At 34.7% G+C, this 144179-nt stretch overlaps 6 protein-coding genes across 6 annotated transcripts; 3 read left to right on the forward strand and 3 right to left on the reverse strand.

Moving 5' to 3' along the window:
- Positions 1–4529: 4529 nt before the first annotated feature.
- LOC127841168 (NADH dehydrogenase [ubiquinone] 1 beta subcomplex subunit 5, mitochondrial-like) lies at positions 4530–20411 on the reverse strand. The gene is made up of 6 exons (XM_052369790.1): positions 20239–20411; positions 14731–14816; positions 14217–14283; positions 10928–10989; positions 8278–8396; positions 4530–4763 (listed from the first exon to the last, which is right to left on the reverse strand). Exons 1-6 carry the CDS (start codon positions 20408–20410, stop codon positions 4619–4621), a joined length of 651 nt encoding a protein of 216 aa, XP_052225750.1. The 5' UTR covers position 20411; the 3' UTR covers positions 4530–4618.
- A 96-nt stretch (positions 20412–20507) lies between these two features.
- LOC127841167 (cleavage stimulation factor subunit 1-like) lies at positions 20508–42868 on the forward strand. The gene is made up of 13 exons (XM_052369789.1): positions 20508–20669; positions 23810–23937; positions 26168–26245; positions 27156–27248; positions 28474–28514; positions 29255–29377; positions 29973–30095; positions 31357–31432; positions 32269–32348; positions 35220–35375; positions 40293–40437; positions 41585–41665; positions 42256–42868. The coding sequence occupies exons 1-13, from the start codon at positions 20626–20628 to the stop codon at positions 42366–42368; spliced, it is 1281 nt and encodes a 426-aa protein (XP_052225749.1). The 5' UTR covers positions 20508–20625; the 3' UTR covers positions 42369–42868.
- Positions 42869–43769: 901 nt separating this feature from the next.
- Positions 43770–72270, reverse strand: LOC127841166 (caspase-2-like). The gene is made up of 9 exons (XM_052369787.1): positions 72169–72270; positions 65603–65765; positions 62208–62391; positions 61542–61636; positions 53998–54201; positions 52626–52845; positions 50313–50540; positions 48668–48777; positions 43770–44077 (listed from the first exon to the last, which is right to left on the reverse strand). The coding sequence occupies exons 2-9, from the start codon at positions 65735–65737 to the stop codon at positions 43958–43960; spliced, it is 1296 nt and encodes a 431-aa protein (XP_052225747.1). The 5' UTR covers positions 65738–65765; positions 72169–72270; the 3' UTR covers positions 43770–43957.
- Positions 72271–86713: 14443 nt separating this feature from the next.
- On the forward strand, positions 86714–90484 carry LOC127841819 (histamine H2 receptor-like). The gene is made up of 2 exons (XM_052370927.1): positions 86714–88749; positions 90181–90484. The coding sequence occupies exons 1-2, from the start codon at positions 87731–87733 to the stop codon at positions 90338–90340; spliced, it is 1179 nt and encodes a 392-aa protein (XP_052226887.1). The 5' UTR covers positions 86714–87730; the 3' UTR covers positions 90341–90484.
- A 46-nt stretch (positions 90485–90530) lies between these two features.
- On the reverse strand, positions 90531–95416 carry LOC127841818 (probable G-protein coupled receptor 139). Its single transcript, XM_052370926.1, has 2 exons — positions 92843–95416; positions 90531–91208 (listed from the first exon to the last, which is right to left on the reverse strand). The coding sequence occupies exons 1-2, from the start codon at positions 93886–93888 to the stop codon at positions 91070–91072; spliced, it is 1185 nt and encodes a 394-aa protein (XP_052226886.1). The 5' UTR covers positions 93889–95416; the 3' UTR covers positions 90531–91069.
- Positions 95417–108139: 12723 nt separating this feature from the next.
- On the forward strand, positions 108140–109156 carry LOC127840346 (putative uncharacterized protein DDB_G0271982). Its single transcript, XM_052368754.1, has one exon. It carries the CDS (start codon positions 108140–108142, stop codon positions 109154–109156), a length of 1017 nt encoding a protein of 338 aa, XP_052224714.1.
- Positions 109157–144179: the final 35023 nt, after the last annotated feature.

Below are 144179 nucleotides of genomic sequence, written 5' to 3' on the forward strand. Positions count from 1 at the left end.
ATCATATGTAAAATCATAACATACACAACATGAAGGTAATTGTAACCAGAACGATTACATAGTTTTGTAATAAATTAATGTGTTATATAACAAAATTAAGCATCCTCTTTGCTCCATTACTATATTTTGTATGAAAAGTTTTTTTTCAGTATCATACTGTGATTGTATATCTGTAATGCATTCTTATTCTTTGCACTGCCAAACTAATTGCCCATACAAATAGTTTTTTGTACATTAAATACAGTACAATTTACTGAACATCTAATCTAGCGAGCATATACTTTTCTTATAACTAAACAATGTTTGTGTTGTTTGTTACCTAATAAAGTATGAATTTTACATCATCAGTATTGTTTCGTCCGAAAGAAACAACCAGCAATTTTGAGGCAAGCACATGTAGCACAATTTTGGGAGTAGGTGAGACGCAGACATCTTGAAGATTGCTTCGTGTGCGATATTTATACCACACACTATAGTTAACATATAAGGAAAATAACGATTAAAATTAGATCAAAGAGGTCATACTAACAATAAAAAGTTATCATAGAGGCTTATATTGTGTGTGTACATAGCTTACCGTCATATATAGTTTGTGACTGCACATTTATTTAAATTATACAACACAAACGTAAAATGTTGAAAATCTGGTTAATGGTATTGATTCATATATTGTTTACTCACTCCTTTTGGGACAATTATTATTCTTTGTTGTTTTAAATGTTAATGTTTCTATTTGATGATTTTTAGCGGATATTAATACGCAGTTTAAGGTGACGCCAGGTTCAAACTTGAATGTAAATATATTTGTAATTGATTGCTTTGTAAATAACTTGACGTATTTCACGGTGGCTTCCGTTCAACATAAATTGAGTGTTTTGTTGGAAACTTATGATGTTACAAAACAAACATTATTGAAGATATATGCAGATATATTAAATCTTCTGAAATTATATTTAATAAAATACAAGCGTTGATACATGTACCTGTATATTTATTGATTTATTATGTTTTGTATTGTACTATTTGTGGTATGTATAAGCAAAAATGAAGGAAAAACATGTTTGCAGCGGTTTTGTAAGTGCACGCGTTATTTCTTTGATCATTTATATATGCATCTCAAAAGGGAGGTGATGCCCGTAATGAACGACCGTGAGTTTGTTAACAAGACGTTGAACGCATTGTAGTAGAGTATTCTGCACCGAATGTTGTTTAATGTAAATGCGAACGAACCGTGGTGAACATGAAGGTAAATTATAATTGTAGTTTTACATGTACATGTCCTTTATGCATCCAATGTCAATAGTGGATAGCAATGACATTTACCGGTAATGGAAAGAATTGCAGTCTGACATTTTTACGACAATGTAGCTTGACTTTTTTCAACTGCGCATGCGCAAAGAATTCGCTCTACGCAATGTGTACGAAAGGGACGTAACTTGCAGGGATGTCGCTCTGCACTCTTCGACAGTTACATGCATACCATATTTCGTAACTTGTAGAAAATTCGTTCTGCATTCATCTAAAGTTAGATATATACCAAATCTACATAAATTGAAGCGAATTTGATATTCACTTTTTAAAGTTAAATCTATAACAAGGCACATTTGAAGGAATTGGCTCTTCACTCTTTTACAATAACATGTATAGCAAACGAAGGTAACGTGCAGGCAATTTCATATTCACTCTTATGAAGTTGCAAAAAGCAGGGACCTATCAAACTCAGGGACCTATACAAACAATTTGTTTGTATAGGTCCCTGTATAGGTCCCTGCAAAAAGGGACGAAACTTGGAGAGAATTCGCTTTGCACTATTCTACAAACAAACAAACAAACAAACGTCCAAAGGGACGTAGCTTGCAGGGAATTCGCTCTACATCCTTCCAAAGTTACGTGTATTCAAAAGAGACATAACTTGCAGGGAATTCGCTCTACATCCTTCCGCAGTTACGTGTATTCAAAAGAGACATAACTTGCAGGGAATTCGCTCTACATCCTTCCACAGTTACGTGTATTCAAAAGAGACATAACTTGCAGGGAATTCGCTCTGCATATTTCTACAATTTCATGTATTCCAAAGGGACATAAATTGCAGGGAATTCGCTCTACACTCTTCTACAGTTACATGTATTCAAAAGGGACGTAACATGCAGGGAATTCATCCTGCATTCTTCTACAATTCCATGTATTCCAAAAGGACGTAACTTGCAGGGAATTCACCCGGCATTCCTCTACAGTTACATGTATTCCAAAAGGACGTAACATGCAGGGAAATTGCTCTACACTCTTCTGCAGTTACATGTATTCCAAAGGGACGAAACTTGCAGGGAATTCGCTCTGCATCCTTCCAAAGTTACGTGTATTAAAAAGGGACATTACTTGCAGGGAATTCGCTTTGCATCCTTCCACAGTTACGTGTATTCAAAAGGGACATAACTAGAAGGGAATTCGCTCTGCATCTTTCTACAATTTCATGCATTCCAAAGGGACATAAATTGCAGGGAATTCGCTCTACACTCTTCTACAGTTACATGTATTCAAAAGGGACGTAACTTGCAGGCAATGCACACTTCACTTCTTTGCTAGTAAGATGGTGTCACTTGCAGGAAATATAAATATATATAAGTATAATTGTACTGGTTATGATGGCTTGAAAAAGTGCACATGACAGATGTATACTCGTGTAAATCTGGTGACAACTCCATATATATGTACAACATCTGCAGTAGCAAAACAAACATGTCTGGGTCGAGTTACTAAAACCTTAGTCGCTATTCAGCCTGTTAAAACCATGAAATTAAGAAGTTTCACTTTTTGATTTGCACATATAAAAGTTAACTTTTAATAGCTTGACTGGCTATTAACGTTTTGAGCATTTCAGCCTTGGTACATATGAGCCACACTCTGTGAACAGACTGCACAGATCTGGGATGAAACTTAACGCACATGCATTAAAACCCCTTTTTCACAGAGCATGGCCAATATACGTATTTTTAGTCCCCTACCGGTTTCACCGGAGGGGACGTATGGTTTTGTCTCCGTCCGTCCGTCACACTTTTCTGGATCCTGCAATAACTTTAAAAGTTCTTAATATTTTTTCATGAAACTTGGAACATGGATAGATGGCAAATGGAAATTATGCACGTCATTTCATTTCGTTCCTACGTCAAAAAATATGGTTGCTATGGCAACAAATAGACTACTAGAAATACTGTTGAAAAGGGTGGTTTTTCTGGATCCTGCGATAACTTTTCAAGTTCTAAATATTTTTTCATGAAACTTGAAACATGGATAGATGGCAATATGGACATTATGCACGTCATTTCATTTCGTTCGGACGTAAAAAATTCTGGCTGCTATGGCAACAAATAGACTAGACATACTGCTGAAAATGGTGGTTTTCTGGATCCTGCGATAACTTTTAAAGTTCTTATTATTTTTTCATGCAACTTGAAACATGGATAGATGGCAATATGGACATTATGCACGTCATTTCATTTCGCTCAGACGTCAAATATTGTGGTTGCTATGGCAACAAATAGACTAGAAATACTGCTGAAAATGGTGGTTTTCTGGGTCCTGCAATAACTTTTAAAGTTCTTAATATTTTTTCATGAAACTTGAAACAAAGATAGATGGCAATATGGACATTATGCACGTCATTTCATTTTGTTCCGAAATAAAAAAAATTGGTTGCTATGGCAACAAATATATATTAAAAAATTATGGAATTTCTGACAATGGTGGAGCCGGTAGGGGACTTATATTGCTTGACAATAGTCTTGTTTTTAAATGTTTTTATATCCTATATAATTTAAATCAATTTCCTTGTTTCAAATTTTATCAATATACTCAAGCAACATCACCAAGCCAATTAATGGTGTTTGTAACATTTACATTTCGCTGTTGAGTCTCCTTTCGTCAAGTCTAAGAACTTTCAAAAACATAATTCACATAACACAAAAACTTCTATTTCCTATAAAATGCAAAAACTTTATTTTTACAAACACTCTTAACACTTTCTGGTTTTGTCTTATTTTTCTTCCCAATACAGATGACATTTTTCAGCCAAAAAAGGATGCAATTGTTCAGAAACCTTTTTCCCAAACACTGATCATTTTAAACTCGTGAGCAACTATTAATAAATATAATTGTCGGAACCCATATATTTATAACATAATGGTGAACAGATTGATTTCTAATTTTTGGAGTATTCACAGTTAGCATCCAGTTTTATAGAGCACATTTCCCTTCTGATTTCAAGTCTTTATGATCGAGCCTAGCCCTGGGAAATTGGTGCTTTATTCATGTGCTTAAAATGTTGTTCCAGATTACCCTGTGCAATTCATTTGGCTGTTATAATATTTGTTATTATAATGTGGTACTTTTTTAGCAAAAATTCAGTTTCGGCGAAAAATGTCCTCCCAGAGGAGCCTAATCCACACAGGCTAATCTACAAAGACACTTTACGGACATGTATTAAGTCCTGTTTTCTCTGAATACGACTCAATTCTGTTTTTAATTAAAAAAAATCAAATAGTTGAAGTATTCACTTTAAGCATAAAACATTCTGTTTTTTAGAGCACATCTTTTAAGTAATCTCCAGACCACTTTCTTGTCTTTAGTCACTCTTCTTTATCTTTTGGATGTGGTCATACATCTCCCTGGTGTACCTCTCGCTCATGTTGCTGCGGTCTGGTATGAAGTAGAAGTTCTTCTGGTCCTGCCTCTCCCCCATCAACCTCTGCATCTTCCAGAAGTCCAGTCTGGAATCAAAGTGACCATTTCACAGATTTTCGCATGTATTGAAGTTTGTCATTAAATGCTTTATATTGATAAATGTAATCATTGGAACTGAAAAGTTCCAGTAAAAAACAATAATACAATTAAAGAAAGACAAGCCAGAGATGCGTTTGTCAGAGACACAATGCCCCCTATTGCGCCGCATTGAAATAAAATTTCAACATATCATTTGGCAGGTTTAGAAATTATCTTCCTTTTAAGCTTATTACTTCCCTTGGATTGTTTTTTTTATTTTGACCTTCAAGGATGACCTTGACCTTTCACCACTCAAAAAGTGCAGCTTAATGAGAGACACATGCATGCCAAATATCAAGTTGCTATCTTCAATATTGCAACAGTTATGGCCAATGACAGACTTACAGACGGACTGATGGACAGTTCAACTGCTATATGCCACCCTACCAGGGACGAACAAGTAACCCTCAACTGGCCTTAAAACACTGACCCCTGAAGTAAAAGTTTAAAGCTTAGACCACTCGGCCATTCGTTCTCATACAATGAGTGATGTATTTTATACTTTGTATAAGCAATCCTGGTAGTGTCACAAAATATAATACATGTACAACAACAGAACTCTCCAAATTATTCAAACGGGTTGCGTTGCTAAGCTTTATAATTTTCAGGTTTTTAAATCGTCAGAAGATGCATATTATGGATATTTTAGAGCATGGTAGATGTTCGGTATTACTGTTTCCTCACAAATATGATAACTTCAACGAAAATGTGCGAATCTGAAACAATTTTTTCAATGTTGTCAATTTACCAAAATGTGAAAAGGTCCCTTTAAAGCAAATTAGTTTTTTGTGGGCATATTACAGCCACTTTTCCTATCTCATATACAATTTTCCAAAACGAATGCCTAAAGCTCCCAATTGAAGGTACCAAAAATATATATATTTATTAAATTGTAAATTATTAGTTCATTTTCCTATTGAAAGTATTTATATAGTATTTGTTAGCAAAAACAAAACAAAACCAATTTCCCAATTTTAGTCATAACAACGCATTTGAAAAGGGCATCGACCCTTTTCCTTACATGGTGAAAAAACAACAGCAAACACTAGTCGACTCTATTCTACGGGCTTAAATTTGTCTGGCATCAGAGTAGAGTGGATCTTAATACTTTTAAAACTTTTAAAACTATAAAGTTTCAATCTTCAGACAAAGAAGAAATTAGCACTGATAGCTTGAATCTTATATTGTTCAGAGCCTTATGTTTTTGTTGTAGCTCTTGCAATTCTATGAAATTGTAAAAAACAAGAACTGAATCACACTTCTTTGACAAACAAATCACATTCACCCAGATACCCTTCTGCATCCCTAATAAATCTGTGAAAACCGGACTTAATGCATTGGGACTACACTTAAACCTTTTATGGTATTTTTTGTTTAAAGGATTTCTCTTCTAATGAATAACCCAGTGTGGGCAGAAAGTGTTTACAACACTTAACATACATGCATTTAGCCATGTTTACCCAGAATGAGGCTCAAATTATAGGTGTCTTGTTCTGAGAAAACGGGGCTTAATTCATGTGCGTAAAGTGTCGTCCCAGATTAGCCTGTGCAGTCCGCACAGGCTAATCAGGGACGACACTTTCCGCTTTAATGGTATTTTTAGTTTCAAGGAAAAACCCTCCTTACCAAAAATCAAGTTTAGGCGGAAAGTGTCGTCCCTGATTAGCCTGTGCGGACTGCACAGTATAATCTGGAACGACACTTTACGCACTTGCATTATGACCAGCTTTCACAGAACAAGACACATTTTCACCCCCAATCGGTTGGTGATTACTCAAGGTAACTTTTATTTTAGTGTCAAAATATGGACTTAATTGTGTCAAGAATTGTGTTAGCAACCGTGTCAAAAAAAGAAAAGACAATGTAAGCTAAAATTAGAATCAGCTCTTATGAAAAAAAACAACATTTATTACACAGAAGACTATAATAACAGGCAAATATGTTGAATTGATATCCCCCGCCAAATTAATTTTGTTTATGGATAGACACAAATCCCTTGATAAATGGTATGATCACCTTTACAAATTTTTTTTAGTGTAGGGTAATTGTTTTTATGCATTGAAATTCTGCTCATATATATCTATACACCCATGAAGTTTCATGTTGAAATCTTGCAGCGTATCTGACATTTAGCCCTGAAAAGTTACATAATAAAATAAGAACAAAGGGCAATAACTCTTTATTATTTATTTTAGAAAGTGTTTATGCTAAGAACAAAGGGAAATAACTCTTTATTATTTATTTTAGAAAATATACATGTTAGGGTTCTTGTGCAAGGCAATTTGCCTTATTTATATTTATACATCAATAAAGTTTAATGTTGAAATCTTTTATGGTATCTGAGATCTGGCCCTGAATAGTTTTATTTTATTTTAAAAAAGTGCCGGATAATGGTTCTTGTGTGTGGCGCATCTCCTCATTGATATCTAAACACCCATGAAGTGGCATGTTGATATCTTATATAGTTTCTGAGATATATCCCTGAACAGTTTGTGACAGACAGATTGAAAGACAGGACCGAATGACAGACAGAAAACGCCAATTCTTAATCCTTCTGCCTCTGGCGGGGGATTATTAATCATGATTAAGTACAAAATACATGTATTAAAACTACACACTTAATGATTATAGAAACCAACAACTGACCAATTGTTATTATTTTATTGACTTCAGTGCTGTTTTTTGTCTGTAATTAGTTGTTAAGTAACAATTTTTGTGAACTGGGTTTTTATTGTAATTGTTTGGCAGATACTGTAAAATTATTCCTGGGAACATATTTTGTGCTTAAAAAAATACTTTTATGGACATATAAATACATAGATTTTTGGTTAATGAAAATTAAAAGAGGAAATTGCATCTGTTACTTTCTGATATGTTTGTATTAAAATGGTGGATCTATCAACCAATGAAATCAACGAAAATTTATATACCTGTAACATCAATTATCATGATTTTGCAGTATTATGCAGCAGTTCCAGGTAAAGTCCCTTACACTCCCTGCATTTTATATGAGCCTTTTTCCAGGAAAACTTGGCTAAATGCATTTGTGTAGTGTCATCCCAGATTAGCCAGCAAAGTCTGCACAGGCTAATCAGGGACTTCTCTTTCCACTTTTATATAATGTTTCATTTGAAAGAAGTCTTTTGTTAACTCTTCCAGTGCTTGAACCGAATTTTGAAGGCCTTTGCAAACAGTTTGGATCCAGATGAGACGCCACAAAACGTGGCGTCTCATCAGGATCCAAACTGTTTGCTATTCTGATAGTATTCTTTGAAAAAATAAAAGAAAATGCTAATTTTAGAAATTCAGAAGACGACATTTTTGCAGACGACAAATTTCCAGCATGCAAAGGGTTAAGGAACTTGTGTCGTCCCTTATAAGCCTTTGCAGACTGCATAGGCAAATCTGGGACAACATTTTAAGCGCATGCATTAAGCCCAAAGACAAGCTCATGCGGCTTACCTCTGATTTTGTTTCTCCATATCTCTCCATACAGTGTATACAGTTTTCTCGTAGCGTTTCTCGTAGCTTTCCATTAACCAGTCATTAAAGAACGCGACCAGCTTTCGAGACACAGGGTTCTGAAACAGAATTCTGGTATTGTCAGTGAGAACACAAATCAAATAAGACTATAAGAACGGCTGATAAATGCTCCACAATATTATTTTGTCTTGATCTGGAAAAACAGGCTTTAAATGCATAGGTGCCTGTTTAGCAGCCACCTGAACATTTTGGAATCCTTACTCTTTCCCTTTCATATACATGTATACTGATTGAAGTGACTCTACCAAACTGAGTCACATAACTCATTTATGCCTAGCGTCTAGAAAAAAGGCCTTGGCAAACAGCTATTTGCTTAAAGGAATTTCTGTAAGAAATATTCTAAATAAAGAAATAAATATACTCGACATCCCTAATTAACCAGGTTTTCCGAAGGAAAAAACTGGTTATTAGATTGGCGAATGCGGGCGGGCTGGCGGGCTGGCTGGCGGGCGGGCGGAACAAGCTTGTCCGGGCCATAACTATGTCGTTCATTGTCAGATTTTAAAATCATTTGGCACATTTGTTCACCATCATTGGACGGTGTGTCGCGCGAAATAATTACGTCGATATCTCCAAGGTCAAGGTCACACTTTGAGTTCAAAGGTCAAAAATGGCCATAAATGAGCTTGTCCTGGCAATAACTATGTCATTCATTGTGAGATTTTAAAATCATTTGGCACATTTGTTCACCATCATGGGACGATGTGTCGCACGAAAGAATCACGTCAATATCTCCAATGTCAAGGTCGCCACGACTAAAAATAGATTTAAAAAAAAATAAAAATTACAAAGGGGGTTAATTTTGTTTGTTCATTTCAAAAGTTCAGTTTGAGTTTTCTCCCTTTATCAGATTTTTTTTCACAATGAAAACCTGGTTTTGTGACAATATTGTCCCTTGTTTTGTTAATAAATTGATCCAATTTAGAAGGATGGCAGAGTCCACTAGGCATTAATGGGTTAATCAGGCACTGACTGTAAATGTTTGATGTCATCCTAGCTGCACTACTTCATGTAGTTTTGATGAAAATTAAATTGATTTATCACAGAGAAGAAAGCATGGAAATTAATAAACCCAAAACATAACCATAAGGCAAGGCAATATTTGGCCTAAACATAAGGGCGCAGACCAATTCTGCCAACCCAAGGTCCAACCCTGCCCCATCCAACCCCCATTAATCCATTTTTTGATCTGATAACATTATAATACATCAAATCGCCATATTGGTGCAAAATTGTACCATGTAACATTGAAATTAGAAGGCTCATTCTGCCTTTTTGCACCAATGGGGCGTAAGGCTATTTGAAGTTTTGATAAATTGATAAAAAGTTCATGGAAAATAGTTTGATTAATTATAGAACAATATTCTACATGAAAATACATTTTATATGAATGATATATCATGCTTTATTACAAATACTGGGTATGCTGCATGAATATTATGACTGGGCACACTGAAGTCTCGGTCAAAAGAGCACCCTTCCCTTTTACAATTCTAGCCTGCGCACTGCTCCAGGGAACTGAGACCATGAGCAACTCAACACATACACAATTCAAAGGGTGGTCACACATTCAAGCATATTTGAACTTCATTTCATTTAATATCAATAATATATTTGATGGTATTTGCAAAATACCGAACATACACTGGTTTTTCTATAAATAATTATCGTAACCACAATCCCATCTATAACACATACATTATTGGGTGGTTTATATAAGATATTAATGTTAAAAGTTTACAATAGCTTAAGTACTCAACTCAAATAAACAACAGTATGGAAAACTGAAAAAACACTATTCCACAATACAAAATTAAGGGTAGAAGTCTTAACTTAAGGAGTACCAGAAGTAAAGGCAGGGGTTGACAATTTTTTTCCAGCAACTTGCCCTGCAAGGCGAGTAGCTAAGAATTTTCAGTTGCCCTACTGAAATATGTACTTGTACTGCAATTTATTCAAAAACTGCATTAAATTAGAACTCATATGTTTTATTGTGATTTTCTATTGGTTTTCATATAGAACTGTTAACTCATTAGCTTCAATAAAGCTTATAAACTGTTTTAACACACTTTTCACTTGTTTGTTTTTCATTTTGTCCTCTTGGTCACAATCATTATGATAACACTTTAGGAGCATTGGAGAGTCAGAAAGGCATTTTGTTAAACTCAACTTAAAACTTGCCAATAGCCATTCTTTCAATCTAAAGATGGGATGAATTTAGAAGAATTTTTTAGCAGTATTAAAAGACCGTATAACGTACTGTAAAAGATACATTAACAGAACATACCGGTATCAGCGCGTAACGGGAACAGGACTTATTTTATGGCAGTGTGGAGAAATCAACATCCGGTAATTTTTAAATTGCCGATTAAACGTTTTGTTTGGTAAAGATGTGTTAAAACTTGAAATTTAGATCTTTTCTGCCAGAATTGCCACTCGCCCTGCAGGACGAGCGCTGTCGGAATATTCACTCGTCCAGAGCCGATTTTTACTCGTAATTACGAGCGGGTGAGTGGATTTGTCGAACCCTGAAAGGAGAATGTTCAGCCAGTACCATCACAACCCTTACCTTCAGATATTCATGAGGCATGGGGACATAATCTTCAGGTATATCTTGCAACTCTGCTGGACCTGAAAGGAAAAGAATTTTGACTGAAGAGTTTTATCAACCTTGTCTTATTATATCTATCTGTCTGAATCTACTGACTCTCAATGAAACAAGAGCTGTCATCATAGGATGACTTATGCCCCCTATAAACACTTGGTAGAAGTTATGAGCTTTTTTCTAAACCTAAACGCAGATTTCGAAACCTTAACGCGGACCCTAAGTTCAAGGTCAAGGTCACAGGGGTCAAAATTTGTGTGCGTATGGAAAGGCCTTGTCCATATACACATGCATGCCAAATATGAAATTGCTATCTGAAGCGACATAGAAGTTATGAGCATTTTTCAAAATCAACACGCAAAGTGTGACGGAAAGACAGACGAACAGTCCAATCACTATATGCCCTCCTTCGGGGGCATAAAAATGTCTTAGAATATCAAAATAAATCAGAAAGCCACATAAACTAGAGAGCGGACACCATGCTTAATCCTTGAAATGCACCAAGTGACCCCGTGACCTAGTTTTTGACCCAGCATGACCCATATTCGAACTTGACCTAGATATTGTCTCGATACAACTTCTGACCAAGTTTGTTAAAGCTCAGATGAAAACTACTTCAATTAGAGAGCGGACACCATGTTAAATCCTTAAAATGCACTAAGTGACCCAGTGACCTAGTTTTTGACCCGGCATGACCCATATTCGAACTTGACCTAGATATTGTCTTGATACAACTTCTGACCAAGTTTGGTTAAGATCAGATGAAAACTACTTCAATTAGAGAGCGGACACCATGCTACATGTAAATCCTTGAAATGCACTAAGTGACCCCGTGACCTAGTTTTTGACCCGGCATGACCCATATTAGAACTTGACCTAGATATTGTCTAGATACAACTTCTGACCAAATTTGGTAAAGATCGGATGAAAACTACTTGAATTAGAGAGTGGACACGAAAAGTGAGACAGACTGACAGACAGTGCGAAAACTATATACCCACTTTTGTTCGAAAGGGGGTATAAAAAAATTCTAATTAAAATAAGCTGTGCTCTGTGAAATGCATGTGGGTAAAGTGTCTCCAAAATTAGCCTGTGCAGTCTGCAGACGACACTTTCCTCTTTTATGATATTTTTCAGATTCAAGAGTCTATTCTTAGCCAAAATCAAGTTAAGGCGGAAAGTGTCGTCCCTGATTAATCTGTGTGGACTGCACAGGCTAATCTGGGACGATACTTTACGCACATGCATAAAACCCCCTTTTCACAGAGCCGGGCTCAAATATACATGAAAACAAGAGCTTGTCACAGTATTGCGCCCCCCGCCGACATGTGTTTGCTTGTATGACAACATTTGTTTTAGAGAGTAGAATAATATTTGTAAAACAAATAAAGAGAGATAATTCAAAAACTATGGCTGAAAGAGTTATGGTTTATGTTCACTGCACTTCTCCTAGTTGCCATCTGTTTATATTTCTAGTTACAAGTAAATCCCTTCAGTAGATTTAGAGTTATGCTCTGGACAAAAATTTACTTTGTAATTAAGAAAGGGAGATAATTAAAAAACTAAGATAGATAGTGTTATGGTTCTTAGTCACTGCACTTCTCCTACTTGCCATCTGTTTATATTTAAAGTTTCAAGTAAATTCCTTCAGTAAATTTAGAGTTATGCTCCGGACAAAAGTTTACTTTGAAATTAAATAAAGGGAGATAATTCAAAAACTAAGGTAGATAGAGTTATGGTTCTTAGTCACTGCACTTCTTCTACTTGCCATCTGTTTATATTTCAAGTTTCAAGTAAATATCTTCAGTAGATTTAAAGTCATGCTCCAGACAAAAATTTACTTTGAAATTAAATAAAGGGAGATAATTAAAAAACTAAGGTAGATAGAAATATGGTTCTTAGTCGCTACACTTCTCCTACTTGCCATCTGTTTATATTTCTAGTTTCAAGTAGATTCTTTCAGTAGATTTAGAGTTATGCTCCGGACAAAAATTTACTTTGTAATTAAGAAAGGGAGATAATTAAAAAACTAAGGTAGATAGAAATATGGTTCTTAGTCACTACACTTCTCCTACTTGCCATCTGTTTATATTTCTAGTTTCAAGTAGATTCTTTCAGTAGATTTAGAGTTATGCTCCGGACAAAAATTTACTTTGAAATTTTATAAAAGGGGAGATAATTAAAAAAAATCATAGATAGAGTTATGGTTCTTGGTCACTGCACTTCTCCTAGTTGCCATCTGTTTATATTTTAAGTTTCAAGTAAATCCCTTCAGTAGATTTAGAGTTATGCTCCGGACAAAAAATTACTTTAAAGTTATATAGAAGGAGAGATAATTTAAAAACTAAGGTAGATAGAGTTATGGTTCTTGGTCACTGCACTTCTCCTAGTTGCCATCTGTTTATATTCTAAGTTTAAAGTAAATCCATTGAATAGACTCTGGACAAAGTAACGGACGGACGCACAGACAGACGGACGGACAGACAGGACCAATTACTATATCCCCTCCGAAAATTTAATTTTCAGTGGGGATAATTATCAAATACAATGAAAACAACATTTTGCCTATTTTATGTTTTCTGCATTGTTCATTGTGTAAATGTGCCATTTTACCCTTTACCACTTAGATACGTGTTTTTACGCATTTGAAGTCAAATATTAAGTTAAATTTAATTTAAGACCTTTCTTACTAGATTTAAGTTTTAAAGGTTTCACTTCCAGCCCTAAGATACTGATGAGCAGCAAACAGCGTAAAATCTATACATGGGGGCAAGGTGTGGGGCTTTTGTGCTTTGTTTAACTGTTTGTCACCTGTAATTAATAAAGTCTGTCATTCTAAAACAAGATTTCTTCCATTCTTGTTTATCTTAATTTTCACTTTGTGTATTGTAGATGGTTATCCAATCAGAACTGGGTGACTTGAGACACTCAGAGACACTGCAGCTTATTTTGCAGAACAGTGCATAGCTGAGACAAAATATTCCATGTTCCTGGAAAACTTGGCTTAATGCATGTGCATATAGTGTCATCCAAGATTAGCCTGTGCAGTCTGCACAGGCAATTCTGGGACGGCACTATCTGTCTAGACAAAAAAGACACTTCCTTTAACGAAAAATTTCATAAAAGAAGAAAGTGTTGTCCCTGATATTAATCTTCAGTCACTTTACGAACAGCCATTTAGACCATTAACAAGGATCAAATGATCTGAAACTCATGAACTCTATCACACCTACCCCGGTACAATAATACATACCATACACAACATTGCAGTATGTGGCGAAGGCAGCTAGAGGAAGCACACCCAGCAAAATATAAAAATGCTGAAAAAACCCACAAACAACTCCTTATTTTTCATAAATCAATCATTTGAATGCATATTATAATGTACACAGAGAATAATGCACACAAAATGCTACATCAAACAGCGTTGACCAACATATGTGACAAAACAACTTGAAATAATAATGGCCCCAATTTGTTTAAACATTAAAAAAATAAAATACAAAATCAACTGAACTAATAGCAAACTAAAATAACTTCATATAAATGACTTTACAAAAATATACTTTAACAAATTAACAAAAACAACAGGGTTTGATTCATGTGCGTTTAGTGTTGTCCTTTTAAAAAAAAAATCCATAAAAGTGGAAAGTGTTGTTCCTGATTTACACAGGCTCATCTGGGAAGAAACTTTACGCACATTCATTAAGCCCCGTTTTCTCACAGCGTGGCTTTTATCAAAATTTGAAATATATGTAAAGTATTACCAGTTCATCTTTAATTCTGTTCCACTGATACTGGCTTGGTTTTATGACCATTGTCTCAGCATGCCCACCACCTCCCATTTTGGGTGCTGGAAAAAAGAGAAAGATTATATACAAAAACTAACATACTTTTGCTAGGACAAACATTTGGTGGCTAGTTCAGTTTAAAGACCACATTTTCCAGACGCATGAAAGCACATCAGCCCAGTCACGCAGCTTAGTCAGGAGCTAACACTGTCTGATATAAAGTCTAGCAAAGTTTCTTGGTCTCATTAGCCCACATGGTAGCTCCTGTAAAAACTGTGCAAACGCCCATTTGTGCATGATGCAGCTCCCGTAGTCCTATTAGATTCACTCTTGTCACACATTTACTGACAACAATTTCACAAACACATATGATATAGCTTATTATATGTTACCTTTACAAATTTTTAGCCAGATGATTGCTGGTCTTTAAGCAAGAACTCCCAATAACCTTCACATCAATCCCCCCCCCACTAAAATACTTGACAGTATGTAACTGGAAACCAAATCTACATCATAGATGTCCCAGGCATCAGGCAAGCTGGCAACAGCAAAGAATGTCATGGCTTATATGAAAACTGACTGATTGTTATAGGATGCCACACTTACTCCAAATCAACATCATTTACAGTATAAACATAGTAATAGCTAACACTAAATTCAATTCTGATATGTCCCAATCACAAAAATTACCAGCTTTTTTAGCATTTTTTAGGCCATTTCTTTACTTCCGATTGTGAAAACCAGGTATCAATTTAAAGATGTATCTATCCTCCTCTGAAAATTGCAATACAAAAAAATACGTTAAGTGCAACGAAAATCCTGAAAGCAGACAAAGTTCCATGAGGGAAATTGCAAAAGAATAAGTAATTGGGAAACATATCCTCCAATGACCAGTGACATAAGAAAACAAATAACAGAATCACTAAGCCAAAGAAAACAATGCAACAACAAACAATATAATTATCTTTAAACAAGAGGGCCATGATGGCCCTGAATCGCTCACCTGACTAACCAAATACAATCCCAACCCAGATTTCATCAAGATAAACATTCTGACCAAATTTCATAAAGATTGGATGAAAACTGTGACCTCTATTGTCTACACAAGGTTTTTCTAATATTTGACCTATTGACCTAGTTTTTGACCCCAGGTGACCCAAATACAATCACAACCCAGATTTCACCAAAATAAACATTCTGATCAAATTTTATAAAGATTGGATGAAAACTGTGACCTCTATTGCCTACACAAGGTTTTTCTATTATTTGACCTAGTGACCTAGTTTTTGACCCCAGATGACCCAAATACAATCCCAACCCAGATTTCTTCAAGAAAAACATTCTGACCAAATTTCATGAAGATTGGATGAAAACTGTGACATCTATTGTCTACACAAGGTTTTTCTATTATTTGACCTAGTGACCTAGTTTTTGACCCAAGATGACCCAAATACAATCACAACCCAGATTTCATAAAAATAAACATTCTGACCAAATTTCATAAAGATTGGATGAAAACTGCGACCTCTATTGTCTATACAAGGTTTCTCTATTATTTGACCTAGTGACCTAGTTTTTGAACTAGTGACCTAGTTTTTGACCCCAGATGACCCAAATACAATCCCAACCCAGTTTTTATCAAGATAAACATTCTGACCAAATTTCATAAAGATTGGATGAAAACTGTGACCTCTACTGTCTACACAAACAAATTGTTGACGGTTTTTCTATTATTTGACCTCCCAATCCAGATTTCATCAAGATAAACAATCTGACCAAATTTCATACAGATTGGATGAAAACTGCGACCTCTATTGTCTACACAAGGTTTTTCTATTATTTGACCTAGTTTTTGACCTAGTGTTTGACCCCAGATGACCCAAATACAATCCCAACCCAGATTTCATCAAAATAAAGATTCTGACCAAAGTTCATAAAGATTGGATGAAAACTGCGACCTCTATTGTCTATACAAGGTGTTTCTTATGTTTGACCTAGTTTTTTACCTTATTACCTAGTTTTTGACCCCAGATGACCCAAATACAATCCCAACCCCGATTCCATCAAGATACACATTCTGACCAAATTTCATAAACATTGGATGAAAACTGCGACCTCTATTGTCTACACAATTTTTTTCTATTATTTGACCTAGTGACCTAGTTTTTGACCTCAGATGACCCAAATACAATCCCAACCCAGATTTCATCAAGATAAACATTCTGACCAAATTTGATAAAGATTGGATGAAAACTGTGACCTATATAGTCTACACAAGGTTTTTCAATTATTTGACCTAGTTTTTGACCTAGTGACCTAGTTTTTGACCCCAGATGACCCAAATACAATCCAAACCCAGATTTCATCAAGATAAACATTCTGACCAAATTTCATAAAGATTGGATGAAAACTGTGACCTCTACTGTCTACACAAGCAAATTGTTGACGGACGGACGCACGCACGCACATACGGACGCCGGACATCACACGATCACATAAGCTCACCATGTCACTTCATGACAGGTGAGCTAAATATTAATTGTATTGCCATAAAATCCATGTCATATGTGTTTATTAACACACTGTTTGGCTTTACATGAGATGCTAGTGCCATGTACATTGAAATAGCTTTAACTATTTGCATGGGTGACCTAGTTCTTTTTAACAAGATGCCAAAAGGAAAAGTAGTCCAGTGCAATTTGAAATAAAAGTGTTGTGCTTACACTTATGCAGTCATCTGTTTCACTTTTCAATTTATGTAGAAATGTCCTGAAGCTGACCAATAGAAGGTTTAAATGTATGGAATATGGATATATTTTTACTATATTACAGTACACTCCACGCGTTTTCCCCAATTTCCTTCCATAGGCCGCGTGCAGTAACGCCGAGGGAGATTAAGACAATTTCGCGATACGCGGCGTTTGCATAATTTGGGACGCCACGTTGGACGATCGGCAAAATTGATAAGCCGACGCGGAAGCCCTCGGCGTTGGCAACGCGGGGAAACTCCGTGTTTTACGAGATAACGATCAATTTAACTTTGTTTTACTTCCTGATTTCAAAAATTACATTTATTACAAGTACATATATATATTTATTTATATATATATATATATAATATACCATTTAAAAAACAACAACCAAGATAGATCAATCCCCACATGGTTGTAGAAGTAGTTGTACAGAAAACTCGTTGATTTACGACAAACAAAACGTCGTCTTTAAACTGATTCTTACCAATTAATATAATCACAGTTTGCAACATTGTTTTTATTTTGATAATTTAATCCAAAATTTTCATGTAAGCAGGTGTTTTTTCTATACTGAACAGGTGAACAAATGACCAAAGACCCAAAAAGTATCGGAAATCTGTGTGAATTGACAGTTTGACGTTATCAAAGGAAAGCCGCTTCCTGTCTCAAGGCATAACTTACTCAAGTAAACACGTTCAACGAATGCATAAGGAATGGTTTTAATTGTCGGAACAAAGTCAATTCTCTGCTCACTAATGCATTTATTTTCTCTTTGTAGGTAGGTTGTTCCATTGATTGCTAAAAGAAGCTGGTAACTATTGAGTTGATAGTTGCATTAAATATTCACAGTTGTATTCTAGTTGCGTCGAGTAACTTTTATTTTCTATGGGCTTCTGTTGCATGTTTGTTTATATATTATTCTTGTTCTCTTTATTTCTAACGGTTATTTGTGTTGTTTTATTCACACCGTGTTCAACATGCATGTATTTAAAGTACATGTATTTATAAACTACAAGTACTTAATGGTAAATTCATATATAACTTTCTTATTATAATTGTAGAATTTACAAAACTTGTGACACATACAAGTAGAAAACAGTTGTGTCGTTTCACATATTAAGTTTACTAAATTTCATACAAATGCCTTTTTCATTTCAGGTATTCCTTATACAGAATGCCTTTTTTGCAAAATTCAACATACATGTTTGTATTAACAAGCGTTATTGCAAAGTTATATTTTTTCTACATAATACATGTGTATAATTGTACGATAAGAAATAAAAACTAAGGAGAAAAAAATTGTTGCCTGATTGTCTGTCACCCCTCTCACACAAATATCGTGTTGGGTATTATTACCAAGTTGACATTACACATGTCACACTGGCCCCTGTCCTGCTAATATGTCACTGTGTTTTTACAATATTGTTTTGGAAGGACATCTATTACTCCAACAGTCTTTGTTTGTCGGACCATATGGCTGCAATAATCGAAAACTTATTGATTATTATTTTGTGAGTTTGATTGACAGCTGGCAAGTGGTAAATTATGGACCAAATCGGCAGAGTGACATTCACACATGTTAATCCATTTAATCAAAACACAACAGACAGCAGTCTATCCAATAGGTCAGTAGACAAGCTTTGCGTGTTTTCATAACGCCAAACACTTAATCCAGTTCCGTCCAGGTGTTCTCTTTAATCAGTATACAGTACAATAACTGTTTCATTCATTACTCTACTAAACTACCGTGACGATAAAGATACGGCGTGTTTGATCTATCAAATTATTCGCGATAAAATTGTGTTAACAAATATCAAAGAAACCTTTAACTGAAATCAACAGAATTCAGTGTTCTCTGCGCTACAAAATGTGTATCAAAAAATCAATACACGTACGCTTTCCACGCATTAACCTTGAACTTGTACATTGCAGCATAATTTTCGCGCGCTTTTGTCGGGAAATATACATGAGGACTGTATATTGGAAGCATTTGTAAACGTCGTTTAACATTAAAAATCGGAAAGCGTGTTTCGGATTAAAAACTGTAATATTCTCATTTGGAATTTTAACGGAACATTTATTCTTGTGTTATATGTGTTAGGAATTTAATATTAATTTGTCAAAACACTTTACGTGTAGTATACTCATTAATATTTTAGACGTACCTGTGAATAAAAATATATTATAATTTTTTATACAATTATCTTCATTTTTATAAATCACAGTATTTAAACAATTTTTAATAACAATGTTTCTATTTTTTGGCATACTGTACTGTAGTTGAAGTTAAATTTTGATATGCAGCCAGTTATACATTTTTTTTACTAATTTGTATTGTATTTGTATTTATTTTAAATTGCTGTTTTGATAGTTGAACCAAATTATACATTTATTATTTCCTCTAGAGATTCTTCTTCTTAAGCCTTAAGTTTAGGTAAACATATCACCAAAATTAGGTCACCTAGAAGAGGATAAATTCTGCATAATTTGACACATTCTCAATTATAAATGATGATAAATTCTTAACGAACAAATCAATAGACTGCTGCATACAGTGAACCAGCTTTTTAAGACAGTATAATTGCACAATATGATTATCAGTAGTATGTTTTCAACGGTGAGTATAATAAATGCACAAACTAAAGGTGCATTGTTGCCTCAACATTCCCCACCCACAACTTTTAGAGTTGCGAGACAATGGTATGAAGTTTTTAAGAAAGTATTTCAATACCTGAGGTATGGACATTTTGAGACCGCCTTATGTTATTTAGAAAAAATCTAGCACCATTTAATGTTGGTGCTCTTAACGAACTCCAACCAGGCATTTTGGTGCCCAAGACGATTCGATTCGACCTTGCACAGGGGCGACCACTCGGTTGGGCAGACAGAATTTCGATGCACATTCAACATTTACAAATATGAATTTTAGCAATTATTATTTGATTACATAGAGTATAAACTGAAATAAAAAATGCAATATATTGTGCATAAACGTATTTAAATAAAGTTTTATGATATTTCGCAAAATATGTGTGCATTAACTTAAAAACCGGCGGTGCATTAATACTTTTGTATCCAAAAATTTGATCCCGAGTCGTATTTTTTGCACTTTTTAGAAATGGAAGTTAAACAACGAGATCTTTTATATCGACTGATGATCAGGTAATGCTACCATCTGCATTTGCATGTCATTGTTATATAACGGTATTTAATATTGATGGTAATCTTTGCATAGAAGTCTTCCTTAAACTACAGCAAACATGTGTGTTAGTTTCGGACATAAAGTTTCGGATAGTATTCAGTTACTGCGACGTCTGCGTTTTACTGCCGCAAATCATTCTTGAACTTCAAAAAAGGAGTTTTTCCATAATTTTGGAATATGACCCATACCCATGACATTTGAAATTTTAGTGCAGTATTGTTCAGCTATTTGGGAAATTGGATTGGGAAAGATCACTGCATTTTACTAAGATTGGGAAATAAGTTGTGTTGGTGTTTGTTAACAAATGCTTCAAAATATGGAATTAAAGTGTTTTCAATATTAAATTTACTAAGGTTCAATGTATAGAGCTGGATAGGAGATCAGGGCCCTCACACTACTTTGGGGGAAGGGGTCCGCAGCCCTTAGGAGGGGAAATTTTCGCGGCGTTTCCCTTCTTGGGGGATTTTTTTACTTACTCTCTCATTATTTCATTTGTACATGTTTGCACTATATTCATTGCATTTTTCATAATTTAGTATGTTTGAAAAGATTAAATTGAAATAGAAGTGAGATATAATATCATGAGACACATCTTACTATTAAAAAAAAAAAAAAAAAAAACTTTTTTTTTTTTTTTTTTTTTTAGGGGGAATTTTTCCCCCCAAAAGGGGAAAAAAGTATACTTTTCAGGTGGGGGACTGCCACCGAAATTCGGCGGCAGATTTGATAGATTGAGGGCCCTGGAGATGAACTAAATGTAGTCAGGTCGCCATGGTGTAATGGATATGATGTCTGCCTATAGTGATAGGGAGGTCACGGGTGTGATCCCCATCGTGGGAGCGTTCTTTAGATCTCCTCCAAAGACACCAAGTACAGGTTCTACGCCCAGGAAACAGACTCAAGAGCGTTTATATAAGCCTTGGGCTTTCGATGCAATGGAACTAAAATAAATAGGTTTAAACTAAACCAATTATTCAACTCTCAGCTTGATAACCCCAAGGGTTGCTGAGACTAGCAATGCGCCATCTTTTGTCCAAAGGCGCAAAATTTGATCACCACTGAAAATGCTAAAACTTATCAACATTTACCTGTCTAAATCACGAGCTAGTGCAAACGGTACCATTAAAGCAAGAAATAAATCCTTTTTATTTACTTTGTAAGTTTGTTATTCTTTCGCACGCTCTATCCACCATATTGGATAAACTGTTGTATATTTAGTTACCCATTAAAAAGTATCGCTGTCTGTTAGGTCGCAGAACACCAATCTTTCGAACATCGTGATATTTGTTGTAACCTAAGTTTTTTTATCGGCTTTTTTTGGGGAAACCCCGCTGTTGTGAATTTTAGGCAGTCATTGGGGGGAAATCTATACTTTTTGAGATCGGATATGGGGCAAAAATTTGGTCCCTAATTGACTAAAACATTAACCCACTGCTATTGCAGTGTGTTTTTTTTTTATGAAATATTCGGCGTTATTCGGCCCCATTCCCCCATCTCTAGATTATATATTTTTCCCCTAAATATTTGAAAAATTCCCCTCTCGGAAGTGTCATTCAATTTTAATCAATACCTCATTTAAATACGTCTTACGTTACGAATTTATTTACTATAATTTTTCTGAACTGCCACATTCGCATGTTTACTTTCTTTTAGCCTTTACCGCAAACCATACGTAGTTCACTATCACGACTTTCTTTTTACGACATCTACCACAAACCGTACGTATTCCACCATGTCGCACAACAGCAAAAGCTATCGGAAAAAAATTGACAAAAAAATCTGTTTTAACTTTTAAAAAAATTGTCGGATTTGCTGGATGCAATGTTATGGTGAAAACAAAGGTAAGTCTGTAAATATTACATGATGAAGTTGACACCATGTAACTTTTCAAGAAGCAGATTGGATAGGATTTCAACGTGTTTACTTACCAAATATATAATAAAAAAATTTGTATCGTTTGTAGAGACTTGGTGAAGATGAGTTCACCAGAATTATTGACAATTTGCAGAAAGCCAAAAAATGTTGATCATTGAACATGAACATAACATGTTGATGAAAAAAAGAGTTGGATTAACGTTTTTTCTCTCTATGTATGGCAGAGCTCCAGATAAGGTTTTGTGAAATTCTTAAATTACTACCAGATTTTCAAAAAGAATTCTTAACTCTGAAATTTTATTCTTAACGTTACTACTTAGTTTTGGAAAATAATACTTATTTTTTATAAATGACCTAAAAATAAATGATAATGGTTATTTTCATGCAAAAAAATCAAAATAAACATACTAGCAACTTTATTTATACGAGTTCAACAGTGTCTTTTCAGTATTATACAATTTTATTTTTCAAATACCTTCATATGCCCAAACTGTGCTTAGATTGCATGCCTTAGATGAATTTTACATATTTCACAATTTAAACGGGTCTCCCCTTCAATCTTTTCAACGATTAGCCACGGGACTTGTCCCTTCCACTCGTTCAATGTTTTTTTTGTGATTAAGTTTGGACCCGTCGTGTCGCGTTTTTGTTTAGCTTTTCCAACTGTGTCGGAAACTGAACATACAACATCGTATAATATTTTTTCTATAATGTCTTTCTAAACATTTAACTTTGCATACAATATGTTAAAAGCGTGTTTTGGGGCGCTTTGCAGCTTTTTAGGACGCTCTCTGGGCGCCGCCATTGTTTTTTGACAGATAGACTGTATACGCAGCTTTTATTGGAAAAATGCGCTTTATTAAACAAACCCGATAACCATTCTATATATGCACCGCAAAGATCTTTAATACGCGAAAAAAACTCAATTAAAAATCGATACGAACCGATGTAAAAATAATATTCGTAACTTGATTTTGTAATTCTTAATGGTTCGACAAGATTTTAAAATAAATACTTAACGGACTTGAAAATAATTCTTAATTACGAAAATACGACCCTTATCTGGAGCTCTGTATGGTGAATTATAAAGTGTTAAAACTTTATTTTGTACTGTTACTTGCTAAGCATTGAAATTTCCCCTTTTTCCCCTTTTACGTGTGAATTTTCCCCCTTCCAGGGGACCTGACCCCTTTCCCCCAAAACACTATTGTGTGCACTATTTCAGTCAATTGTTCTACGATGGACACCAGCAGCAAGCTATCAGCCTGGCAAACTACATCCATGCCCAGCCAGCCTGCCCGCCCTCTGACCGACTCCTAAAGGTTCTCAAAATGGGTCTCAAAGTGGAAGAAGGTTGGACTTAGTAGACTTAAATCAAATATATTAGCCTCATTCTGGTAAAACTGGGCTTAATGCATGTGCGTAACGTGTCAGGCTAATCAGTAATCAGGTGTGACACTTTCCACCTTAACTTTTTTTGGCTGTAAAGAAGATACTTCCTTTAACCCATGGCATGCTGGGAAATTTGTCGTCTGCTAAAATGTCGTCTGCAGAATTTCTAAAATTAGCATTTTCTTCGATTTTTTTCAAAGAATACTATCAGAATAGCAAACAGTTTGGATCCTGATGAGACGCCACGTTCTGTGGCGTCTCATCTGGATCCAAACTGTTTGCAAAGGCCTTTAAAATTCAGCTCCAGCGCTTTAAGGGTTAAAGGAAATATATGATAACACTGGAAAATGTTGTCCCTAATAAGCCTGTTTGGATTAAACAGGCTAATCTGGGATGACACTTTATGCATATCCATTAAGCCCATTTTTTCCAGAATGACAGAATATTAGTCCTCAAAATTTAGCATAGGCCGTTAGGCCAAGATAATTAGATTTTTTGTGTTGAACTTCAAAGTTGTCATATATAGGCTTTTAACTAAGCTACTAAGAATTTGAATATGTTTTCAATGTACCTGAAAGCGGAAAAGTGAAATAATACGGCCACCATTAACTGATACAAATGTGTGCAAGCCTTTTTAAACATGTATAAATGAAAGGTTAATTAATAAGCAAATCCACGTTCATGGGTGGCTAAACCTTATATAAGGTAACTTGACCGGTTTAGAAACTTTATCTTTCGGTAAGCTCTGACAAGTTTTCACTTATCAGTTTATGCTAATGTAAAATAAGAACAAAACAGACACATTTTGTCAACTTAGCCTTCACATGTGCTTATACATGTACATGTATCTGTCCTAGACATTAATTGAACTAAAAAATTTGGTAGCGACATAGACAGCGCTAATCCACCAGGGGTTTTCCTCGCTTCATTGAGAAAAGGCCCTAGCCTATGGATTTTGGGAAGAAATTGCTCATTTTGGGAAAAACTCGCTAAAATTACTGATTTTGGAAATGAAAATGCTGGTGTAAGATAGGATTTTGGGGAAAACTGAATAATTTTAAAGAAATTTTCAATTGGCAATGATTTTTTTTTGCTGAAAATTACCACCTATTTTCGGCTGCTTCCCAATGGCAAAAATCAACGTTTTTTCCCAAAAAGCTGACCAAAATTTCCCCAAAAAAGCCCAAATTCCAAAAAAATTAATTTTAAGAAAGAAGTTTCTTATGACTTATGATTTCTTAACTAGATCTCAACTTTTTATTTAAACATCCTGCAAAATATGTAACTTTAATTCAGTCCTTTTTGTTAATAAATAATTCCCAAGTTTGCCACTTTTATCAATTGAAACAATCCCAATTTGACCAGACTCCTTTTCCCAAAATGGCTAGAAAACCCCCTGAACATGCACTGAACAACAATTTTAATTCTGTTACTTATAATCATATTTATAATGCTTAATTTTTCCCAATTTCATGGTTTTAATATCGTGCTATTTTTCCCAATTTCCTGGTTTATCGCGCTAATTTTTTTCCAATTCAAATGGCACAGGCTGTAACAAATAAAAGCGAAAAAAATCATTGATTGGGAAGCGGCCTTTAATAGGCCTCTGTTATATAAGGCTGAAAACCCCTGTCCACAAACAATCATTTTGGACCAAATTTACTATTTCCTTAAATAGAAATGTATTTGGTTGATTTATTTCAGACACTGTAGCCATTATTAATCAAATTTATTGGCCATCAGTCATGTTGACATAGTTTGTTTATGTTCACAAGTTAAAGGGTGGGGGTAAAGATTAACCCTTCTTCTCACTAATTTAATTTGTTCAAGGGATCTTGTTTACAAACAAATTTGGAATTTTGTATTGAACAATCAATTTCGTTAGATAAATACAATTATGAATATAATTTATACTATAGGTTAAGGTATATACCTTGAAGTGACCTACTTTTATTAAGTTTTAATAAAATTTTGATATTTAATGCAAAATGGTGTTGTTTATGTCAATGTTTTTAATCCCTAGGATTCAAGAAGTTTTGTTATTATTTAAATAGCAACAAATAACATTGAAGTCCTTTCATGCAAATTCTGAATGTTTTCTATCATTATTTTTTAGACATATGTGTGTATGTCAATGGTTGTGTCAATTGATTTGTGACTTAAAATAATTGTTGTTATTATTTTATTGCAGAGGAGACTGGTGAAAAGACTTTCCAGACTGAATACATCACACCGGGGTCAGGCATTGACCTGGAGTTTGAAACAGATGGTATGTAGAACTGCAGAAAATAGAAGTATAATGTGTATTTTAAATAAAACTTTAATGCCGTTTTACCTGAATACTTAAAAAACGAAACTTTGCAGAAATTGTATAAAATAAGCAACATGAATATTGCACAGTAATTGTTCTAATAATAAACTAGAACACCTGGAACAAAACCAAATCAATAAAGTGCTTAATACAACTTCGAAGTCTCCTTTTTTAGCCTGAACACCACTTATTTTAAAACATCTTAGTCAAACCATCAATTTCAGTGCAGACCATTTTTGTCAATTTCAGTGCAGACTGTTATTGTAAATTTCAGTGCAGATCACTTTGTCAATTTCAGTGCAGACTGATTTGTCAATTTCAGCAAAGACTATCTTCGTCAATTTCAGTGCAGACTGTTATTGTAAATTGCAGTGCCGACCATTTTTGTCAATTTCAGTGCCGACCATTTTTGTCAATTTCAGTGCAGACTGTTATTGTAAATTTCAGTGCAGATCATTTTTGTCAATTTCAGTGCAGACTGTTATTTCAAATTTCAGTGCAGACCATTTTTGTCAATTTCAGTGCAGACTGTTATTTATAATTTCAGTGTAGACCATTTTTGTCAATTTCAGTGCAGACTGTTATTGTAAATTTCAGTGTAGACCATTTTGTCAATTCAGTGCAGACTGTTATTGTAAATTTCAGTGCAGACCATTTTTGTCAATTTCAGTGCAGACTGTTATTGTTAATTTCAGTGCAGACCTTTTTTGTCAATTTTAGTGCAGACCATTTTTGTCAATTTTAGTGCAGACTGTTTTGTCAATTTCAGTGCAGACCATTTTTGTCAATTTCAGTGCAGACTTTTTTGACAATATCAGTGCAGACCGTTTTTGTCAATTTCAGTGCAGACTGTTTTTGTCAATTTCAGTGCAGACCATTTCTCCCGAGGCAGCCTTGTACGAGACCTGCTATGTGACTTCACACAAAAGTGCCTGTCGTGTTGGAGTGTTCCACCCAAATGGTTTGTAGACATGAGCCAGTCACATTCTAGAAACAACTGGGCTTAATGCATGTGGGTGAAGTGTCCTCCCATATTTGCCTGTGAAGTCGCCTAAACTGGCTTTTTGCTTAGCTGAGACTACCTCCAAACAAATATTCAAAGCGGAAATTGTCGTCCTTTATAAGCCTTGCTGACTGCACAGGCTAATCTGGGACAACACTTGAAGCACATGCATTTTGCCTAGTTTTCACAAAACCAGGCTCAAACTCTCAAGTCAGAACTGTGATGTGTGGATCTAATACTGTACTTGTCTGTTGATAACCAACCACCATTTAGATGTTTGTGTGGTTCCGATTACACTGCCACCATTAAATGGCATGCGATGATGGTCAATTAAAATGATAATTTAATTAATTATGGTTCTTATTATTTATTATGTATATCCATCTTTAGTTTTGACTGCAAACAATACAAAATAAGTCAAATTACAGAGAAATGTGCACTGTTTTGAAGGAACTAAGGGAAAGTTACTGCTTAGAGATCCTTCCAGATCTGGACATATTTTGCTTGTGATTGTAGTGGCTATTGTTCACATGAAGGGGAGGTAACTACTTCGAACATTTGGTGGACATATTTCAGATCTGGACATATTTTACTTGTGATTGTAGTGGCTATTGTATACATGAAGGGGAGGTAACTACTTCAACAAGTTTGGTGGACATATTTCAGATCTGGACACATTTTACTTGTGATTGTAGTGGCTATTGTTTACATTAAGGGGAGGTAACTACTTCAACAAGTTTGGTGGACTTATTTCAGATCTGGACATATTTTACTTGTGATTGTAGTGGCTAATGTTTACATGAAGAGATGGTAACTACTTCAACAAGTTTGGTGGACATATTTCAGATCTGGACATATTTTACTTGTGATTGTAGTGGCTATTGTATACATGAAGGGTAGGTAACTACTTCGAACATTTAATTGGTGGACATTTTTACTTGAACAGTTTACTTTTTACTTTTCTGACATAAAATAACATGTATCAGCAACTTAAGGCACATTGTTTTCCTCATAGCCGCCTGTACATGTTGTACAAGAAAACTAATTGTTTTAATTGAAAAGGTACAGACTTATTTTCTGCATATAAATGACTTAATGTTAGTTTTTGTAAAATCTTTTTGGTCTTTTAGTTACTGAAACACTCATAAATCAGTTTTCTTTATCTGTGTAACTTTTTAATCAGGTCAGCTGATCGCCACAGGATCCGAAGATGCCTCTATCAAGGTAAAACATTATATCTGTAACTAAAGAATAACTACAAATGTTTACTGTTTGGGATCAGCTTGTCATATGGAAATCAAATGCCCCTTGTTACAAGATCAAGATCACACTTGGAGGTCAAATATGATGCAGCATGCAAAATAATTTCCAGCATTCTTGACAATTAGCTCAACATGTTGTTGAGAGGCATTTGGTGTTTATCTTGATTCTTTAAAATTGTAATCCTTACTTTTTTGTCACCAATTGTTGCCACTTGCTGAAGTCTTTGATGTGATATGTGAAGTATCACATGTGAATTACCTAATACAATTTTGTGAAAGAACTTAAATTTACTTTTTCTGATTTCTGTTTTTCATACTTATGTTTCATATTATTATATTTGCACTCTTTACCAAAGTTTTTTCTTTTTTCCTTTGTTCAAAGTTGTGACAATTTCTCAAACCACGCTTCAGTTGAGCCTAACTCAGAGAAACGTTAATGCATGTGGATACAATGTCAACAAAGATTAGCCTGTGCAGTATGCTGAGGCTAATCAGGCTAATCAGGGAGGACACTTTCCCCTTAAACTAGATTTTTGTTTAGAAGAAACTTCCTTTAAAATAAAAATTGCATATTAGCAGAAAGTCTTTCCGCTGATTATAGTCTGTGTGAACTGCGCAGGCTATTCTGGGATGACTTTTTATGCAAATGCATTGAGTCCATTTTTCCCTGTGTGCAACTCATTTGTTTGGGTGCAATATCAGGTTCTTGATGTTGAGCGCATGCTGGCTAAGAGTGCCACACCCCCTGAGGTGATTGCGCAAGAGACCCCTCAACAGGCCATGGAGAACCACCCAGTAATCAGGACACTGTACGACCACAATGGCGTATGTAGTTTGATTATTTGTTATTTTGTAGTTTGATTATTTATTATTTTGTAGTTTGTTAGGTATTTTGTAGTTTGATTGTTTGTTGTTTTGTAGTTTTATTGTTTGGTAGTTTATAGTTTGATTGTTAGGTATTGTTTGCAATTTCGTCCAACTGTACAAGGTAAAACCTAGATGATACGTTTGGTATAACATCAATACTTCTTGCTTGATATTTATATGAATTATGTCTTAGAACACTTGAAATACATCCCAGTGATTAAGTTATGCTTAATATTTTACTGAGTTTGCCTTTTAGATTGGGTAAAATAGTGTGATGAATCATGCAATTTTGTACTCGATCATTCCTATGCACCTTTACCCCCTAATTGCCTACCAATTGTCATATGTTATATTATAACATTATTGTTTATTGTTTACAGAACACCCAATGTTTTCATTGTTATAAGCACTACAAACCAAGGTATAAAAATAATCCAAGGGATAGTTTTGTATACATTGTTATTACAGTTGATTGCCAATGGAATACATGTACATGTATTCCATATATGTTTTAAAATGAATTTTTAAGAAAGACCCATATGTGACATTTCAGGAGATTGCCACTCTAGACTTCCACCCCCATCATCAGATTCTTGCCTCAGGCAGCAAGGACTACAGCGTGCGCTTCTTTGAGTACAGCAAACCCTCCGTGAAGAAAGCCTACAAAAGCATTCAGGTATACGTCTTTGCAGGCATTGTCATATATTGACATGTAGACATATACCAGTATTGGTTTGCAACGTTGATGAGCTGGTTCTGATATTTTTAACCAGGTTTTCCGAAAGAAAAAACTGGTTATTAGATTGGCAAATGTTGGCGGGCTTTGAGTTCCAATGTCAAAAATGGCCATAAATGAGCTTGTCTGGGCCATAACTATGTCATTCATTGTGAGATTTTAAAATAATTTCGCGCATTTGTTCACCATCATGGGATCAAGAAACGCATCAATATCTTAGAGGTCAAGGTCACCACAACTAAAAATAGATTTATTTTAAAATTAAGGGGGTTAATTTTGTTTGTTTAGTTCAAAAGTTTAGTTTAAGTTGTCTCCCTTTATTTTGTCCTATTCTTCACAAGACTCCTTGACAACCGGCATTATAATTAGACCTTTTCAGTCTGGATGTATTTATGGGCAATAGTGATTACACATATCAGGTTAATGTAGCCAAACCTGCAATAGTTTATATCACTCCTTAAATTGCCCTACACCAAACCCTGATCATCATTACTACTTCATTGATGCTTAAATATTGCTTGAAATTTACAACATACGCAACAACAAATCAATAGTTTTTTTGGTAGTTATTTAGGAATATGTATATAGAGAGTAATTGGAATTGTATATCGTCAAATAAATAGAGGAAAAGGTCTCGGATTCGAAATCTTTCTGCTCATTTGGGGCAGGGTGGAAAGCTGGACTAGTCAAGGGGCATTTTCTAATAATTTGAAAATTCAAAATAGATTGATAGTCTTTCACTTGCAAGGAAATTTCTTAAGGGTAGTCTTTAAATGTTGTTTTTGAGTATTAAGGAAATTAAATGTATTCAATTACAAACAATTTTCACACTTTTGAAGAAGACCAGTCCAAGGCGCAGCAAGTGGTAGCAAAAAGAAGCATAGCGCAGAACCATGTTATTTCATCTCAGATCTGTTATTACGATTGGGGCCTAATGCATGTGTGAGTAAAGTGTCATCCGAAATTAGCTTGTGTAGTCTTCACATGCTACTCACGGACGACTTTTTCTGCTTTTAAGGAATTTTGAATGAAGTCTCTTATTAACAAAAATACAGTTTAGGCGGAAAGTGTTGTCCTTGATTAGCCTGTGAACACTGCACAGGCTAATCTGGGATGACACTTTACCCACATGCATTAAGCCCAGTTTAACCAGACTGTGACTCAATGATCATCATGTCACTTACCTGGTGCACCATTGCAGGAAGCCTCAGAGGTGAGGACTGTGGCCTTCCATCCCAGTGGGGACTACCTGCTGGTGGGCACAGCTCATCCCACATGTAAGTGATGTCTCAAATGAGTAACACAGAATGTGTAGCATGGGAAAATCAGGCTCAGTCTCAGAAAAACATCGGAAAGGTTGGTCAGTTGATTTCCTGGGTAGACAAATCCAGAAATCTTGGAATTTAAGATCCCCACAAATCTTCACAAGTTTTGTGTGAAATTTATTTGCATGTTATAATATACGATGTTAACTATCATCTCATAAGAATTTACCACTTTATTGGCATGGGATGAACAGGGTCCACCTCTGTGGCAGGCATGTATTATAAACACTTTGGAAAATTACTAACCCAAAGATTTGTGTTGGGCTAAATCACAATCTACAAAGTTACCTGTCTGCAAAATTGGCATTTTTTGATAAAACACAATATTTTATGTTAACAAATATAATTAATTTATCAGTAGCAGTGTAAGGAGAATATGCGTCAAATGCCTTTGAACCTAAGTTTAATTAACCCATTTATGCCTAGTGGACTCTCCCATCCTTCTATATTGGATCAATTTATTTCCAAAATTAGGGGTGTCTGGTATACTTTTTTCTATATATAGAATATTTCTTACAGAAATTCCTTTAAGCAAACAGCGCAGACCCAGATGAGACGCCGCATGATGCGGCGTCTCATCTGGGTCTATGCTGTTTGCAATGTCCTTTTTTCAGGACGCTAGGCATAAATGGGTTAAATTACATGAATCCACAGTAATTGCAAAAACTGCTTTGATTGATGTTTTTAAGTGAAACTTTTTTATCTGATAAAGAAGTGGTATGCAGTTGCAATAGTTTCAGTCTAAACCATGTGTACGTATTTTTATAGTTTTTCTTCCGTTTTTACAGTGCGCATGTATGACACGAACACGTTTCAGTGTTTTGTGGGTAGGAATCCCAATGACCAGCACACTGCAGCTGTCACCTGTGTAAGTCCATTTCTACAATTGATATTTGGCAATACCATTCCCCCTACTTTGATATTAAAGAGGCCTTTTACTGCCCTTGTTGAAAGGGATTTAGTAATGTTTTCCATTTCTAATAAACTTCTTATAGTCTGTTTCATTCAATGATACTTATAAGATATGTCTGTTTCTTTTTTTCGAACGTCTTAAATTACAGATACAATCATTATATTAAAACTTCAACATTTGGAGATAAGCAGCCTTTTTGTCTGTAAATTATTTTGTGCAAAAAACTATTTCTCTAAGCTTAATAGTATGGAGAATGATAACTTGGCTACTGAAATATATAACATTATTTTGCAAATATTGCATAAACTCTATCTATAATGCCATCTGGCAGGGTGCAGAAACTTGGCAAAAGGAGGGCTTGAACGGGAGAAATAGTGTATTATCAAGGCGATTCACGTGCCGTTCAAGCCCTGTTATGTGTTTTTCATATCCATTAACTCGTCCACGCGCAGTTTCTTCCCATTTTTCATTCAATTCAATGAAGTTGTTATGAACTTTGTTAATAACTCCAGCCTTCGATGACTTTCCAAGCATAAATGGGGAATTGAATAAGCACCAGCGTACGCATGCATGCAGGGATAAAAGCAATGAATATTTCAATCCACTTTTCAAATGATACCATCTGCAGTCTCTTAACAAAAGCTTTATTTATTGACAATGTCTATGAAGTTAAGGTTATTTACTCAACTCTTTCAAAAGACTATGCTGTAAATGTGTTTATGTACCTTCAGCGTTCCTGCTGTATGCTTGAAATACTTCAGTGACAATATGTTGGCAGTTTTAATTTTAAGAAAATTTACTTGGAATGAAATAAGATGAACCTCGACAAAAGAAACATCTATGAAAACAATGACTTACATGTATTCTGACTATATATTTATCTGTCACGACCAGTAAATTCCAAAATAATTCCTCATTTCTTACTTTGCGGGGCTGCATTTCAACTTTGCATTAATCCACTGTTTAAACAAATTTTTAATCAAAAACTGCCTATCCGAAGGTAAAGCCTCATAATTTCTAGAGCTGTAACGATTCACCCATAATTCGATTCGATTCCATTTCGATACCAAATGGTCCGATTCGATTATTTTCGATTCGTTTCAAATTTAACTATTTGCTGCTGATTTTGCAAACTATTTCATGTTTGGTTTGTCCAGAGCATGAATTAATATGTTTGGTATTTGTTATCAACTTATTATGTTGTGTATTTAACGTGCTTAATTTTTGACATAAAATTTAAAAACGCAACATTGTTTTATAAGTAACAAAATTGAACAAAACTTCCTGTTCAGTTATTCTTAAATAACATAAAATGCACAATGTATCACATGTGTTTAACAGGGAAAAAAACCATGTAAGTATATAAACAACTTCCAGTTGACTTCTTAACAGAATGCACACAGTTTAGTAAACAAACCATATGGGTAACTTACGTCAACAAAACACGTTTTGCATGTTGCATTTGCATCAGAACCTTCGCAAAACCCGAAATGTTCCCATACTTTTTATTTTAATTTTGACAATGCGTCTTTCGGCGTGGTTAAGAAACCATTTTACCGGCTGATGTAATGCATTAATTCATTGGATGCCATATTGGCTATTGACCAATCACAAGACGTATTACAAATGACAAGAACATTTAGACGACGGATTTGGAAAGTAAGGTTTAAAATCGGATCAATCGGGATTAAAGTGAATCGAATCGAAATGGGTCGTATTGGTATCGAAATCAAATCGGCGGCGTTGAACCGGTTTTCAATGCATCGAACCGAATGGTTACAGCTCTAATAATTTCTGATGATGACCGAGTGAAGCATATGTAAAAAACAACCTTGAACTGTATGACATCATATGAAATAATCAAATTATTTTGTCGATGTCGAATGAACAAGACATATTGTTTCTAACGTTATTTCAATTTATTTTGGTATGTGTGATTTATTTATGCAATAATAGCGAAAATACACATTTTCTCAGACAAGATTATCATGCTGACCACTCGGGCAGGAATGGACTTTTCGAGAGCCTGCAGATGATCATGCCCTCGAAAACGTGTATTATCCCTATATTAATTATTAAATTAAACATTTTTGGCTCAGTAGCTTTTATAAGCTTATTTTGTAAATCTCTATGTTTAGGCAAAAAACAGCGCTATAATGGAAACTTTTGATATGTTATTGCCATGAAATGAAGATATGCTAGACACGTTTTTATGCCAAGTGAATCACACTGTAATGTTATGTGACCTTGAACTAAGGCATGCCCAGTGTGTTTTATTGGCATCACTAGTAATTCTTGCTGTTTAGCCAAGTACAACCCTAATACTAACGTGTACACCAAGGATGGTACGACGACATGAACTAAGGATGGCACCATCAAGATATGGAACTATGTATCAGCACATTCTGTATCAATGTGTGCGTAAAGTCTTGTCCAAGATTAGCCTCAGCACAGGCAAATCTGGAATCGCATTTTCCACTTTTATGGTATTGTTTGTTTAACCTTTTGCATGCTGGGAAATTTTTCATCTGCTAAAATGTTGTGTGCTGAATTTCTAAAATTAGCATTTTGTTTGATTTTTTTCAAAGAATACTATCAGAATATCAAACAGTTTGGATCCTGATGAGATGCCACGTTCTGTGGCATCTCATCTGGATCTTAACTGTTTGCAAAGGCCTCCAAAATTCGGTTCGCGCACTGAAAGGGTTAAAGGAAGTCTTTTCCCAGCAAAAATCCAGTTTAGGCGGACTGCACAGGCTTATCTGGGACGACACTTTAAAACATGCATTACACCCTGTTTTTGTTTACATGTATCTCTGTGTTTAGGCCAAGTACAGCCCGAATGCCAACCTGTACACTACGTGTTCCAAGGATGGCACCATCAAGATATGGGACTCAGTCTCTGGCCTCTGTATCAACACCTTCAAGAACGCACACGACGGCGAGGAGGTTTGCTCCGTGCAGTTCACTCGCAATTCTAAGGTAGAAAGAAACTCAACTTTGTTTTTTTATGCCTCCAGTAGGGTTGCATATTCCAGTCAGACTGTCTGTCAGTCTATCTGTCCAGCATTCCGTTTTCTGGAGTTTTTTTATGCCTCCGGATCAATGATCGGGGGTATATTGTTTTTGGCCTGTCTGTCTGTGGAAAACTTTAACCTTGGTTTAACTTTTGCAATTATTAATAACTTTTGCAATATTGAAGATAGCAACTTGATATTTGGCTAGCATGTGTATCTCATGGAGCTGCACATTTTCAGTGGTGAAAGGTCCAGGTCATCATCCTTCAAGGTCAAAGGTCAAATATATGGCTTCAAAGCGGCACAATAGGGGTCATTGTGTTTTTGACAAACACATCTCTTGTTACACAAAACTTTCAGATATAGAGCTAGTTTTTGGTATCTGAGTCTTCCTACATGACGTCCAGTTGGAGTTTGAGTTGCGTTCTGGTCAATATGTTATTGGCGTAATTAGCAATTTTCTATACAACACTTTTCCCAAATGCTTTCAGATACTTACCTGATTATTGGTGCGAGAGTCAATGCTGAGTTTTGTTCTGGTCATTTTAAATTTGACACAGGAGCCATTTAATTTTCTCAAAATAAACTCATTACCTCTTAAATTCGTATTTTCACGCATTTGTATTCCTTTAGAAAGCTGTTTAAGATAGTACAACTGTAATCATTTCCCGCGTTTTTTTGTAAGATTGGTTGACGTTGGCGTATGTCGGTAAATATCGTTACTGAAGTCGTGAGATGTCCATTTTGTTCGGTTTATTATTAACAAGGTATAAATCTTAAATAAAAACATGTTTTATATAATTCATTAATAGATTGTATCGATGATATGAATATTACAATATATTACGACGTCAAAATAGATTTTTCTTTAAAAATTGTGTAAAAAATGAACCTGAAGTAATATATATTCGCGACGAGATAAAAAACAACAATCGTGAATCGTAACCAAAAAGACGGTTAATGATAAAAAAAAAAGTAGCAAAACAGAAAAAGATCTGTGCGCAGAGTGCAGTGACATTGACTGCCAGTTGGTAAACACTGCAGCGTATGGTAACACCCACACAGTCAAAGACAATGGGAAAAATTGACCTGGACAAATGGAATACCTGCTTTGTTGTAAACACAAAACTTGAAACCGGTAAGGTCACAGATATATTATCAGAGCGTTTATATAAAATACACATACGGTAATCATTTATATAGACATTTAGCTCAAAGATGTATATTACGGGCATTATATTATGGTCTTTGTCTATGCTCTATTTACTGTAAACATCGAGATACAGTAACCAGAAGTAAATGTGTATTTTTTTTAGATCTTGGACTAACTTGTATTGCTATAGTTATATTTGTTTCTGCATTTAGCAATCGTGGACAGTCTGGGTGGACCATCCCGTGTAAACAATATGCTGTGAGCCTGTCCACATTAAACCTCAAAACAATATCGGACATCAACTTAAAAATAATGGAAAAGCCAGCTGGAGAGGTGATTGAGCAAGTTGCGACTGAATCAGCTTGGATTGAAGCTAGCGAAGCTATCTTAAATGAACTGACGTAAGAATCTATTATTTGGATTATCAGCGGTAACAATAAATTTTTGCATCATTACATGGAAACCATCAAACTATATAAAATGTGTTGTAAAACCAATTATTTTTGTTGAACGCCAATCTCACAAGTGTAACTTATGCAACGTTTGACAGGCCTTTTATACAAATCCTGCGGGTCAGAATGTCTGACCCATTCCCAATTCAAAATACAAGTATTTTCGCCCAATTAGCTGAAAAATTTCCCAATCCTGGAATAATAGTCAAAATAATATGTCAAAAATAACAATAATCTTCTTAAAACATAATTGTTTTGTTCTTCTATATTAAAACAAATTTCATGGCTGGTAGATCAGCAGTTCACACATTTTATGGCTGATTGATCAGCAGTATGATTATTAACCTAATAAAATTCCAATATATTATGTTAAGTTGCATTCTAAATGTGATATCGCATGTCTATATTTTACTAGATTGCTATGTCAACTATGTTTCCAGTTGAGGGAAGGGAACTCCCGCAGGTTACTCATATGCATCGGTGGAAGTCCAGTCTGGTAGGCAGTTCGCAACATATGTCACGCCAACTGTTCCAATAAGTCAAGAGGCTTTACAAGTTACAGGCATTTCAATGACTGATGGGTCAATGACATTCATTGGATAAGTTGTTCAGCCATGCAGTGTCAGGACAATGACATTCATTGGATAAGTTGTGCAGCCAGTGTCAATATGAGTGGCTGTCGAAAGAATTATACATTGGCTTGAAAAGTTTCGAAATGTGTGCTTTGTTGTTCATAATGGTAGTCGTTTTGATTTAACAATTTGTGTTTCAATCTTGGTACATGTAAGTGAAATGATATTTTGTATAACTGCGCTTTTATTGATTCTCTATCAATATTCAGAAAATTATATTCAAAGCAGTCCTTGAAGCAAGTTGATTTAGTTTTACAATTGCTTGGTGAAACATACGATGCACACGTTGCTATGGCAGATGTGGCAGGCTAGCACTTAGAAAGTTGCTCCAATTTCTGAATTTGTCTTTAAAAGATCTAATGATCCACAGCTTTTTTCCTATTGGCTGTGTCAAAAAAATTGCTTTCAACTGTGCGAAAACCCAGAACTGTCCAACATTGAGCCCACCCATTTCATGAAGTGTAATGAAAAGGCATACACCGATGAAAATAATGCTTAATAACAGGGGTGGAGAGGATGCAATACGTGATGTTTTCATTTAAAAAAATGCTGAAGGCTTGCCTAGAGTCACTTATTCTAAAAAGTATTACATGAAGTTGTTCTAAAAATATGTAAGTACTTAAACGAATGATTTGAAAGAAAATTTCAATTACATGTTTTATTTCAGTACCTTCAGAAGTTTTTCTGTAATTACAGAAGTCAGATTGTGTGCATTTCTTTATTTATTTTTAAGATACAGTGATTTCAACTAAAGTAAGAAATATGGTACTGCATAATCTCCATAATGCCCTTTATAAGTGCACACAATTTCATCAAAGCACCCTAAGTACTTATCGTAGGATCCATTTTGCGTGATTTTTTGTTTCTATTTTTAGTAACAGTGACCTGATCAATCACACAAGGTGAAAATGAAGGGTTGCACTTAATCCCTACATTGCCTTTTATATGCATGCAAGGTTTCACCAAATTTGCTTGAGTATTTGTAACTAACTGCAGGATATAGTGTAGAAAGCCCTGTCCATGTCAAAGGAACTTATAAGTATATGCTTATTTAGTTTCGTTTTGAAATTTTGCATTAAAATTTTTTGTTTGTACATTGTTATTAAATGAATACAAGCTTGTTAGGTAGGTGGTCATTTGAATTAAAACTAACAATGTTATAGATCTTCGTTAATAACAGAGAAAAGTACTTAGTATACAACTTTGTAATTTTTTTTCACTTTTCTGACCTACGTATGCCTCCACCCCCACTCCCACCTCAACAACGCCATTCCTATTCCCTACATTGGCAGATTAAGCATAACTGCATAATGTATTATATATATGAATAAAGAGAATGAGATTATTGAAGGTGTTAACTGAATTGGTAAATGACTCTGTTTATTTTGCATATTTTGACAATTTGCCATTATGTGGTTTTGAATTTCTTGAAAAATATTTCATATAGTCCTATTAGATTTTAGTGAATTGTTCAAAATATACACGGGTAAATTGCTTTTTTTGTTTTGACTTAAGCTGATCACATGTCAGTGCTAAAATATAAATGCTCAAATTCCAAAGAAATAACATACAACTTATACAAAAAAGAAGAAAATTGTGTATGGGTGATTTTTGCATACACGGATTGAGCTTGTAGTTTTGAAGGACCTTATATAATAAATAAGATTTTTTTTCATTATTGTTATCACTCAATTGTCTTGTATTATATTATGTTATTATCTACAATCATATCCTGTACTAAATATACAAACATTGTTAACAAAAAATGCTAAAAAATATAAGTTTCTTGAATTTATTTATCCCCAGGGGTAATTTAATTTAGAAGAAAATTCAAATTATGGGTCATCATACAGAGCAAATCACAAAAACAATTTTGCATGGAAAGCCACCCTTAACATTTGTAATAAGACCCCATATGGTATGAAGTTTATGAAAATAATACTTTTAATGGGTTTTGGAATATTGCCCATTACAGTTGTACTACCTTAATTTAAGACTTTTCTTACTAGATTTTCAAACTTCATTTCCAAACCTTAAATACTGATAAGCAGCAGAAAATAGCATAAAACCTGAACAGACTGCGAGTAACTCGCAGGCTGTTCTGGTTTTATGGTGTTTGTACATAGCCATTTTCACTTCGCTTATATGTGGGAAAGGGTTAATCGCTCCTGGACTATTTTCCTAAACACCTTCAAAGTTAAGTAGGGGACATTTTGATTCACAAACACAACTCTTGTTTCAGTTTTGTCACAATACTATTGTACCTAACATTAAATTTTCCTTCAAAACTTATATCTCCAGTGTTTCGTTTTATAGTTTGTAAAATGTGATAATTACTATTAAGACAGTAACTGGAAAAGTAACCATTTTATTTGAGACGTGATATGTGAAAAATGGGTTCAATGCATGTGCCTGAAATGTCTTGCCAGATAGGCCTGTGCAGTCCGCACAGGCTAATCAAGGACAAAACTTTCCATCTAAACTTAATTTGAGACTTTCTTGAAACAAAAAAATATCAAAAAGCGGAAAGTGTCGTCCCTGATAGACTGTGCAGACTGCACAGGTTAATCTGGGAGGACACTTTACACACATGCATTAAACCCCCTTTTCACAGAACACGGACGTTTTCATTTATAAACTTGCAGTACATCATGTCGAGTGGCAAGGACAGCCTGGTGAAGCTGTGGGAGCTGTCCACCAATCGCTGCCTCATCGTGTACACAGGGGCCGGGACCATGGGCAAACAGGAGCACCGAACCAAGGCCTGCTTCAACCACACTGAGGACTACGGTATGATGTCACCTATTGACTATTATAAGATCTATTTTAAGGAATGATGGAGAATTCCACTCAGTGTATAAATCCACTTTACAATTGAGTTCTGTATTAAATTATGTTTTTATTCAACAGCCGAAATATAATACAAACAATATGTATTTCAGTACTTTTGCACATTCTCAAAAAAAAAGATAATTATGTTTTCACAAAGTTGGTAACTTGGGAACCACTTATTTCCTCTCGATTGCTGCAACTCTTGGAGGCTAGCATGAAATGTCTTAGAGGGATTATACCCCTTTCATTTGACATAGACATTTGCACACATTCGCTCAAGTGGTTAAAGCAAAACAAGAGGGCCATGATCACCTGACTAACCAAATACAATCACAACCCAGATTTCATCAAGATAAACATTCTGACCAAATTTCATAAAGATTAGATGAAAACTCTGACCTGTATTGTCTACACAAGTTTTTTTCTATTATTTGACCTAGTGACCTAGTTTTGGATCCCAAGTGATCCAAATACAATCCCAACCCAGATTTCAATAAGATAAACATTCTGATCAAATTTGATAAAGATTGGATGAAAACTGTGACCTCTATTGTCTACACAAGGTATTTCTATTATTTGATCTAGTGACCTAGTTTTTGACCCCAGATGACCCAAATACAATCCCAACCCAGATTTCATCAAGATAAACATTCTGACCAAATTTCATAAAGATTGGATGAAAACTGTGACCTCTTTTTTCTATACAAGGTTTTTCTATAATTTGACCTAGTGACCTAGTTTTTTACCTAGTGACCTAGTTTTTGACCCCAGATGACCCAAATACAATCCCAACCCAGATTTCATCAATAAACATTCTGACCAAATTTCATAAAGATTGGATGAAAACTGTGACCTCTACTGTCTACACAAACAAATTGTTGACGAACACAAGCACGCACACATGCACATACGGACGCCGGTCATCACACGGTCACATAGCTCACCAGGTCACTTCGTGACAGGTGAGCTAAAAATGGGTATGGAATAACACAATGTACAGGAATGGTATTATCAAATGATTGTAACAAACAACTCTTGTTTTATATGTTTAACATGTATATATTAACAATGACTGGTTATATGTTATTTCCTGTATTTTTTGCAGTTCTGTTCCCGGATGAGAAGACCACCAGTCTGTGTTGTTGGGACTCCAGGAACGCTGAACGACAGAGACTTCTCTCCCTTGGTACAAACTCTGATTACTATTGTTAAGAATGAGCCTTGCAGTTTGCGCAGGCTAACCAAGGAACACACTTTCCACTAAGACTTCATAAGGATGGAAAGTGCACACACTGCACGGCTAATCTGGGATGATACTATATGAGTCGCGTTCTGAGAAACTGGGCATAATGCATGTGCGTAAAGTGTAGTCCCACATTAGTCTGTGCAGTCTGCTTAGTCAAATGATGACAAATTTCCTTTATGAAGTGCTACTTTAACCCTTTTACCACTACATTTTTTGACGCATTTGTAGTCTTTTGGAAAGTTGAATTTAATTAAAGACATTTTTTATTAGATTCAAGTTTTAAAGGCTGTATTCCATACTTTAGATACTAATGAGCAGCAAACAGCATTAAACCTGCACAGACTGCAATCTACTCGCAGACTGTTTTGGTTTTATGCTGTTTGCACATATCCATTTTCACCTTGCTTCTGAGTGGGAAAGGGTTAAATCTTTTATTTTTACCTATGTTATCATTGTCAGTTTGTTTACAAATTATAAAAAGAACCTTATGAAAGTTATTTAAAGCCCTTGTATTTTCCACATCCATTTAGGTCACAATGGCATAGTGCGATGCATCAACCACTCTCCGACAGGGCCCGCCTTCGTGACATGCAGCGATGACAACCGTGCCAGGTTCTGGTACAGGAAGGCTGACTCTGACTAAAACTCAACTACGGTGTTGCCATAGAAACAAGGGGATATATTGTATTGTGTTCATGGGGCAATGACATTAGTGGTAAAATGTGATAAGATAGGTGTACACAGACTAAAGTTAAACAGTGAAACTCTTGTCCTAAACTAAAATTTTAAGATTAAATAGTTGTGTGTGGGATGCTTTGTACATCATGATATGTATCTTTATCTGTATATGTGAAAATCAATGTTATTTTAGTCAGAGGACACAGTTTCTGGTCCTATATTTCTTTGTTTAGTAGATAATTTTACTGTTTGTGTTTAAATGGATGTAATTGTTGTATGTCAAAGAGTTTTACAAAACAAATGTTTATTTACTTTAAAGAGACAACGTAGTAAACCATAAAACCAAAATAACACACTCCAAATTGCAAAAGTTGTACGAATTATTGTGCATCAAATATATTTATCTAGTTCCAATCTGTATTGTTTATAAACTTTTATACAAAAGAATTAATGAATTCATGTCAAGATCAAAATTGTTTGTTTTATGAACTTTAGTTTAAAATAATAAATGTCAGTTCCAATTTGCAAGAATATGAATACATTTATCAAATGTATGGGAGACATACAGTTATTTGTTTGAATTAAGCACTTCCACATTATAGCCATTATTAAATGGATTACATTCTCACTAAATTAATTTACTATTTACATTTACATATTTACATAACAAACATACCAATGACACCAGTTTGTGTTTAATTATTGTTGTCTAAGTAACATGCTGAGTATCATACAACAAGAGGACACTCGGGATCCTTGAAAGCTCACCTGAGAAACTGTTGCTACATGTAAGATGTAGAATATATGTAACCCTTGATATGGGGCCAATTTTCACATTAGGGGCATAATTAACACCTTAAACATCAACTAACAGAACCCATTTGAACAATTTTCATAGAGAACTGCCCCAAGAACTTTTGAAGTTTTGTCAGCATTTTATCCCTTTAACACTTAAAAGCTAAGTGAAAATGGCTATGTGCAAACAGCAAAAAACCAGAACAGCCTGCGAGTAACTTGCAGTCTGTTCAGGTTTTATGCTGTTTGCTGCTCATCAGTATTTAAGGGTTGGAAATATAGCCTTTAAAACTTGAATTTAGTAAGAAAGGTCTTTATTTAAATATAACTTTCTGAGGGACTACAAATGCGTCAAAATAATTATGTATCTAAGTGGTAAAGGGTTATTCTGCCCAACAGTTCAGAGGGAACATCTCATTTGGATACAAAGCGCACTGATAGATGTACGTACGAACATACACACAAGAAGAAGACTTTCATGGTATCCAAAATGCTCACTTTAGGCATGTTGTGCCCAGGTGAGAAAATAAAACAAATCCAATAACTAACATTGTAATTTGTTAATATTAAGTGCACAAAATAAAGGTTTTATTCAATACAAAAACACATAAAAATATCACCAATTTCTGACAATAAACACTTCATATACCGGTACTTTACCAAGGCCAATATAAACGCGGACAGCACATGCAAATCTGGGATGACACTTTACGCATATGCATTAAATCGCGTTTTTCCCGAGCGAGACCCGTATGTTTCTCAGCTTCCGGCATTTTCAATAATTCCTGGGAAGAAGAGGAACTTCTTTGTGAGCGAGGTCTCATATTTAGAGCACTGGGTTGCTGTTCCTGTTCTACCAGTGGTAACAACCTTGTTGACCTATAAAACATAACTTATAAGAGCCAAAGCGGCCAATGTGAGAACTTTAAAAGGGCCATAACTCGAAAAATCTTGTGTCAAATAACCTAACTAATATTATCAGATTGCATTAAATTATTATATAAGAGGCACCCAGATTATATTTGAACAAAGTTTGTACACCCGCTTTGACAGTTCTTCATGAAATACCTGTGCAAATAGATTTAACTCATATCATGTACAATCCTAATATTGATGTTAAAACATTGCTATTCTTCACTTATAGGATGGCGCGTCAAAAAATTAGTGATAAAGTGATAGGGGTAGTTGTTGGCCTTTTGAAGGCTAAACATGTGTTTTGGAGAATTTCAAACGAGTTGAAAATAATGAGGTTTTCAATTACCTTGGGCCCCATCAAGAACACCTGTGACAATAAGTGACATCAACGCTAAATTATCAATACTGGCCTTTCTATGCGAAAGTTTAGATATCATCAAAATATGGCGCCACACTGGATGTTATCAGAAAAATAACTCGTGCGATTGCAAAAGTCAATCAACAGACCCAATGTAACATGTCATCTATGTGTGGAATCTCTAAAGGACTTGTATATACAATTTTCACCTTATGTTTTGATGCTTATTTTAGAAAAAAATACATGAGCTGTGCACTGTAAAAAGTGGGTTTACACATAAAGCACAGGCAAATCAGGGCCGACACTCTCCGCCTAAACTGGATTTTTTATAAGAAGAGACTTTCTTTAAACGAAAAATACCATAAAAGCGGAAAGTGTCATCTCAGATTAGCCTGTGCAGACTGCACAGGCTAATCTGGGATGACATTTTACACACATGCATTAAACCCCCTTTTCACAGAGCATGGCCCAAATGCCAAGTTCATCAGCTTTACATGGCGCAAAGTAAGAAGAGGCGGGCTATATCATGGCAGTAATACATAAAATAAGAGGTGGAAGATGGAAGAATTTTGTTACTTCTGATGAGGCAATTCTCTATGTAGGTGTGTCATCCAGGCAACACAAAAATTTTCTACATAACAGTTAGCTTAAAAATTAAGTTTGTTAAGAGAGACAGTTTCACCAAGGGTTTAATGGCATGTGCTGGTGGCTCTTATGAAGAAACAAGAGATGTGTTTGTCAGAAACACAATGCCCCCCCCCCCCCTACTGCGCCGCTTTGAATTAAAAAAATTAATTATTATATCCTTTTAACAAGAGTGCCAAACTGTCACAAGATACGCCCATTTGAAGGTTTTGAACAACTTGATAACTTTACCATGACCCATATTTGAACATTACCTGCATATCATCTAGACAAAACTTCTGAGGATTGGATGACAACTACTTCAATTAGAGAGGGGACACCATGCTAAATGCTTAAAATGCACTTACTGACCTCGTGACCTAGTTTTTGACCCAGCATGACCCATATTTGAACTTGACCTAGATATTGTCTAGATACAACTTCCGACCAAGTTTGGTGAAGATCCGATGAAAACTACTTCAATTAGAGAGCGGACACCATGCTAAAACCTTGAACTGCACTAAGTGACCCGTGACCTAGTTTTTGACCTGGCATGACCCATATTCTAACTTGACCAAGATATTGTCTAGATACAACTTCTGACCAAGTTTGGTGAAGATCGGATGAAAACTATTTCAATTAGAGAGCAGACACCATGCTTAATCCTTGAAATGCACTAAGTGACCCCGTGACCTAGTTTTTGACCTGGCATGACCCATATTCGTACTTGACCTAGATATTGTCTAGATACAACTTCTGACCAAGTTTGGTGAAGATCAGAGTAAAACTACTTCAATTAGAGAGCAGACACCATGCTAAATCATTGATATGCACTAAGTGACCCATTGACCTAGTTTTTGACCCTGCATGACCCATATTCGAACTTGACCAAGATATTGTCTAGATACAACTTCTAACCAAGTTTGGTAAAGATCGGATTAAAACTACTTCAATTAGAGAGCGGACACCATGCTAAGTCATTGAAATGCACTAAGTGACCCCGTGATCTAGTTTTTGACCCGGCATGACCCATATTCCAATTTGACCTAGATATTGTCTAGATACAACTTCTGACCAAGTTTGGTGAAGATCGGATGAAAACTATTTGAATTAGAGAGCGGACACTGCTATGGATGCCGCCCTCCCGCCACCAAGGGTGAAACTATAATACGTCCCGTTTTAAAAAACGGGCGTATAAAAAATATTATTTCCCTTGTGAAAATGATCTGTACATGCCAAATGATATAAAATAGACATTATCTCCCTTTAAAGCTTGTAACTTCCCTTGGATTTAGTTTTTTGATATTTGACCTTGAAGGATGACCTTGACCTTTCACCACTCATAATGTGCAGCTCCACGAGATACACATGCATGCCAAATATGAAGTTCCTATCTTTAATATTGTAAAAGTTATGGACAAAGTTAAAGTTTCCAGACGGACACACAGACAGACAGACAGACTGACAGTTCAACTGCTATATGCCACCCTACCGGCGGCATAAAAACGAAATTAGCTGTAGTGTATAAACAAAAGAACTTTAGTTAATAGCAAGCTCTATATCTATAAGGTATTAAAGTTGTTTCTTTGAAATGAAGTTCCAAATGATCGGAAGTCCATTGTGTTCCATGGGACAGTCTTAAGTCACACATCTTAACATACCTGCCAGTTTTTTAAGAAGGAGTAAATCAACTTAACTGACCGTGACATATGGATTTCAAAGTCTCTGGATGCTCCTTTAATGGACTTTGATATGTAGATAATAACAGGTTACTACCTGATAGTTTTGTTATAAATAACTTGAGGCTTAGAATAAAATAAATGATGAGGCTTGCCAAGCGTGATATATTACTATTACAAACGATCAGGCAGTCCCTGTTTACCTGGATATCATCATAAATGTTTACCTGGATATCATCATAAATGTTTACCTGGATATCATCATAAATGTTTACCTCCACATCCCCATTTTAAAAGAATTGATGGGAAAAAATCTCTACAATGCTTTATTTTTAGCAGGAATAAATATGATTGACATTTGACATGTTAATAATGTCGTCATGAGAAATTTCACTAAATATTTGTAAAATATGTTTTTTTTTAATTTTGTGTTGCTTTTTGTGTCTAACATTTACATTGTATTACATCTTGGTATCAACGTGTTTGTTTTGTTAAAACTGATTTTATTTCACTTAACATGATGACCTAGTAATTGATTCCCAGTTATATGGCCTACCTCCAAACATCGACTGATATAACAACTTCCTGTTGAACTGATATACAAAAATATATCAGGCAGATGTCAAGGTATGGGTTTGCCAAAAGGAAAATCCTTAAACGCTGTATATAGAGCTGAAACACTAACTCTGTTATAAGTCTTTAACCCATTACCACTTAGATACATTTTTTGACGCATTTGTAGTCCCTTAGAAAGTTAAATTTAGTTAAAAAACGTTCTTACTAGATTCAAGTTTTAAAGGCTTCATTTCATACCCTTAGATACTGAAGAGCAGCAAACAGCATAAAACCTGAACAGACTGCGAGTTTTTTGCAAGCTGTTCTGGTTTTATGCTGTTTGCACATAGCCATTTTCAATGTGCCTCTGAGTGCGAAAAAAAGTCTAAAAGTCATGTGGAGAAAACTGGGTTGAAATATTATTAAAAAGACTCTTGAATCATGGCCCAAAAGACTCTTGAATCATGGCCTAAAAGGTGTAGGCTAATTAAACCTTTCCCACTCAGAAGCAAAGTGAAAATGGCTATGTGCAAACAGCATAAAACCAGAACAGCCTGCGAGTTACTCGCAGTCTGTTCAGGTTTTTTGCTGTTTTATTATGCTGTTTGATTAATCAGTACCTTAGGGTTGAAAATGAAGCTATAAAACTTGAATCTAGTAAGAAAGGTTTTTAATTTAATTTAACTTTCTAAGGGACTACACATGTGTAAAAATACGTATCTAAGTGGTAAAGCGTTAACACATGTCATGGATCTCATATTCAATATTACTTATATAAAGGTACTGTTGCAATTCTTATTTTGCGTCATTAATTTTGTTAAAATATAATCAGGGTGCCTCTTGAAATTCGTTGGTTATAAGATTTGTTAAATTTGCAAAATTAAAATATTTGACAAATCGCTGGCTTGAATTTATAGACACATTCTTATCTGCTTCAATTTAGGATAAAATGGCATTCTAAATATTAAAGTAATTTATTTATAAAACCAAAACAGCAAAAAACTTTCTGTTAATTTTTTTACATTTTAACTCTATTTTTAAGACTGTGTTTTCCTTCACATAACTCTAAAGATGTCTGTTTAACCCTTTACCTCTCAGATACGCACATTCACGCTTTTGTAGTCCCTTAGAAAATAAAACTACTTTAAGACTTCTCTTTCTGGATTCAAATTTTAAAAGGCTTCATTTCCAACCCTAAAATACTGATGAGCATCAAGCAGCATAAAACATAACAGACTGAGAGTTACTTGCAGGCTTTTCTGGTTTTATGCTTGTGCACTAAGTGCAAATGCCATTTTCACTTTGCTGAGTGTGAATGGGTTAATTTTTTTTTCTTACCATAGTTAACATTTCAACCAGGGATTCTTTGTGGGCATATTTCTGGAAAACGTACACCACTGCTTGTATGAACCAGGATCCGTATAATTCGTTCCGAAATGAAACAAAATCTACAACAAAAAACTGTAAATATGAGGACACTTTCCGCTTTTATGGTATAAGTGTAATCTCTGATTGGCTTGTGTGGATTGTACAGGCTAATCTGGAACAATACTCTAGCACATGCATGAAACCCCATTTTCTCACAGCTGGGCTCAAAAATGTATTCACACCAATGGACATAAAGAAGGCAGATTTAGAATACACAATAACCAGTTAATTAGCAAACCTTAATGAAATCTGGACAATTAGTATTTGCATTTGGTTCATGTTTAACATTTTGACAGGACACACACAAGCAACAGTTGATGACTACATGTATAACAGGACTTAAAGCTGGACAGATAGACCGCATGAATGCCCATTTCAATCAAACAGAAGATCACTGTTATTTTGAACAATGTTTAATTATCTAAATTCCTCATTATTTCAAATGATAATACTTTTTAAGATTGTAACATTGAATTCTAAAAATGTTCATTTTGAAGTATTTTGTCGTTTTATTTGCCTACTAAACAAACTACACAATTAATATTTGAAGGTAAGAATCCTATATTGTATATGAAACCCTTGCCAAAATGTCGAAGTACATGCATACACTAACTATCCTTAATTTTATTCCGTGTATGTAATAACAGTTTGCATTCAAAAAATTATATTTACAGGCTGTACATTTTGTTTTTGTCATTAATAAATTGTTCTTAATGTAGAAGTGTTTAGTTGAGGTTTTAAATTTCTAGTCATATTGAACTGTATTATACATCAAGAACAAAACAGTTATACAAAGATGCTTTATTTTTAGACTTAAGTCTAAACGTCTAAGGGATTTGACAAAAGGCTTGTCATAGCTAAGCACCTCAATTTTTAGAATGCTACCTGTTTTTACACACATATATATATATGCAGGCTGTACATTTTGCTCTTTTCATTAATTGCAAATTGCACAAATTTGCTTGTTTGTTATATATATCTTAATGTATTAATATATATTATTTCAGTAAGATATACATAACAAACAAGCAAATTTGTTGACCTAATTACATGTTGTAATTGGGTATATGTATGGGTGTAGTATTTACTAAATAAAGGAAAACAAGAAATGTGTTTGTCAGAAACACTATGTCCCCTTCTGCGCCGCTTTGATTTAGTTTTTTTACCTTTGACCTTGAAGGATGACCTTGACCTTTTACCACTCAAAATGTGCAGATCCATGAGATACACATGCATGCCAAATATGAAGTTTCTATCTTCAATATAGCAAAAGTTATTGCAAAATGTTAGAGTTGGCACAAACCAACAGACCAACAGACAGACAGAGCAAAAACAATATGTCCCCCACTATAGTGGTGGGGGACATAATAAAAACTCGTACTATTCCTTTAAAAAATGAAGGGTTATAGTTCTTGTACCTTGCACTTGTCCTCATTGATATTGATACACTGAGATGTAACGCTGAAAAGTTTGTGACAGACATATTGACAAACAGAAGGACAACAACAACAAATATCCCATCGCCTTCGGCAGGGAATAAAAAGAGATTTCTAACCTGGGTGTGTGGCACATGCCACCAGAATGTCTTGTTTAATGGACACGCGGGTCCTGGTGTTAATGGGCTGCATTTCACCAACCGCGTCGGTAGCTGTAGCAGTGTGTGGTGATCTGTCACCTTCAGCGTCAGTTCTGTTGGCGCCGTCTTCAAGGCGAATATTCTTGAGATCTTTTACCACCTTACTGATATCTGGACCTTGGTCCTCCTCTGTACGGTCATACTTCTCTGAAACCAAATGAAAGCATGAACTACCCCTGTAATGTCACACAAACTTCTCATGTTTTTTTTCTTAAAGAATGGCCATTTTTTACAAATTTTGAGAAGTTCTTAACTCACTTTATAACCGTTTTGAAAAGTATGAGATCCAAATACGCAAAATTTTAAAGAGTTTGCAACTCTTTTTATTACTGTTAAGAAATATTCACTTTTTTTTTCCAAATTTGAAAATGTTTGCAACTAATTTTTCACGAATTGAAGGGCCAAAGGCTGCTCCACAATGACGGGGGGAAAAGCCCTGCTACTGCATGCCAATATGTCACAACTTAAAAGAGATAATTTAGTATAACCAACATGGGAATTTGGATGTGTTTAATTTCTTTATTTAACAGAGAGAACTAATAAAGTTGAATAACTATATATTCTAAATTGGCCACTTTTATGATATAAATATGCTTTGCATACAATCTTTGAAAGAATTTTTATTACAACAAGCATGACATTTTGGAGTTTTAATAAAACTTATGAGAAGCAAACAACATAAAACCTAACAGCCTGTGATTCACTGTAATGTCACAAATAAATACTTCTGCATGTGTATATGTCGCATTTCAAAAGAGCTTATTCATTACGGATTTTGAAAAGTTGAGCGTCTTTGTTTTAGGGAGAGAATCAACACAGTTGAATTACTGTCTCTTCTAGATTTGCCAATGTTATGTCATAAATGTGCTTAACATGCAATTGTTTAAGAAAGCGTTGTTAAAAAAGCATGTAGTTTTAAAGTGAGAATAGACATTGTTGAACAAGGTAAAGACATTACCAAATGGGATTAACATAATTATTATGAAGAGGTATAGTTTTTGTGACAATCACAACAGTTTGCCTTTAAAGTAATTAGACATTTTCTTACTATCTTAATACCCCTGATGTATGAGCGGGCTGAGGTATGACGGAGTTTTTAAGGTAGTCACGTTTTAAGTTTTAATTTCATTGCTTGTGAAATGCTGATGAAGTTTGCTCCACAAACTGACTGAAACCTATCAATATACCTACTCTAAAACTGTTTGAAGAGGAATAAAACTTGTGCAATAATAAATAGTACATTTTTTCTTGGTTTATGGAACATATATGATGTGTTTTGTTTTATAAACAAGTCTGGCTAAAGCCTTTGTGGTTAAATCAAAACTCAAAATAAGAATTTCATATTTAAAGTTTAACATATCAACTAAAAAAATATTTGTTTCAATGATATGACCCATTTATAACAGCTCCATCAAATAATAATTTGTTCACTTCATGCAATTCATTTTTGTGCATAATTCGACAAAAGGGTGATAAAACCCCAAAATACAGCGAGTAACAAACTTCCAAAGTGACAAATGCATTGTGATGCCCATTTGCATAAATACCCAATTATTTACAACATCTTTTAGAATGTCATCACCCTCTCAAAACAGTTATTAAGTGAGCATTAAACGCAGCAGTATTGGCATGGTATTTTTTTACATTAAATACATGTAGGCATTAAAAATGCAGACAAAATTAAATATTAATAGAAAAGGTCTATTTTCCTGCATTAAAACACTGAAGTGCGTTTGTCTTTGTCGCCACCTTAATAAAACATTTCATCATAAAATAAGTACGCTTAAGAGCATTTCAAGTGTGTTTAAAGTATATTTTCCAGTGCATTAATACACTTAGTTTGAAAACTATGCTTACAACACCACAAGTGTATAAAATGCATATTAAATAAAGTGCAAAATCGCTGCATCTTATGCACATTAAATACACTTTTTTGAGAAAGGAAGTGACAGTCAATGACTCTTCTTAATTTGAATAGTGAAAACACTCTAAACAGTTGGCGCTTCAGATTGGTCCATCTTCCTGTTATGTCAAGACATTAGATCAATTGGTCAGATCAAGTTTCATGAAAAATTGTTAGAAGAAAAAGTTAACACACGCCTCACACGCGCACTAACGGTCTTCGGACAATACAGTATCCTAAAATCTCCCAATTAACACTTTGTGTTCAGGTTAGCTGAAAAAATGGTCAATATACATTCTGTAATTATCCTTCTCTTTCCTTTGAATTACCTCCTTGACAAGCCTGAATGAAGAATAGTTTTGGTTTCTCTTGGAGTTGGGGGCAGTGTTCACCATCGAAATGAGATGTAACCTCCTCAATTGGTATAATCTCACCATCAGTACCATAGATTCCCTCCCTTGTTCCATGGCTGCATATGATGCACACAAAACAGTCAGAGTCCATCAGGGACTTGTCAGCAGAAAATTGGAAAAGAACTCTGGACATTGCCTGGGGAAGCAACCAAACATCAGTATAAAGATGAAGTCAACATAAAGACATAAGCAAGGTGATACCTGTTTAACAATAAATCTGTACAGTAACTGTGAAAAGAACTTCAATTCTTGGTAAGGAAATATATAATATGAGATTTATAATTATATAAATTACTTCTCTTGAAAATAATTGTCTGTAACAAATCTCTATTTTTAGTAGCAAATATTTAAAAGCCACTACCGTGACAGTAGATTCACCACTCAAAATGTGCAGCTCCATGAGATACACATGCATGCCAAATATATAAAGTGGCTATGTTCAATATTGAATAATTTTTTCCCTTTTTAAAGCTTATTACTTCCCATAAATCTGTATTTTTTACCGTAGACCGTAAAGGATGACCTTGACCTTTTACCACAATGTGTTTGTCAGAAACACAATGCCGCCTACTGCGCCGCTTTGATTTATTTAACAAAAATATATATGTGGGCAGGTCAGATAACTATGTCCATTTAAAGCCTATTACTTCCCTTGACTTTGTTTTTTCGACCCTAGACCTTGAAGGATGATGTTCACCTTGAAATTTTACCACTCAAAATGTGCAGCTCCATGAGATACACATGAATGCCAAATATCAAGGTGCTATCTTCAATATTTAAAAAGTTATGGCCAATGTTAAAGTTTTTTTCAGACGGAGAGACAGACATACTGACAAACTGACTGACGGACAGTTCAACTGCTATATGCCACCCTACCGGGGGCATAAAACGAAAGTAAGGCAGCGGCTGATTGTAACATCACAGGTGTGATTTGAATAAATTTAGTAGAAGACCTTCAAAAAATGTAGCACATAAAATATTTTACCCTTTCCCATTTTATGAGTAATTTATTTCCAAAATCAGACCCTGAATATTCAAACCTTAAGTTCATACAAGTCTCTTTAAGACAACAGCTTCAAAGCAATCACGGATGAATAATTAAGTGAAAACTATAAAAAATGAGTCTCGCTCTGGGAAAACAGGGCTTATCGCATGTGTGTAAAGTGTTCTCCCAGATTAGCCTGTGCAGTCAACACAAGCTAATTAGGGATGCCTCTTTATGCTTTTATGGAATAACGGCTAGGCTTAAATGAAACTGCCATATACATTAGTTAGTATAAAAACTTACATCTCGCTGTAGATCTTCCTTTACAATAACTTCAAAATGGAACTGCGAGAATAATTCTGTTAACTTCTCCACGTCTCTTTCTGTTCCATATCGGTGACGAAGTACATTGCGAAACACGCCTTCAGAATCAATCTCAGATTTAGTGAAGATTTTATTTGATATGATGAGGCACTTTCCACGTATTGCTTTTCTCATTGGATAAACCTTAAATTAAAAGGTATAACCTATTAACCAAAAAACAACAACAACAACAACAGAGTCTTAAGGCCCTGGTTTTCTCACCTCAGAAACTAACCAGTCCTGTGTACATGTGATGTCTGTGCAATAACTATACTTTTTAGTTATTTTTGTTTTACTCTGTTTGACTCAGACTTTATATGGTCAGAGACAGAATTAGAATAACTGTTTTTACTATACACGTATTCACGTAACAAGTTCCTAGAGTGGAACCAATTTTGACTACAGAGGCACAATTTGAACAAACGTAATAGAGGACCACTATACAATATTGACAACCAAATATTAAACCCCTAACCCTCGCAGTTGAAAATATAAAGATGTTTACTTTTATTTACTTTGTAAGTCTAAAAAAAATCATGTGACCCACAGGGCGAGGTTAGTTTGGACCCCTCAAGCTCATTAGCTAAACAAACTTAAAAGAGGAAAATATATGTAACACACCAAATAAACCTGACCCTTGGTGTTCCGTTCTTTGAGATTAAATTTAGAGCACCTCATAAACAATAACTGACAAATAATACACACATTAAACTGAATTATCATGAATAATATTGCAGTCAAAGGGGAAAATGCAACCAATTCACATTCCATACCCTGTTTCCCATGTAATATAACAATTACGAATATAGAGAATAATAGGTTAGTGTTGATTATAGATCAGGTTTATCATGCGAGCCTTAGAAAACAAAAAGCACTTGCCTAGGCGAGTGCTTTTTCGGTTTCGTGCCGTGCATGATAAACCTGATCTATAATCAACACTAATCTATTATTCTATTTATCCCACTTTTTATTCAGTAAACCTTTTTATTTCAACAAAATTAGTTTTCATGAGTGTTTGTCGTACTTTGTTATAAATGACTGTAGTGTAACCAAGGTCAGTTTATTACTCCGCCTTCCAAAAATAACTGCTGATCAATTAATCTTTTTTTTTAACATAATATTGTTCTGTGACAAAGTATCATGCGTTATTAATTACAATTTTATTCGTATTGAATTGCAAATATAAAAATTTTATAACATCAATATAACTTTAAGTTGTAATATACAAGGAACTACATTTGTTTACAACGTAGCCTAACACCTGCCGTGGTTTAAAGCAGAAATTTACTCAACAGGGCTTTAATCAACGGATTTCGCTGTAAAAGTGGGATTAATTTTTATCTTACACATGTGTAATATACTTTTTAAGCGTTTTCATTGGCTTAGTTTTCGTTCGATTGACCAATCACATTTTGTTATTTTGCTGAAATGACGTTGCAACATCAAATGACGTCACAAAATGTAAACAACATTCAGGATTTATCATTATGTTTGTGTAAATATTTATTATGCCCCCCTTCGAAGAAGAGGGGGTATATTGCTTTGCTCATGTCGGTCTGTCAGTCAGTCTGTCGGTCGGTCTGTCGGTCCGTCCACCAGGTGGTTGTCAGATGATAACTCAAGAACGCTTGGGCCTAGGATCATGAAACTCCATAGGTACATTGATCATGACTCGCAGATGACCCCTATTGATTTTGAGGTCACTAGGTCAAAGGTCAAGGTCACGGTGACCCGAAATAGTAAAATGGTTTTTGGATGATAACTCAAGAATGCATACGCGGCCAACAGGGCGAACTCTGAACAATATAACTGAAGCAACTGGTCTGTAATCCTAAATCTATAATTATCAGTCCAATGAAACATCATCCTTTGAGTAAAATAAAGTGGATCAGTAAAAATATTATCAGAATATGATTTTTTTGTATATTTTGTATATTAAATATTGTGTTAATGTTTAATTTTGTTGATTAATATAAATATAAGCAGGACAGGGGAGGTAATACACTATTATTATTTTCTTAGATACAGGGGAAACAAATGCAATAAGTTAAATGTTCATGTTTAATGAATAGAGATATCACCCCCCCAATTTATTTTTTTAAACATCATCTAATAAATTAACTACACCACACAGGAAACCCCCCTCGCACCCCCCTACCCCCCACACCCCCAGGGTGGGGAAAAACAGCTAAGAAAAACCCCACCACACAAGACACCCCGGCACCCCCCCTACCCCCACCCCCCAAGGGGGGGGAAAAGAAGAAAGACCACACCCTACAGAGACCCCCCCCACGCCCCCCAACCCCCTACCCCCCAATTGGGGTAAACTCGAATGAAGACCCCACACCCACATTAGACCCCTCTCACCCTCTACACACCCCGCACCCCCCCCATAGGGGGGGGAAACAGCGGAGGAGGACCCCACCCCACAGGAGACCCCCCCCCCACCCCCCTCCCCCCCACCCCCCCCAGAAAAAATATGTTTTTGTAAACATCTAATAAATTACCACACCCCACATTATTACCCCCTCTCACCCCCACCCCCACCCCCCAATTTTTTTTTAAACATCTAATAAATAACCACACCCCACATTATTACCCCCTCTCACCCCCACCCCCCTACCCCCGACCCCCCCCCCCCCAATTTTTTTTTTTAAACATCTAATAAATTACCCCACCCCACATTTTTACCCCTACTCACCCCCCATACCCCCCACCCCATTTTTTTTTTGTTGTTTTAAACATCTTATAAATTACCACACCCCACATTATACCCCCTCTCATCCCCCATACCCCCACCCCAAAAAAAAACAAGGGACAAAATTGTCACAAAACCAGGTTTTCATTGTGAAAAAAAAATCTGATAAAGGGAGAAAACTCAAACTGAACTTTTGAAATGACCAAAAAAAATTAACCCCCTTTGTAAGTTTTTTTTTTTTTTTAAATCTATTTTTAGTCGTGGCGACCTTGACATTGGAGATATTGACGTGATTCTTTCGTGGGACACACCGTCCCATGATGGTGAACAAATGTGCCAAATGATTTTAAAATCTCACAATGAATGACATAGTTATGGCCAGGACAAGCTCATTTATGGCCATTTTTGACCTTTGAACTCAAAGTGTGACCTTGACCTTGGAGATATCGACGTAATTATTTCGCGCGACACACCATCCAATGATGGTGAACAAATGTGCCAAATGATTTTAAAATCTGACGATGAACGACATAGTTATGGCTCGGACAAGCTCATTTATGGCCATTTTTGACCTTTGAACTCAAAGTGTGACCTTGACCTTGGAGATATCGACGTAATTATTTCGCGCGACACACCGTCCAATGATGGTGAACAAATGTGCCAAATGATTTTAAAATATGACAATGAAGACATAGTTATGGCCCGGACAAGCTTATTCCGCCAGCCCGCCAGCCAGCCAGCCAGCCAGCCCGCCCGCATTCGCCAATCTAATAACCAGTTTTTTCCTTCGGAAAACCTGGTTAACAACCATTTTTTAACATCTTATAAACTACCACACTCCACATAATTACCCCCCCTCTCACCCCCCACCCCCCCTACTCTCCCCCCACTTTTTTAAAGATCTTATAAATTACACCCCCACATTATACCCCCCCTTTCACCCCCACCCACCCTACCCCACCCCCCTACCCCCCCCCTCCAATTTTTTTTTTTTTAAACATCTAATAAATTACCACACCGCCACATGACACCCCCCTCTCACTTCCCCCCTACCCCCACCCCCTAACCCCCACCCCCCACCCCAAAAAACATTTTTTTTTAAACATCTAATAAATTACAACACCCCACATTATTACCCCCTCTCCTAACCCCCCACCCCCCCCCCAATTCCTTTTTAAACATATTATAAACTACCACACCCCACATTGATACCCCCTCTCACCCCCCACCCCCCCCCCCAAATTTTTTTTTAAAAAACAAAACAAAAAAAACATTAATAAATTACCACACACCACATTTTTCCCCCCTCTCACTCCCCCTACCTCCCCCACCCCCCCCCCCCAATTTTTTTTTTAAACATCTAATAAATTACCACACCCCACATTACACCCCCCACCCCCACCCCCCAAATTTTTTTTATTTTTTTTTAAACATTTTATAAATTACCACACCCCACATTACACATTATACCCCCCTCTCACTCCCCCCTTGATCATGACTGGCAGATGACCCCTATTGATTTTCAGGTCACTAGGTCAAAGGTCAAGGTCACAGTGACTAGAAATAGTACAATGGTTTCCCGATGATAACTTACATTAGGTCAAAGGTCAAGGTCACAGTGACAAAAAAGGTATTCACACAATGGCTGCCACTACAACTGACAGCCCATATTGGGGGCATGCATGTTTTACAAACAGCCCTTGTTTAATTTGCTCATTTAAAAGAATGTGATAAAAAAGATTTGACATTCATTGTCATTTCATACCATATTTTATTAAACTACTAACAAAAATTCTGAACTCGTTTAATAAACAAGGGCTGTCCCCCATATGGGCTGTCAGTTGTAGTGGCAGCCATTGTGTGAATACGTTTTTTGTCACCGTGACCTTGACCTTTGACCTAGTTACCTGAAAATCAATAGGGGTCAACTGCCAGTCATGATCAATGTAGCTAAGAAGTTTCATGATCCTAGGCCTAAGCATTCTTGAGTTATCATCCGGGAACCATTTTACTGTTTCGAGTCACTGTGACCTTGACCTTTGGTCTAGTGACCTGAAAATCAATAGGGGTCATCTGCCAGTCATGATCAATGTTCCTATGAAGTTTCATGATCCTAGGCGTAAGCATTCTTTAGTTATCATACGGAAACCATTTTACTGTTTCGAGTCACTGTGACGTTGACCTTTGACCTAGTGACCTGAAAATCAATAGGGGTCATCTGCCAGTCATGATCTATGTACCTATGAAGTTTCATGATCCTAGGCGTAAGCATTCTTGAGTTATCATCCATAAACCATTTTACTGTTTCGAGTCACTGTGACCTTGACCTTTGACCTAGTGACCTAAAAATCAATCGGGGTCAACTGCCAGTCATGATCAATGTACCTATGAAGTTTCATGATCCTAGGCCTAAGTGTTCTTGAGTTATCATTCGGAAACCATCTGGTGGACGGACGGACTGACCGACCGACATGTGCAAAACAATAAACCCCCTCTTCTTCGAAGGGGGGCATAAATCAGGTATGATATGACAACTGGTGCCAGATCCTATATTTAAAAGACTTGCCCCACATGGCCTCTACAGTGGAAACAAGATTTTTCTAAGATTTGATCATCTTATCTAGTTTTAAAACGCACATGAGCTAGATTTAGATACATCCTAGCACAAGAGCTGCGTTTTTAAAACACAATGCCCCCTACTGCCCTTTGAAGCCACATAGCAGCTATATCCAAATTGAACACATCATGAGAAGTTATTGTCCATTGATATTTAACAAAGTTATAGGCCCTTAGACAGTATCTGAAAGCGGTTTGGAAATACATCCAGAAGTATTATTTTAAAGAGATTTGATTTGGTAAAATATCAATGGACTGGAACCGAACTCACACATCATCTGCGAGTCATGTAAGACTCACATACGAAAAATGAGCTACCGTACATATCTGAAAGCATTTTGTAAAAAACCTCCTGAAAACAGAACATTTCAAGGCCCATAACTTTGCCAAAAATCAATTGAGTGGAACGAAACTCACACTTCATCTGTAAGTTATGTAGGTAGACTCGCATACCAAAATTCAGCTCATTATCTGAAACTAATGCGTAAAAAAACACAACAGAAAACGGTTATTATAGAGAAAATGAGTCCAACGCCCATAACTTCACAAAACACATTAGAACAAAAGTTCCAACTAAGTTTCATAAAGATTGGACAACAATGTGAGTTGTAGAGAGTTAATAAGGCTTTACTATAGCCATATCACGAAAAATGCCCTGCTCCCTGGCGGCCCTGTTTTTCAACAGACCGGAAACACTTTTAACCTCATCCAAGATATCATTAGAAGAAAATGTTCTGACCAAGTTTCATGAAGATTGAACAATAACTGTGACTTCTAGAGTGTTGATAAGGTTTTACTATAGCCATATAAAGAAGGAGGCCATGTTTTTCAACCAACCTGAACCATTTTCGAACTTTCCAAAGACATTATTTGGACAAATCTTCTCACCAAGTTTCATGAATATCATACCATATATGTGGCCTCTAAAGTGTTAACAAGGCAAATATTGACGTCTCATGACAAACCAAGATGATCACAAAAGCTCACCAGGAGCTAAAAACCTCCAGAAAACGGAATTCCTGACACACTGACCGACTGACAGACGAACAGTTTGATTGCTAGCTGCCAACCTAAAGTGGGCATAAAAAGTCAAGATAAACATTTTGATACAGTTTCATCAAGATTGAGTCATAAATGAGGCTTCTACACTGGTTACAATGATTTGTTTTAGGAGTATTTGACCTGGTGACTTAGTCTTTAGACGCACGTGACTCACAATCAAACTCATGTTAGATATTTTCTAAATACAAATTCTGGCCAAGTGTCATCAAAATTGAGTCAAGAATGCGGAATGTACATTGGCAACAAAGTTTTTCTAAGATTTGATCTTATGAAGTAGTTTTTAGATACATGTGACCCAGATTTGAACTCAGATTAGATATTGTCCTGATAATTAATTTTATCAAGCTTCATCAATTTTGACTCTAAAGTGCTAATGTGCTAAAAGTTAACGACTCACACCAGACACCACACCTTGCATGACCATGGACAATAAGTCACCTTGAGCAGTGCGTGTTCATTTGAATTAAAAAATAGGGATGGGACTGAATATCCGCAAATCAGCCGAATATTTGAATCCAAAAATCATATTCGAATATTCTATTTTTATGCAAACATACTTCTAAGAAAGTTATTATAAGTACATGTGCTAAGTCGCAGTTTGGGTTTAGTGAAGACGACTTTCCTGTATAAGTAATTGTTTGGATAGCAGCTGCCATCAATGAACAAGGTGATAATTTGCAAACGGGAGGGTATAACGAGAGGGACAGAATTCCAATTTACTTTAAATTTATATTGATGTAATATGTACAAACTAGTTTCTGAAAATCAGTCGAAAATGAAAATTAATTTATGTGAAACATCAATGTGTATCGGTAGGCATTCAATTTGTTTGATATACAAAATCTGTGTTTTGACCGGTCTTTTAACCTCAGGTGGTATAATACACAGTATCTTTGCACTTGATTGGGTCGCAGTTGGCTTTTAGTTCACTGCCTACTAAAAATACATGGAATGAAAACCTTTACTCAACTTTTTTATTGTAAGCTGTTATTTTCAAGGACACTTTTCTTCCTATATGCATTTCTTCCTAAGAACAGTGAACTCCATATTGTTGCATTATAAAAATATTAAAAATTAAACACAATTTCTTAGCTAAAGCAATACTTACATTAGGGTTGTGCCAGTTTTGTCGGACAAGGTCAGAGTGCACATTACATGGCTCAACAATAACTGGAGCTGACATCGCTTTCTCATTTGGCCACTCTGTGAGTAAAAACAAAGATGCCGCTGTGATATGGAAATTGAGAGCTTCTCATTTGTTTCAGTAGGTTATAGACTGTTAGCTTGACATACATTTGCTCTCTAGCTTTATGCATGTCTAGTTTTTGTGCACAATAGACAAGCAATGATTAAACAGGATAATTAAGCCAGGATCATAATGTCCCGATAAAAACATTAGGGTAAATGATGTTTAAACCTTTTACCACTTAGATACACATTTTGATGCAGATGTAGTTGCTTAGAAAGTAAAATTTAATTAAAGACATTTATCACTAGATTCAAGTTTTTAAGGCTTTATTTTCAACCCTTAGATACTGATGAGCAGAAAACAGCATAAAACCTAAACAAACTGCGAGTTACATGCAGGATGTTCTGGTTTTATGTTGTTTGCACGCAGCCATTTTCACTTTGCTTCTGAGTTAACTAGGAATAGCAACGAAAAAGCAAAACTCAACTAAATTGTACTATTCAAATATTTAAACATAAGAATAGCTGTTGACATCCCTAGTTTTAACTCACCAATGTTCCTTTATGAACAAGGGCTCTTACATACCCTCTGGCAGATCAGCGCCTGGTTGTGCTATGACATGACCTTGACCTTGCACCCCAAGGGCGGCAGCTATTGAGTAGTTGTGTGTCTCAACCATTGTGTGACAAAACACTTCAAATGCTTTTGGACCTCTCTTTGGTACAAGATCAAGAATTTTCCGCACCTGCTCAATCTTTGTTCTCTGTGCCTGTAAAAACAAGGATACACTACGTCTAGCGCGATTTCTGCCATCCACCTCACTCCCACTGTGGACAATTTTTCGTGAGCGTGGAATATCACCGCGATCTGAAGAAGTTTCCATCATGATAGATCAAGTCGACAGTGGCTGAACACCGCGGGTGTTATCGGGAAATTGATCTCACGGTGGAACACCGTGATCGCAGTGGACCACCACAGCCTCGGTGGTTCGCGGTAAAATACAGGTAAATGTGAATTAACATGTATATTTCAATATTGCAGACCGTAAAATTTTTGCAAAGTTCTAGAATGTTTTGTTACATTTGTATGTACATTTGTATACATTGTAACTTGATTGTTAACAATCGTCATTATTTTCTATCATTTACCCTCATTCCAGAATCATTTGACATGTCATACATAGAGCGTGATGTACTTTATGTTTTGTTTCTACAGTTTCTGCATGAAGATTTACTTGTTGTTTATTAAAAACATTGTGTTTGTTAAAATTTCAAAAATGCTTACTCGTTTGTGTACGTATAGCTTGCCAATAATTACATATCAACAAGTTACGTGTAATTGGATTCTGACTAATTTAGTGACTTCCTCCTTTTTATATTGTTACATGTATTGATTCGAATATAAATTCGAAACATCGGCAGTAAGTATTCAATTCAGTGATATTTTAAGAACATAAGCATGTGAAAAGATCAGTTGTTATGTTATCAAGTGACTATGATCTGTTTGTTCAATAACAAGTTCATTTCGATACATATTTTAAAAACGTATACGAGGGAATATTGTGATTACATATTATTTATTAAATATCGCAATACATGTGTACATGTACATATATTAAGATTAGGCTAAATTTTAAATAATTACTAATTTACATCTTTAAACACGACATTCAAAATTGATATCAATTGGTGTGAATTACAATAACTACAGTGTTTTATATTTTAATTAACGCAGGCCTTTAAGTCTGTCGACTCCTATGTAGAGTTGATAATTACTTTATTTATTATAAAAGATCTGTTAATTGGTAATTACTTTCTGTGAATGTCAAATTAGAGTTTCTTTATTTATCAATTAACCTATTTATATCAAAATATATCGCCGTCTTATCAAGTAGATGAGAGTGTGAATATTTGTTTGGATTGTAATAGAAAATTCCGACAGAAGTGAGAAGATGCGTTCAAATACCATCTTTTCTGTTATGTGTAAATGGATGTAAACAACAAAATCTCCATTTTATTCAATATAGTAAATTCATGTAGACATCAAATTCTCCATTTTATTCGATATAGTAAATGGATGTAGACATCACATTCTCCATCATTATTTCGTAAGAAAACAAGTGTTTTATTTGTATTGTAATACGGCACATGTACAATAAATAGACATACATATACATGTATTACAAAATCATATTTATAACATAATCAGTATTTAAATGCATGTTTATAATATTAATAATAAAAAAACTCGTCAGCGTTGTTACTATGTTCATTATTTTCCGAAAACCATATTCTTGGTCATATCTGAAATAATAGAGTTAAACATTTTTAAAAAAGCTTAATGTGAAATTATGACTCTTTAATTTCACCGCGATTTCTTAACAACACTACTTATCGATACTTTATCAATTTGATATACATTGTATTTGCTCAATGCACAACATTATTGTAACACAATAAGTTAATCAATATTAGCCATAATATTACGCTTTCTTTTTTACATGTAAATTATTTTACATACAGTGTATGTTTCAAAATGAACTTGTTACATGTATTGAACAAAGAACAGGTATGCAAATAGTCACTCACCAACATGACAAATGATCTTTTCGCATGACTATGCTATTAAAATATCGCGGAATTTAATACTTACTGCGGAAGTCTCGAATTTGTACATGTACATTTATTCGATCCAATACATGTAACAAAAGAAACAGGAAATCACAAAAATAGTCTGATATTAGTCTGAAATTACATGTACATGTAACATGTTTGTATGTAATTGTTGGCGAGCTATATATGTACACAAACGAGCAAGGGTTTTCAAAAGGTTAACAAAAAACAAATCTTTAATTAAGAACAACAAGGGAAACTTCATGCAGCAACAATTGAAAGAAAACCTGAAGCATGAAACGCAAACTATACTCACGCTCGATGTAAGACATGTCAATGATTCTTTAAAGAGGGCACCACAAGTGTAAAGAGTTGAACATTCTGTGATTTTATTATGAAGTGAATGTAATACATGTACATACAAAGTTAAAAAAACAAAACATTATACGATCTGCAATATAAATGAACATGTACATTTCGATATTGCAGACCGTACATTTTTATAATGTTGTTGTTGCACATGTATTTCACCGCGAACCACCTAGACCGTGGTGGTCCACCGCGATCGCGGTGGTTCACCGTGAGATCAATTTCCCGATAACGCCGAGACTGACACCGCACTTCGCCACTGCGAAATCACCGTGTTCAACGGTGTATCGCGGTAAGATAGTAATTGTCCACTCTGGGCTGAATCAGGGTGATGCGTTGTGGATGGCAGAAATCGCGCTAGACGTAGTGCAACAATATGCTGCATTCCACAAACGCAGATGCCACCAGAGTTGGCATTGTAAGTTTTTATTACTTTGCCCATAAGAATCAATGTGTTTTAGCAAGCAATATTGATGTTAGAAAAAAAATTATTTTGGGGTTAACCCAGAATTAGAAACCTTTGAATAAGCAAAAGTCCAAAAGGAGGTCAATTTCAAGAGAAAATGATGTATGGGGGATGTGGGTGTGTTGGTTATAAACAACATTCATGTAAGTGTCAAAGCTTTTTAGGTAGCAATATTGATTGTTGTACAAAATGTGTCATCATGGGCACCCTCATACATACAGACAGATTGGAGAAAGGACAAATTGCAACAAGAATATGACTCTTGGCATCAGTTAAAGCTCATTTGATCTGGGGATTTTACACAATTTTCCCTAATGACTAGTCTCTAGTCTATTTTAGTACATGTATAAGTATTAATTAGCTTCTATTGTTTTCCCTTCTTTTACTAGGTTTTCCCCCAAGTTTTACAAGAATATTCCCTAGTTTCCTATGGCTATGTCTTTTCTTCAGACTGACCAGTTTACAAGGCTTTCCCCTAGATTAAATTAATACATTTTTCCCCTCATTCCCTACATTTTCTCTCCCAGACATACCTCAACATCTTGCTTCATGGCATCCGTGAAGATGTTTTTCTCATACAACATGTCAGTGACGTCTAGTGGGTTGGCCATGTTCTCTATTATCAAGGTCCTATTCTTGACCAACAGGTTCCGGTGCTCCTGCTGCATGCTTATTCTTGTCTGAGACCTAACTTCACTTAACAACAGAGAGAAAAAAAAAACAATGTCACATACAAAAACAGAACATTCCAGTTTGGATTTGAAAATGGCTGGATGCTGTTTTGTCAAAAAGCTCTTAAGCTCCCACTGTAACATTATCCCTGTGGCATGTGTTCAATATAGAATGTACAAATGTTAACATTTTAGATGTACTTTCTATTAAAACATTGTTACTATAATTAATAAAATTAGCTTCATCCGAAAAAAGGCACTTTGTCAAATTTCAAATTAAATTTGCTGTATAAAGCTATAATCACGTAATCATATTAGACATATTAAACTAATTCAATACAATTAATGTTGATGCCCGAGTGGAAGCCTTGTCAGTATTGATTCTTTGGTCCATATGAATACGTTTGAATAAATATGTTACAATTTTCAAGCCAGACTGTACTACTAAGATGAACAATTAACAGGCCACCGGCAAATTTCACTAAAAATTGTAATTGATCAATTAACTCTTTCAGTGCGGGAACCGAATTTTGAAGGACTTTGCAAACAGTTTGGATCCAGATGAGATGCCACAAAATGTGGCGTCTCATCAGGATCCAAACTGTTTGCTATTCTGATAGTATTCTGTGAAAAAAATCGAAGAAAATGCTAATTTTAGAAATTCAGCAGACGACATTTTAGCAGATGACAAATTTCCCAGCATGCAAAGGGTTAAACATGTGCTAAATATTATTATTGTGTTTTACTGATCCGTTGGAAAATACACACTGTTCTTGACTGATAAATATTGTTCATATCAGTGAATTTTCATTTATTTTTTTGCTCTAGATTTTACAGTCTGTACCTTTTGGATAGGGAAAAAAATGCAATAAACCTTTAAATTGGTCAATAATTAAACAGTATTAATATGATTATAAATAACAGTTTACAAATTATTTATAAGTGCATGTTTAACTGCTTTTTAAAGCTATATTATAAAGTGCTACGTAATAAGACAGTTGTATAATAAACTCAATTAACAAATTATTAAGTTTATTTGAAAAGATTGGTATCTTTTTGAGGAAAATTCTGTCCAATAGGGGAAAATTTTTTTTTTTACTTATTGGCATTCAGAAACAGCTTGTAAGACGCTGTAATTGTATGTTCCCACAAATAACTTACACATTTGTTATCTGAATTTAATCATCTATTTTATAATCTGTGCAGATATTTTATAATCTGTACACATCTTTTGCTTAAACAAGGTAACAAGAAATTTATCTATTCTATGCATATACATGTACAGCAATTCAGGGTGTTGATATTTTCTCCACCTACTTAAAAACAAACAAAACGAAAATTAAAAGAAATTATGATGAAATACACAAAAGGGCAAACATCTTTCAATCTACAGCAATTAATTGTGCTGGTGACTTTCCAGGAAAGAGAAATTTAAAGTACAGATATGATTTTGGTTTAAAGCAAAATGCTTGATAAGTTTTATTTTAACACAATTGCTATGTACACATATATAAAGTAGCTAATATGAGTCATGTTCTAGCTTGAAAAAACAACTTTTACACCAGTTGTTTTCACGTCTTATGTCCCCACCCCCTGCCATTCTGCTTAAGCTAAATTTGGTATATGGACCATACGGACCATGGTCCATACAGCCAAGATTTGCTGACCATACGGCTCAGATTTGCGGACCATACTGGCCATATGTCTTTACGCCATGTAGATTATTTTCATACACGAAATACTACACTGCTTAGCATGCTGTGAAATCTAAAAAAACAGGTAATGAAATGTTTTTTGTGTTCATGATTATCTCATTAAGTTACTCATATTCTCAGATTTGTAACTCATTTTAAAAGTATGATCAATTATTCATTTAAACAGTAGGCATCACACAAACATGCACTTTCATGGATAAAATCTATTTTAATAAAATTGGACATTAATACTTTTTAAAATTAATAGATGCCTCGTGGTGATAACATTAATTAAAATTTCTTACATCATTTAATTTTTTTTTTAAATAACAAATAAATGAAAACAACACATGTTTTATTCATGTATCTTTACAAAACACGTTTTTTTACCTTAAACCTAATTAATACATGTTATTTAAATTTAGCAGTCAATTAAGTATAGTATATTTTAAAATGTCAATAGGGGTATAACACTCGCATTAGTAATTCATATGTTTGCATCGCTAATACACCCTATTTATGACACTTACTGATTGATGTTATCTATTTATCTAGAACAGTAGTTGAGAATATACCATATTAAAAATTGATCAACACGTCTGTAATTACCAATTAAAGGTAAAGTGCGACAATCGTTATAATTGTAGACAACATCGGCTTATGTTTGCATCTTGAGTACGCCCAATTTATGACTGATATTGTTTGATGTTAACAATTACACTAGTTGATAATTGATGTGTCATTGAACGAAGAAATAATAGAACAATTGCTGTTTATTACCGCATTATTTTTATATTAAATATTTCATCACAATCCTGAATGAACATGAATTACTTATTGATAACGACATGATCTGTATGGTCTGCTTATGTTCAAATTTAAACAAGTATGTTGTCATTAATGTCATTAATTACAGCCACTTTCAAATTTTAACAAGTTTGTTGTCATTATTGGCATAAAAGCCACTTTAATATTTTAATTAATTCATTGATACAATAATTTTAAAAAGCCGAACACAAAACAAATATTTATTCAGACATGTTTTGTACAGTCTGCAAATCTGTGCCATATAGTCCACTTATTTGGGCCATATAGTCCGCTAATCTGGGCCATATATATATATATATATATATATATATAGTCTGGGCTGTATGATCCGCACATCTTCTGACAGTTCAAATTCAAACAAGTATGTTGTCATTAATGTTATTACAGCAAGTTTTAATATTTTATTAAATTTATTGATACATAATTGAAGGAAGTGGGGCATGAAATGAATATTAATTCTGACATGTGCCATATGGTCCGCAAATGTTCAAAGTTAATCAAGTATGTTGTCATTAATGTCTTTACATCAACTTTAATATTTCATTAAATGTTTTAATAAAACATTGAAGGGGTGGAGCACAAAATGAATATCATATGGTCCACAAGCGTTAAAATTTAAACATGTATGTTGTCATTAATGGCATTACATCAACTTTAATATTTTATTAACTGTATTAATATACTATTCAAGGAATTGAACATGAAATGAATATTAATTCTGACATGTTCCGTATGGTCTGCAAATGTTCAGAATTTAAACAAGTATGTAGTCATTTATGTCATTACATCAACTTTAATATTTTAATTTTATTAAATGTATTCATACAAGATCACGAAGTGGAACAGGAAATTAATATTAATTCAGACATTTTTCTTCTGGTCCGCAAATCTGGGCAATATAGTCCGCAAATCTGGGCCATTATAGTCAGCAAATCTGGGAGGTATAGTCCAACTCCATGTATCTTGGTTGTATAATCCGCTAGTCTGAGGGGTATTGTCTGGGCCATTATGGTCCATGGACTGTATTGTCCCTAATTCGCTAACTTTCTTGTAGATCGGCGTTTATCACCAGTTTCATAACATATATATGCGACATTTTGAAGAATTTATTCGAGCAATATAATCTTCTGTAACTTATCAAGATTGTAAATAAATCTTCACTAAAGACTACCTTAGCCACTAGACTGATTTGTGATTAATTATTGTTGATATGGAGTGGCATCATTCATTTTCTATAAATTATTGCACTGTTTAGCTCCTTTTTTTTTATAACCCATTTATTAAAGCTCGATTGCATAACAAGCCTAAGCTTATATGAAACGCTCTCGAGTCAGTTTCCTTGGTGTCTAAGGGGGAGATATAAAGAACGCTCCCACAGTGGGGATCGAACCCGTGACCTCCCGATTGCTAGGTGGACACTAGTTGCAATAACTCTAAGCTTTACAGGGTTTTCCCCAGGCCATTTAACTTGAATTTCAAAATTCGAGTCCCCGGGGCGCTTGAAATTTTCCAACCTGTGTGTTTCAGTGAAAGAAAGTGGATATTGTAAAAAAAACAACAAAGGTTTCTTTATCGGTGTATCAATATTCCCTGTTTTAAAAGAGCACACGGTACTTACTTTCACAAGTAATCGCCATAAACACCACATGGAATAATGGATAATCCACTGATAAGAGAATAGCATGACGCGCGTATAGATTATTCTAGCCAAATTACACAGTCATTTAAATGCTGACAAGGATGTATCAGGTAACTTTCCAGTCGTCAAACTGTTATGTTCATCGTCCAATCGGTTACGCAAATGCTTATGAGGGCGGGGTTAACTATCAATCATTATTTTTGATTGACGTCGGGCACGATGTAAAAGTTTATTGCAGCTTGATTAGCAAGAATTTGTACCATTTACGTAATAAAAAAGTACATTTAAAATGGTTTCGGGCATCATCATCACACCTTTTTACTGTTAACAAGTGTTACCTATGACTCTTGTAATTAATACAAGAAATTAACTGAAAGAGGTAAAGAAATAATTACTTATAGCGAGTAAGTTGTGCAAATAACTCCCGGTTACAATTATGCGATAACAATTTAATTCCAGTACATGTATTTTTCATCATGTCCATTTATAACGTTTTGCTGGCATTTATTCGACACGTAATGCGTTAACAAATTTTCGTTTAATTAATTACGCACACTGGTAAATTTTTCGTCCGATAATCGATACTTAGAAGACTGATGATGGCAACCGGCCGTAATCCTCGTGAATTTCATGCATAATTCCGTCAAAACATTTATTCGACTTAAGTGTTTAAACAAATTATCGTTAAATTCATAACGCAACTGTTAATATTTATTAAAATCTCAAATGGGAATAATTAAATTTGTCATCCGATACCCTTTCCCGTATGTCGACGTTAACGCGTTTTTTAAATCCGAAACACACTTCCGAATGTAAATGTTATCGCAACGTTAAAATATTCTTGCTTCAAATTAGTAGTGCAAATTTATTTTGTGTCGAATCTTTTTCTCAATTAAAAAGAGCGTGAAAATTATGCAGCATGTACAACGTCGCGTGTATTGTTTTAACAAGCACACAACACGTCAGGGGATTGACACATGTTCAAAGGCAATATTTCATCAAATCTATAAAAAGTCACTTAAAATTTATTTGATACTATTGAAAAATGGCAAGGTTTGTTCAAAAGAAATAATTGAGAGCTTTTATCGTAAATATTTACCAGAAAGTGATTTATAAAAACGGAATAAACGGGATTATCTGATAATAAATAAAAACTTGAATAGTAGTATGTATGCAGTAATAGAGTCGGGTTGAAACGGATGTATTGGAGAATTGTTTGAGTCAGGATTTTACTGTCAGTACGGGAAAGTTTTTAAACAATAAAACAATATAAAAAAGTATATATATTTTTAAATGACAGGGGGATTTTTTTGAAGAGTCATAGCGCACCAAATGACGTCTTTCGACGCTGTTTTTCTTTGAGTTAAAACGCACCACAGAGCGTTAATTGACACGTTAAATTTTAAAAAAGTCAACGTCGGGAGGCGACCTCCCTCCCGAACCACCCCTATCAGCCCCTGGGCGCCTTACAAAAATCCTGTGGAAAGCACTGCTTTATAGCCCAATGGGCTGCTTATGGTTGCAATGCGCTCTCTCTTGTCCATGGGTGCAAAATGTTATCAACAATGCAAGGGTTAAGGAACACTGAAACTGCAAGAACTTATTAAAGTTTACCTATCTTAACCACAAACTCATCCAAATTGTACCATTAAAGCAAGAAATAATTGATTTTATTGACTTAGGTTTTGTTTTGTACGCTGTATCCGCCATATTGGAAAATTGACCCAATATTTGTTAGGTAGCAGTACACCAATATTTTGCACGTCGGGTTATGTGCTCCAGCCTATAAAGTCGATAACGATGTGGTATTCCATACAGAATACACTGTTTCAAATTTAAACATTTAAATTTCAGCGAGAAAACTGTGTTGAAACATCGTTGTGCTTTTATAGGGTGCATGCAAAGGATAACATCCGTAGATTGCCATTCAGGTAAATTTAACATGTTTATGAAGTTTATTCATTATTTTCCTCAATTTGTCTCAAACGACGTCTGTTTAGTGAAGCACACGAATTCGCTGCGCTGAACTGCACCCATGTTTATGAAGGGGTGCATATGGACTCCCAGAGCCGCCATAGGAAAAATTATCAAAGGCACTGCCACTGGCCTGGGTGTCCGTTTATAATGGACTAGGCGGACACCATATCCACTACACCACGGCGATCTTAGCTCCTTGCATAGGAAAGACTCATAATGAAACAAAACCTCTTGTCAATCCTAGCATGTATTTTACGAATTCTACTAAAATCATTCTCAATGTAACTTACTGAACACATCTAATGAGTAATTATTCCCTGCAAATCGAAAGTATTTTTTTTCTTTTTCAAGTTTCACAAGGGAATTATTTTTCACACCGTATTCAGGAGCGGTTACTGGAAATACCAGATTATACCGGAATATACCGAAATATACAGGATTCTATCTACAATATACCAAAATCTATATTTAAAAAGTTAATATGATAATAGGTGCTACCTAATTTATTGTCAGTCTTTAAATCGGTTGACTGTCATCCAAACAGGAGACATAATCGTATTAGTATTCATCGGTACCCCTGGGTAACAAACCCCCTATTGGTGCCAATTGTCTCCCAATGAAGGTACTGGTTTCAAAAAAGTTTACAAGTCATGCTCCTGTGGAATTAAAATCTTCATCTGAAATTATTTGGGTAAATATAAAGCAAAATGGTAAAAAAAAGACCTGCTGGTCTGCAGTGCATACCGACCTGACAGGGATTTTACATGTATAGACGAGCTGGATCGTACCATCAGTCTGACTGATAAATTAAATAGTACAACCCTAATTGGGGGCGATTTTAACCTTGGGGAAATCAATTGGAAAAATAAAAATGTAGACTCTAATGCTTCTCACCCAGAAGAATGTAACAAAATTTTAAACTTTGCAAATACTCATTCATTAAACCAAATAGTTGATGAACCAACAAGACTATCTGATACCTCTAATAAATGTCTTGACCTGTTTTTCTTGTCTAATCCTTCTTTAGTCGAAACAGTTAAGGTCATTCCAGGTTTTAGTGATCACTGCATATCTTTTGTTGATATTTTATCCTCTGCTAGAATAAATCGGAAAGAGAAACGGAAAATACTTCTATTTGACAAGGCTAACTGGTCGGAAATCAAAACTGGTTTAATAAATTTTATAGATATAAACATTATTAATGATATGAATGTCCAGAAGCTTTGGGACAAATTCAAAGTCTGTCTCTACACACTTGTTGAAAAATACATACCAACTAAAACTGTTTATGGCAAGCAGCATCTACCATGGCTGAATTCTGACATTAAAAAGCTAATGAAAAAACGTGACCGGACTTAGAGCAAAATAAATAAGACTAAAAATTACACTTTACTTCCAAAAAATTAAGAAGATCAGATCATTAATACAAAAGAAAATTCGTAACTCTTACTGGGACGACATAAACAACATAATATGTGATGAAACAGAACATAAACATGGGAGAACTATACGTTTTTGGGGGTTCATAAAAAGCTTAAAAAATGACTCATGTGGTGTAGCAACCTTGAGGGATAATGGGGCCTTAAGATCTAACCCCAAGGAAAAAGCTGAAGTCTTAAATAAACAATTTTCTTCTGTTTTTACTTATGACACAAACAGCTCATATCCAGATCTTGGTAATAGCCCGTATAAAAACATGCCATCAATTAATATTACGGTAAATGGTGTTAAGAAACTCCTACTCAAACTAAATCCTTACAAGGCCGCAGGGCCAGACCAAATCAAACCCAGAATCTTACGGAAATGTACAAATGAAATTGCACCTATTTTTACAATTCTTTTTGACAAATCACTTATTTCTGGTTCTGTCCCTTCTGACTGGTCCATGGCTTTTGTAGCTCCTATTTTTTAAAAAAGGTGAAAAGTACCAAGCTAGTAATTATAGACCAGTCTCATTAACATGTATTGCTTGTAAATTGCTGGAGCATATCGTTGTTAGTAACATCTTAGACCATCTTGACAACTTTAATATCCTGGTGGACAACCAAAATGGCTTTCGAGCCCGGCGGTCTTGCGAAACCCAACTTGTGGGTTTTATCCATGACTTAGCTTCTACCATGCAGAGAGACCAGATGGATGTTGCCATCATGGATTTTAGCAAAGCCTTCGATGTTGTACATCACGGTAGATTGTTGCTGAAACTAGCCCATTGTGGCATCACGGGCACTACACACTCTTGGATTAAAGCTTTTCTTGGTAACCGTAGTCAACATGTTGTTGTAGATGGGGCAACTTCCACCATGGCCTCTGTAATTTCTGGCGTACCCCAGGGATCAGTTCTTGGGCCTCTTCTGTTCCTGCTCTACATTAATGATCTACCTTCGTCTGTGAAGTAAAACGTCCTTCTATCTGCGGATGACTGTTTCATGTACAGATCCATAAAAACTTTGGCTGACACTATTCAGTTTCAGAGAGATCTAGATAGTCTATCATTGTGGGAGCTGAAATGGAAGCTGTCTTTTAACATAGAAAAATGTCATATCATGCATGTTACGAGAAACCGTAAACCATTAAAAACAGCCTACACTCTTCACAATCAACCTCTGTCTGTTGTAAACAAAGCCACTTATCTTGGCGTTGAAGTAAGCTCAACTTTAAACTGGTCACCTCACGTAAATAAAATTAGTAGTAAAGCAAGCCAGAGCTTAGGATTCTTAAAACGAAACATTCATTCTTCTAAAATAAAAACTAAGGCAGCGGCATATAACAGCATTGTTAGACCATCCTTGGAATATTGCTCTAGTGTGTGGGACCCTTACCATCAGAAAGATATTGATAAAATTGAAAATGTTCAGCGTCAAGCCGCCAGATTTGTAACGAATAATTACAGCAAGACACCGGGCACGGTCACAAATATAATTAAGGATTTGAATTGCAATACCTTGCAATCAAGAAGACAACAAGCTAGACTCATTTTGTTCTATAAAATAGTATATAATCATGTTGATGTCAATCCCCATCACTATCTCACTCCATACATTAGACACTCACGCCATCACCATCACATGGCATACCAAATACCACCAAGTACAGCTGATTACCACAAATTGTCTTTCTTTCCAAGAACAGTTGTACAATGGAACACACTTCCATCTTATGTAGTCAGCGCTGATACGATCCCTGTATTTAAATCAGTGCTGTCTACATCAGTGTTCCTTCCTTAGATCACACGATTCTGCTTTTATCCTGTTTAAACTCGACTAATATTCTCACCACATGCACAGTTGTATATGCATATATTTAAGTCTTAAGGGCTTAAGGTGTTAGGTTTTGCACCTTTTTAAATCACTGTTGATAGGATTTTCCTGAGTGGATTGAGTAACTCGGGAAACCTATCAATCTATTTCTTTTTAACCCCCCACGCATGGCCATAATGTATCAGTATTGAACATAGCCATTATTATAAAAGAAGAAGAAGAAAAAGAAGAAGAGACAGTCTCTCATTAGGTAAATGTCGCTCTAGTGTATATGGAAATTATTGTGTACAAAACATTACAAGACTTTCATAAAAAAGTAATGCATACAAAAAATTAAATTATATTTTTTGCTTGATGATAAAAGTGTTTTATATCAGCCAAGTTTAATTAAGATCTTATATCTTAATATGATTATAGGTTCTAGCTAATTTACGGGCAAAAGCTTTTTTGATAACGATGTATTTTTTTATAAATATATGGACATTATTGTGTTCAAAATATTATAGTTGTTTCAATAATAAAGTAATGCATCCAAAAAGTCAATCATCAAACGAGTAACATGTTCCTAGCTTTAAGATCTAGCATCTTATAATTGTGTGTGTTTTCTAGCCGCAGGAATTAAAAGCTAGATCGATGGCTGCGGTATAGTAGATATGGTGTCTGCTAAGTCACTGGGAGGCCTATGTATTGATCCCTTATGTGGGAGCGTTCTTTAGATCACCCTAAAGACACTAAGTACTGGTCTTACCAAGGAAACAGTTTGTTTCAGCAAATGTGTCAATTCAACTTAAGCTTGCTAAAGCAGTTGATTTTAATTTAGCATACACTGATTTAACATCATCAAAATAATGTGATGTGTCAAATCAATTTTGATTGACAGGATTTTTTGTATTATAATTATGTGTAACAGAAAGACAGCATACTTGTTTTGAAAATCAAAATAGTTCATTAATACAGGTATCTTGCAAGGTTCTAATTTTCTTTCGCAAACTATTGGTGAATAGTTTAAATTTTGTCGACACTAAAAAACTAGCCATTTTGTAGCAATTCATAAATCACAGTCTAAACTGCATACACTTAGTTTGTAGATGTATAGTTACAATTTGAATGCAAATACACATAATGTTTTATCAAACAATATTTTTTTTAATTTAAACATTCAAATAACACATACAATAAAACATAGATTATCAGTAATCATATGAGCTTATTTATGTCTGTCATTGTTCTTGGCTGAGCCGCTAGCAGAAGCATGTAAATGATGTTAGTATATATATTCAGTACATATATAAAAAGGTTTGTGGTATTGTGTGGAGATACAAAACAATTCACATCATTTATTTGCACATAAAATAATAGTTGCACAATAAGTAAAACTAAAACACGATCATCAACTTACACGAATATTTACATATATGAAATTACAAAGTGATGTTATCTTTTGAAAAACTGTGGAATCTATGAAGTAACATTTTATTACCTTTTACAAAATTAACAATGCTGATTTTTTACGAGCGCATAAAACATTTATCATGGAACAACAAATAACAACAAATTTCTTAATTACACAATAGAAAGGAAATGCATATTAATGGAATTATGAATTAACTAAACAAGCTTTTAGCTTATGTTTAGAATTACATCTTACTAAAAATGATCACAACACAGTGTTTTACATACTTAGTTTTTTATTACTAGTTTAACATTGATTTGCATACTTAGTGCTTTTACATACTTGTGGTAAGTTTTGTATTACTAGTTTGATATTTATTGGCAGACACTTGTCTATATACAGACTAAATTTGCATGGGAACCTTAATATTTCTTCAGCATAGTTGCCTTCAAATTGTTAATTTAATAACCCTTTAACAATGTTTGCACATCTGATCGTAGAATGCAATAGCTGATTTTTGTTTATAGATAGACAGATATAGACTTTTCAAAGTTCTATATAAGTTCACACATGTTCCATCTAAGTAAACCAACAGAACCAATAATTAAGATCAATACAGCTAACAACTGTGTGTATAGCTTGAAAACGTTGATAGTTCAGGAATCCCTCCTTTTTTGATTTCTGGAAGCCAAAACTGGCAGTGTTGATCGATAGAATGGCGTGTGTGATGCTCAGCTCTTGCCTTGGCAGTACAGCTTCTAAAAACGGAAAACCAACAAATATCTTAAAGTTTGATAAATGATGCAGACATTTTATAAATGTCAAGTTTTTGTTGTTAATTTCGAATCTGGGATATTTGTTTCGAAAGATTTTGGTACGAAAATTCAACCGTATTAGATTCTGTGGTTTTAGGCCTAAACTTTATATAGTGATGTGTAACCATTCGGGATGCGAGCAGACGCGGTGTAAATACGTTTAAAATAAGCTAAAAGACTAAAAATTTCATCGGAATATCGTTAAATTTTGTGAATAAATGTGTTGCTGATGGATAACAATCAAATCTCACCAGAATATTGCCCATGATCACACGTAAAACAGCTGTCTGAGAGCGAATGGAAAATGCGTCACGAATTCTGACTAGTAAACACCGGACGCTGTAGATGCTCAGTGGTTAGCTCCCCTTAAAAATTTGAGAGCTTTTGCCCGTATAATTGCATGCTTTTTTAGCCTCTTATGTGCCACCCACACAACAGTGATCCGAAAGAAAGCGTTTATTTGGTATTAAATTTCGCTCAAGGTCTCGACTTAACTCGGTGCTCATTTTTAAGACCTAGCTGCTCGCCTAGATAACGACAATGTGTTATCGTTGCTTAGTTTCAGTTATTCAATTGCTATCATGTATATATTTAGATTAATATTTGTATGTAAAACCCTGGTACGATTATTCTTTAGATGTTTGCATGGCTGTCTAATATGTACCACATCTGTTAAGATTTATTAACCAAAATGTTTAATGATCAACAGGCATCACATTTGCTATGATAAATCTAGACTCTTATTTAACATCAGAAAAGGACAAACAATTAAACCGGAAACATATCTTTGACCTCTACGTTTACAGACTTACAATTCCAACACAAAATTAACGTTTCGACAATCTCATAAATATTTTCAAATCCGCATATTCAGACAACACGAGTCAGTATGCACAATTATTGACGTTTTTTTAAACGGAGGGGTGGCTCGCGAGGCATGTGGTTAGTGTGGTAAATGCTTTGCTACCCTGTGACTTGAACAAGCATATGTGTTGCGCACTGCTTTACCAACATCTTTTAAGTGTGATACGTATAATTTCGAATTACAGTGTGTTTTTTCAAAAAGAGCCTCTTACATACCTCGCCTTATTTAGCTGTTTAACCCAGGTTTTAACCTTTTAACCTTTATCAACTGCAAATCAAATGTTGTAGAAATCTTCCGCCAGTATGGATAAATTCTAGTAATGCGTTCGTCACATATAAAATGATATAGATGCAGCATTGCGCTTACAACGATGCTTAGCGAATGTTGAGCTGGAATCTATCGATTATCAATAAAGCAATGTTGAGCAGCTACTAGATGTTGTTCGTGTGCCTTCATATAAGCCAGATCGTTTATTCTAATATGCTTTGTTATTGTATCAATTAAGTATGTTCATATTTCATCAAGTAAACAGATATATTTTAGGTAACGTAATTTATGATAAATTGCAAATTTGCCAATCTGTGAGCAAGTGACACTTGTGTGAAAGATCACAGTACCGAACAGGAATGGAACTCACGACTTAAGAGAGCAGGCATCACTCTTGTCGAGCTGTTTAAAACGGTATTGTAGGCCATACACGAGACCAACATTTCAGATCTGTATAATTAAAGGCGCCAATGAGGCAAATTTGTTGAAGAATGCATTTTTTTAAGAAATTATATTAGTGGATTTTAATTATTGATGTTCGAAATTAGTGTATTTATTTTATTTTCCAGCTGGACAAGGAGTCACGTTTTTACTTCTCATCTGTTAAGGATTGTTTTTAATAATCAAGTTAGTCGATAAAATACATTTAGTGAATGGAGGAAACCTTCTTTGAAAAGTCTATTCTGGTTTGATAAGAAGACAAATTAAAAAAGTGCGATCTTATTTATCTACATGTTAATTAAGGCTTATAACAAAACAAATACCATACCTAATAACATACCAACAAATACATCAATTAAATTTCAGAGAGATACGTAGAGAATTGAAGCGTTTAGGGCATGCTTATTAACTACTTTATAGTTTGATTCGGAGGCGATCACGTTTATTCCATACCTGATATACGCACATAACATTGTGTATATAAGTATGATTTTATTATGAAATTATTTGTAAAGGAATCATTTAGACCATTCTGTTCAGTGTTAGCCTCATTTTCTTTAATTTTGTAAGAAATAACGAAGGCTTCATAATATTTGTTATAATCTCGAATAATCCTTTGAATTGTACTATTATTAGACTTCTCGTACCGACAATGTAACAACCAATGTCCATTTGCATTGGTAGAATAATTGAGGTGTTAATTGCAATTATACAACAGCATTCCTGTATGCGCCACACCTACTAATGCCACTGAAATTGTCACGTAGTCTTTGAAACATAATAAACGTACGCAACTCTATTGCAGGGTTCATAGCGATTTATTTGCGTTGATTTATTTCTAATATAACGCTTTCCAATGTTCGTAAAATATTCTGAACTACAAGCTAAATGCGGCGTAACGGCCGGGGCCGCCCCGCGACAACAACACAGTGTGTGCCTCTATATCTGGCTGTGTGCGTGGTACTGTCTAGTTAGTAGTTACCTTAGTCAAAAAACATATATGAACTATGAAACAGTCCAGTGTAACGTGTGCACATTCTGGCCGTGTGTAGTCACATGTCTAACAATTGCAACGTACATATGACGTATGCAACGGACACATGACGAAAACATACGAAATTAACCGATGTTTGACGCTTATGATACGTAAATAAACAAGGAGTCATCAAGTATGATAAAACACGGAGTGTCCGACACTTATTGACGTTTTATACCCGAGGCAATGAAATGATGGTCTAGTCGTGACTGCTTTTTGAAGATTGTATGCAATGTGGGCTATTGCCTTGATTAAAATTTCGATTATAATAATTATTCAATAATGCTCCAAATATTCGTTACGTTACAAAATAAATTGAGTACAACATAAATATTACAGGCATTGACGCCAACCTTTCGGACCTTATGCAATTTAAAATGCGTCTCGTTGAAATCATAATTTTCTGTCGGATAATCAGAATGTTGGTCGCTTAAATATTCATAAGCAATCCTGGATTACTTAATCATTAGATGTCTGCATTATGATTTCCTTAATTACTGATTGACAAATACCAACTTTATATAACATTAACATACATACATCAACACATACTTGTGTTTGGACTGGTGGCGTAGCCCCAAGGCCATATTAATGATACAAATTTCTGAGCCTATCCGAATTGGCTGGCTGCCAAAATCCAAATTCACAAAAGTCCGCTTTACCACTTAATTCATGCACAATAAAAGTAGTTCTTCGCAGATCTCAATAACCCGCCTTGTTGATACAGAACATTACTATATCACATGACAGTGTCATAAAAAATGTAAAAAAATATTATTGAAGCAAAATTGCTTAGCAGCGTTTTTATTATTTACATATTCATGCGATATCACTTTATCAGGGTAAGTGGATGTTCTTTTGTATGCACATTGCAAAGGAAGTATCAGTGTTTTCATGATCTGTTAATAATGAAATAAAAAGCTATTTTAGGATATTGAAAGTGATTTATTTGACGCCAACAATAACATTTTTTGCGGCCATGTTGTTGTTGTTGTTGTTGTTGTTGTAAATCTCCACCGCCTATGTAGACGAACCTCTACCAGATCTGTATACTTGAACAAAAGGTTATCGTTTCCACCACCAGTACCGTGTAGTCCTCCACCGTATATGTACATTGTAGTATATACACAAATATTTCTTTTCTTACAGTCTCTAAACTCTGCACTCAACCGCTAGGGCCAATCCGTATAAAGTCGGAAAAAGGGAGAAATTCGGACAATACTTCTTCCCAAGCACTCTAAATCCAGCCCCAGGCCTTCAGCGCCTACAGCGCTTTGTTCTTGTGTAGGACACACACACACAAACACAAATGTAAACCTCTATACAGTGGACCGATCCCTTTAGCCGTCATGAACGTCTATAATCGGTTTTTAACGGGAGCGATCCGTTTAGCCATCAACGCTACAATGGGTTTTTAATAAGAGCACTACCAATCAGACATTAAAAACACATGCTTGTATATTGAACGCATTTCAAAGTTAACGCGTGTCAGTTGCTCATTCACAGTTGAGTTTTACCTGTTGTGCAGACTATCCATACAATATCCGGAAGCAGTTTTACAAATTAAGCAGAAACAAGACGTAATATTTGATGAAAACGCATTTTCCGTGTTGGTTGCTTCAACTTGATGTGGTAGAAGGTCTTACTGTTTGACAACACTGTAAAATCTACTTAACCGAACTATTGTTTTTTTTCCAACAAAATAGATTTCAGTGCGTACAATTACAAGCTCTAGAGAGAACCATTTATTTCATATTTAGTGAACAAATGTCTTTAAACGCCTGTGAAATGAATACTGCTTATCAGGTTGTCCGGTTGTCTTTAAATATGTATGCGCTTGTAAATATTAATTATTGATTTTGATGTATATTTTATTGGTACTCTTTATGGTCAGTCACAAATGAGGATTCAATAAAGAAGTGTGCATCAGTTTTTATGCCCCCGGATCGAATGATCGGTATATATTTTGTTTTTTGCCTGTCTGTCTGTCACTGTATGTGTCTGTCTGTCTGTCTGTCTGTCTGTCTGTCTGTCTGTCATTGTATGGATGTGTCTGTCCCAAAACTTTAACCTTGGTCATAACTTTTGCAATATTGAAGATAGTAACTTGTTATTTGGCATGCATGTGTATCACATGGAGCTGCACATTTTGAGTGGTGAAAGGTCAAAGTCAAGTTCAGCATACGCGTTCAAGGGTCATTTTTTTTCTAAAATAGCTGCCGTGCTGCTTCAAAGCGGGGCAGTATGGGGCATTGTGTTTTACAAACACAGCTCTTGTTTTGTTTGAAATAGTTTAGCTACAAATACACTTTTATTTTGTAATTTCTTAAGCGGTCTTTCAGTACCATCAAAGTTCGCCAATCATGTTTATGCAATGCTTACACAACAACGTATTTTAGTAAACACATGTGGCAATGTGACAAATGTTTTGTATGTTTGTTTATATACTGTTTAATAATGCGCGTGGCCAGGTGGTAATTGTGATGATATCATTTTTTCAGTTTCTGTGGTGAGTAGAAAGCAATGGCAATACACCAGAGTTGTAAAATGACTTAACAATAACTTTAAAGTGTTGCAAGAACAATAGCTTGACTCTACGGTGATGAACAATGCACAATCATTAACCAGATTCCCAATTACAGTATCTATTATAAAACAGATTAAAACAAATTTGCCAGACTAATGGTTAACCATCAAGCAATATCGTTTATATAAAACACTCCCAAAGCAAAAAGTTGTCGATAAAAAAGAAACAACGGTTTTATTGTGAGGTAACGAAAGTGCATCTCTAGATTACACTAGTTTACTTTTCAAATGTTAAATACAATGTGTTGGTTTTCAAAGGTAATTCATACTTTAAACAACCAACACCCAAAGGTAACTCATACTTTAATCAATCATCACCCGCGAATGGTATAATGCCATACTTTGCCCCTCGTTTGTATAATATTTTTATCAGCCTTTAGATAGCAGTTGGGATATATTGATTTTTAAGTTAACACCTACCAATTTAATAGAAGATAAAACATACCAACACAGATCATATACATGTATGTATATTGATCGTATTTCAAAGTTAACTGATTGCAGTTGCTCATTCACAGTTGCGTTTTATGCACGATGCTATCTAAGCTCATATTTCATTCGGCATACAGTGCCCTTTTGGCTTCGTTAATAATTCAAATGTGGCATCAATATGCATTATTTGAAACCCTTCAGTCATCCAGAACATGTACTTTGCATTATTGTTCTGCCAGATCAAATGCATCGTTAAGATGTAACATGATTAAGCTGTATAGGCACTTTCGACGTTATGGAACGTTTATTCAAAATGTCAGCGTAGCTAAAGTGCATCGTATAACGTAAACAATCGTTCTACCGTGTTGTGTAGAATTGTGTGACAGCATCCGGAAGTAGTTTAACAAATCAGCCAATAACTAGACGTTGTGTTTGATGAACACGCATTCCTCGTGTTGGTGGCTTCAATCTGTTGTGGTAAGAAATCTTACTGTTACAAGACAGTGTTACATCTAGTTGAAAATTAAAAGCCCCTTTGAAATTTTACAAACCTGATCAATGTTAATGTGTGATTGGGTGGTGTTTTTGCATAAATATAAATTAAAAAAGAGATGAAGCGAACGGTGTCGATGCTAGAAGAAACGGTTAAATGTAAATAACATGTCATTAGTGGATGGTTCAAAGACCTTATAAGGTCAAAGATAAAGTGTGGAGTTCTATTTGGAATTTGCGAATGATCATAAGAAACAACTTTGTATAACTATGTACAAGTATCCACTTAATGTATCAAGTGTTGCTGGTGTATCATCTAAATAAAACAATCAATTTCCAACTGCACGATGTTTACTTCAAACGTGTAACACCCACAACTTTTACGCAGCACTTGCCAACGTGATTAATCAACCGCGACAATAATTGTAGCGGGGTGATGCAAATGGGATAGTCCAATAGTTCGTAAGTGTGCTTGTAGTTGTGGAAGCTAATTTACACAAATACGTCATATCATATGCGGATGTGTCTGTTCGTTTTAGGATTTTCATGCATATTTGAAATGCCATTGTATTTACTATTGTTTAGAACTAACACGAATCTTTGTCTTCAGTATGCATGGACGCATTTATTAATAAATAATCCATAGAAGTACATTAATGCCTAATTTGTTACGTTAAATTAAAATGGATAAATGAAACAACAAAGTTAGGTTCGTCGACTTGAAATATTATCGAAATATCACCGTTTTGAAAAGATACTTCATCTGCAATCAGATAATGATTAAACAAATTTCAATTTGCATGTTGCATTTTATTTTTGCATGTGCCAATGGGAATTAATTACAATATTAGGTTTTGATTGAAACTTTACACTTCATAGAAAACGGAAATTACTTTATGATTAGACGACCGATCGATAAATCAGAGTTCTAGTTTTCCGAATATTACACGGAGTCCGTAGGACTTAGTACTAACACACATGTTTAATTCTAGCAGATTTGGATGATTCACGATATGTTAGTCCAATTATAGTCATCTTGTTATGTTTTTAAGTATTTGTTCACCATCTTTCTCGCTTTATATACTTCCCATTATAAAATTACTTTGACTCATATTACAATAACAAAAACATTTTCCTAAAATTGAAGGGTTTTTATGAAAAAAACTTAAACAAAGTGACAAACTCACTACAAAATGATCACCTACAAAAAGGGGGTTAAGTGCATGTGGGTTAAGTGTCGTCCCAGATTAGCGTGTTCAGTCTGCATATGCAAATCAAGGACAACTGTTTCCGCCTAAACTGGATGTTCGTCAAGAAGAGTATTCCTATTAACAAACAAAACAGTAAAAGCGGAAAGTGACGTCCTTTATTAGAATGTGCGGACATCACAAGCTAATCTGGGACGACACTGCACTAAACCCCTTTTTTCACAGACCGCGGATCTTATCAACGTAACATGATATAGCAAAATGCCTGGAATGTGCCAATCTATATTTCTATTGTTTAAGGCGGAAAGACCCACTTCTTAAAATTAAGAAATGTTTTTAAACTTCGACGCGACCGTTTGACGCAATAAGCATTGTCCTTGCAAAATGATTGCGTAGGTGGATAGTTTACATTGTAAACGAGAACACAGAATGTTTAATAATGAAACATTAAACGTCTACGTTATTGTACTTCGTAACAAAACTGAATTAGAATCTAAAGTAACAATGTTGATAAACCATACTACATTAATCAGCACTTACGTATGGAATGCTTTCTAGTCCCTCACAAGCTAAATCAATGCCAGAAATGAGGTGATTATAATTGAAAAGAGGCATCAACTGTCGAACAAGTGCATAAAGCTTGTATCTCATGTTAGACTAGTATTAAACATCTTTGAAATCAAGTTATTACTACGACTCTTGACTACGAAGGCAGAAAGCATTGACGTTTTTATTGTTCTTAGCAGTTACTGACACGGTCGTTTATTATTTGTTTTTTGCCAAGAATTTTGCTGCTCTACACGTTCGCTTTGAACATCAAAACGGGAGTACACACTTACTGGTTTATACCGTTTATTTCAGAGCTGTGTCACTGGTTTTAATTTTGTCTTCGGTCTTTTAAAAATTAAAGTAAACAAAAGCTGTTCATGATATTTACTATTGTAAAGTGTCTTATTGGTGCTTTCAAAAACATATAATGGGACATCTAACACGAATTGATCTTTGTAAACTAATACTGTAAGTGTTTAGGTGCTCTAATGGTGAAATTATTTGAAAGTTTGTAAATAAAGAAAAACCGAATGTTACGTTTTAACAAGTGATCTCACAAACAATAAGGACTTTAATTTTAATTTGTAACTAGATTATTTTCATTAAACAGTATTACAAATAAATTGCACTTTTTACACTTGATATTTTCTATTTATCGGAACATGATAAAACCACGTGCCATGTTGGGTATTCGTTAAAGAAGGGGCGATGGTATACGGTATGTTTTATTTAATGGTTCCACCAAGTAGTCCTACTGCTTATAGCCTCCCCAAATTCGGTAAATGATTGTTTAACTTAATAAAAAAGAAAGAAACTGTTTGAGAACTCTAATATAATTTTATGAGTGTATGCTCTTATCTTATTCATTTCCTATAACAATGGTATTCTGCATTCAGAATCGAAGTTAAAAATAATAACCGAACAATAAGGTTTCTCTGACATTCTAAATTTCTTACCGTTATATGACCTTATTTGTTTTTCATTATTATTTGAGTACACATTCCACTCTTATGAACATCAATTTTAATCAAGCAATGCTTATTTGGTGTTTATTTATGCATTAAATATATGATATGTAATTAATAAGAAGAATAAAGAAAATATAAGCATTAATGTGTGGTATTTTCTCTCAGTAAAAAAACTGAACAGATACAAATCTTTAGACTTAAAAAAACGACTTAGAGTAGGTTGGTACAATCTATAAGCATAAACATTGTATATGATTTCAATATAAAAATAGTTAAGTTTCACGAAAAAAGGGCAGCAACGAGTTAACTAATCAATATGGCATAAATATGTTGCAGTTGAGAATTTAAGATGTTGAATTAACTTAAGAAACAAATCGTATTAACATACAAGTATCATATAATGCTTACAAGTATGAATTACATGTAGTATACATTTTGATAACGAAAGCTATCGGTCAAGAAATCATTCATATTGCTTAGTTCATATTGCTTACCTAGTCATTGATATTCAGAGTTACACGGTTTTCATACAGAAGAGTTTAATTCTGCAAACGTATGTTAATATTTGAAAAGGATGGATAGTTGATAATCAATTCAAAGCTTATTAGACCAGATGGTTACTGGTACCTACAGTGATAAGGAAGGAATTACTCATCGATATCTTGGACTTTTAAATACGATTTCTACAATGTTTAAGAAGGGTTACATTTTGCCTTGAGAAATAAAATGGACTTGATAAAACTCTTTATATAAAAGTGCATTGTCATATAAAGTATTGAACAACGATATTTTTGTAATAGCATATCTGCTAATAATAGCTAACAAACGTTGATTTTAAAAGTAAGCTTTACGCAGTATTTGGTACCGGACATCTCGAGTTTTTGGCGGATGGTGTACCTTTACACCACAGAACCATTTGCTTTTGTTAGCTTACTATCACGACCGTTATCTTGGTTTGATTTGGATCAAGTTATCGTTAGTTTACGCACATAATCGGAGACCGATCGTGGTGACGGAAATGCACGAACTAAGGCGATAGTACACAGTAATTAAGTTCATTACAGGCTTAAACCGTTAAGATTATTTTCCCATATAAATCAGTTATTATATCATGTTGGTTTTTCGTTTATTTAAATAAACTAGCATATATCCCGGTTATGTACATACGCGCTTAACCGCGCAACCATAAACACATACGCATTTAACAAGAAAGACCAGGAGCCTTAACTATCATTCTTCCCATTTAAACTTCACGTAACATTGTTCATATTTCGAAAGCACACGTCCATTGAAACATGAAGTGTAATGTATGCGTTTCTTCAAAAAGGAAGTTATTCCGCTTTCGAACGTTTGTGTATACAGTTATTGAATAATGGTCGACAATGTTAAACGCAGGGAATAATTGTTAGTTAAAAGAGCCTTCAGCTTACAATGAAGATAAAAAGAACACGAATAGATTAAGCAATTACAAGCAACGCATTGATAACATATATACATCGGATACTACTTGAATACTTGAGTGTTAGAGAAACCCGAATATAGGATGTTTAATACCTCTCAAACTACGAGAAGTTTCACAGAAGGGACAGACAAACCAACGCAAAACACATCATCTGTCAATCAAAATATTGAAGGAATTGTATCGGAATGGCTTTGGAAGACAATACCTGTCGTGCTATTTTGTGTTGGAATCACTGGAAATGTGTTAACAATTACAGTACTTAATCGACTTGGATTACGAAGACAACCTACCCTTACGTTTTTAATGTTCTTATCTATAACAGATACGGTCATACTTTTGACAGTATTGCCGAGATATTGGATGTTATACACGTTTAATTTTGATCTAAAACTTGTTAGCAGTGCAAATTGCAAACTGTATTATTTTGTTGTGTATTTATCCATGCAATATTCGTCCTGGATATTAGTTGGTGTGTCCATTGAGCGTGCCATCAAAACACATTTTCCATTCAAATATAAGCGATGGTACACACGACAACGGGTACAGATAGGACTTTTTATAACATTGTTCCTATTAATCCTTCTAAATGTCCATTTTTTCATAACAAACGGAATCAACGACAAACTTGAATGTGGATCATTGACTGAAAAAGATAAAATATTCGACGAGTTTATCTATGTATACATAGACTTATGTGTGGAAAGTTTAATACCTTTTCTTATTATGCTTTTGTGCAATATCTTTCTCATTCGAATCCTCCGGAAGTCACAAAAACAACGCCCTAGTATGATGCATGACCGTTATGTGCAAAGGGCGAACATGTTTAGTGTCAAAATGACAAAAATGCTTGTGGTATGCACTACATACTTTATTTTTGCTACGGCTCCTCTTTGCATATACTTCATTATTGAGTCGTACCTAAAGCCGCGCTACACTCAATCCTATAATGAAGCTGCAATGGCTACAATGGGCCTTGTTTGGACGGTGTGTTACTTGATTTGCCTATCAAACTATTGTGTGAACTTCTACTTGTACACGGCGTTAAATGAAAGATTTTACCAAGAATTTAGAGCACTGCTTAGATGTCAGCCAAGGACAAGGTTCGATCTTTTTATATTGGTTACTTGCCTACACGGATATGTTATTTGCATGCCAATGCAATTTGCAATTGAAGTGAATGCACACTGTGCCGATACAATTATATGAAAGTACTATGGATTGTTACAGCAATTGTAACAGAAATTCTAAATACATTGTATTTGTTACTGTGAAAATAAAACTGCTTCCGAAACAATTGCTTAGGTACATATATACAATATTTCTCAGTTTGTATGTATGTATTCAACGTTCATATGAGGGAATTAAATACACTATTTTACTAACAGTAACATTAAAAACCAAGATACGTAGGTAATTTCTACTTCTATCTTGTAACCATTTTTAGCGGATGTACACATGTAGAGTGTGACAAGCCTTAGCTATTCAATCGCGCCTACGTAGAATAAATAAACCGCACAACGCCTGAAGTTTAAACTTAAACTTAAGTCATTCCATACACTCCCAAAAAACACACTTATGATTGAGACTGCATCCTACACTAAATCTTAATGTGCATGGTGTACAGGTGTGTTATTGTAATTTCATTGCATATAGTCAACATCACGAAAACAATCAGATTAACAACAAGGTGTGGAAATAAAATAACAAGGTTCTTGTTCTATGAAAATTATTATCTTATAAATTGTGCATCCCATTGGAATAAATATATTCGAACTTTGTATTTGAATAAGAGGATTTCTCTTCATTGTTTTTTTTTACATTATTGGCTTTACAAATAAATATTCTTAAATTTGGCACATGCTCCTATATTTATGGCATATCACCAAATGTCCAACAGTTTAGCAACAAGCAAAAAATGTCAACAATTCAAAAATAATGTATTATGCCTATCCAACCTAGCAAACCAACACTCTTGACTGAGAAGTGTTTAAAATATATGTTCTGTTAACACAATCGTACAATTTATTAAGCATTTATTACTCTTGTCATCGATACATTTTCATAAGCGTGTATTACGGACATAAAAAGTCTAGCTACATTTCATAAAAATCTGCTTTGTGTAGAGATAACGTTTTATTTTTTTTCTATAGGTCCAGGGTTCGATCCCAAGCGTGTGCCCATTTGTTTCCTTGTCACTTTCATGATTTAAACCTATTCCAAGTATTACACTTTTGTACGTGTAGTTTGTCAGTGATAATGCTCAAATTAAACGAAAATATATGAACGTGTCCCTGTAAGAAGCTTAGACGATAACTTGTTTGTGTTACAAATACACGAAACAAAAACAAAGTTGTAATGTAGCAAAAATTATCTGCAAGTTATTAACACAATACTGTCATTAAGAAGGACTCATATACCGGATGATAAAGCTTTCTATAAACGAGTACATGTACGTGTGAACAATGCCCTTAAATGGTCTTTGAAAAAACAACTGAATGTGTTTTATCTAATTAGTTTGCATTACATTTCAGTTTGCGGCGAGCTTGTGTCTACACTACAAAACACTTAAACACCACTTGTCGCAATGCTGTTGACACCAGCCAAGGTATAGAGCAGTCTCTATCTGATGAAGAAACGCCGATTAATGCTGCCTCAAACACCAACACGGAGAAGAGGATCATCACCGAATAAAGATGTTTCTTTGACTGATCGATTGAAAAGCTCCAAACTTTTATATAAGAGGACAAGTGCCAGTGTCCTTTTCTGGTGGGGCAATGTAATTTTAAACCAGTTATTATTGACAATACTTTAAAAATACATATGTATGTTACATGTCACGTTTCACATGATGCAAACCAATCACAAACTTAATATGCAAAACTTAAGAGGTTAAGGTTTATTTATATTATGCACACATTCGTTGCCTTAAATCCAATCACCATAGTTTAAACAAAAACCAATTATTATTGACAACAATAAATAATACACATGTAAGGTACATATCATACGTTTGTACATATCATAACCACACATATTTAAAACTCTTGTGCGTCCATATATAGATTTATTTTTCAAAACGACAGCATACGCAGGACAAACTATTATAAAATCACATGAAAGTTGCAAAAGCTAACAAAGGACAAAATACACATTTCCACAGGCATGTAAATCTTCAATCAAATCCGATGTCTACTTTTGGTGTTTTATTATATACTTGAAATTCTTTTTTAATGTACAGGCATGTCATTGGAAAACACAGACGTACATTATATATTTATAACGATAGAAGTATGGTATGATTGTTCTTTGTTACGATCGGCTTCGTCGCGGGTATTCTCCACCGAAAAACTTATGAAAAATCCTAATTGCGCCCGGCCTTGTTGCCATCGGCATGCTAGCGCGTATTCTTCACTGATAAACTTACAGCGGCCCCGTATTGCGATCGGCCGCATCTATGGTTCCTTCCTCAGATAGAGAAAGCTCTATTCCCTGACTTGTCTCCGATCTATGGCGTGTGCTGTTTGACATTCTTGTGGTGTAAACGCTAGCTCGACGTAACCTGAAAATGATTTAAGGATTATTTAATGGATATTGAAACAAATATGCTTTACTATTTAATTGTAGTACATATTATGTATGTTTTGGGGGAATATTTTATTAACAACACTAATATTTTATTAACAACACTGCAGATCATTTGCTATTGACGTGTCATTTGCGGCGAAACTCGTTTTATGTTATCCGGTTTGGAAATAATTGCCTAATTTTGTATTTTAGTGAACGTTTAATCGTCAATTGATTATCCAAAATGTATTTTAAAGTATGCGGTCCTTCATTATTCGGATATGCAAAGTAAGCGCTACAAATGAGTCATAGATAGTCCCATTGGAGAGGAATGGGTAATTTCATTATTTGAAGTCATGTACCCACTCATGACAATTTTGTTTCGAGTATTTTTTTTAATCAAAAATATAAAATAAATGTTTTGGAGTGTCTTTATTATCAGCATTTTAATAATAATACCCGCTATTACCGTTCCGTCCAGTAGAAAACTCGCTTTATAAATGCAACTCTTAGATTGCATCAAAATGTTGCTTGCGACTATCTTCAATTACACCATGTAATCGAAATATATGACTTGGGCGTTAACGTGGTCATTTGGCCGAAAATAAACTTTGAAATGGTCAGTAAAAGACAAGGTAGCTGATCAAAACTGTTACAATATTGGATCAATATTTTTAAAGGGATGCTTTCAACAGAAGAAAGGATTAAAACATTACCAGTAAAGAACAAGCTAAAGCAATGTCATTTTAATTCTAATTATCCATTTTATACAGAGCATTTTGTCTCTATGGATTTGTATAGCTGACATGCGTATCGAAGTTTAAATGAACGAATAGCAGAGGTTTAATCGAAATTCTGAATTTTACTTTAATAAGAAAAATATAAGTTTCACAATATTGTTCCTGACCCAGTTCACACTTCGCTTCACTTTGAATGATTCATCATTCATGGAATGATATTGCATAACGCGTAAAATCATATCTTATGTACATTAATTATAACCACCGGAGTAGTCTTGAAGCATGGATAGCCAAACGATTGCGATTGCGTATCAATATAGCATGACTTAAGTATCAGTCGAACGTTGATAGCCAATATCATTCAACGAGGAAGTACTTGAAGTCGAGACCACATAGGACGGCAAGAGTATGTGTCATGCTGATAGATTAAATAATTCCCTTTGATTTAAGACAAGAAAAACGTAAGAGCGAAATTGTTTATTTTTGCGCGATTGACACTGCTAGCAAGTACAGAATCGTAAATGTGTCTGAATTTTACGAGTGATATATAGAGTAGTCATGAATTCACGAGGGATTGCAGTTCATAATGTGACCTTTTTCACACGTTCAAAAGGATGTAATATTTAAAAAAAATAATGACAATTTTGATTCGTACAGTATATACTTGGGGATTTGTTTGATAAAATTGTTCAGAATGAATGATACATGTGCCATTATTTCTTCCTTAATCGTTTGTGGTCGTGTATTATAAAACATACTATTTATTTATTTCAAACAATTTTTCATTATAACAACACCCATATCACTGTAAAAATATGCAACACATAATACATATATATTATAGCTATTTGTGTATTTACAAACATATGAAATGAGGCATCATTCATACCTTGGCTTACACCGCAGCATTGACATGAATTCCTTGTAGAATCTGTCGTTAATAGCTGTGTACAGGTAGAAGTTTACGCAGCAGTTTGACAATGCGACCAAGTAGCAGACCGTCCAAATTAGGTCCATTCTAGCGATTGCTGAAGCGTTTTTAGATTCTTCATATCCTGGAAGCAGGTACGAGTCGACAATAAAGTAGATACACAGAGGTAACGTAGCTGTAATGAAGTAGGCCGTACCAACAACAAGCATTTTTGTCATCTTCACACTGAACCGATTGGCGCGTTGTACAAACATTTCATGCATCAAACTGGGTCGCTGTCTTTGTGCGTTTCGGAGAACTCGTATAAGCAAAATATTACACACGAACATAATCAGAAAGGGAACGATACTCGAAACGCACAAGTCAATATACACAAAAACGAATTCGTCAAAATGGAAATATTCTGGAGATAATGATCCACATTCACCTTCTGTATACTCATTAATACCGTTTGTAAAAAAGAAATGCATGTTGATACCACAAAGGAGAAACAACGTCACGAACAGACCTATAAACACCCGCTTTGTTGTGTATATGTTTTTGTATCGTAGTGGAAAATATGTTTTGACAGCACGCTCTATGGAGACGCCAACTAAAATCCAAGACGAAAAATGAAAGGATACATAAACGAAAAAATAATATAACTTACAATTTGCGTTGCTTACATGTTTGAGATCAAAATTGAACGTGAAATGAATCCAATATCTTGGCAGCACTGTCAAAAGTGCGACCATGTCAGTCACTGCGAGAAATAATAAAAACGTCAAAGTTGGCTGTCTTCGTATTCCCATTCGTAACAAAACTTTGATTGTAAGGATGTTTCCTGCTAGTCCAACACAAAGTAATGGAATGGGTATTGTTTTCCACAACCATTCGGAGACTTTTTCTTCCAGAATGTCACTCGTAAAAATTGGAGCGCTTGTTACGTTACCGCTTTCTGTATGATCACTTATATCCAACGTCTCTTCTTTCGAAGGCGTCGTGTTTGGAGTAATGGCAAACATGAGTTTTGCCCTGCTTATTTCTGTCTAGCACAAGAGCTAATAAAATTTCTTCTTGATTTTGTAATAAATTCTTCCATTAACTCAAAAGAAAAAAACTCCCAAAACATATATTCCAATCTCTACTCGTTTTTAATATCGATGTGACGTCTATCAGCTACCTTCGAATTATTAAAAAGTAATCTTGCTGACTCATTCATCGTGTACTAGATGCGGTAACTTTTTGAATCTTATCTGAACGATAGCACATCGATAACACTTCAACTTTCACGTACGAGGCGCACGTAAATCCTTGGTTTTGAATTATCTAAAATGCATTCAACTAGTTTGTATCAGTGCACTTCATATCAAGGTTGAAGTAGGGAAAAATATATCATGAACAATCGTTTGATACGTGGACATTTATAATAAGTGTGCTTACTTGTTTTAAGTTTACCAGACAACGATTTATTTCGCAGAATTCGTACGTTTTGCGATACAAAGTGGAAAGCATATGTTTTCAGAGATACATTGTTCGAAAATAGATGACATCTGAGCACACTTTATATTACATTTGTTCATATGAATTCGTAAATGTTTGTAATGATGACAAAAAGGCGATTTTGGCTTAAAGTTAATGTGTACATGATGTTCCATTACTATATTATATATGTATATATTTTTACACACGTGTGTTAAGGACAAATCGACAGCACCATGTTTTCACAAATGTTTCCATCTAAATGCTTAGGCAACTTTTAAATTAACTGTCAATATTTAAAATTGTCATTGCAGTTGTGCAATGTTGATACTGAATTTAGACGGCCTAACACACACTTTTTAATATATGAAGTTAAACATATGTGGTGCGATAATATCAAAGTAAGATATTCATTTTACAGCACTGGTATTTACTTTGGGATAGTTCAGTTAAGTAATATAGATTCCTTCATATAACTGTATATTTTCTCGCTGCATCGTCATTGTGAATGTTCGTTGCAAGCGAAACCAGTTTAACCTATGCTTAAAAGATGTTTATCTGCGGTTAACGCGTCCGACCTTTCAAATTTAAATCAATCGTTTCCGAATGTTTTGATCGAATTCAATTACACGTACATATGAATTCTTTTCCGCTGAAAAGATGGTAATCTTTGTAGTTATATTTGCAATTCATGTATCCAAACATTCACACTTGTTCTTAGGCAACACTGCGAATCCTCATACCTCGAATGTGCTACCGGCTATACGGTATCAACTTAAATCTGTTGTTTTCAAGTTAAATATTTAACATTCGTTATGCCGTAATGAACATTGTTATCGTTTATTTACGACTATTATGACACTAGTGGACGCGTATAATAAGAGAAACGACGATCAATAAACAACCCAACTCAACTTCCGCCTATTGTTCCTTATTTTAAAGGTACAATTTGCAATCACAATTATGGAATTTCAGAATTTATATGTATTTATATCAATGTATTGTCATTGTATTAAGTCGTAGTGAAGGTTTTAAAATACACACATCGCGGATTAGTAACAATACAAAATACTTTCGATTTCACTTTTCATTCGTTAAATAAGTGCTACCCACAATTCATTTCGCGTTAGTACACAGGTCAGTAAGACCGGTGTGTACACAATGCTAATTCACACACTTAATATATTGAACGCATTCGAAACGTTCATTTGTGGTAGATCTTATATCTCATTAATGCATTTTCGAAGTTAAAACATAACAAATACATTGCGGCCATGTAAATGTTTTATATTGTTGTTGATTTGTATATGGTGAATAAGTTACTTTGCATGCAGCCGCATTGATTAAACGATCACTTTGAATAGACAGCTTGCAGTTACCTATTGAACGTTGCGTTTTATATTTGAATCTACCTAAATATATATGAGCCGTGCTCTGTGAAAATGGGGTTGAATGAATGTGCGTGAAGTGTCGTCCAAGATTAGCCTGTGAAGTCCGCACAAGCTAATCATGGACAACACTTTCCGCCTTAACTAAATGTTTGTTTAGAAGAGACTTTTTTGTAATCGAAAAATACCGTAAAAGCGGAAAGTGTCTCTTAAGTGACACTTTACGCACATTCATTAATCCCCATGTTCACAGAGCACGGTCCATATTTATATTGACTGATGGTTACCTTTTTGCTTTTTATTGCTGAACCGATTAAAAATGCTTATGTGGCTATATAAAGTCTTAATGGAAACACTTCAATCATCCAGATCAGCACTGTATTCTCAATTGTTCAATTACTCATGTTATTGTAATTTCAGAGGTTTAATTCATTGTAAGCTGCAAATATTCATTTCTCTTGTATGCCTAACTATATCATGCTTTAGTGCATCGCATCACGGAAAAAAAGCGTTTCACCATATTGTACTGCCACCCTTACATTGAATCGATTATGTTGATGCAAGATTGAATGATGCACCTGCTCTTATTAGTGCTAGACGAATCGGTACAATTGGAAGAAAGGACGGAAATCCGGATTTGCCATCACCATATAAACCCTAGATCAACAAGAGGGGATTATTATTTTATGCTTATAAAAACAGCCCGTATATGTATGTTTATCATATAATTTGCTTTTTTAATCGACTCAACATATTATACATGGAACCTTAAAGGTTTTAATTATCTACATGGGGTATTAATGGAAAATCAAGTTATATGTATGTTTTCACTTTGAAATATAAAGGGAAATTATTAACACTTATTTGAAAGTCTAGATATCTAATAGAACAATCGTTATTAAATTCCGCCTACCAACACATAACCGAACGTCATGGTGTTACAGTGAGAAAGAGGGACAGACGTAAGGGTGACCGAGTCCATGTGCGGTGCCGAATGCTGGGCTGATCACCGCCTCATCATCACCAAGCTAAATATACACATCCTTCAGCACAAGCAACGTCAGCAACGCGTGAACATTGCATAGCTTAAGACAGCTGCAAGCATTTCTTCATTAATGCGTGGGAAGAGCGCTTGGCATCTGCCTCTCCAGACATCTAGAATGTGGACGCAGATTGGGCTTCACTCAAAGAGCTCATGTATACTACAGCCACAGGCATCATTGGGCCCCAAACTCAGAAACACAAGGGCTGGTTTGATGAGAATTGCGAGAAAATTATTGGATGAGAATCAACACCTCCATCAACCCTACCTCTGTAACCCCAAGTCCGTAGCCAGGAAAGATGCATTCAACAACACGTAAAAAACGGTTCATCAAACACTTTGTCAGATGCATGTTGAGATCCAATGCTATGCAGACCAGCGCGATTTTATTTAAAAAAAATTATAAGACGCCCTGAAATAAGAATACGACCAAACTTCTTCAGGATCAAACCCCCGACTCAGTTCAGACGGCAAAACTCTCATCACGGAAAAGAAAATATCATGGAAAGGTGGGCCGAGCACTTTGAGCACAATCTAAATGGCCCTTCACGCATAAATGACGAAACCATTAATCGTCCCCAGTGCCCATCAACGGGGAACTGCATGAATCCCCAACCTTGCTTGAGAATCGTCTTCTCTCCAATGGTAAGACGCCGGACACTGACGCAATCCCAGCTGAAGTGCACATGGAGGGAGATATAACCCTTACTACCAAGCTCCATCAGATGTTTCTTTTAATGTTGGTGAAAGAGACTATCCCCCTGGAAATCAAAGACGCTTCCATCATACATCTGTACGAGCAAAAGGAAACAAACAGACCTACAACAACCACAGAGGCATATTTCTGCTCTCCGTTGAAGGGAAAATCATTGCAAGGATCTTGCTTAATCGCCTTATTGCTAACCTTGAAGAATGACTCCTACCTAAAAGTCAGTGTGGGTTCCGCAGGGAACGAGGGACCAATGACATGGTGTTCGCTGCAAGACAGCTTCAAGAAAAGTGTCAGGAACAAAACACTTATCTGTTCTCCATCTATGTCGACCTAACACAGGCTTTTGGCATTGTCAGCAGAGAGGGTCTGTGGTAGATAATGGCTAAGTATGGATGCCCACGGAAATGTATCTCCCTGGTACGACAGTTTCACGAGGGTATGCAGGCTAGAGTCCAAGACAGGTTCATCTGACTCGTTCCAAGTTACAAACAGGTTCAAACAAGGCTGCGTCCTGGTTCCGACACTGTTCAGCCTCATGTTGTTCACCATGCTCACAGATGCCTTAAAATACGAGGATGTTGGTGTTAACGTAAGATACCGCATAGATGGTAATTTGTTCAAGCTCCGGAGGCTCCACGCAAAAACCAATGTTAAAACATATATTATTAGAGATCTTCTGTTCGCTGATGAGTGTGCTGTTAATGCTGTCTAGGAAGCCGATATGCAACGCTCTGTTCACATGTTTTCTAGCGCCTACACACACTTTGGTCTTACGATAAGCACAAAGACAACTGAAGTCCTATGTCAGCTCGCGCCTGGAAAGCCTATCGTTCATCCCTACATTACTGTCAATGGTCAGAGACTGAACAAAGTGGACCGCTTCTTTACCTTTGTAGCACACTCTTACAGATTTTCACCATCGATAACGAAGTGAACATCCGTATATCCCGAGCCAGCTCCACCATTGGAAGCTGAAAGTGCAGTGGTGCTCGCTACGCTGCTCTATGCATCTGAAACATGGACAGTGTATCAAGGCCATGCCTATCTTCTCAGGAAGATACTCGGAATTAAGTGGCCAGACAAAACCTCAGACACAGTGGTATTGGCTTAGGCAGGTCTCCAAAGCATCTTCACCATCTTGATGCAGTCCCAACATCGCTGGGCAGTGCACGTAGCTCGTATGCCTGACGAAAGGCTACCCAAAGAATACTTTTATGGCGAGCTGAAAAAAAGCCAGCGGTCCCTGCGTAGGCAAAAGAAGCGTTTCAAACTCTCTATAAGCCTCACTTAAAGCACTTGAATCAACCAAGACACTTGGAAACAATCTGCAATGGATCGCACCATCTGGCGCGCTTTAATCTACAAAGGCACTAAGACGTATGAGGTGAACATAACAACTGGCGCAGAGAATAAGAGGAAAGCCCGAATGGCCGAGCTACCAACGCTTCTGGAGACATCCCGCTCATTCCATGTCCGACTTGCTCAAGAAAATTCCGTGCAAGGATTTGCCTCATTAGCCATCTGCGCAAACACAGACAAAACCAGTCCCAAACCCAGGGTTTAGATGACTAAAATGGTCCTCGTTAAGTCGATGGACGAACAACAACACCCAAGGCAGCGTCTTCTAAAGTGATGAGTACGGTGTCTTTATAGAGCGAGTGGTAAAAATATTTTCCATGGTGAAACAAACGTTGGAACACAAGACATTTGGTACTATTTCACCTCATCGAATCTTATATTTGTCATTTATTTTGTTCACATTAATTCGTTTTAAGACATGGTAAACATTGTCATACAGTGAGTTATTTTCACAGATGGTTAGCGTGTGGCTATGATAGTAATTAGTGAAAACATCATTTTGAATGATAAATAATCAAAGTTAACTTTTCTATAAAAAAAAAATCACTATCAAATATATATTTAACAAGGTATGCAACTCAAAATCACCCGAACACGGGGTGCATCGCTTTGAACAGCCATAACTTCATCAATTGTGCAGCGATTTTCACGAACTCGGTCTTATTCAACGCAGAAATGAATTTCCAGTCTGGAAATGTACATATTGTTCATGATTGTCACAAATTCTGGGTCAAACTTTAAGAAATAATACGATACACAACTCGCGTGACCTACTCGTTGTCGATCGAAACCGATTAATGAATGAAATCTTCAGGTGTAAACAGAGCTCCAGATAAGGATTTAGTCTAAAGGGTATTTCACCCCCTGATATTATTGTCAATGCGTATTTTACTCCTTTGTTTCAGCCATAAAGGGTAAGGAATATTTAGGGGTATTTTCCATTTCCATAGAAAACGGAAAAAGTAAAAGGCGTGTTTAATCTAGAAATAGTATTATTATTTGTTATTTATATTTTCAAATGCAAACAGAATATATTTAAAAAGACGATATGAACAGTCTTTCTTTAAAAAATCTTCCCGCAAGTTGCTTAAAACGTTCCTTTTCGATCCACAAACATGATGGGCCGCCATTTTTATTACAAACTTATTTTGATTGACTTACTTTTGATTCAAAGGTTACCTTACACTAAAAACTTAACTGGATTATTGTTAAACCGGTTACGCACTTAAATAGATTTAAAATACGTACCAAGATTTGTAAAGCGTTTTGTTACGTACTGGGCCGATTTTTAATGCGTTTTTTTATTTTTTCAATACGTAAATACGCAGATACGCCTCTTATCTAGAGCGCTGGGTGTAAAGACACACCTTCGCAATATACCAATGAAATCACTCGTGTATTTAAAAAAAGCCAGTTGAAATGTATGTTAACAATAGTTTAAAACGGCACTGGGCAGTTAGTTTTGATGCATAATGTAACGACAAGAACGTTCAGATTGTTCTTTTTTCGTACGTTTTATTGAATTATGGTATCGAGGTCCGTGAACTTTGCACTTTCATTTATTTGTCAGATCAATGCCTAAATATAATACCTAACCACTATGTACATAAGGCTAATTGGTTCAGAACGAACATTGCGAAAATGCATTTATTATGCCCTGCATACTTCATTTTGGTTACGGCTTTTATTGTTTATTCATACCTCAAACAAGACTTATTTTATAACGAATTTGCTTTTGCTACAATATCTTCGTTAAACGACAGATTATGCTAAGAATAAATAGCCTTATTGCATCCTCAGCCAAATTACACTAAGTTGACAATATTTGTTGATATTGTTTTCGATTATGAACATAATCTATAACATGTGATAACTAGCGACTAAAACACGATAGCTCGGTGTGATTTCATTTTCTGTATTAACAATCCAACATACATGCTCCTAATACAATTGTGAAAGAAAAACATTAAATATAAATGTATTCATCTTACATATTCATATAATTGATGCATGACTTATAGATTATAACCACATGATTGAAATAAGCTAACGATATTTAGTTAGGTATGGTTTTTCTCAAACGCCCTGTCTCGCCTTTAATTAATTCTAAGAGAATACACTATACATGTAGTCGATTTGTCATGGGGCATATAATGTCATAGGTTGATTAAATCGATGTTATATTTCAAAGCCACTATCTTTAAGTAGGCATAGTCAATTGTTATTAGAATTGTAGTTGTAGTATTAGTAGTGTTTAACCACTATTGTTATACTTCATGCCATTGTGTCACACCGGTCTTACTGACCTGTGTGAATGCGCGCTAAGCATTGTGGGAAACGGACTTTTTTCCATCATGGCGTTGGTAAACATAATAAACACGGAAGTGAAAAATGGTAATTAATTATTATCAAAAACAGGCCCCATCAAACCGGGCCAGCTGTAATATATACATGGATGCAGTTTGTGCTTCAAAAGGAGCCACTTTTCAAGTCAGTCTATTGTTTGTAAGAATCACTAAACACGTATCTTAGACTAACTAAACACGTTGCAAGACTGTATCTTCGAAATAGTAAATAAATCAAAATAATAAATAAATATTTATAATTAAATACCTGCTGAAATTTGGGAAAGTAAACGATTTAAAATAAACGCTGTGAATATTACAAGGAATCTTACATGTAGGCCTCATGTGTGAGAGGATTAATCAGGGATAAAATAAATGGAGTTCAAACTCAAAGGATCCAACATTTTGAGGAGGACGTCATGGTATCTTGGACATTTGGCACTTTCATATATTTATTTAGTAGATACTGAAAATGCTGAATGTGCTAATTGCAACATCAAAGACGAGCAGGTGAGATTTTTACAGCTTTATTTTTCTTGACATAATGTTGTATGTTTTCCATTTAATTTATATGGCGCTCTAGTCTTATTTATAAGACGCGCAAAGAATTTAGAGATACTTTTTATATGGGCTAAATTCTTTGCTCCAAATATTACCCATATAATAAGTAGCTTAATATTTAAGAGCGTCAAAAATTTGGACTAATGGCGCTCAATTTTAGCTCGGCTGTTTTCGGGGAAAACCCTAGGTATTGTCATAGCTCGTCGTCAGATGTCCGTGTCGTGCTAAAATCTTTACATCGGCTCTAATATCAAAGTGCTTCCACCTATATCATTGAAACCTCACATGTATATGCACCGTGATGATTTCTACACGCCACACCCATTTTGGGGTCACTCAGTCAAAGGTCAAGGTCACTAACCTCTAAAAAATTCTTTTAATAAATTTCATTTATTCAAAACTGCACCGCAGCCTAACTTGGCACCCATAATGTGGTGCTCTTGTTTATATATCATTTTAAAAATGTATTAATAACCAGAATAGTTTATGCATGTATAAATAAAAAGATACAGCCATGAACAGTGCGTTTTAATTTTTAATAAATATGCTTTGATTGCGTATATGCAAAACAATGAAGTCCATATATTGTTAACTGATTTTTAAAATGTTGAATGTCACACATTACGTACCAGTCCGTTTATGTACCGACACTTTATGTACCACTATCTGACACTTTATGTACCATATTTATAATATAAAGAGATAACTAATTTAATATGAATGTGTGTTATTGATGAAATGTATTTTGTATGATAGTATTTATGAATTTAGACTAATATATTGGCCATAGATTTTATATTTTGTCAGATTGTCTAAGTGTCACTGAGTGTCTTAGTTTAATTTATTAGCCCAAGTACATGTAGTACTTAATAAATGACTTATTAGTCTTACCTGAAATTGAAGTAAATTATAAAAATTCATTTGTCTCTTATCTTATCCTGACTAAGGATTATAAAGTCTAAAATGTTTGTATTATATTGTATAATTGAAATGTGATACTTTGAAGAGAAGAGAGAATGACCTTAATGTTCAAACTGTAAAAAAATCAAATTATTTCCTTCTTTAGACTTTAATCAGGTTTAATGACCTTAATTCATTAGGACTGCTATGAATGAATGGACAATAACACCTATATTTTATGTAGGTGGTACATAAAGTTTCAAAGTACACAAAAGGTCTGGTCCATGTACATAAGGTGTTACACCCTGAAATGTTCATGGTATCAGTGTTTCAATAATGTAGTGTTTCTTATTATGTATTGCTTAGGTTGTTTTGTTTCAAATTTGCATTTATTTTAAAGAATTTTCAGTCATTTTGTGAATTCCATGTTTTTTGTAATAAGGTGAAATATGTTTTACATGGCGTCAAATATTAATTCATGGTCGCTATGGTGTAGAGAATGATGTCCGCTGGGCGTCGCCGTGGGTTCGATCAATACTCTGGGAGTTCTCATTATCGTCTCCATGGACAACAAGTTCTGGTGTACCAAGTAGTAGTAGTAGTAGTAGTAGTGGTGGTGGTTGTGGTGGTGGTAGTAGTAGTAGTAGTAGTAGTAGTAGTAGTAGTAGTAGTAGTAGTAGACTAGTAGAAGTAGAAGTAAGATCAGTAGTAGCAGTCGTAGTTGTTGTTCTTGTTGTAGTAGTAGATAATTAATTAATTAGTAGTAGTAGTAGTAAGAGTTGTAATGGTTGTGTTTGTATTTGTATTGAATTCTGATAATAGAACACAATGATGCTGCTGCTAAAGATGATGATGATGAATATGATAATGCTGCTGCTGATTGTGATGATGATTATATGATGGGACTTTGGTATTATAAAATTTGTGAGGTTCAAACACAAAACCTGTTGGATAATAAAACTTCTCATTTTATGACAAAAGAGCTAGATTGTAGAGTAAAAAATAAGTATAAAATTCCCTAATAGGAAAGCTACCATTAAAGGACCATGACTTGTGGGTTTCATCAAAAGCAATGCATGAAACAGTTATATCTCTTTCAAATGCACTCAATATTGCTGTTCCAATTGATATGCTCAGAAATGCTTCTGGATGGGCATACACCAATGAGTACTTTCCTTCAGTTATTTCTTCTAAAGACACATTAACAACACTGTCGCCCTTAGCAGGAATTCCGGACGCTCCCCCTAAGATGTTCCCTCCCCAGACATTTCCCCCATTTTAGTTTTAGTGCTTACATTACCCCCCCCCACCCCACAATAAATTTATAATGGTTTGGTTGAAGTATAATCTTGATTTATTATCAAAATGATTTTTTTTTGCTTATGTAATCTTATGTAATTAACTTTTAATATGAAGCAGCTTGTTTGTTGTTTTCTTTGGATTTATCATTCATTATTTTTGTTAAACTGTTTAAGGAGTGCATGAAAATCATTAGTAAGACGTGCATGTTGGTGTACTAGAGGAATACTAGAGGAATACATGGGATATTCTCAAAATCTTACACATGTTTTTTTTAATATAATTAAATAGGATCAATTGATGAATTAATTCAGTTTGAGTCAACTTAGGCTGGGTTGTGGAACTATAGTTATTTGTTGTTTTTAATCCAATTAAATAGGGTACTATGTAACTGTCAAAGAAAATATGCATTCATTGCATATAAACCAAGTTTTGGATGTCACTGATATTTTCAATTTTACTAGTACCTAATTAAGACTAATTAAAACAGAATTGGACTTTCCTTGCAAAGTATTTATTATTAATAATAAAATAAGCTAATGTAATCAAAACATATTGATATTTTAAAAATTTAACTCAATGATATTAATAATATTTAAATTTGCCCCAAAAAAACTAGGGCAGGTAGATAGGAAGATTTTTTTTTTGAAAACCAACAGTGTTGTCAGTGTAAAATATTTGTAAAGCTTCTTCAATTTCAGTTTTACATTTTATGACCTGCAACATATTCTATGCTACTTTATTTTACTATGGTAAGTCATTAAAGTGTTATTTATTTTTCAACTATATAATGTGCTTATCTCATATAATGAATTACTACCCCATTTAAAGATGACACCTAATCTAAATTCATTAATACAATAGTTATAATTGTTTTATTGTAACATACTATTCCACTAAAAAATGACCATCATAGAACATCAATGCTGTGCTTTTACTAAAATTTTCATTGATCTCAATTATTTAAAGAAAAAAAACTATCAGGCATTTATAAAAAAATATATAATTAGGGTGTCAAAATTTAACAAACTGAACAAGTCAATTTGAACTTTTCTTGCAATGCAAATGGAGCCACTTGAAATACCAAATTGTTCTTATACTAGTCGGCAATATAGCTATGACATTGTGTCTATTCATAACATGCATCAGATACACCTTCTGAAACTTTTTAAGCGGTTTTGAAAACGCTATTTCATTGCAAACTTTCGTCAATAAATGATACATGTTGTTGTACAACCGAAAGTGAAAGTACAGTTAAAAAAAATGAATAAAGAGCGAAATTGTTGAAAACTTACGAAAATTTGAAATGATACTAACATAAGACCGTAAGACTGAACAAAATTATACTTAACTTTTAAATCATAACATGAAAGTTTACTTATAAAGCAAATTCTTCATTCATCCGCGGACTTCTTTGTGTCGTAGTCATAAATGCCTCCAAATGGAGGTGCGTGATGCGTCTAAGTATAGAGGTGACAATAACGTAGTGACGTCACCATTTATGTATAGAATGTACTTCATGCTAACACCGTTTATGCGCACGAGCACTTGATTGATAATCCTTTTCGCGCCACTGTCCAAAAGCGGTAGCGACGGTCAGATAGCTAGACGCCATTTGAATGTGCCGATTTAGCAGTTGTTTATAAATACATCTGCATGTATTTCATGTTATTATTATTATTATTATCATTACTATTATTATTATTATTATGTTTATTATTATTATTATTATATTGAAATAATATTTTGTTGTTAAACATGTCGATGCGGTTGCATTGTTTGCATTGTTATATGTTTGCTTTATTGAAATGATTTATCATCTATTCTTTAACATAAATCCATTTACCTTCATATTATAATTTAATGCTATTGTTGCAGATTTATTCATATTTATTTGTCTGCACGGGGACATTACACTTAGAAACATCAACCGTTGTTGGTATTTATTCTCCACCCACTACGGCTGGCGAGGCCGGCAACAATGGCGCCCAACGTGAATTCTTCGTGACTTCCCCTAGCAGCAAGACAGCGAGCGTATTCGGAGCACTCCAAAAGAAGAATACAGACTTCTTCGAGGAAGGTATTCTGTATGGCCATTTTTGAATTGTCCATGGACCGACCATAAACATTAAATCTCGGGTTGTGATAAGATTGTGAAAACACATAGCATGCTTTGAAATTGAGCTCAATACACATCATTCCTGATTACCGTTACCACTACGCTTTAGTGCACTTGTCCGAGGATCACGCTTTTCGTCGATGGATTGAAGACCAGACTGTGTATTATTATTGCGTTAAGTGATTTGACACTTAATTGTGAATTCTATTTGATAAATTCATTAGTGTTTTAAGTTTTATTTAAGTAATATTTTCATTAATTACGGGTGCATTATTTGTATTCCTTTGTATGATGTTATTTATATTTTTGTATTAATATTTTTAGGATTGTTTTTTACTGAACGTGAAAATTGGTCACTGCACTAATTATAGGATATAAATCTGGCCCTGCATGACATGACAACTAACGTTTCATCTCACTGTGTTTCATTCATAAACTAATCCGTATACAATAGAGTATCGGTCAGGTAGCGTAGTTGTGTACACAATATTGAGTAAGTGGTAAAATCATTCTAGTGGCATTTTGAAGGTGAAATTTCGTGCAATTTATATCAGAATGATTTAATTGATATGTACCTTTATCAGAAAAAGGAGATACGTGTGACTTTGTATAAATTCATGCGTATTTTTTTAAACGGGTTGTGCTGAACGTTAAATATATTATTTAGCATTGATTGAGGTCTGATCCACCTGTTTCAATGATAAATACAACACATGTTTAACGTTCAATTAGAGAATATTGCGAACAAATCCTTGCAAGGTCGCGCGTTGTTTTTTATATCGCGTATTTTAAACCGTTTGTGTTGTGTAAAATATACCCATTATATTTTACATCGTTACGCATGTTTGGATGTGCACTTCTTATTAGTGTGTATACAAAGTTGAAATTGGAGTAGTGTGCCATATGTTTGGTTAGATTGTACAAACATCAGCGGCGCATGGTTTAAAATATAGGTTTAACTTAAAACGTGTGATACATAAACAGAATTTAAATTGAAGAAATAAAACTATTGTCAAATTAAATTAACTCAATTAATTAATCACAAAACAATAATAAAATAAAAACAATAAAAAAAATAAATAAATAAATAAATTAACAATTGCCACCTTAATAATCTTTAATAAGACTTCAAGATTTTGAATTGTACTTAATCATCTTGATTAAAATTATATTGAAAACATTTTAACCTAAATATAATTTAGATACTTTAAATTTGGTTAAAATAAATTTCACTGATTTGTTTTAAATTAAATCTGATTTCAGTAGGTTTTAAAATAAAATAAATTTAGTGAACTTGATGAACTTGGGTGTTTGAATTACTTTATATATAGTAATGTAATATATAAAGTTCAATTAAGTTTAATTCAATTAATTAAATTAAAAATAAAATAAAATAAAATTACATTAAATAAAATTAAAGAAGATTAAATTAAATTAAATTAGTTTAAGTTTAATTGAAGTGAATGGAATGAAATTAAATAAGGTTTAGTTTAATGAAATGACTTGAATTAAATTAAAATAGCTTAAGTTTATTTGATTTGAATTTAATTAAAATAAATTAGGTTATGTTAAATTAAATTCATTGAATTGAATTGTGAATTGAATTGTAAATTCAATTGTGAATGGAATTGTGAATGGAAGTGTGAATTGAATTGTGATTTGAATTGTGATTTGAATTGTGAATTTCATTGTGAATTGAATTGTGAATTTAATTGTAAATTCAATTGTGAATGGAAGTGTGAATTTAATTGTGATTTGAATTGTGAATTGAATTGTGAATTGATTTGTGAATTGTGATTTCTGAATTGAATTGTGCATTGTGATTTGTGAATTGAATTTAAGTGTTCAAATGAAATGAACTATTAAAGAGAAGTGAAGTGAATTGTTTAAGTGAAGTGAAGTGTTCAAATGAAGTGAAGTGTTCAAGTGAAGTGAAGTGTTCAAATAACGTGTTCGATTGAAGTGTACAAGTAAAGTGTACAAGTGAAGTGTTGTGTTGAAGTCAAGTGAAGTTAAATTAGATTGAAGTTTCTAAATATAGTGATAATTGTCTGTAAAGGAGCTAAATCATGGATAATCCTTCATCTGAAAGAGATAAAAGGTTGATGCGAAGGGAACAATTGAAATTAGAGATTGAAAATAAAGAGAGACAAATTCAGAAGAGAACGAAGCTCGCGAGCATTAAACAAAGAGACAAAGAGATTGAAGAGGAAAAATTAGCAGAATTGCAAAAACAGAGAATGAGAGTGGTTGAAATGCGACACAAGACTCGACAAGAAAAAAAAGACCTACAAAAACGCAAATGTGAAGAAATCAGAATAAAACGAGAAGACAAAGAGATTGAAAGGCTGAAAGAAAAAAGAAGGCAGTTGGAAAGACAGATTCTAGAAATCGAAGAATTTGATGCGTTGGAAGATGCTGATGGTAGCATGGAACAAGAAGGAGCATGTGGTTATGATACACAGTTTAAGGACATAAACACAGATGAATATAAAAGAGATGACGTGAAATATAAAGACAATGCTAAAATGAGCAGATCTATAATAACGGTAGATGAATATGGACATATAGATGATATCAGTAGCATCAGTAGGGGCATTAGGTACCATGAAAGTGAATTGGAACGTTCAGAGACTTGTTCAGAGAGTACCACAGACACCGTTGACAAGGAGTTAAAATTGCTGGACAGCAAAGCCAAGAAGCATGTTGTAACTGATCGTGGTGACAGGTTGAAAGTTCAGAGGAACTATAATGTCGACAAATGTGATGATGAACTACTGAACATAGATGATAATCATGAAAATCATAATTATAGAGGAAATAGAAAATTGAAAATGTCACATAGAAAGAAACATGGCAATGTGGATCAAATACACAGATTGAGTTCTGAGGCCAGAATTAAAAAGGAGGGAGATACATATGTAACAGATGATGATGACACGTACTCAGATGACGAATATAGTATTGAAAGTGAAGTAGTACAGCAATTAAAGAAGGAGATAAAAGACATGAAACAGAGAGAAATACAAATGATGGATGAAATTGAAAGTAGAAATAAAGCGGAAAAATTAAAAGTAGCTAAGTGAAAGCTCAAGCTACAACAAATAAGACGACTATTACAGCAAAAGCAAGAGTTAGAAGAGAGTCTGTTGGAGAAACAAAGCACTTTAAGTTCCCTAGAGGGAGAGTATTGTGCAGATGATTTGGACACTGACATAAAAGCAGTACGTGAACCTAAAGTGCCTTTTGTAATAAAGCCTAATGTTCTAAAGTTCTCTGATCCTCAAACATTCAATGAATGGAAACTTGAAATTGAATGTATGATGAAATCTGGCATTTATCACCAAGATGTATTGAGACAGTCGATAAGAAATTCCATCACTGGAAAGCCAAGAAAAGTTCTCACAACTTTAAAGCCTGATGCAAGCCTGCAAGAAATACTTACATCTTTGGAAACAAATTTTGGTGATATCAAGACCGGCCAAAGTGTTACGGAAGAATTTTATAATAGCAAACAAGAAAAATACGAAGATATATCGACATGGGCCATACGGTTGGAGACACTTATCCAGAAGGCCATTAATCGAAATGAAATACAAGAAGAAAAGAAAGATACAATGTTGAGAACGAGATTCTGGAGGCACATCAATAATACTGAATTGCGAAATGCAACCAGAGTGTACTTTGAAACGGTCTCAACATTCGAAGAGTTGAAAGTTAAAGTCAGAAGGGAAGAACAGGAAATGGCTGTATGTAAAGGAACGGAACTGCCTAAAGAGAGTAACGTACTGCACATTGATGAGCAAATGAAAATATTAAAGGATCTCACAGAGAAAATGAATCTTATGGAGAAGAAGTTGAATGAGATGTCAAAAGAGAAACCATCACAAGATAGAAACGAGTCACGTTTTGAAAATCGAACATCCGACCAACCAAATTATAGAAGATGTCATATAGGTCGTTACAGAAACATGAACAGAGGAAGAGGATTTAGAAGTTATCGAGGTCAATATCCAACTCGAGGGTACTTAAGACAAGATCCGACAGAACAACAACCTAAAACACAACATTTAAACCAACAGAGGCTCTGATCGCGGGGGCTGATGAGAGCGGCATGAACAACATATGCCCCGACACATTGACTGATGAACAACATGATAAAGGAGACTTACTGCAAAGAATGATCGGAGACCCTAATTTAACAGACATCAAAATAAGCGGAATTCTAGTTAAAGCTTTGATTGACAGTGGCTCACAGGTCAGCTCAATCACTGAAGAATTTTATGATAACATGGATCACAAACCTGAATTGAATTCTATGGATGATTTTCAAATAGATCTAAAAGGTGCAAATGGCATGAAAGTTCCATATACTGGATACATCGAAGCATCTATAGAAACACAACTTACCCCTACACCAATACTTACCGTTTTATTGGTTATCCCGGTGTCACAGTATCATGGTGTAGCTCCAGCCCTTCTAGGTACGAATTTAATTCGAACTATTCAACAATTCAGAAATACAGATAACTTACCTGATGAGTGGGAAGCAGCCATGATGTCCATCAATCCGTTTATCGGTAGAGTAACTGCAACGAAACCCATAACCTTACATCCGATGGAAACCAGAACAGTTACTGGATTTGTAAGGAAGATCAAGAATACTGACGCAGCAATTACAGAGGCATTTGAAGATGAACACTCTCATAGTGCTATTGTTTGTCCACGTGTGGTCACTGTGAATAACGCTGGTCGAACCGCAAGAATACCGGTAAGAATCTGCAACGTAACAGCAAAACCAATTAAGATCAAGGCAAGACAGAGCCTATGCCAATTAAACGAAGTGCAAGTATTACGAGAAGCACCCGTTTTAGAGACATTGACTGCAGCAATACAGACTGAAACAGCACCCGCAAAGAAAGGAAAAGTTGAAGATGGAGATATTAAACATCAATATGGTGTTAATTTAGAACAGACCGATTTGACCGATGATGAAAAAAATCAAGTGTATAAGCTGTTCCAAAAATATGAGACAATCTTTCCAAAACATCCCCTGGATCTTGGACATACCTCAACCGTAAAGCACTCTATCAAACTAAACAATGAAACACCTTTTAAAGAACCATATCGAAGAATCCCACCTGGAGTATTTAATGAAGTCAGAGAACACTTGAAAGAAATGCTGGACATGGGAGCAATTCGAGAATCAAGAAGTCATTGGTCTTCAAACTGTGTAATTGTGAGAAAGAAAAATGGTACAATTCGATTTTGCATCGACTTCCGGAAACTCAATGAGAGAACGTAGAAAGACAGTTATGCTTTACCACGATTTCAAGACACCTTACACTTGTTATCAGGGTCCAAATATTTCTCCAAACTAGACTTGAAAGCCGGATACTGGCAGGTAGAACTTGAGGAGGAAGATAAGGAGAAGACTGCATTTCAGGTTGGAGGCCTGGGGTTTTATGAGTGCAACCGTATGCCCTTTGGGTTATGCAATGCCCCCGCGACCTTCCAACGATTGATGGAACGTTGCATGGGAGATCTTAATCTACGAGACTGCCTCATCTACTTGGACGACATCGTCATTTTTTCCAAAGATATTCAAAGCCATATCCATAGATTGGACGAAGTTTTTTCAAGATTAGCTTTCTACAATCTTACAATTAAGCCATCCAAATGTGAATTCTTCAAAACCAAAATAACATATCTCGGCCATATTGTCTCCGAGGAGGGAATAAGTACAGACCCCGAAAAGACTGAAACGGTGAAAAATTGGCCCGTTCCTTGCAATGTAAAAGACGTCCGGAAATTCTTAGGGTTTGTTGGATATTACAGGCGTTTCATTAAAAACTTTTCTAAGATTGCAAGACCTCTCAACAACCTACTGATTGGCCACACTAAAAAACCCAAGAGTAAACAAAAACCAAGTGCATTGTCAAAGAAAGTTCCGTTTGTATGGACATATGAACAGCAATCGGCTTTTGAGGAGTTAAAAAGACAGTTGGTTAATCCTCCAATTCTTGCTGATGCGAACTATGAACTTCCGTTCGTTGTTCACACTGATGCATCGTCACAAGGTCTTGGCGCAGTCCTCTATCAAAAACAAGATGGGAAGGAAAGGGTGATTGCGTATGCAAGTCGTTCTCTGAGTCCAGCTGAAAAGAATTACCCAGCCCATAAACTGGAATTCCTCGCTTTGAAGTGGGCGATATCGGAAAAATTCCATGATTATCTATATGGAACCAAGTTTGAAGTGGTTACTGACAATAACCCTCTCACTTATGTCACCACTACAGCCAAGTTGGACGCCACTGGTCAGCGTTGGATGGCAGCATTGGCTAATTATGAGTTTACACCGCGCTATCGCGCCGGACGTCAGAATGCCGATGCGGATGGACTCAGCAGAAAGACCGTGGATACAGATGTTTTAACTGCATTGGCTACAGCTGTGATGGCTACAGTCGAAGAAGCACCTTTATGCTTTAGTATAGCTGATCCCGACGTGATTGACAAACTTGAACAAGAAACAACTGTTCCAGACGACATTATACAAGCATATGCTTTGAGTTCGAAAGATTGGCGAAAATCTCAACTGTCTGATCCAGTAATTGCCGAACTCATAAACCATATCCAGCAAGGCACCAGGCCGACTCTTCAACCGACCTCGAGTGAGTTTTCAGCTGCAAATAAGTATTTAAGAGACTGGAACAAATTGGAACTGAGGGATGGCGTTCTTTATCGTATAGCCAATTATGGGAACCAGTTGTATAGACAGCTTATACTACCCAGTCAGTTACGGGGTGAAGTGTTCCGTGCCCTACACGATGATCTAGGTCATCAGGGTAGGGACCGAACCACGTCATTGTTTAAACAGAGATTTTACTGGCCTGGTATGGACACTTTTATTAGTCGCAACGTAGCCACTTGTCCTAGATGCATTCGGCGCAAGACACATGCAGAGGCAGCTCCATTGGTCAGTATCCAGACAACTGCTCCTATGGAAATGGTGTGTTTAGATTTTCTCAGTCTCGAGAGATCTAAAGGTGGATATGAGAATATCCTCGTTATCACTGACCATTTCAGCAGATATGCCCAAGCATTTCCTACCACCAACCAGACAGCTCGTACAACCGCCCGTGTCCTTTTTGAAAAATTCTTCACTACGGATTTCCGGAAAGGATACATAGTGATAAAGGAGCCAATTTTATGTCCAGCCTCATTCAAGAAATTTGTCAACTTGCAGGCATACAGCAATCCCGCACTACTCCTTATCATGCAATGGGCAATGGAATGGTAGAGAGGTTTAACCAAACCTTAATACAAATGTTGGGAACATTAGAAGAAGATAAGAAAAGCAACTGGAAGGACTATGTAAGTCCAATGGTTCACGCATATAACTCGACTATTCACAATAGTACTGGGTACGCACCTTACTTCTTGATGTTTGGGCGCCACCCAAGGTTAGCAGTGGATGCACTTCTAGGTCTCAACACAGACGATATTGGTGCGAAGTACAAGAATGAGTACGCTCGAAAACTCCGTGAACGGTTAGCTTCCTCATACCACAAAGCTAAAAAGATTGCTAACAGGACTGCGGAAGTGACTAAGCGTCAATATGACATGAAGGCAAGAGATGCTAAAATCCAACCTGGAGATCTTGTTCTTGTGCGAAATGTTACCTTAAAGGGAAAGCAGAAAATAGCTGATCGCTGGGAAGATACGCCGTATGTAGTTTTAGGCCAACCTAATCCTGAAATTCCAGTCTATGACGTCAGGAGGGATGATCCGAGAGCTAAACGCATACGTCGCCTTCATCGCAATCTGTTACTACCCTTTGGAGTGGACTTAACCAGTAATGGCAGTGTTCCACAGTCTAGAGAAAGCCATCAACAGAGTGAACTGGTTGACATACCACGGTATGTAATTCCGCAGCGGAGAGCCGGAAGTACAGTTTCCCAGGACGACGAAAAATCGTGTGTTGACGAAGTTCCAGTTTTACGCCGTTCCGCTAGGAAACGAAATCCGCCTAAATGGAGAACATCCAGAGATTTCGTGTATTGAGACAGTGAACTTTGTGCAATATGACAAACTGTATTAAGTAAACGTTGACCGTTAGTGAAAACGGAGAGTGCGTGTGTGTTTTTTTTTCTATGCTGTGATATATAGTAATTGAATATCGTTAATATGTATCACGTGTGATTGTGTTTTTTTTAGTATAAATATGCATGCCTCTAATAATGTGAATATTGCTTAATGTCAGCTTGTAATATTCAAAATGTGGTGAATTTTTTAAAATATATAGATGTTTCATTATATATGCGTTTGTTATTTAGTAGTCCGTATAAAGCCGGTTCTGACATGCTCTAAGTTAAAAGTTTGAGCATATTTGCTTAAAATATAAGAACCCTATTGACTTATTATTTTCTCTATGTGTTGATATTAATTTAAATGTCGGGACGACATTTTTATCCCATCATCAGACGTGCATTGTCGAAATAAACCACTGTGGAATAAATTTTCCTCTACTTCAGCAGTGCTGAAATATAGCTGTCACGCGCGGCGAAGAATGTTCATATTACTCGGAATCAACTATAAAGTTCTCATTTTTAGTAAAATCGAATCAGATTCAACAAAACAAACAATTTGATACCAGGATGTAATATATTTTAACACATTATGCAACTCAAAAAGCAAATAAACATTATTAACAAATATTAAGTGCGCGTACTCGTGACGTCATTATTAACACGTCATACGACACAATGCATGTTGTTTCACGCTACAGATGCAGTTGTATAGTGTCTTTTTTTCATTATTTCTTAAAAATCGGGGACGTAGAGGTATGATAAACAGAAAAACAGGTTAGTTACTGATCTTTTTGTAATGTATTAGGCTCGACACGATTAAAATAATGAAACAATGTTTGCTTAAAATATCTTTGAGATTTTCCGTCTAGTTCGATTTTCCTATTCTATTTTTAAAGAAATAATTTACGACTAAGAAAATTGATGGGATAAATCGAATACTAGGTCGGTGCCGAATAAAGCAAAGTTTATCTTGCTCGGCACGAAAATCTGAACCACTCGCCAAGGCTCGTGGTTCAGATTTTCTAAGCCTCGCAAAATAAACTTTGCTTTATTCGGCACCGACCTAGTATTCTCTATATACACCGGGGGATATTGTCATAGGGCATATAATGTCATAGGTTGATTAAATCGATGTTATATTTCAAAGCCACTATCTTTAAGTATGCATAGTCAATTGTTATTAGAATTGTAGTTGTAGTATTAGTAGTGTTTAACCACTATTGTTATACTTCATGCTAACACCGTTTATGCGCACGAGCACTTGATTGATAATCCTTTTCGCGCCACTGTCCAAAAGCGGTAGCGACGGTCAGATAGCTAGACGCCATTTGAATGTGCCGATTTAGCAGTTGTTTATAAATACATCTGCAGGTATTTCATGTTATTATTATTATTATTATCATTGCTATTATTATTATTATTATATTTATTATTATTATTATTATATTGAAATAATATTGTGTTGTTAAACATGTCGATGCGGTTGCATTGTTTGCATTGTTATATGTTTGCTATATTGAAATGATTTATCATCTATTCTTTAACATAAATCCATTTATCTTCATATTATAATTTAATGCTATTGTTGCAGATTTATTCATATTTATTTGTCTGCACGGGGACATTACACTTAGAAACATCAACCGTTGTTGGTATTTATTCTCCACCCACTACGGCTGGCGAGGCCGGCAACAATGGCGCCCAACGTGGGACTATTTAATGAAATCAAATAAAATGAGCAGATCTATAATAACGGTAGATGAATATGGACATATAGATGATATCAGTAGCATCAGTAGGGGCATTAGGTACCATGAAAGTGAATTGGAACGTTCAGAGACTTGTTCAGAGAGTACCACAGACACCGTTGACAAGGAGTTAAAATGGCTGGACAGCAAAGCCAAGAAGCATGTTGTAACTGATCGTGGTGACAGGTTGAAAGTTCAGAGGAACTATAATGTCGACAAATGTGATGATGAACTACTGAACATAGATGTTAATCATGCATATCATAATTATAGAGGAAATAGAAAATTGAAAATGTCACATAGAAAGAAACATGGCAATGTGGATCAAATACACAGATTGAATTCTGAGGCCAGAATTAAAAAGGAGGGAGATACATATGTAACAGATGATGATGACAATAGGAAATTTGTGGAAGAATTTCATTATTAGAGGGGGTGTATGTAGCAAGGTTCGGTATAAGGAGAACTTATACTGCCTTGCTATATGAGCTAGTTTTTATAGCGACGCGGTAGAGTGTCTGCCTGATTTAGAACCGGGAGGTCCCGGGTTCGATCCCCAGTATGGTCGGGGATTTTTCTGGCTGGGTTACATTGGCGTCCGACGTAAAAACCCACACTGTGTGTCAGACGTCCCACAGATGTCATGACAATAGGAAATTTGTGGAAGAATTTCATTATTAGAGGGGGTGTATGTAGCAAGGTTCGGTATAAGGAGAACTTATACTGCCTTGCTATATGAGCTAGTTTTTATAGCGACGCGGTAGAGTGTCTGCCTGATTTAGAACCGGGAGGTCCCGGGTTCGATCCCCATGGTGGTCGGGGATTTTTCTGGCTGGGTTACAAATTGGTTTAATGAGAGTAAATATTTAATTTTTTATACTTAATTTCAGGCAGTAGCATTTGCCAAAATCTTGGCCGTTCTTAATTTATCTTATATACATCTAATATAATTATTCTTATCCAGCGAAATGTACTAAGGTGTCACCATGTCCGTATTTCTGTAATTCTATATTCGCCGTGACTGGTCCATAGGAGTTCAACAAAAATGAGATTTTGTTTGGTAAAAAAACAGTTGCGTGTAAAGTAGTGTATAAATGAACAAAACGCAGAAACGAGAGGAAACCAGTATTTATCTGATTACGGGTTTGTTTTTTGTTGTGTTGTTTAGAATGAGAACAGCTATTTTAGTATGACAATTCTACTAAGTTTTGAAGTTATTATGATTTAACATGAAACATATTAATCAATGTCATACTGTTGTATTTATTAATAGCATAATCTGTTTGATATACTTTATTTATGAATAAATGTTGTTTGTAGTTTTATTTATTTCAATAACTTTGACCAAATTTGCAAGTTTATCGCCATGCAACATACAAACAAAACTAAACCACTTTTCAAATTATAGCTTGACGTAATATGTAAAACCCTTTTCATTAAATAGTTCTTTAATGAAAGGCCATTTTTTTAAATAAATTTAAGATAAATATGTTGAGATATTCGTAGAACGAGAATCATAAGCATCATTTGTTAAAGTATTAGATAATTTTAACAAAAGATGTTGGTGCTAGACAAAGCAGTGAAATCTTAGTTTGAAACCCGAATAAAACAATACATGTAATCTCATCGATTGTATTTAGTGGTGTATTTATTAAAATGCCTATGGTATTCGATGCTTTATTTAACAACATCAGAATATAACACATTTTGCTACAAAACTGAAACTCTCGCTTACGGAGTTGGTTGTTAGGTTAAACTAGTATAATATATGATAGTCAATTCTTAAACTCGATCATGTATTCATTTGGAATGCAAGTATTACTTCAGCTTCACAATGACTATTATGATCCTGTCCAGTAAAATAACAATCTAGTAAGATTTGAAGACTTGAAAGAAACGTATAATTGGTAAGAAAACGGAAACATTCAACAACTGGAAAAGAAACTGTTGGCTTAAGTTTCAATTAATTTCCTTTAAAAAACATTATCATCCCCAACGTTCCGCTCGTGTATTAATATTTCAATCAAATTAAGATTTAAATATTTTCAGCGTATTAAGCTTCCTGTACGATAACGGAAGAAACAATTTAAAAGTCAGATAATGATTTTAAACGAAGGGACACTGAATACAAAATGAATCAAATGTTGAACAACTATTCACTGAAAGAAGAATAATACGACAAACTTGTGTATTTTCGTAAAGATCATTAGTAGCGAGATAATACGTTTTTTTTATATGTGTTAATAATAAGTGTAATATATTGATAAAATATGTTACAATAACACAAAATAGGCAAAACATATTTACATTGAAGACACATTTCATAAAATGCAGCAAAGACAAATTAGCGCCCCCAGCCGATTGTGACGAAGATATTTCGTTCATATTTTCCTACAATAACCGATGTATTTATTTATTCATTTAGTTATCTTTTCATTTATATTAAATTATATTCTATTCTACAAGTGTACTAGAAAGATTTACCGTATGAGTCAGAAACCGAATCTGTATTGAGCTTTCTGCTGTTTTTGATTTATTTGTTGATCAAAATTATAAAACAACACGGAGTATTTGTTGATGTATAAGCAAGCACCTGTCTACGAGGAAAGTTCACAACTAGTTGCTACAAGTTCCAGTTGTAATTCCGAAATTTGTATTTGCATTTAATATAATACAATGTACATAGCAAATACAGATAATTAATGTATTGAAGTATTCAAACCGTAAGAATAAACGATACGTTGAGGAATATCCTAATTTATTGGCATGGTAAATATGTTTGTCTAGATGTAGCGTTTTTTCATTGAGTCTATATAATAAAATAAATTAAGCAATTTATTAGTTTTTTGTTGTTTTCTGGACCAATCAAATACAAAACAATCTCTTCCGTTTATTTCACATGTTTGTTTAACTCGTATGCGATTTTTAATATAATCTAACAATGACTCATATGAATACTTCATATCAATCATATTAAGTATATATAACACTTAAACCACGCCCCAGCGCGCTGTATTTTATTTCGAGGCTATGACGCAGCGTCTTCCAAAGTAATTAAAGACCTCGGCATTTTTGTGTAACTAGACTGCGCATATGCGGTATTAGATGTATGGTCTGCATCTTGTTGTGGACATGTTTCGCACAGTGAAAGAAATTCATATGCTGATATGAATGTTCTTGTATGGCTATACAGTATAATTAAATGTAATTGGTTTTATTTGTATTACATAATATCACTTCCACATGTAGGAATTTAAAATATATTGTCAAAAAGATGGTAGCTCTATTCTGACTAATCAATATATAGAGTTATAATCAAAGTTTATTATGAAACGGACTTATAAGAAGTAAAAATATCACGACAATATCAGAAGTTAAAATTTACATCACTGGTACAATATTTCATCACTTACTGATTAAACACAATTTAATATGCGAGTGCTTTGTTTTATTGTAAACGGGAATTTAACGTAATATCAAGTTTTGTTTGATCATTGAAATTAATCAGATAAACGGAAATAACGTTCAGAACTATTTTACCGATCAATTACACATATGAATTTCTTGTAACAGAGAATTTCTACAAAACAGTATTTTATTACAAAACTGATCGGTTTATAAACGAATGACGTTGCGAAATCAACGGACATCCATTTACGTCCTTCCGATGGAATGTTTCCTAATTGCTCGAACACCACATCATCGCCAGAAGGTGGCTTGGATTGTACCCGAACGACTGACTTTTCTGTCAGGACGACACAACCGGAAAGGCACTATGCACCAACTAAAGAACGGGACACTATTATTTCCGAATGGCTATGGAAAACAACACCTATCGTATTCTTGTGTGTAGGACTAATAGGGAACATCCTTACAATCAAAGTGTTTCTACGAATGGGACTACGTAGACAGCCAACGTTGATGTTTTTATTGTTCTTAGCATTCACTGACTCAGTCGTACTTTTGTCAGTGCTGCCGAAATACTGGATGCAATACACGTTTGATTTTGATCTCAGACTTCTAAGCAATTCAAATTGTAAGCTGTATTATTTCGTTGTGTATTTATCGATGCAATATTCATCGTGGATTTTAGTTGGGGTAAGCATAGAGCGTGCTGTCAAAACATATTTTCCACTACGATACAAAAACATATACACAACAACGCGGGTGATTAAAGGGCTGTTCGTGACGTTGTTTCTCCTTTGTTGTATCAACATGCATTTCTTTTTTACGAACGGTATAAATGATTATACAGAGGGTGCATGCGGATCATTATCTCCAGAATATTTATATTTTGACGAATACATATATGTCTATATAGACATGGCATTAACAAACTTAGTTCCATTTCTGATAATGTTCGCGTGCAATATTTTACTCATTCGTATACTCAGAAAAGTCCAGAAGCAGAGGCCGACTATGATGCATGATCTCTATGTCCATCGAGCCAATAGCTTCACCATCAAGATGACCATGATGATTGTCATTTGTATGGCCTACTTTCTTCTTGCTTCGACACCATTTTGCATGTTCTTCATTGTGAAATCATACCTTGATCCCGGCTATGAAGAAACTAACAATTATGTGGCTTTGGCTAGATCGGACCTGATTTGGACGGTCTGCTACTTGATCGGATTGACCAATTACTGCGCGAACTTCTTCTTGTACACAGCGATGAACGATAGATTCTCCAAGGAGTTTCGGGCAATGATCCGCTGTCAGCCAAGGTAATATTGTTATTTGAATTATTTACTTAATGTATAAGCAATGTATAAGGTCCATGAAATGCTGTCTCACACATTTTTCCCGCTAATATGTTTGAACTGCATGTAGATGTGTACGTGTGCTTTCTTTTGAAGGATGATCTTCCGCTCATATTCAGCGCTTTAGCGTTTAATTTCAATATCGTTCGATCGACACGGAAATAAGACAATACTTTTTTTCTATTTAAAAAGGTTTCGCTAATCGAAGAAATATCACTAATTAAAATTTATTTCGAACATCATGCTTTAAATTCAAATAAATGAATCAGATTCACAATTAAATGTGTGCTTATTGTAATCAGTTTCTTCAGTCATAGAGATTTTATAGTAATTTTGATATTTTAATCACAGGCGTCTTTTAAACGTTTTTTGAGAAGCTTGTTATCGATATTGGTTGAGGCATCTAAATTACTTTTCCGGCGTTTTAAATCTCGTTGAATTTTGCATCGTCAATTACATTAACAAAGCGGAAGGTATGATCACACAAGAACGTCTATTCTAATTCACCATGTGAGCATTCAAACGGCATTAATAATCAAATAATTGCGGTAGCATAGAGGTGACATTTACTTCTCTTTTTCTTTAAAGTGCACTTCTATTTTTATCTATCTCGTTTCCAAAACGTTACTTACTCTTATTAATTAGATGAAACGTGATAAATAAAAGAGGGGTGCACCACTAAATAAACGAGGAATGCAAAAGTCGCGGCGCATTAAAAAATGGCATATCTTACTCGTTCCAACGAGTAGGTAAATCGTTCCCTCGAGTTAGTATGTCGTGTGAAATAATAGCTATACACTGAAGTTGATAATAAAACACTCTGTCGAAATTAGCATCAACGTATATACTAAATTTACAATTGGAAGCATTCCTTTGACACATGAATTGGAATCGAATATTTCCTAGTAGCATTATCAAATGTTTTTTAATATATATAAATGGTAGTTGGTGCTTACAAATATATTAAAATGACAGTACATTACTATACATGACATTGTGTTAGCATTGCTCTAACAACTAGCAAATATAAAACTTATGATCGCTGAAATGGTCATTTACGATTGTAGTGCATTAACTTCAGAACATGAACGATTGCAAACAAATCGGTTGGATACGGTATTCGATATTGGCACTTGAAATAGATGCCGAACTGTCTACAGTTAGATAAATCCTAATAAAGGTAACACTTATCTCAAATAATAGACAGGCATTATTGTTGAATATGCTTGATCTGATCCGATCAGTTCCGGGTAAACTCTTTATGAAGTCTCTAAAACAAGACACATTTAATCCCATTGTGTACAATACTGCAATTTATTTCTACGTGAACTCGAACGGAGTACTCACATTTGACTTGAAAACCGTATTGAACAAAACTCTATTAGTTGTGAATAGGGTTTGTCAAAAAAACAACATTTAATACGGCATCGGGATATAAAAACACAAAATTATTTGATTGCCTGATAACAGAAACCAAACTTAAACATGCACTAAATAGAAACGGACATACTAGTGCATGTATATATACTAACCATATGTAACTTATTTGTTGTCGGTCGTTTCTACATATTAATACGTAATGTGATGCGGGTTATAACGTTTTACAGAAATAATTTCTAATGTCATTTTCAGTTTGAGGCAAGTAAGCATCTACACTACCGGACAATCAACCAAAATACGGCGGACAGAATCAACCCACCTACGGCGGATGGCCGAAGAAGCCAGTCCAGGAATAGAATCTTCTTTGTCTGAATACCCGCCATAAAATATAAAAGTTTGCACTCAGATTTCATCCATAGGAAACATAAAATTGTGTTTGCCCTTGATATTGCATTTTCTTCACAAATGGTGGTTCATTTGAGGGGCGAAGAAAACACTCTTGCTGGGCAGGCTCTAACAGATATTTTTAACTGAATATTTTTGTACAAATTGACAGATACTTCAAATAGTCAATAACTATGTCTTTTTGATTAACTTATAACCCCAACTACGAAAGCGAAGTGTGGGGTTTTGTCAAAGGTTTACCAATTGAAAAGGTTCATTTGCAATATTGTAAGAAAATATTGACGTCAAAAGATGCACTCAAAATTCAATATATATTAAAATAATTGAGTACTGGATAACATTTTTAAGAACATCAGATAATACATTTACCAAAAATGTTTATTTGACTGTAATTAATGATAGTATTGAGTATCCAAACAATAAAAAATGGTGTACGTTATTGAAAGATCTTCTAAGTAATTAGGGATTTAATGATGCTTGGCTTTTTCAAGATGTTGGCAATGAAAATGTGTTCTTATCAGTCGTAAGGCTAACATTGAGCGACACATTTGTGCAGACTTGGAATGAGAGACTTCACATGTGCGCACATGTTTATCAACATATCGTTGTTTTTCAATTTCAATCGTACAGGAACATATGTCATGTAAAAAGTCTCAAGTAAGTTCAATCAAAATTACGTATGTCATCACATAGATTAAATATTGAGACAGGCAAGTGGGCTAAACCTGCATTCATCTCATTAGATCAAAGAACGTGTATTGTTTGTAATAAGCATGAAGATGAGTTATTATTTACCGAACTGAGATCAAAATATATTTCATTGTTTTACAGAGAAGGATCAAACATGTATAAATTAACAGAGCTAATAGCGTCAAATAATTAACTGTAATAAAAACAATCTTAGCTGCTATAAGTATCATTCTTTTTAGGTTTGATTGCATAATACCTTTGTATCATCCATTTAATGTATTCTAATATGTGTTGAACTGCATATATCTGGTTGTAACTTTAATTTTATTGATTATGTTCTGCGCATTAATTGTTGGGATTAAATGTACCGTGTTGATCTATTTATGTGGTAAACTATCATTATCAATGTACTGTCAAAACTGTATTTGAATGCGCATTATCAATGGCCTTATCATCTGGTAATGAAAGTTATATGATAGTATCGTGTCTGCTCCTAAATGTGTTCTACGACATGTAATGAATTGAATTACATATGTTATGCCACATTTAACACTGTATTCATAATTGCTATATTTGTATATAGAATATTACAAGACCCTTTGGCCATCTAAATATTTTTTATCTCGTAGGTGGTCTGTATAATGTAAATGAAAAGTTTGTTATTTATATCAAACTATCAATTAAAACATCGTGTTTTTTGTGTTTATTTAGCTACATACAACGTGACATAAAATCAGTTTAATTAAATAATATATTGTACTATGAACAGAGCCTTTAAACTGACTATATTTTCGTTTCGCAAAGGTAGCAAGCAAGGGCTAGTTCTCATTAAATTGATACATGCATGATAATGAGCATAATTGATATTTACTTAAGTACAGCTAACTGTAAGATAGCTTAATATACGAAAATGATTATATTACTATAACGTATCTGTTACATGTACATATAATATAAACACAAAACTAAAGAAGCAGCATTCGGTTGGTTCTTTTACCTTATTTCTAAAGGCTCGCTGACCTCGCTACAAAGGAAATCCATTGATAAGCTGACTTCAGGGTATATGTGTGATTTTATCAGACATGGATATTTGTTTTAATGTTCAGATCTCTATCTATGCAACGCGAAACTTATACTAATTATAATTAAAAAATGGATTGTCAGACAAGCCGACCAACATAATAAATTACTATCTTTACATCTCCACGCTTGTTGAAAACATATTTAACTTCATTGACGCTTTTTTGAGTGAAGACCCCGATAGTAGTGAATCAAAACTTGTCCGAAATAGTGAGAAATGTGTATCGACAAATAAACCATCAACTATAGCTATCTAATATCTAAAACTGTAAACAATCAAGTTATTATCTCTGTCACATTTAACCAATGCTTGTAAGAAATTAATATGAATTTGTATTGCAGAAATATTTTATTAATATCAATTTATTAATGTGTACTTTAAATTAAATTGAACATGAGGAACTATCGTAGTCACTATGTTTTCTCATTTTAATTGATGCAGTTTTTATGCAGCTGTGAAATGTGCAGAAGAGCCAATCTTCTAGCAGTGTTGTCTTCTTGTCCTCTCGCAGTTTGTAGGAAATTGCTGAATAAATTATTTCATTCATAACTATTTGCTACAATATTAAAGTAAATCTTTTGTTTGATATGGAGTGGACGCATACTCAAAATGCGTACAATTATTAATGCAACATGTATTTTTGATATAAAACATATGTTCTTGCATTTAAACGGTATTTAGTTAGCACCACTCTTTTTAAAAATAAATACAGTCCAATCTGACTTAGTGGTCACAAGAGTATAGCGTTAACTTCGGGTAATTGGTTAGATTTATTCCTACGAAAATCAGTCCTAACATAAGTATAACGTTCACATGACGTGTGCGGCCAGTGGCCAGTATATTGCACACCAAAAGACATTTTCACCCGTGTTAAAGGGACCTTTTCAAGTTTTTGTAAATTGACTAAATTGAAACAAAAAACACACACCAACAGATTTGCAAATGTTCGTTGTTAGTATGCTATTTTCGATGAAAAAGTAATACTGAACATTAACCATGCTCTAAAATATCTATACTATAAATCTTTTGACGATTTAAAAACCTGAAAATTATAAAGCGTTACAAACGGGAAACTATCGAATAATTTAGAGAGTTATGTTGCTATCGTTATATTTTGTGACATTACGAGGATTGCTTACATAAAGTATACAATACATCACTCATTGTATGAGCACGGATGGCCGAGTGATGTCAGTGCTAGACTCTTACTCCAAGGATCAGTGGTTCGAGCTCGGTTGAGTATTACTTTTATCTGATCTTATTCAAATACGTGACAGTTTGAATGTAACAGATTTATATAAGTATTCTTGCAATAACAAGAATACACTCGGTTTTGAAATGAGATGTTAACCAATTTGCATAAACCGTTAACAGATCAGCCGCGTGTATAAGCTTTGCTTACATAAAAGCCTACACGAATATATAAATATAAATGAAATTCATGTGTGTCTGCATTTTTTCATGTAAACAAGTCGGTTATTAGTTTATCACTTAATAACATATATTTTTAATATTGATATAGCCAATTACTGAAATGAATACACATTATTTAATCTATAGTATTACTTGTTTGTTGAATTGTATGAGCATAACCTGCTTGCTGCACATTCACAATTGTATGGTTTACTTAAATCTAGCTGAATATATTGCCATTTCCCTTGTGCCTCCAATTGATGAAGTAATATATAATTCAATTGTATCATGCATAATGCATGACTAGAAACTCGTCAATCATACAGGACATAACTGTAGGTGTATTGTTCATGTAGCTGAGAACATGTCTCTGGAAGAGATACCATTTATTTGAAACATTCGGCCGAAATGCAAAGTTTATCGGAAAGCGGCTTGCACAGTGGTGCTGACTTTCCAAAAAGAATAAAGTAACGACTGAATCGCTTTGAAAGGCAAATAGAGTGTACAAGAAAATAAGTTAGTTATTTTAATTAGTCCTTATGAGGTTTTCGTTAGAGAGATTGGATACTATAGGCGGGTAGAGAATGGCTTTAAACAACAATGTTGCAACAAGAGGTGATTTGATGACAGACGAACAGTGCAATCTAGTTATCCAAACATAACTCGTTTGAATTTATTGAAGCCCATATTTACAAAATGTATACATCATGAGAATAATCAGAGAATAAACAGATAACCACAAACAATTATGTTCGTTTTGTTAAGTCAAAACATTATCATAAAACTCGTAGATACGTGCATGGAGAATCAAATATAAACATCAGCTGCATAAGCAATATATTGATGCGTGTCCACAAACTTGCAAGTATTGACAACGTAAAAAAAATACAGTATTTAAGAAGTGAGCGTAAAACAAAAACAAGAAACACATGACAAAGCCAACGATTGGCTTTAGTTTCAATAAAAGTTCAATTAGAAAAGTGTTTGTATTATCAACGTACCGCTCTTGTATTGATTGTTCACTTAAATAAAGATATAATAAACTTCAGGGTAACGATAACTGTAGGTGTGATACCTATAACAACTTGTAGAATGGTTTCAAACAAAGGGACATTAACAATTTGAGGAAATTCTCAATAGGAAATGTGGGGTTTTCCAGAGCTGTCAATTTTGTTAGTAGTTAAATCACTTTTCTTCCTATAAAATCATGGAGATAATGGATCATTAATGGGTGCAAATATATTTTTATGTGACAAAATGCTTATTTTTTCTTAAGATTTGGGACATAGTGTTCTACATATCTACTATTCAGAACAATACATACATTATTATAAAAAATGAATAATTGAAAAACATAACAAGTGTGATAAGTTTGCGGCAACAACTATTCAGCACAAAAAAGAACTTTTAAAAAATGTAATCGTATATACATATGTCACAAATGATTAATATAATACAAGGGCAATTTTAAATTAACACCTGTATTCCCTTGATCAACCATACGGGTAATAATTCAAAGATCAAACAACACATAATACTATTTGACCTGTCTATAGTTTCAACATATATCCATGTAATAATAACGATATTGATAACTGTGGTTCACATACAAAACATGCGTGCGAATGCTAAAATGTTGATGCCGTACTTAAATGTCAAAGTTCAAACCGATATTTAATAAAATACTTGACAGTGTTTAAAAAAAACTAGCCACAAATACTTACCTGTTGAGGGGGTGTCAAACCACACGCATATATGTGTCGTTGCTCAGAATGTGAAGTTCACATTTCGAGCTCAAAGGCTCGAAAATGGGTTTGTGTAGTAAACTCTTCTTTGTGTATAAAAATACGACAAATCAAACATAAATAATATTAAGCCCAGATACAATGATAATAATAAATCTAAAAATTGTATGCCTGAATGAAATAATCATGTTAATTATACCTCACTGCTATTATCCACTCATTCAAAATTGCATTAAAATTGAAAAGCATCTCTCGATTTCTCTCAGTGAAAAAATAAGGCAAAATTTAATGCACATAGTGACCACACATAAAGTTAACTATTACTTAAAATGGTGTAATTCAACATTTAGTGCTCCAACAATAGGATAGCAGATTCCAACAAACAGTTTATAGATTAAAAGAAGAGTTCAAAGGAAGGTCGCTAAGTAACTATGCACTTTCTTGTCTTATCCTGTTTATGTATAATAAAGCTTTAACAAATTTATACTGATATAAAAATCACTTGTGCTACAGTTTTCAGATTAAGTGTTGATTTCTAAATCGAAGTGTAGCCTATTTTTAAGAAGTGTGAAATGTTAGTCTTATTAAAAAGAAAAGAAACATTTTCTGACCGGTATAAATAATATATAATAATATTTTATGTACACAAACTTGAAATTTTACAGTTGATTTATTTTAACTTGAACTTTCTTTTGTACCGATAAAGTGTAGCAATACAATTTGAAACACAATTTTATTTCCCTATATATGTGCAAAAGAATAAAAATAGTAACATAACAGGCAAATCCAGTCGTCAGATTTCCCGTTGGAGAAAATTGTTCTCTCTGCTAAAACTATACAAATTGAAGATCGGAAAGCTATACATTGTAAGAAACTTGCGTTTTTACGTTTGAATAATTTCAGATGGTTTCGATCTTATCATAATGATTCATTTAGGTATAACATATATTTCTAGTTTAACGTATGCATTTAACATTAAGCAATGCCAGTATAATGTCTGAATATGAGTGATAAACCGACTTTTTATTAAACTTTATAGTGTCTTTGCCACCCGCGATAAAGGTTTCAAACGTCGTTATATTTCGTTCATTAAAATGAAATAAAATAATGAAAATGTGCTCATATATATGTGCTTGAATAGGAGGACTTTTTATAACTGAATGCCATAAACGAATCCCAAATGTGTAGGTATTCAAGATAATACACTCTTTAAGCAAATACATTGTATGTACATAATTATAGGGTTTATTTTTTAATGGGAACATTATTTTTGTGCAGTATTTACATGTGTAAGAAATAAAATGCTGAAGCGTCTTAACCGTTATGATTTAATAAAAAAAGCTTGTGCAATAACTCAATGTATTGACATGGTAAATATACTTTGCTACATTAATAAGCGTAATCTTTCATTTACTTTTCATAATAAAACAAGTAACGTCTCATAAGCATGTATGATGTTTTGAAATAGAGACATAACAAACGAATATTGTCTTTATCTCACAATCGCTCAAATGTATAAATTTCATAAGGTATCTCTTTTTCATTCAATATAAAGAAGTGAAAACCAGCTGCTGGAGCAGTATTGCATTCTCATTATATACAATTAGTTGGTCCTTATATGATTAAAAACCACGTCACAGTTTGCTGTATTTTATTTCACCGCGTTCACGTAGCGTTTTCCAAAGTAATGAAAAGACCGTGGCGATTCTTGTTACGGAACATTGGATATTTGACACTAGTTCTATGGTCTGAATGGTGCAAATGATACGAAGAGAAATGTGGATATGAATTCTATTCATAGTTATGATGAATAACTAAAATGTCATTTATTTATATGTGTTACATTAGTTATGAGACACAATATCATTTAACTAATTATAGAAGACAAATAAAGTGTAAATAGTGTGTAATGTTATTTGGACTCAATTTTACGTTCAAATACAAATTCAGTCGGGTTTATTATCAGCTTTTGTTATGAAACGTATTTAATAAACGGCCAATTGACAAAACAAAACATGAAATGATTTCCTTTGTAACGAAAATGAAAATTGCTCGTTATATTTTATTATCGCTTTGGATTGACTGGTTGAAATTGAACGTAATATAAAATGGTGTTTGATAACTGAAAGTCATCTCAAAAAGGAGATACCGATTAAATTACCATTTTGCCTTTCCTGAAACGGAGAGTTTATACAACATAGTATTATATTACAAAACTGATCGGTATATAAAGAAATAATGTTGAGCAATAACCGGACAATAATATGCGCCTTCGGACGCAATGTTTTCTATTTCATCAAACACCACGTCAACACAAGAAAATGGTTTGTCCAGTGACCGAACAACTGACGTTGCCGTATGGATGACGACATCGGAAATACACCATGTACCAACTAGAGAACGGGACACGATTATTTCCGAATGGTTATATAAAACTATACCTATCCTACTTTTTTGTGTAGGAATAGTAGGAAACATACTTACAATCAAAGTGTTGCTACGACTAGGACTGCGTAGACAGCCAACGCTGACGTTTTTATTGTTCCTAGCAATTACAGACACAGTCATACTTTTAACAGTGTTGCCGAGATACTGGATCGTCTACACGTTTGATTTTGATCTTAAACTGTTAGGCAATGCAATTTGTAAGCTGTATTATTTCGTGGTGTATTCAGCCATGCAATATTCGTCGTGGATTTTAGTTGGGGTTAGCATAGAGCGTGCTGTCAAAACATATTTTCCACTACGATACAAAATCATATACACAACAAAGCGGGTGCTTATAGGTCTGTTCGTGACGTTGTTTCTCATTTGTTGTGTTAACGTGCACTTCTTTTTTACAAATGGTATAAATTAGTATACAGAAAGTGAATGCGGATCATTATCGCCAGAATATTTCCATTTTGACGATTTCGTTTTTGTCTATATAGACATGTCATTTGTAAGTTTCGCTCCATTTTTGATAATGTTTGTGTGCAATATCTTACTCATTCGAATACTGCAAAAAGTCCAGAAGCAGCGACCGACTATGATGCATGATCTCTATGTCCACCGAGCCAATCGCTTAAGCAAGAAGATGACAAAAATGCTTGTCATTTGTACGACCTTCTTTCTTCTCGCAACTGCACCCATTTCTACATACTTCGTTGTGGAATCATACCTGCGTCCCGGCTATGAAGAATCTGGAAATTATTTGGCTCTGGCTAAAAGGGACCTTATTTGGGCGGCCTGCTACCTTTTCGGATTGTCCAATTACTGTGTGAATTTCTATTTGTACACCGCGACGAACGATAGATTCTACAAGGAGTTCAAAGCATTGATTCATTGTCAGCCAAGGTAACCATTACATTTCTATTGTTTATTTAATGCTGAAATGCTGTCCCACAAACGTGTCCCGATGGAGTTTTTAAACCATATGAAGAGGTTTACGTTTTCGTCATATTAAGTTATCATATTCCGCAGCCCCTAAACAAGAACAATTAATTCAATTATGACTGATAAGCGAATAAGACAATACTTTGTTGCTTTAATTTATGCGAGAAACGTTGCATCTATCAACGTTTCAATCTTTCTTGACAAATATTTTGAAATAAGTGCTTCCAATATAAAATACACATAGGAAGATTGGCTTTAGTTATTTATTATTCAGAGGCATATTTTCACTATATTATAATCATAATCTTTTCTTCAGGTAATATACAAACATTAAGATCAATTGAGAATAATATCAACGAAAAAGCATTGGTGAGTCATAAACTGAAAGTAGACCTTTGTTAATATCTTCCTGAATTAATAGATTCTGCAAAAATAAAACGTATCAATATTTAACGACTTTACTCAATGGTTACTGTTATTAGTAATAAACATTTAATACTTATTTTAATATTTTTATCACAAAGCATTATGAAACAATGTTTTCATGCGAATTGATTTTATGTAATTTTGTTATCTATATTGGATCACATTTTGGAATTCAATTTCCTGCGTTTTTAATCTTATTTAAACTTTTGCTACGTCAGACAATGCACGAAACGTAAATAAGCTGCACTTATGATAAGATATATTGAAATATAGCGCATTGCTAACATGCGAGAATTACAAAATTAAGCCTGACCTTTTAAGTGTGCGATGGAATAATTGCTGTTCACCGTGGTCTATTGTCTATTTAATTGAGAAAAATAGTCTTAGCGAAGGACGCTCAATGGTAATGAACAATTAAACGCATGAGTTTGACAAACGATTTTGTCATCAATTATTTCCAAGTAGTTAACATTGTGATTGCTTTTTCTTCAAATGTAATTGCAATATTATTGTTTTTGGTCGTTTTTATCTTGAGTGCAGTGTTCAATAACTGTGAGTAAATATAAATGACGTCATGAGAGAATTGCTGTGAAATCTGTTAAATACAACACTAATGAAAATAATTTTGCGAATGCAAAATGCGTCATTTTGGGGTTAAGATATGGCAACTTTAACAGATAACCAATTGCATGAAATGATGATATATGTATTGCTTTTAATATATTAGTTTGGATATTTAACTAGATCTTTATGAGTAGAATATGATCAATCCTAATTAACCTTTTGCATGCTGGGAAATTTGTCGTCTGCTAAAATGTCGTCTGCAGAATTTCTAAAATTAGCATTTTCTTCGATTTTTTTCAAAGAATACTATCAGAATAGCAAACAGTTTGGATCCTGATGAGACGCCACGTTCTGTGGCGTCTCATCTGGATCCAAACTGTTTGCAAAGGCCTTTAAAACTCAGCTCCAGCGCTTTAAGGGTTAAAATAACACTTTTCTGAAAAGTAAAGACAACACGCAATTTTCGCAAATCGCTTGTTCGCAATTAAAACATATATCAGTGTTGCATTATTGATTATAGCGACTGGATGCTTAGTTCATTTAAGCGAAGGAGATCGAATTTGTTCGGTTCATTAGAAAACTCGGTTACTCCTAAATAGAAAAATGCATCATTTATGTACAAAAGATAGTGTAGCTGTATTAACCAACACAAAGAAAAATATGAGTGAAAATTTGAATCTAATCCTGATATGAACATGGTTAGGTTAGCTCAACTACTCCAACTTTGCTTTGCGAATCAATATGTTTGATGACTAGACAGTCTGTTCCTTGTACGCATTGTCAGAGTTAGTTACCGCTCGTTAGATACTAACTCAGCTTATCCGGAATTCCCACTGCACTATTTGTATTTTCGATTGTAATATGTACGTTTACAAACTTTTATAACTTTGCTGTATCTTGACATAACAACAACACCGTACATATTCTGAATAACCTGTGATAATAAATGGAGAGTGGTTTAGTATTGAATAAATCATCCATAAGATTAATAAGTCGAAAATAAATTTCAAAGACACCAATGATTTTACTGTTTTCTCTAATTAATACAATCATTTTATTATTAACCTACTTATTTGATTAAATAATCTGTCGTCATCTGTTTCACGTATCCGGCAAATATTCTTACCGACGACGCTAGACCTATTGCAAGTCTGCAAAAACGCCTTTAAATATGCTTTCGGTCATTCCATCGGTCTTATCTTGAACAAATTGTTTACGCGAAAGACACAACGTCTTTGGCATTTATGCTCGCGCTTTTGTAATATATAATGGCTGTAAGTTTTGGGAATTACTCCAAAGGTATATCAGGTATAGAATTAAAATATTATTACACAGCGCTGTGTAAAATATTGTGATACATATTTGTACATAGTTTGATTACTTGTATTGAACTTTCCTCTTGACTCGTCCTATATGGTTTGTGTACTCGTACAAATATATCACTGTTTTTTTTTACACCTTGCAATTATGTAACATTATATTATAAGTGAATTGTTAATGCTAATAACGAATAGTGAACAACAATGGTATCCATATGCCCTATAAATTTTTCCGAACTGAAACATGCAATACTGGGATGCGAGATAATTTTATCATCTTGTATCCTTACAAAGCATACACAAATGACTCATCCAAGTATCATGCACGCACAAATATTGGCTATTTTGTTATCGTAATAACTAAATGTCAATTTGTGTTGCATCAGTTGATGTTAAGGCAATCAAATGTAATTTGCCGTTTATGACAAATAATACATATAGTTTAATATAAATATTTAAAATTATGCTTTTTTTACAACAACACAATCACCACCACCACCAACAACAACAGCAAATGACCCAATGTTATTGGTTTACAGAAATATGTCTTATTTCTTTTCTAGTTTGAGAAGAGTGAGCATCTACACTACCACAATATCAAACAACATACGGCGGATGGCCGAGGAAGCCAGTCGAGGAATGGAATCGTCTTTGTCTGAATTGGCGCCATAAAACCAGCACATTGCAAAATCGCATTTACCATTTGAAAAACATTCAACAATTGTCTATTTTACACATCGCATGTGGTATTGCTTGAACAGAAATTGTAATCTACTTCCATTGATTTCCCTTGTGACAACATTATGCGTTTGATTTGTTTATAGAAAACATGCATACGCATAAACACAAATTTAATCGAAGAAAATTATATACACATATAGGAAGTGGGTAAGTCTATGCCATACGCATACTGACAGTATTGCCAATATATTGGATCTTATATGTGTTCAAACAAGCAAATACTTAAACACCAGATGCTCTGTCAGGAACGATTTTAGTGTTTAATTTAGCTAACTATGAAACTCCGAAACTCTGTCAAGAGATAACATATTGTTCCTATCCGCTTCTCTTCTAAACAAAACACTAACTTATGATTACAACTGGGACCATCGTCTTGGAACGGTAAATTTAAAGCAACGGGTGTTCCAACCGATCTAATGTCTAGCAGAGTAACACACCTACCACAGAATTTATTATACTTATTTTATTATATATTTATTATACGCTCGCCCTAAATGATCCGAGTCAATCTCAATCAAATGTACCTTCGTCTTTGATTCCATAAAGAGTGCGATCATAACGTATTGGACGCCTTAATAAATTGTTACTTAATGGCACACTGGAATGTGGATCATTGTCTGAAAATTACAAAATATTCAAAGAGTTTACTATGTTTACATAATGTGTTCACACAGCTTAGAGCCTTTTATGATTACGCGAATATGTAGTATATATCTTATTCGTACGCTCCGAAAGGTATGGAAACAATCTCCAAATATAATGCATGGCCATTAAGTACATAGGGCAAATTGGTTCAGTACGAACATGGCGAAAATGCATTTATTATGCACTACATACTTCATTTTGATTACGGCTTTAATTGGTTATTCATACCTCAAACAAGACTATACTTATTCTTATAACGAATTTGCATTTGCTACAATATCTTCGTTTAACGACAGATTATGCTAACAATTTATAGACTTATTGCGTCGTCAGCCAAATTAAAATAAGTTGACAATTTTTGTTGATATGGTTTTCGATTAAGAACATGATCTATTACCCGTGATAACTAACGACTAAAACACGATATCTCGGTTTGATTTCTTTTTCTGTTTGAACATACATGCTTCTAGTACAATTTCGAAAAAAGACATTCAATATAAATGTATTCATCTTACATATTCATATATTTGATGCATGATTTATAACTTATGCCTCGGTCACACTGTCACGAATCAGAGCTACGAATGCGCTACGATTCAATCGGCTACGAATGACTACGAAATTGTCAAAATTCGTAGGCCGCTACGATTTCAGTACGGAGCATAACGAATCTACCATCAAATTGTTGGAAAACGAACAAGTAAAGGTACGGACTGCTTCTGATCGACGCGATTTAGTACGGAGCGCCACGAATCGGTACGATCAAACTACGAATCCGCTACGGTATGGTACGATTAAGGACGATGCTACGCGAATCAGTACGATCTAACTACGGGTACGCTACGGTCTAGTACGGGTAAGTACGAACTCGAACGGTCCACTACGAAGCAGTGGGAATTGCGACGGACTGGTACGGACAGGTAGGAACGAACTACGATTGAACATTGCGCCCACAACCTCTTGTATTGTCATACACAGTATGCCTCCCAAAAAGAGAACATGCAAGCGGCAGCAACAGCGCGAAACAGAAATAATGGAATCAGCCGTGTCTGGAGAAGAGTCTACCTCCTCCATCCAAAACCAAGAGCCGGGTCGTCTTAAAAGCCAGTCTCTTATCCACCACCTCCTTTTTCTTCTCTGACCTGATAAAGTATGTAATTATTGATGTACAAATGTATGTATTGTATGTATTTCTTTTGACCTTGCAGTCAAGGATTACCAATGAAAGTGCAAGCACTTATTTCCAATGGGTCCTTTGGTTTTGCTGAAGAGAAAGCTAAGCAGAAGAGACAGTATTGGGATGCAAGGAATCCGGGTGCGATACCCTAGCTCTTTGCGAATAGATCCCTTGGTTCTTTTACGTGCTCATTGTAAAGCACCGATTCACACGAGAATTACATGGGTTTCATACCAGTACATCTCTAGTTGGGTGGAAAACACTTGAAGCATTTCTGAAATTTCCAGTGCCCCGGCCGGGAATTGACCCGGGGACCTCTTGAATGGTAGACCAGAGTGTTACCACTCGACCACCGCACCGCCAAATATAGAATATGCTTAGGACAGTATGATTATTTTTGTATTTAATTATGTCGGCTATTAATTGAACATTTATTAAATCACGTAAAAGTAAGAGCGAGATTCAAAAGGCATATGAGGTAGACACTTTTCTGCAAATAAAAAAAATGTATTACTAGTTAGTTCCAATTCTAATATTTTAAAAATACATAACCTTTAGCACAAAGCTATACTAGTTATACGATATTGAATCATTATTACCTCTGTGCATATCGTCAAACAGCTCGACTACGGCCTCTGCATTTTGTGCCATATCAATATCCGAGTGTAACAAATTTATCGCAAACGCAATTTGCTGGCGGTTCATGATTGTGAACCCAACAAATGCAAGTACGGTTGCTTTATAATTTCAATGATGTATTTCAGTAGCAAGTTATTGTAGTGGACCGTACATGTCCGTACTGTTTCGTGCTAAAATGTAGAACATCGTACAAGATCGTGCAAATTCATGCCTATCCGTAGTACAACGTACTAGAACCGTGGCTTTCCGTAGTATATCCGTGGATATAACCGTACCGCTCCGTAGTTCCTCGTATCAATCCGTAGAAGTCCTTGAAAATCTTTGGGCCTACGAAAAGGTACGGACGACTACGGTGTCGTTACGAACTAGTACGGTTTTGTACGGACTGCTACGATTACGCTACGGTCGATAAATTCGTAGCAATTTTTTGAACATGTTCAAAATTTGTCAAGAGTCGCTACGGACATCCAAAAACTACTACGACTGATCACGGATCAAGTACGGAGAGCCACGGTCCAGTAAGGATAGCTACGAACTGTGCCGAAAAGTATTCGTAGCTCGTTCGTAGCTCTGATTCGTGACAGTGTGACCGAGGCATTAGGTAACACTTTTAACTTATAACGGTAATATTAAACACGAACAGATGTTTTTTAAACGGCAATCATTTTACCACATGATTGAAAAATGTAAAGATATTGAGTTAGATGTAGTGTTCCTTGAACGTCCTGTCTCACCTTAAATGAATGTTAAGAGAATACATTGTAGTTGATTGGTTTCATGGGAGTTTATGTTTCATGAATTATACTTAATTTCAGGTATTATTTGTATTACATAAGTAAGGCACATCAAATCGATTCCACATGTAGGAATTTAAAATATATTGTCAAAAAGATGGTAGCTCTGTTCTGACTGATCAATATATAGTGTTTATAATCAGAGTTTATTATGAAACGGACTTGAAACAAGGAAAAATGACACGACAATATCAGAAGTCCATCAATTTACAAAATTATCGAAGTGATATCGTTAAGTTAAAATTTACCTCACTGGGTTCAATATTATATCACTTACTGATTAAACACAATTTAATACGCGAGTAATTTTTTTATTGCTTTTGATTAGCCAACAGGAATTTAACGCAATACAAGTTTTGTTTGAACATCGAAACTAATCGGAAAAATGGAAATAACGTTCAGAACTATTTGACCGATCAATAACATGTGTGTATTTCTTGTAACAGAGAATTTCTCCAAAACAGCATTTTATTACAAAACTGATCGGTATATAAACGAATTACGTTGCGAAATCAATGGACATCCATTTACGTCCTTCCGATGGAATGTTTCCTAATTGCTCAAACACCACATCATCGCCAGAAGGTGGTTTGGATTGTACCCGAACGACTGACTTTTCCGTCAGGACGGCAATCGGAAAGGCACGATGCACCAACTAAAGAACGGGACACTATTATTTCCGAATGGCTATGGAAAACAACACCTCTTGTATTCATTTGTGTAGGACTAATAAGGAACATCCTTACAATCAAAGTGTTTCTACGAATGGGACTACGTAGACAGCCAACGTTGATGTTTTTATTGTTCTTAGCATTACTGACTCAGTCGTACTTTTGTCAGTGCTGCCGAAATACTGGATGCAATACACGTTTGATATTGATCTCAAATTTCAAAGCAATTCAAATTATAAGCTGTATTATTTCGTTGTGTATTTATCGATGCAATATTCATCGTGGATTTAAGTTGGGGTAAGCATAGAGCGCGCTGTTAAAACATATTTTCCACTACGGAACAAACACGTATACACAACAAAGCTGGTCGTGACATTGTTCATCCTTTGTTGCATCAACATGCATTTCTTTTTTACGAACGGTATAAATGATTATACAGAGGGTGCATGCGGATCATTATCTCCAGAATATTTATATTTTGACGAATACATATATGTCTATATAGACATGGCATTAACAAACTTAGTTCCATTTCTGATAATGTTCGCGTGCAATATTTTACTCATTCGTATACTCAGAAAAGTCCAGAAGCAGAGGCCGACTATGATGCATGATCTCTATGTCCATCGAGCCAATAGCTTCACCATCAAGATGACCATGATGATTGTCATTTGTATGGCCTACTTTCTTCTCGCTATGTATGACAATATTAAGCACCTACTTCATTGTGAAAGCATACATTGATTCCGACTATAAAGAGGCTAACAATTATGTGGCTTTGGCTAGGTCGGACCTGATTTGGACGGTCTGCTACTTGATCGGATTGACACATTTCTGTGTAAACTTCTTTTTGTACACAGCGATGAACGATAGATTCTCTAAGAAGTTTCGAGCAATGATCCGTTGTCAGCCAAGGTTATAATGTAAATTAAATCGTTTACTTCATGTAAAAGCAATGTATAAGAACCTTGAAATGCTGTCTCACACAATGTCCCCGCTAATATGTTTTAACTGCATGTAGATGTGTACGTGTGCTTCCTTGTGAAGATGCCCTTCCGCTCCTATTTATCGCTTTAGCGTTTAATTTCAATATCGTTCGATCGACACGGAAATAAAACAATATTGTTTCTATTTAAAAAGTTTCGTAAATATAAGAAATAGCTCTAATTTAAATTTATTTCGATCAACATGCTTTTAATTCAAATAAATGAAATAGATTCACAATTTCATGTGTGCTTATTATAATCAGTTTCTTCAGTCATAGGTTTTATAGTAATATTGATATTTTAATCACAGGCGTCTTTTATACGTGTTTTACATAAGAATTGATATTATGCCAGTCTTGTTTATCTATATTGGTTGCAGCATCTGAGTTAATTTTCCAGCGTTTTAAATATCGTGGAATTTTGCATCGTCAATTACATTAAAAAGCGCAAGGAAAATCACACAAGAACATCTATTCTAATTCACCATTTGAGCATTTAAACCGCATTCATAATCAAATAATTACGGTAGCATAGAGGTGACATTAACCTCTCTTTTTCTTTAAAGTGCGCTTCTATTTTTTTCTATCTCGTTCCCAAAACGTTACTTACTCGAGGGAACGACTTACTAACTCGTGGAAACGAGTTAGCTATTTTATAGGAACTTCTCATACGTTCGATGGAACGTGATAAATAAAAGAGGAGTGCACAACTAAATAAAAGAGGAATGCAAAAACAAAGTTGCGGTGCGGTTAAAAAAATGGCGTATCTAACTCGTCGTTCCAACGAGTAAGCAAATCGTTCCATCGAGTTAGTATGTCATGTGAAATAATAGCTATACACTGTAGTTGATTATAAAACACTCTGACGAAATAACCATCAATGTACATACTAAATTAACAATTGGAAGCATGCCTTTGACACATGAATTGGAATCGAATATTGCCTAGTAGCATTTTCGAATGTCTTTTTTAATTTATATAAATGGTTGTTGGTGCTAACAAAGATATTAAAATGACAATGTGTTAGGAATTGCTCTTACAAATAGCAAATATAAAACTAATGAACGCTGAAATGGTCATTTACGGTTGTAGTGCATTAACTTTTGAACATGAACGATTGCATAAAGATCGGTTGGATATGGTATGGAGTTGAATCTTGTTTGGCACTTGAAATAGATGCCGAACTGTCTCCAGTTAGATCGATCCTAATAAAGGTAACACTTATCTCAAATAATAGACAGGCAAAATTGTTAAATATGTTTGATCTGATCCGATCAGTTCAGGTAAACTCTTTATGAAGACTCTAAAACAAGACACATTTAACCCAAATGTGTACAATACTGCAATCTATATCTACTTGTACTCGAACAAAGTTAAAGTACTAATATTTGACTTGAAAACCGAATTGTACACAACGCTGTTAGTTGTGAATAGGGTATATCAATAAAAACATGTAGTACGGCATCGGAAGATAAAAACACAAAATTATTTGATTGCCTAATAACAGAATACCGAATTGGAACATGCACTAAATGCAAACGGGCGTACTAGTGTATGTATGTATACTATACATATGTCACTTATTTGTTGTTGGTCATTTCTACACAATAATACATAATGTAAAGCCGCTTATAAGGGTTTACATGAATAATTTCTAATTTCATTTTCAGTTTGAGGCAAGTAAGCATCTACACTACACTCGGGACAATCAACCAAAATACGGCGGACAGAATCAACCCACCTACGGCGGATGGCCGAAGAAGCCAGTCCAGGAATAGTATCTTCTTTGTGTGAATACCCGCAATAAAATATAACAGCTTTCACTCAGATTTCATCCATAGGAAAACATACAACTCTGAGCTACTTAACTTATTTTCACATCGTTTGTGGTATAACTTGAATCTTCCTTTTTTTATAAACACATACTGATTGACAATAAAACGATATTTTTTAAGAGAAAACAATGAAAATGAAAAAAAAATCCACAGCCGGATTTCTATATGAACACAAATACGCGAATAGGTGAATCAATATCATATGTAAAACATATTGGCACACAAATACGTGTGTTTCTGAATCTTTTTTTTTTCAAATGAAATATATGAACTTATTGAGACAAAACAAGATGTTTATATATAACATCAAACACTTACTAGTATTTACAATAAATGGAAAAGGTTTCATTGAGCTCAAGCATGCTATGAAAATCACATTTTGTTGCGCGATCATAGACTTTATAATTAGGCCGTGCTCTGCGAAAAAGGGGTGTAATGCATGTGCGTAAAGAGTCGTCCTATAATAACCTATGCAATCTACAGACTAATGAGGGAAGACAATTTCCGCTCCGCTTAAACTGGATTTTTGCTAAGAACAAAATATCTTTAAACTAAAAAAACCATGACAGCGGAAAGTGTCGTCCGATAAGCAGGTTTATGGCCCTTTTAAATAAAAATTACTTTTTTGAGCTTGCATCGCGCGTTAATCGAAATGCATTGCTGCTAGAGAATTTAAACCTTACGTTTATATCGAATAGTATGTAAATTTTAGCTCAAGGATTAAATGGTTAAGTTTTATTTTTAATTAAACAAGATTATGAAGTTGTATAAAAATATTGACATTTGTTTTCGTGATCCGCGCTTAAATCGAAAAAAATGTTGCTAGAGTTATACTTATTATAAACATTTTTATCTGCATGTTTGGTTAAGATTGTTTTTGGTTTTGTGCATACGCTTAGTAATGACATATATGTTTAGTTAAACACGTTTTAAAATCATATACCGACTTATACTCGAATAGTTCCTGTTGCTAGAGTGATGAAACTTGCAAAGCATATAAATACACTTGTGAATTTGCGCTTCATGAAATTTGTCTGTGTTTTCTTTTGCATGTGTGGGGTCGTTTCCACTGAAAAACATTTTGAGCTAGTGTTGCATATAAATCTTAAAGACAATCGGCTGATGTGATTAGGTTGTGTGGTATTAAGATTCACATAAGCATGTAGATTTGAATAGTTGGCTATTGTTGGGTGTTTTTGTATGTTGCGGCGTTGTATATGTAGTGTTTTTTCCAACACAGTAACGTGGGTTTCATACGGAAAGATGTTTATGTAAAGATTATTATAAGAACCAGTCACCTGAAATCAAATCCCGCCAAAACAATAAAGTCAATACTATCGCTATTTGCAGGCAATAATTTTAACATTACGTTTTGATTGTGTTTACTTTATAGGCAATACATTATTTATTGTAGTCATTTTTTTTTGCTTTAAGCACGCATAACGTTATGTGTATATGAAAAACATTATCGTCTCAAAAGATTTTAAATAATACACGTGACAGGCACTTTACACACTTTTCATTCACATATTCACCGTCAGCATGATTATCACGAAACTGTACCGAGATTGCATCTTGCCATTGTAAAAAGTGTTTCCCAGCTCTCCAAAGTAATTGTCTTACTAGAATCACGAACGTTGGGACGAATTTTGAATTAGAGCCGCAATTTCCAGCTATTTAGTTGTAGCTGAACGATTTTTAATTTAAGGGTGCTTTTGTAGTGTATTTTGGGAACAGGAACCGGAGTTTCTCGATGGTGACCTCTTTGTGACCATTAACCAAATTCATTTTTTTTCGGGAACTGGGATTGAACCCAAGTCGTCAACTTGGGCAGCGCGTGTACTAATTATTGCGACTTCCGAAAAGGCATGGTGTTTATGAGCATACTCGTCCCAATAAATAGAGCAGGTAGTTTGGCCAAATGTGTGTCTTTCATCTATAAAGGGATTCTTCTCAATTTTAATTACAGAACAGATACTACTGCAAAATCTGTAGACAATAGTATGTCTTTATTTTTAAATTTTAGAAATTGACGGAATATGGCGAATGTAACAACAAACCGGAATACTGTCATCGAGAACAATTATATTACTTTAATATGTAAGGTATTCGTTAGCGCTAATGTTATTCTCCGACTTTTGAATATTGCCCTTAAATGTTATTTAATGACAAAAGCCAATTAAGCCATCGTGCTCATTAAAAACCGAACATGGATCTGTTCATCTCATAACGATCTAATCTACTCAATAACGACTACCAGTCATACATTGATCCTATTAGTTGTCAAGCATAAAGACGTGAACATTTGAACTAATAAGTAATTGATAATTAATTGAGAATTATTAAACTACAAATAATATAACTTTAATATAAAACATTGTAATCAAAAGCATGCATACAATTATTGAATGTCACAATTGCAAAGGATAAGAGCAAGTCGTAAATCAGGACAATTAATTTTCTTTTGAAATGATAAATATTGTGTTTAGTATTAAAATATGGAGACAAACGCCGGTAATTTAAGGGAATATTAGGTATTTTAGAGAACCTTAAACGTATAATGATTACATGAAAGAAAAATTATGTTTAGTTATGAAAGAAAAACAAACGACATATACATAGAAACGTTTACAGGAGTTTTAATTATAATTTAATACGCATGAATATAAACGTTGCATCGATATGTTTATCACAAATATTTTGTAAACAGAGCACCTTCGCATATATGATATTGAACAATGTTTTAATACCACAAAAAAGCAGTTGCAGAAAAAATACGTTTTGTTCCTATTGATAACATATTAGTACTTTTGACAGTATTGCCACATAATATTGGATCTATTACACGTTCAATTGTGATCTCAAACAAGGAAAAGTGTTAGCTGTTTAATACCGCTGTGTATTGATCCATGTAATATTCGTATTTGATGCAAGTTTTGGTTCCCATAGAGTGGATTGTAAGCCTCTAATTTAATGCTTTATGTATGTTATTATTGCTAAGCATGACAAGTGTACCATCTATTGAAGTTTTTCGAACTCTGCTTTATAAATACATATAATATAAATCAATCGGCTAGAAAAATACAAATAAATCAACGTTTATAAACAGCCACATTTTAGCGTGATTTGTCTTCTTACAGATTATGTTTAAAATGATGATGTAAAGAAGAATAATGTATTTGTATTCAGAAACGTGATATCTAAAACCAAAAGAACTGGATATCAAATCGATGTAAATTAATGTTAAAAAATATTTTTTTATTGTCTAGTAGAAAAAAGATTAATGATATGTATTATTTAAAATTATAAATATACAGCATGTATTAACTTTTTTGTTTTCTTTGGCAAACTAGATCTCTATTGTTCTTTTGACAACAAATGTTATTTACAAAAAAATGAAAAGTTCGTGTTAACTGACAAAAAAGTTTATTCGTTTTAAATCCATATAAAGATGATGAATGCACACTGTTTCCATGTTTTCATAACTAATTTTACGTCTTTAAATAAGAAATAAATTGGTGTCAACATTTTATGTTGCACCCAATTTCAGATTGCGGCTATTCGGTATCATTACTACAATACACGCTTTCTGTCGAGTGCCAATGTATAAAGAAATGAAAACA

The sequence above is a fragment of the Dreissena polymorpha genome, chromosome 8 (assembly GCF_020536995.1).
Source record: "Dreissena polymorpha isolate Duluth1 chromosome 8, UMN_Dpol_1.0, whole genome shotgun sequence".
Taxonomy (NCBI): domain Eukaryota; kingdom Metazoa; phylum Mollusca; class Bivalvia; order Myida; family Dreissenidae; genus Dreissena; species Dreissena polymorpha.

What these genes read in the sequence shown, in the direction of transcription:
- LOC127841168 (XM_052369790.1), bottom strand. Translation starts at nt 20,410, where the DNA reads ATGTGCATCGAAATTCTGTCTGCCCAACCGAGTGGTCGCCCCTGTGCA. An exon ending in ACAGAATTAAAGATGAACTG is followed by an intron (nt 14,284 to 14,730) that starts GTAATACTTTAC and finishes GGGTTTTTTCAG; the next exon opens with CATTTTTATATTTTGCTGGG. An exon ending in ATACTGCAATGTTGTGTATG is followed by an intron (nt 10,990 to 14,216) that starts GTATGTATTATT and finishes TTTTCCTTTCAG; the next exon opens with GTCCAGCAGAGTTGCAAGAT.
- LOC127841167 (XM_052369789.1), top strand. Translation starts at nt 20,626, where the DNA reads ATGGAAGTTAAACAACGAGATCTTTTATATCGACTGATGATCAG. An exon ending in TTATATCGACTGATGATCAG is followed by an intron (nt 20,670 to 23,809) that starts GTAATGCTACCA and finishes GCACTATTTCAG; the next exon opens with TCAATTGTTCTACGATGGAC. An exon ending in TGGAGTGTTCCACCCAAATG is followed by an intron (nt 27,249 to 28,473) that starts GTTTGTAGACAT and finishes CTTTTTAATCAG; the next exon opens with GTCAGCTGATCGCCACAGGA.
- LOC127841166 (XM_052369787.1), bottom strand. Translation starts at nt 65,737, where the DNA reads ATGCAGCAGGAGCACCGGAACCTGTTGGTCAAGAATAGGACCTTGATA. An exon ending in AAAACTGGCACAACCCTAAT is followed by an intron (nt 54,202 to 61,541) that starts GTAAGTATTGCT and finishes TTTTAATTTAAG; the next exon opens with GTTTATCCAATGAGAAAAGC. An exon ending in CATTCAGGCTTGTCAAGGAG is followed by an intron (nt 50,541 to 52,625) that starts GTAATTCAAAGG and finishes ATTTGGTTTCAG; the next exon opens with AGAAGTATGACCGTACAGAG.
- LOC127841819 (XM_052370927.1), top strand. Translation starts at nt 87,731, where the DNA reads ATGTTTAATACCTCTCAAACTACGAGAAGTTTCACAGAAGGGACAGAC. An exon ending in AGATGTCAGCCAAGGACAAG is followed by an intron (nt 88,750 to 90,180) that starts GTTCGATCTTTT and finishes ATTACATTTCAG; the next exon opens with TTTGCGGCGAGCTTGTGTCT.
- LOC127841818 (XM_052370926.1), bottom strand. Translation starts at nt 93,888, where the DNA reads ATGTTTGCCATTACTCCAAACACGACGCCTTCGAAAGAAGAGACGTTG. An exon ending in ATGCTGCGGTGTAAGCCAAG is followed by an intron (nt 91,209 to 92,842) that starts GTATGAATGATG and finishes AATCATTTTCAG; the next exon opens with GTTACGTCGAGCTAGCGTTT.
- LOC127840346 (XM_052368754.1), top strand. Translation starts at nt 108,140, where the DNA reads ATGGATAATCCTTCATCTGAAAGAGATAAAAGGTTGATGCGAAGGGAA.